Source organism: Cotesia glomerata, linkage group LG6 (assembly GCF_020080835.1).
Source record: "Cotesia glomerata isolate CgM1 linkage group LG6, MPM_Cglom_v2.3, whole genome shotgun sequence".
Lineage (NCBI taxonomy): Eukaryota > Metazoa > Arthropoda > Insecta > Hymenoptera > Braconidae > Cotesia > Cotesia glomerata.
Genome location: NC_058163.1, coordinates 3,118,497 through 3,262,675, shown reverse-complemented (window position 1 = coordinate 3,262,675; position 144,179 = coordinate 3,118,497). Strand labels below are relative to the sequence as shown.

General features: G+C 26.5%; 6 protein-coding genes and 2 long non-coding RNA genes across 26 annotated transcripts in view; 4 read left to right on the top strand and 4 right to left on the bottom strand.

The window, feature by feature from the left end:
- LOC123268184 (phospholipid-transporting ATPase ID) overlaps positions 1-32,359 on the top strand; it is a 60,329-nt gene extending 27,970 nt beyond the window's left edge. For 2 of the 7 annotated variants that reach the window (XM_044733098.1, XM_044733097.1), the window contains exons 3-15: positions 8,764-8,822; positions 14,253-14,465; positions 14,551-14,756; positions 14,898-15,053; positions 16,544-17,186; positions 17,334-17,519; positions 19,293-20,034; positions 22,338-22,530; positions 25,748-25,890; positions 28,589-28,941; positions 29,579-29,804; positions 30,060-30,295; positions 31,819-32,357. In XM_044733098.1, coding sequence (XP_044589033.1) covers positions 8,764-8,822; positions 14,253-14,465; positions 14,551-14,756; positions 14,898-15,053; positions 16,544-17,186; positions 17,334-17,519; positions 19,293-20,034; positions 22,338-22,530; positions 25,748-25,890; positions 28,589-28,941; positions 29,579-29,804; positions 30,060-30,295; positions 31,819-32,268 — 3,806 coding nt within the window. In that variant the 3' untranslated portion in view covers positions 32,269-32,357. Of the gene's footprint in view, positions 57-4,155; positions 4,666-8,022; positions 8,549-8,763; positions 8,823-14,252; positions 14,466-14,550; positions 14,757-14,897; positions 15,054-16,543; positions 17,187-17,333; positions 17,520-19,292; positions 20,035-22,337; positions 22,531-25,747; positions 25,891-28,588; positions 28,942-29,578; positions 29,805-30,059; positions 30,296-31,818 lie in introns of all 7 variants that reach the window. The other 5 variants (XM_044733094.1, XM_044733092.1, XM_044733095.1 and 2 more) reach the window with 5 other exon arrangements.
- On the bottom strand, positions 4,625-8,106 carry LOC123268188. Of its 3 annotated transcripts, XR_006510190.1 has the most exons (4): positions 8,017-8,106; positions 5,471-5,558; positions 5,160-5,249; positions 4,625-4,709 (listed from the first exon to the last, which is right to left on the bottom strand). It is a non-coding gene; the product is annotated as an uncharacterized LOC123268188 (long non-coding RNA). The 3 variants fall into 3 exon arrangements; XR_006510189.1 differs by lacking the exon at positions 4,625-4,709 and having other exon boundaries at positions 5,159-5,249; XR_006510191.1 differs by lacking the exons at positions 4,625-4,709; positions 8,017-8,106 and adding an exon at positions 5,693-5,811 and having other exon boundaries at positions 5,159-5,249.
- A 6,853-nt stretch (positions 32,360-39,212) lies between the features above and the next one.
- Positions 39,213-47,123, bottom strand: LOC123267098 (cysteine-rich protein 2-binding protein). The gene is made up of 3 exons (XM_044731604.1): positions 46,678-47,123; positions 41,407-43,326; positions 39,213-39,608 (listed from the first exon to the last, which is right to left on the bottom strand). Exons 1-3 carry the CDS (start codon positions 46,982-46,984, stop codon positions 39,253-39,255), a joined length of 2,583 nt encoding a protein of 860 aa, XP_044587539.1. The 5' UTR covers positions 46,985-47,123; the 3' UTR covers positions 39,213-39,252.
- A 3,670-nt stretch (positions 47,124-50,793) lies between these two features.
- On the bottom strand, positions 50,794-57,954 carry LOC123268143 (delta(14)-sterol reductase TM7SF2). Its single transcript, XM_044733013.1, has 7 exons — positions 57,649-57,954; positions 57,261-57,425; positions 56,928-57,141; positions 55,800-56,062; positions 53,743-54,722; positions 52,932-53,059; positions 50,794-51,321 (listed from the first exon to the last, which is right to left on the bottom strand). The coding sequence occupies exons 2-7, from the start codon at positions 57,408-57,410 to the stop codon at positions 51,038-51,040; spliced, it is 2,019 nt and encodes a 672-aa protein (XP_044588948.1). The 5' UTR covers positions 57,411-57,425; positions 57,649-57,954; the 3' UTR covers positions 50,794-51,037.
- A 250-nt stretch (positions 57,955-58,204) lies between these two features.
- LOC123268141 (heat shock factor 2-binding protein-like) lies at positions 58,205-68,878 on the top strand. Its single transcript, XM_044733012.1, has 6 exons — positions 58,205-58,290; positions 58,359-58,539; positions 63,899-64,122; positions 65,171-65,433; positions 65,489-65,818; positions 68,575-68,878. The coding sequence occupies exons 1-6, from the start codon at positions 58,255-58,257 to the stop codon at positions 68,690-68,692; spliced, it is 1,152 nt and encodes a 383-aa protein (XP_044588947.1). The 5' UTR covers positions 58,205-58,254; the 3' UTR covers positions 68,693-68,878.
- Positions 64,043-84,161, bottom strand: LOC123268142. Of its 2 annotated transcripts, none has more exons than XR_006510168.1 (5): positions 84,006-84,161; positions 81,442-81,796; positions 81,286-81,341; positions 75,434-76,023; positions 64,043-64,152 (listed from the first exon to the last, which is right to left on the bottom strand). It is a non-coding gene; the product is annotated as an uncharacterized LOC123268142 (long non-coding RNA). The 2 variants fall into 2 exon arrangements; XR_006510169.1 differs by lacking the exon at positions 64,043-64,152 and adding an exon at positions 65,625-65,739.
- On the top strand, positions 75,905-119,717 carry LOC123268140 (monocarboxylate transporter 12). 4 transcript variants are annotated; one of them, XM_044733007.1, is made up of 11 exons: positions 75,905-76,030; positions 77,835-78,348; positions 100,254-100,551; positions 101,884-102,027; positions 102,126-102,560; positions 110,190-110,689; positions 112,379-112,616; positions 112,716-112,891; positions 113,635-113,857; positions 113,963-114,210; positions 119,328-119,717. In XM_044733007.1, exons 2-11 carry the CDS (start codon positions 78,256-78,258, stop codon positions 119,475-119,477), a joined length of 2,505 nt encoding a protein of 834 aa, XP_044588942.1. In that variant the 5' UTR covers positions 75,905-76,030; positions 77,835-78,255; the 3' UTR covers positions 119,478-119,717. The 4 variants fall into 4 exon arrangements, with proteins under 4 accessions (XP_044588942.1, XP_044588945.1, XP_044588943.1 ...); XM_044733010.1 differs by lacking the exons at positions 75,905-76,030; positions 77,835-78,348 and adding an exon at positions 81,670-81,807; XM_044733008.1 differs by lacking the exons at positions 75,905-76,030; positions 77,835-78,348 and adding an exon at positions 88,085-88,485.
- Positions 119,718-124,479: 4,762 nt separating this feature from the next.
- LOC123267795 (monocarboxylate transporter 12) overlaps positions 124,480-144,179 on the top strand; it is a 23,102-nt gene continuing 3,402 nt past the window's right edge. The window contains exons 1-8 of one of the 7 annotated variants that reach the window (XM_044732647.1): positions 124,480-124,621; positions 137,283-137,458; positions 137,599-137,800; positions 139,262-139,402; positions 139,689-139,877; positions 139,951-140,206; positions 141,571-141,757; positions 142,065-142,241. In XM_044732647.1, coding sequence (XP_044588582.1) covers positions 137,318-137,458; positions 137,599-137,800; positions 139,262-139,402; positions 139,689-139,877; positions 139,951-140,206; positions 141,571-141,757; positions 142,065-142,241 — 1,293 coding nt within the window. In that variant the 5' untranslated portion in view covers positions 124,480-124,621; positions 137,283-137,317. Of the gene's footprint in view, positions 124,723-124,809; positions 124,985-130,385; positions 130,507-130,586; positions 130,743-137,282; positions 137,459-137,598; positions 137,801-139,261; positions 139,403-139,688; positions 139,878-139,950; positions 140,207-141,570; positions 141,758-142,064; positions 142,242-144,179 lie in introns of those variants that run through there. The other 6 variants (XM_044732650.1, XM_044732649.1, XM_044732648.1 and 3 more) reach the window with 6 other exon arrangements.

Genomic DNA, 144,179 nt, shown 5'->3' with positions numbered 1-144,179 from the left:
TTTAACGTCCTTGATTGGAATTATCCAACGATCTGCCGATAAGATTAGATAATAAGGTAATTCAAGTCTCATTGTGCTAATATATCATTTTGTTGTTCCACAATGTGTTTTGTTTAATATTTAAATTGCTTTCTTTTAAGTTGGAGCGCTGCCCAGTAGAAAATTTTTATTTTGGATCTGTGACAATTTATTTTTGGGGTCGTCATCTTGTAAAAGTTTTTATTTTAGTTTATTACTCTTACTGGGTTTATAAACAATTTATTTTTGTGGATATTATTTCTATACGGCAGATATAAACACTGAATTTTATTAATTGGTTAGATTGTTGTTCTTCAAAATAAGCAAGCTTTGCAAAGTTACTTTTGTATTATTTTTTTTAAGAAAATCCCATTTTTCTTCTTTCAGAACATTTAAAGATTCTTTAGTATTTTTTCAAACAGCGCTAGATAAATTATTATTTAAGAAAAGTAAAAATAGGATTTAATAACTAAAATTACAAAATTAAATAAGTTTGTATGAGTTAAAAATAAGGGAGTGATTGAGAAAATTTCTTTTATTGTAAAAAAAAGCGTGTTTGATTAGATTTATGTAATTATTTAATTAGTAGAAATTTTTAAAAGTAGTTATTAAAAAAATTTCTTAAAAAGCACCCACGATTTTTTATAATAAAATTAATTTTTTGTTAATCACTCTGTTTTAATTTAAAACTTATTCAAAATTATTTTCTACTTTTTAGTTTGGTTTGCTATTAAACCGTATTTTTAACTTTTTTAAACTGTAATTTATTTCCAAGTTTTTTTAGTATAATTAAAAACCAAAAGCGTTAGATTGTAATATTTAACTTAATTAAAAGAAGATAAATATTTACTGTAATTTTATGAAAGGTGTATGTTTAACCTGTTAAATTAGTCACTTTTTTATTCTGATGATCCTGGTGAGGACTCTAGAATAAAGTTATCAAAGAATTGTATTGCAATCGGTCCTTGATGCGTTTGCAAATTTAAAAATTAATTAGACGTCTTAAAGTCGGTAAAAATAACGTCGAAAGATTTAATTAAATAGACACATAGTTAGACTGATTAAAAAATAAAGTTGATTAAAGAGAAAAAATGTTGAACCAAGAAAACTAATTTTTAAGAGTTTGATCATCTTGAATAAAAAATAAAAATTCCTTAATCAAGTAAAATTAACTCAACTATTTTTTGTTAAAGAATTTTTCTGGTTGATTCAAGTAATTTATTAAATACAATTTATTAACTGTTAATAAATATTTATTAATGGTTAATAAATATTTGTTAACTGTTAACAAATATTTATTAAAAATAAAAAGCAAAAATAGCAATTTTCTTTTAAGACTTTTTATAACCCTATAGCTGGAATACATGATAATAATTCAATTCTCTAAATAAATTAACCTTTTTAATATTTAATTTGTAAATTATTAATATTTAATAAATCCTTCTATCAATGTATTATGTATTCCAGCTATAGGGTCATAAAAAATATCAAAAGAAAATTGCTATTTTTTTATCAATTAAATTTTCCCCCAATTTTGATAAAAAAAATTACCATTAATTTAAGAAATAACTCTTATCAAAACACTAGATAGCTTTTTCAAGTGTTGATTCACGTCACCGTGAAATTTGATTAAAACCGTGTACGCATACTTGACCCGGTTATCGATCTTGAATGAATTCCACGGGAGCGTCGCGTCCGTGCCATACTTATATTCTTAAATAATAACGACAAGTGCTGATGGTACCGTATTAATGGTGACAATGTGATGATAACAAACTAAATAAAAAATTTCCTCATGCATGTGTGCGTCAATCTAAATAACAAAAAAAAAATTACAAGTATATAAATACAAACAAAAATTAATTAAACGGAGAATTTAAAAAGAGAAAGTGTTTACTCACGCAATCTTACAGCCGTTCTTCAATTAAACAAAGATATAAATAGTGAATACGGGTGCATTGACACGAGAAAAATTATGCTGATTCAAATCATAAACTTTCGCGTGTTCCCGTCACCACGTGCTCCTTATTTAACTTTTATTTCTTCTCAAGTTTTTAAGGTCAATTTGTCTAGGTCTCCTTCTGATTTTAAAATCTCTTTTCGATTTCGATGGAACGATTCTTACTATTGTTGAAGGTTTTATTGTTATTTTTGCTGTCTTGCTTAATCTTTTGTGGACATCATACACGTTGGGCGCCACTGGGTTTACGTAATTCTGTTTTAGTATCGGAATTTATCCAGCTTATAAGATTATTTTGTTTGTAAATTATAATTATTATTATCATTATTTTTTTTTTTTTTATATTAATTTGGTAATTTTTTTTGTTCAAGGTCTATATTTGAATTTATAAAAATATTTTGAATTTTTTTTCTTAGTAATAATAATCAATTTTATTATCAAAACTTGAAAAATAATTATTGATAAATTAAAAATTAGTTTATTTAAGTTACAATTCAAAATTGTGGGTCAAATATTGAAAATATAAATAAATCATATCAAATCTTTTTTTATAGAAAATTTTATTCACTACAAAAAAGGTTTTTTTTTATAAATTTTGCCCTATCTCTCTTCCTTTCATGAAAATTTTGGATTTAAAGTCAGTAAATGAAATTATAGAATTTTTTCCGTAGTTTTCAAAAATTTTAAATGCAAGCTGTGGCTTAAATATTGAAGATACAAAAAAATTATAAGAGCCCTTATTTATAGAGGGTTTCAATTCTCTACAAAAAAAGTCTTTATCAATTTTAGTGTGTCTTTAATCCTTAAGTGGGAATTTTGAAATTAAAGTCAAATTTTTAATTAATTATTATTATTTTTGTTATAATCCCAGAATTCAATAATAATAATAATAATAATAATAATAATAATAATAATAATAAAATAATTATAATAAATTTTTTTAATTTTTGTTATTATAATTATAATTATAAGTTGAAAAATAATTATTAATAAAAGAATCTTTCACTTTTGAGCAAGAATTTTGAAATTTAAGACTGAAATTTTCACCGTCTTATTCAACTATCAATATTAAGTTGTTTATTCTTATTATTATTATTCATTATCATGAAATTTAATAATATTAATAATAATAATAATAATTATTATTATTATTATTATTATTATTATTATTAATGACTAGCAATCATGCAGTCACTATGTGACTGCCGTAACTTGTGAACTAAAAAAAATAAAATTTTGCTTTATTAAATAATGACTTATTAAATTGCACTGTACTTTCTTAAATATTGACGTTTTTGAAGATATAAGATCATCTCGATGTTACACTCATCAAGAGCTTTCATTTGAGTACCCACATGCATTTTTATATATTTTTCCTATATATACATATATATATTATATATTTTAAATATATAAGCTTATTCTGATGTTACACTCATCAAGAGCTTTCATTTGAGTACCCATATGCATTTTTGATATATTTTTCATATATACATTTATATAATATGTACAAATATATCAAATATATGAAAAATTTATGTGGGTACTCAAATGAAAGGTCTCGATGAGTGTAACATCAAGATGAGCTTATATCTTTAAAAATATTAATAGTTGACAAGATACAAGGTCATTTCTTAACTATGGATATTTTTAAAGATGTAAGCTCATTCTGATGTTGCACTCATCAAGAGCTTTCATTTGAGTACCCACATGTAATTTTGATATATTTTTCATATATACACATATATAATATATATAAATATATAAAATATATGAAAAATTGATGTGGGTACTCAAATGAAAGGTCTCGATGAGTGTAACATTAGGATGAGCTTATATTTTTAAAAAAAAATATCAATAGTTCACAAGATACAAGGTAATTTCCTAATTATGTATCTAGAGATAGAGCATTTTCGAATGCAGCCTAAGTACTTCTAATAAATTGACTATTGGTGCGAATGATATGAAACCTTGAAAAAGCACAAATTCAAGTTAAGACCTTTGCAACGATACCACATTTTACTATAAAAACCCATTTTATCATATAAATACACTGGTCACAAAATTTTGCTTATTTCTTTGATATAAATTAATTTTCTAAAGAAAAATTGAAAAAACATTTTTTTAATTTAAAAAAAAAAACATTAAAAATTGAAAAACAAATTTTTTTCTTTTAGCTATATAATTACACCAACTTGCAAATAAATGAACAATAAAGAAACAAAAGAATTAGGACAATGAGACTTGAATTAATGTTAGGAATTGATTTAAACAAGATCAATTGCCGGGTGATTAAAATGTGTATCACTAAAGAAGAACAAGAACATTAACATCAACGAGTGGCAATAAAATAAATTGAAGATTGGATGTGACAGCTATACTCTGAAGAAGATGTCACCGCGAACTGGCAGAAAATCTCATTTTGAGGATTGGAACAATAGCGAAGTCGTTGAAGCACTCGCTGATGAGAAGAAACGGCGAACAGCAGCCTGATGTCACCATGTCAAAGTCATGTCACGTGACAGAGGACTTGGTGCTGGTGAATATGTAACGGATGAGTACCAAGATGCTGTCTCGTTGGCACGGGAACGGTGCCACGGGCTAGAGCTTCGATTGGAACGAAGTGAGACTGTTGTAGCATAGCGATGAGCGTCGAAACTGATACACTTGAACTCGAGGTCTTCGAGGTGAGTTTAAAACTTCAGATGGACACCCAATTAGTTTTTCTTTCCTGCAATATAAAAAATCAAATCAAAATCATATTTAACAAATAGAGAAAATAATAACAATGTTGGATAAATTAATTTATTAAATGTTGATAAGTTATGTTGACTCAACTATGACCTTTGATGAAATTTTTATTCCCTAAAATAAATTTTTATCTTCTAGTCATTATTATTTTACTAATTTACAATTAAAAGAATCAAACTTTTAGATAAAACAATAATAAGTTTGAGTTTAATATAAATAATCCGCAAACAAATAATTTACAAATCATGTGAAGAAATATACAAAGAACATATAAGTACTCCTCGAGAACGAGTCGCTAAAATTAAATAGACTTTTTTGTAAATACAATTGACAACCAACATTATTATTCGACTTACAAACTAATTACCGCTAATATCTTAATTATCAATCGATAAAATTATAAAAATATATCGGTGTGTAATATATTTACCTACTTTAACCTTTTAGCGTCGAGAATCCACTTTGTAACATCGTAACTTTGTAACTTTATAACTCCGTTAAATTTTTAGTCGACGTGTATCTGAAAAAATGATATTGTTAATGAATAAATACTACCAAAAAATTTCATTTAAATAAAGAAGAATTATAAATTTGACAGATAAGTTTAACCTCTATGGATTGAGGTTAGGAATTTCTTCCCAATTCCCGGCAAATTTTCTTATACTTTTTTATATTCTACCGCTCAGTAACTTTGTTTATTACATTCATTCTCAAATATGAACATTAAAATATAAACCATACCTTATTATTAAATTGGATTCTGTCAACAATGTCAGCTTCAATAAACATGTCTGATGCTTACCGGCGGTACCGCTGGTGGCGCATCGTTCTGTCAAATGAAAATAATTTTCAAAAATTCCAATAACAATAAAAAAAACTTCCAATTTAATATTTAAACAAAATGTCAAAAATATTGTCTATTAAAAACAAGTAAAATAATTATAAAGAAGAAATATTACTTACAACTGACTAATTGAATTAACAATGAAGAAATATATTTTTTATAATTGATAAGCAAGTGCAGTTACCGCATGACAGATAAAAACATTGGTTTGTTAATTCTCTCATTTTTTTTATTTCTTCATTAAGTAAAAGCCCCAATTATTGATACTATTAGAGACGAAGCTATGATTTCATTTTCTTTAAGCAATCAAATATCAATATCGTTGAATTTTGTTTGTGGTAATGTCTCAAGTAATGTTTTTACTAATCAATTTCTTTTTTTAAAATGACAATCAGTGATAATTACTAATTAATTTTAAATAATTAAATAGAGTATCCGGATACACTAATTATTGACAGGTTAAAAAACTGATTGATCTAATTATTGACATGCCTTAGCTCCAATTATTGACACCTATACTGCGCATGCGTCGAATCATCTGCTTATTCTTATTTATCGAAACTTATTATTAAGTAATCAATATTATTAAAGTTTATTAATAATAATTTCCATAAATGATTTACTTTTAAAAATATAAAAATAATTTATTGAATCAGAAGAGTTCAAACTCTTACAGTAAATTTTTTAGGTTGAAGTAAAAAAAAGGCGTCATAACGCTGTCGACTGGCTGTCAATATGAGATTCAACTTAAAAATTATCAACTAGTTATTGACACCCATTATTTAAATATTATAAAGGAAACAAAAAGGTTGGCAATGGCCTAATCGGCTCGGTACCTGCATTGCAAAAGAGTGGGACCAGGGTTCGATTCCGGCGCGCACCAATATTTTTCAATGATTATAAACTAAGAATATGTGCGTTTCATTGCCAGCCTCTGTACCGGTCGGGTTTTCTGTGGTTTTCCCATATAGTTATTGAGGTAAAATGTCATTATAGAAGTACCTCCATACTATTTAAGACCGTAATGCAAATGCAGGTACTGATTATAACGCGTAAGTCGGCCACAGTCGCAGCACATGTGTGTCGGGCATGAAAGAAAAAATCCCGACATGCAAGGGGGTGGGGACGAAAAAGTAGTTGAGAGTTATAATGACGGGGTTGAGAGATTATATTGCGGAGAAAAAAGTGGAGAGACAATAATTCCCCACCCTCCCTTGTAAAACACTCTACAGTGATACAAGTAAAACCATCCTCAATTATAACCTCAATTATAAAGGAAACAATTAATTTCGATTATTCAATTTTATAAATTTTTTATACATTGTTAATTAAAAAATAAAAAGATCATATAATTAGATGAAGAAATTAATTTAAACTCGGCATTTAAAAAAAATGCTTTTCTAATCAAAGTTGTTAAGAAAATAAACGCTCGTAAGCTGGTTTGATGAGCTGGTGCTCTTTTTTTTTTTTTTTAATAATTGATATTTAATATTTTGAATAGTAATGTTTTTCAATTTTTTAATTAGAATTTAATAAAAATTTATGATAGTTATTCTTATTACAGATAATTAAATATATTTAAAAATAATTTAGGGTGTCAATATTTGGACCACTGTCAATAATTGGGGCTTTTACTTTAGTAAAATAAATTTCTTGACTGGAGAACATTATTTTTGACTCAAGAAAATTTGTCGGGTGCCTGAAGGAAGACCAAAGTTGTGTTGGCCGAAGTAAAAATTTTTCTTGAAATTCTATTCTTGGTGGAAGTAATTTTTCTTAATTCAAATTATCATAAATACTTGAGACAATAAATTTTTATATTTGATCAAGATTTTTAGATTCTTTAGGGAAGCAGGGCCACCTACTTCAGCTGAGAAAAAAATTATCTCACCTTGAGAAAATTTTTCTCTTGAATATTTGATGCTCATTTTATATTATTTTAGCGTGCAATTATATATATTGAATGAAAAAAAATGATGAAATATTATTTGATCTTCTCATTTGATATGTTAATCAATAAAAATATTAATGAAAATTAACTTCTATCTTTATATTTAATTTTTTGGAGCAAGAGAGAAATTTTCTCAAGACAAGAAAATTAACTTCTATCAAGAACTAAATTTTTTGGAGCAAGAGGCTGAATTTTCTCAAAACAAAATTTTCTGAACTTAAATAAATTTTCTTGGATCAAGATACGTATTTCTTAATGCAAGAGAATTAATTTTTGGAATAAGTGAAATTTCTTGTCAAAAAAAAAATTTTTTTTCGCTCAAGAAAATAATTAGGAAGAGAAATATTTTCTTGCCTCAAGTGAACCTTTTTTTCTGTGTGGGTGTCCATCTGTCGGTCAGTTTCTAAACTCACTGGAATAAATAGAACAAGCATTAATAAAAATATAAGCTAAATAAATAATTAATTTTAAATTTCTTGTAAATTTTCTCACCTGAAGGTACGAGACAACGATTGTACCGGCGAAACCTCCGGCAAGCGAGGAGCATCACTGTCATCATCAAAACTCGGAAGATCATCAAAACCCAGAGACATTGAACCTATAGTGCTGGCGAACCCCACGACCAGCAGCAGTAGCACCTGGCGCAAGAAGCGGAAGCGTCGGAAATCAAAAAACAAGCAGCAACTGCAGCTGCAGTTGCCGAGTAGCCAGCGCCCAAGCTTGGGGCTGGCTCACCAGACAGTCGTAAATTTTCCGTCGTCCTCCAAGGACTTAGAACAGACTGAAGGCGAGTGCTCGAAGCGCGACTCCTCGAGCAGCCTCGGGGGGCCCAGTGCTCGCCACACCACCTTAAGGGAATCTCTGCTAACCGTGCTTGGCAAGCTAGTTGTCTGGAAAGGCACCAGGTACCGACCCACTCCCACGAACCCGGCCACTGGAACGTCCACTAATTCCTCTTCAGTGCCACCGAACTCTCCTCCAGCTACTGAGTGCATTGGAAGAGGAACTGTTTTCTTCTCCAGTGGTGAGCTTGATTCTTCCTGAATGTTTTCAGGTTTCAGGTTATGAGTTATTGTCTTTTTTTGAGAGGCGCTTAAGTTTGTTTTTTCTTCTTCTGATAAAATTGTTTTATTATTTATTTAATTTTTATTGATCCTTGAAAAATTATCTAATTTATTAGATTATTAGATTGTTTTTTTAGTAATTGTTGGGATATTAATTAAATTTTTCTTATTTCAGAAACGGAAAGGCGAATTCGAGCGAACAATCGCGAGTACAATTCACAATTTAAATATGCGGTAAGTTTTAGTTTTATGGAATTAAAAAACATTAATTATTGAAGATTTTAATTTTTTGACATATTTAGAATTGTTTTTGAAGTTATACTTCTTTTGGCGCGTTAGGCAAAAATGATGAGGGTAAATTTTTACGATGCGCGCGCACACCATCACGAAAAACCGACACCCTGAAGTTAGCTACTCAACATTTTAGTTTTTTAAAAAAAGTTACCAACAAAATAAAAATAAGTACATCTACGTATGTTTGCGTGAGAACTGGCTACTGTATTCACGATATTTCATATAAATATATATTTTCAACTTCCCGCTAAGAAAATTGAAAATTTTTATTAATAGGAAGTTATTGATTTCGGTCCAATTTTTAAAAGTCGAGGTTTCATCGGATGTCCACGTTTTAAGGTCCCAGAAAGCCATTCTGATTATTCCCACCGAGGTGTCCGGCCGTGTGTGTGTGTCAATCAATTTTTATCGTACGGTTTCTAAAAAACGAATCAACCGATTGAGTTCTACGACACGTCATTCGAAAGGTTCTATCAAAACGTAGATCTGATTAGATTTAAGAGTTAATTCATCAAGCCATTCCGAAGAAATTAAAAAAAAAATTTGAATTTTTATGTTTTTTAAAAATAACTTTAAAGCGTACGAAAAAATCATAATGAAACCATGTATACATTTTTTTGCTTGAAAACTGCGTCCAATGCTTTTTTTAAAATGAAAATCGAACCACGCATTTAAAAATTATAGTTGTTTAGAAATTCACAAAATTTTTTTTTTTGATATTTTTTTAAGATATTTTCCAGTTTCTTCAACCGATCAATTTAAAACTTGTACATTTTCTTTTTGTGCTTTAAAAACTGCACCGAATGCTTTTTCAAAAAACAAAATCGAACGACGCATTCAAAAATTACAGTTGTTTAATAAATACATTTGGAGCTCGAGGAGCTCAAAATGTGAAAAACTGCGCTTTGAGCTTAAAAAGCTCAAATATTAATCAAAAAACACATTTTAAGGTGCTTGAAATGCAAACTTAGCAGGAAGTTCTAGGGTTGGCCTGCACGGTCAACCGATTTCCAGATTTTTTTGATTATATAGAAATAATTTTTTTATGATATTTAAATAAACTTTATTTAACTAGACAATGCGTTATAATAAAACTTTCAATGTATTAAATACCTTTTTTTCTATTATTAGTGTCGTTTTTTCTACAAACGTAGGATAACGCGATAGATAAAATATTTAGAAAGATTTTTATCTTGTTACGTCAAAGAAGTATAACTTCTAACGTGCGTACATAAGTACACACACACACACACTTTTTTTTTTTTTAATATTGTATGAATACGCGGAAAAAAGAAAAATTATATCATATAATGTAACGTGGCTTTCCGTGATGAAAACTGGAAAAATTACAGTTTTAGATTGTAATTATTACAGATTCTATAAGGTGATTCTCTGTAAGGATGTCTTAAATCTGTACAAAATTGTCCGACCAAATTATTTTTGATTTTATTAGAAAAATAATTAACAAGGGCTACAAAACTATCAGCTTAATAATAATAAATAAACAGCCAATTTAATTTTTGTTTTTTCGATATTTGTGTATCTTTTGCCATATAACATGACAGGGGACTGTTTTTTTTATCAAATTGAGAAAAATCAAGCAAACTAGTTCAATGCATTCAACTTTTCAAGTTATCAATGAATATTTACATTAATTAGAATAATATTAAGATTTATGGATCCAATTTTATAAATAAATTATAATTAAAAATAGTTGCCGGGTGAGTGAGTTTTGAAGTGGCCCAGACACATATTTCCAGCACAAACGGTGTTTTGACACTAAATAAAATGGTGATAAATTTCTAACAGCCTTATGGTTATTAACTCAAGGCTAGTTAGATCCTTATAAACCTTACAAAAGGTAAAATAACACGCTGGATTTTTTTTTTTTTGGCTTTGAACTTCTGGCAGGGAACTGTTCTTAAAACGCCTGGGACAAACTTTGGTTTAATGAATTTAATGAAACAAATTAATTTTCGGTACTTTTTATTGAAGATGATTGTTAGTTAACTAATTAAGTTTATAAACATTATGGACAAAATTATATATTATGGACGAATAACTTAAAATTTAATCTTAAAGTTTCAATTTTGGGAAAGGGACAGCCCAGGGGACTGTTATATCGGTGGTTTACAAATTTATAGCAAAAAAACCAAAATTTATTTCATTTTAGTTTTCAATGCTCCAAATAGAAATGTTTTTTTACTTTCGTAATAAATTTTTTTTAGTAACAAAATAACAATTTTTCTAATAAAAAAATGCCCGGGACAGCAAAAATCATCCTTACAGAGAATCATCCATAAGAATTACATTGTAGAACGTAATATTTATATTGAAAACTCTGAAAGTTAACATTCGAAGTTTGAATTTAGAAAAATGTTATTTCAAACTGTAATTTTTTTAGTTTTTAATACGACGGGACACTTATTACTATTTATAATGTAATTTTTCGATTTTTCTTTTTTCCGTGTACATGAATACATTATTTGTAAATTTATTGGAATTTATCAGCTGAAACGAGTGTTTTCTTCTTTTATAGTTTTAATTTACAAACTATAATACTTTTGTTTATAAAATACATAATAATAAACATTTAATTGTAATAATTAACGTTACAGCCGATTGCTTCGAATATTGAACATTACTTACTAAATATTGACCGTTTATGTTCCAAATACTGACCAGTAGTATTTTTTATAAAAAATTTAATTGAATTTTTTATTGATATCTTGAAAAAAATATTTTACATATTTAATTTATAGATTTAAATATAATTATTAATTAAATCCAGTTTTATAGAAAATTTTACTAAAAAATTCAATTTTAAATAAATTCTTCAAATTTATTTTTAAAAAATTTTTCACTGATTTAAAAGGATTATAAATTTTTTGCTAATATTCAAAATTATAATTATAAGGTAAAGGCTCTAAATATTGAACAGTTTAGATAAAATGAACATAAATAAATTATTTGTAAATTTATTGGAAGAGTTTATCAGCTGTAACGAGCGTTTTCCTTTTTTTATAGTTTTAACTTACAAACTATAATACTTTTGTTTATAAAATACATAATATTAAACATTTAATTGTAATAATTAACGTTACAGCCGATTGCTTCGAATATTGAACATTACTTACTAAATATTGACCGTCTATGTTCCAAATACTGACCAGTAGTATTTTTTATAAAAAATTTAATTGAATTTTTTATTGATATCTTGAAAAAAATATTTTACATATTTAATTTATAGATTTAAATATAATTATTAATTAAATCCAGTTTTATAGAAAATTTTATTAAAAAATTCAATTTTAAATAAATTCTTCAAATTTATTTTTAAAAAATTTTTCACTGATTTAAAAAGATTATAAATTTTTTGCTAATATTCAAAATTATAATTATAAGGTAAAGGCTCTAAATATTGAACAGTTTAGATAAAATGAACATAAATAAATTATTTGTAAATTTATTGGAAGAGTTTATCAGCTGTAACGAGCGTTTTCCTTTTTTTATAGTTTTAACTTACAAACTATAATACTTTTGTTTATAAAATACATAATATTAAACATTTAATTGTAATAATTAACGTTACAGCCGATTGCTTCGAATATTGAACATTACTTACTAAATATTGGCCGTCTATGTTCCAAATACTGACCAGTAGTATTTTTTATAAAAAATTTAATTGAATTTTTTATTGATATCTTGAAAAAAATATTTTACATATTTAATTTATAGATTTAAATATAATTATTAATTAAATCCAGTTTTATAGAAAATTTTATTAAAAAATTCAATTTTAAATAAATTCTTCAAATTTATTTTTAAAAAATTTTTCACTGATTTAAAAGGATTATAAATTTTTTGCTAATATTCAAAATTATAATTATAAGGTAAAGGCTCTAAATATTGAACAGTTTAGATAAAATGAACATAAATAAATTATTTGTAAATTTATTGAAAGAGTTTATCAGCTGTAACGAGCGTTTTCCTTTTTTTATAGTTTTAACTTACAAACTATAATACTTTTGTTTATAAAATACATAATATTAAACATTTAATTGTAATAATTAACGTTACAGCCGATTGCTTCGAATATTGAACATTACTTACTAAATATTGACCGTCTATGTTCCAAATACTGACCAGTAGTATTATGCTTACTAGACTTGTAAATAATTTTTATTTAAAATCTATAATAGTTTGGACATTAGCTAATCTATTCACTGACATGTTAATAATTGAAGTATTGTTGCTAGTTGTTCTGTATTCCGATACAATATTATCTTTAGTACGCATATTTAAATCAATCGCCGGAGCTATACTAATATTAGGTACATTGGATAATTTACAACACCAATTGTTGACCAGAGTACTATTTAAATTATTAACATGCTTTTTCTAACAAAAATAATTGATAACTAATCTTGGATATTAAATTGTTTTGAAAAATACTTATTTATTGATTATGAAGTATTTAATTTTATACAGAGTGTCCCAGAAGTAACGGACGCCATTGTAGCATCTGATAAACAAAATAATTCTGAGACGAAAAGTCCTTAGCCATTTTTTAATCAGACGCATAGATAATTAATTATTAATTAAAATAACGTCCTTTTATGCGTTAGAGAGAGAGCACTAGTGTCAAGTCAAGTGCGTTCTAACGAAGACGCTTGCACGTGTGAATGTGTAAGTAAATATGTGTGACTACGTAGCTATAGAAACTAGTTAGTCATACAGTTAGTTGTGTCTTTGTTTGGCACATACTTTACTGGACACTGGCGCTCTCTCTCTAACAAATAAAGAGACGTTATTTTTTATTAATAATTAATTATTTATGCGGTTAATTGAAAAATGGCTAAGGACTTTTCGTCTCAGAATTATTTTTTTCATCAGATGCTACAATGGCGACCGTGACTTTTTGGACACCCTGTATAAATTGATTATAAATGTAGCAAACACGGCGAGGATTTTAATGACTTATTTTCCCAAATTTCTGACATTTGTACTCAAACTTATTTTTTTTTTAACTGGATATATTTATGTAGATGCTTAAATTTTTATTTAAATTATAATTTGAAAATTGCCTACTGAATATAAAACTAAATTACTAAATTTTTTAAAATTAAATTGTTAAGCTAGGTCAATATTTAGTTTTTACCCTAATTTATTTTTAATAAAAAAATTCATCTTTAAATAATAAATTAATTAAATTCTTTTAATCTAAAAAATTGCATAATATATATTCCAAAAGTATAAATAATTTTTTTTTGTTAATTAGCGTTTCTACCATATTAAAAAAATAACTCAATTCAATAAAAAAATTTTTTTTAACAATGTAACTTATTAAAACATATTTCATTGTTACAGAACAATTATATAAAAACGTCCAAGTACTCAGTATTGACGTTTCTGCCATTGAATTTGTTTGAACAATTTCAACGATTGGCTAATTTTTACTTCCTATGTCTGCTGGTGCTTCAAATGATTCCTGCAATATCATCTCTAACCCCAATTACTACAGCAATACCTCTTATTGGGGTACTTACACTCACTGCCGTCAAAGATGCCTACGACGACTTTGTAAGCATTAAAAACTTTTTACCTGTTTTTTTTAATCTTTCTTCTTAATAAATAAATAATTATAATAACTATTAACTATTTTCAGCAACGACATAGCAGCGATTCTCAAGTTAATAATAGAAAGTCGCAGACATTACGAGGTACCCAGCTCAAAGTTGAAAAATGGTCGCAAGTGCAAGTCGGCGACGTTATTAGGATGGAAAACGATCAATTTGTCGCCGCCGATGTCCTTTTATTATCGACGAGCGAACCTAATGGCCTCTGCTACATCGAGACTGCTGAATTAGACGGGTAATTATAATTATTAATTATAATTATAATCATGATTATATGATATATGATATTATATGATATCTGAGGTTCCTTTATGACCTAACTTTCCTTATTTCATATCAAGGACAATGATTTTTTTTAACCTGAAATTTTTTTCAGCGAAACAAATTTAAAATGCCGTCAATGTTTAACTGAAACTGCTGAGATGATGGATAACAACGAACTAATTGGTGAATTTGACGGTGAAATTGTTTGTGAAACGCCCAATAATTTATTGAATAAGTTCGATGGTATATTAACGTGGAAAGGCAACAGGTAAATTTGATTTGTTTGTTTAAAAGTTAAGTAAAGTCAGAATTTTTTTTTAAATTTATTGAAAATTTTAAATCAATCTAAATGATATTTTCCAATCGTTTGAAAAAATTTATTAAAAAAAATTTTTTTAAGATTAATTAAATTTTTCTTGATTTAGATTTTAAATTAAAAAAATTTTTTTAATTAAAATTTTGTTCAAATTAATTAAAACAAGACGTCCAATTTTTTTTGCAATAGATATATTTTTTTTGTAAATATTTACAAGTGCGGTCAACTATTTTAATTTTCATTTTTTTGGACGAAATTTCTATTTGATTTTATTGATATATTTTTTTTTTAAATACATCAAAAAAATAAACAATTGAAAAAAAAAGTGAATTATCACAATTTTAACAAATTTGAAAAAAAAAATTATAAATTTTTTAGAAAATTGTGGTATTCAATTTTCTTTTTTAATTGTTCGTTTTTTTTTGTTTTATTTACTTTTAAAAAAAAAAAAGATAAAATATAAATTTTATCCAAAAACATGAAAGCCAAAATTTTTTCCAATTTTTGAAGGCAAAAAAGCTATCGATATTTTTATTTTATTTCTTTCACGACATTTTTTATCATAAATCCGCCGTAAAAATTTGCAGAATAAAAAAAAAATTTTTAAATGATAATTTTTTACCTAGTTATGGCCCAAAATGGGTTTTAACCACTTGTAAATAATAAAATTACCAAAAAAAATTTTTTTAAGATAAATTAAATTTTTCTTAATTTCGGTTTTTAATTAAAAAATTTTTTTTTATTATAATTTTGTCTAGAACAAAACGTCCAATTTTTTTGCAATAAATATTTTTTTTTTTAATTGAATTAATAGGGTAAAGGAACAGCATATAAATTTAATTTAAAAAATCTAGTAATTTAATTTTATATTTAGCAGATAATTATCAATCTTTAATTATACTTTAAAAGAAAATTTTTATTAAACTGGTCAATATTTCGAGCCTATAAAAAAAAATTTTTTTAAATTTGCATTTAATTTTTTATAATTTCTAGATTAATTTTTTTGTTAAAATTTTTATGACACTCACTTAGTAGTCACTTGACTATTTTTAAATTTTATTTAACAAATAAATTTGTTCAAAAAAAATTGATACTAAAGTTAACTAGCATTAGAAATTTTTTGTAATTTTATAGCAATTAAATTATTATAAAAAAAATTCCACATGTGAAAATCAAATTTTTTTTTTGTTGTAATGAATTTGTTATAAAAATAAAAATAAAATAACAATTATCAGTTCACTTCAATATCATTAAAAAAAATTTTTATTTTTTTAAATTTTTACTCGTCAATTCATTTATGTTTATTTTATCCAAACTAGTCAATATTTAGAACATTTACCCTATTATAAATTTTACAATTGAATCTGACTAAACCTAACTGCTTAACAATAATAAAAATGAATATAAGAAACTGTATAATTAACAAAAAAAAATTTTTTCAGGTACGCCCTGGACAACGATAAAATAATATTACGTGGTTGTGTGCTACGGAACACACAATGGTGCTACGGAGTGGTAATCTTTGCAGGCAAAGATACCAAATTGATGCAAAACTCAGGAAAAACAAAATTCAAGCGAACCTCCATAGATAGACTATTAAATCTTCTAATTATCGGAATTGTATTTTTTCTGCTATCACTTTGTTTATTTTGTATGATCGGCTGCGGCATATGGGAGAGCCTGGTAGGCCGGTACTTTCAAGCATACTTACCCTGGGACTCGTTAGTGCCTACAGACCCTCTGGGGGGTGCGACAGTAACTGCCCTGCTAGTATTTTTTTCATACTCGATTGTTCTAAACACTGTTGTGCCAATAAGTCTGTACGTTAGTGTCGAAGTCATCCGATTCGTCCAGTCCTTTTTGATAAACTGGGACGAGGAGATGTACTACGCCCCGACGAACACCCACGCCAGGGCAAGGACCACCACCCTTAATGAGGAGCTGGGCCAGATTGAGTACATTTTCTCCGACAAAACCGGAACGCTTACGCAGAACATAATGACCTTCAACAAATGTTCCGTCGCTGGAAGGAGCTACGGCGACCTTATAGACGACGTCACCGGTGACATTATTGATCTCAGTGAGGTAATGTTAAAATTAATTGTTTAACCGCTTTACTACTTTACATTACCAGTACAAATTTGCTAGAATTATTACATTAAATGTTAATGGAGTCGCTATTGCACTCCCGTGTATTGTACGCATTATTCAGCATGTGTATGCTGCATGTAGACAGACAGATCCATCCACAAGTCCAAAAAGTTTACCGACATAAAGATGCACTGGAAAAACGGCCAGGAGTTTGTCCAGCAGCACCCGGTCAGCGCGAACGTCCGCTTGCTCGAACAGGCTGACCAGATATCGAGTACTACGCCGGAACCTGCCATCAGCGCCCTCAGTGAGACGCTCGACACTTCAGTACGCATGCTTTGTTTTTTGTTTCCTTTCTTCGAGCGGCTTTTTATGCTTCGCTTTATCTTCTTTTTGGTGTTTTTTATAACCTAGGATAACAAGCTAACCAATGACGCTGGAATTTCTGCTAATTATTCACTAATAAGTAGGAAAAATAACCTTTGTATTGACTTAACCTCTAAAAAAAGTTATCTTTGTTTGCTCCAGAGATTTCAAATAATTAATAGAAAACTTGCATTCATTTTATATCGCTAAAAATTTATGTTTAAATAGAAAAATTTATTCGGAGTAACTTAAAATTTTTTTTCTGATAAGAAATTGGATTTTTTTATAAATTTATGATAAAAACTCAATAATTTTTCCGTGTAAAAAAAACGATTTATGATTGGCTGTGACGGCATTATAACTTTTGGGGCTGAGAGCCAATGAAAATCACGTTATACACTTGTAATTTCTGTACACACAACGCCACCTTAAATAACAACTCAGTGAACACCTAACCTAAAAAATAACCATTATCTAGATCATAAAAGTAATTATTATTTATTATATAATTATTTTGAAATTAATAGACATTACAATTAAAATATGTGTGGTGAAGGATTAATTATAACCTATATTTGGTAAAACAACTGTATATTTTTTTTTAAACTGACAACGCCATCACAAATATTTTTAAATTTCGCCGAGTGGTGGCGTTACTCAACTGATCTAATGACGTCACTTTGAATTTAGACTCTAAGGAAGAAATTTTTAATTTTAAAATTACCCGAAAAATCAATTGTTAAAAAACATTTTCCATTTAATTTTCTCAGTAACTTTCATTAAACTTTAAAAAAGAACATGCAAGTTCTTTATTTTGTTGAAGTTTAAGTTGGAATTATTGTTTCAATTGAGGTTATGTTACTGAATAGCTCGGTTAACTTCGGAACCTCTCGTTCACCATCGGCTGTTGTGAGCTAGCATTGTTTAAAAACAAAACTTGTAACCTAAAAATGTTATTTCGAAAAAGATTATCGATTGTTTTGACTAAAATAAAAAGAAGAAACCATAAAAACCTTCATAATTAAAATTAATAATAATAGTAGATAAATTGTATCGCGAATGTTTGCCTTGGACTGATTTATTAAATATTACCACTAAAATATTTAATATCGAAACATTAACAGAACTAAAAAGTAAAGTAGTGAACAATGAAAATAAAAATGAACAAAACTAAAACAATGTATTTCTACTTTTTAATATTACGACGAAAGCTTGAGGAGAGATAGTCTGCATTGGGAAAGTGTTCCACAATCAAATTATCATTTAATAAATAAAATAAAATAAACTAATTAATTAATCAATCAACTAATTAAATAACTAAACAATATATATTAAATAAATTATAATTAAATTTATTTTTTCAAATGTGCCTGACGTTAATATTCAACGCTGTTGGATTAATTAACTATTTTTATTTAATTAATATATGTTTTTGATTATAGTTAATTTAGTTATTAAATAAATTTTATACTGCGTGAGTTATTCTGTCATTAAAGTTTGATATTTTTATTTAAAAAGAGACTGCACCCTTTTGATTTCATTAAATTTGTGCAAAAAATCTCGCTTCTTATATTTTTATTATTAATATTTATTTAGTGGATTTATTATAAGTATATTAATTACATTTTTAATATTACGACGGAACATGCAAGTTCTCTATTAATTTGTAGCTCTGATAATAACATAACCTATAAAAGAACAAAGTGTTAGTATTAATACTTAAAACTATTTCAGACTGTTCCCCCGTTGGATTTTTCCTTTAACGAGTACTACGAGCCAGATTTCAAATTCTACGACCCAACACTCTTGGAAGCAGTGAGAAAAGAGGATGAAAATGTCCACTTATTTTTTCGTTTGTTGGCATTGTGTCACACAGTGATGCCAGACGAGAGAAACGGCCGGATAGAATACCAAGCGCAGTCTCCAGATGAAGCGGCGCTGGTGTCTGCGGCTCGGAACTTTGGGTTCGTGTTCCGCGAACGTTCGCCGAACAGTATAACTATTGAGGTTATGGGCAAGCGGGAGATATATGAGCTTCTTTGTATTTTGGATTTTAACAATGTAAGAAAACGGATGTCTGTTATTCTCCGACGGAACGGACATCTTAGATTGTATTGCAAGGGCGCAGACAATGTCATTTACGAGCGATTAAAAGAGGGAAGCGAGGAGATTATGATGAAGACTCAGGAACACTTGAATAAGTTCGCCGGTGAAGGGCTCAGGACTCTTTGTTTGAGTGTCAAGGACCTTGAGGAGAGCTTTTTCAATGACTGGAAGCAGAGACACATGGAAGCGGTGCTCAGTGGCGAGGACAAAGATGATAAATTAGACGCCATCTATGAGGAAATTGAGAAAGATATGACCCTGTTGGGCGCCACTGCCATTGAAGATAAATTACAAGATGGCGTTCCGCAAACTATCGCTAATTTAAGTCTCGCTGGTATCAAATTGTGGGTTTTGACTGGCGATAAACAAGGTATTGTTGAGGTTAATGGGTTTATAAGGGATCATTCTGGTTCCGCGCTAAAAAAAAAAAAAAAAAAAAAACAATATTTATTATCAGGGTGGCGATTGACCTGGAAAACCTGGAAATGTCAGGGAATTTGAAATTTCTGGAATAATCAGTGAAAAGTCAGGGAGTTTTGACTTGGGTCAGGGAAATTTCTAGTTTATTTCAAAAAATAAACTAGAATGCTGTAGAAATAATAAATTATTTCTGTAGCATTCTAAAAATCGTATTGTAAATAATATTTAATATTAATTTATGTTATTTAACTTCTTAATTTATATTTCTTTTTTTTTTTGTGATCAATAATATTAAAAAAACTAAATGTATGGATAATTAATAATATAAAAGAAGTATAACTTCTCAATGACTAATGATAATAATAACATCAATTATTGTATTTTCAAAAGTTATAAACATTTAATCGAAAGAAACTGATCTTCTTTGAATAGTTGAAAATCTGCAAAAAAGTATAACATGATTTATAGTTCCAAATTTTTACTTAATTCTGGATATTAGATATGAATTCTAGCATACAAAAATTGTTCATGAATGCTAATTATTATACAATTGTGAAATTATAAAACAAAAAGAGTGGAAGTTTTATTTTCATATGTTTTTTCCGCTCCAGGAGAAAATACGGGTTTTTATTGGCAGATAAAGAATGTAGTTGGGAAATTTTAGGGTAGATGGCGCTGAGTTCTGGGATTCCCCGGATAAATGAGGAATTTTTTTGGTTAGAGTTGAGTTTTGCTTAGGAAGAGGTATTTTGATAAAAATTAGAGGAATTTTTAGTAAAATATTAATAAACTTATAAATATTAAAGATAAAATTGTAATGAAATAAATTTTTAGATTAAAAAAAAGCAAATTTTGAGAAGAAAAGGAATAATTCTGGTTCCATAGCTTGAAAAAAAGGAAATATTCATTATTTTTTTTACACAGCAATTATTATAGATATTGATATAAAATTTATTCAGCGCAACACACAATCTTGAATAACACTAAAAATATCTAACTTTATTTTTTAAAATATTAATAATTAATTCATGAATGCTAATTATTATATAATTGTGAAATTATAAAAAAAAAGAGAGTAGAAGTTTTATTTTCATATGTTTTTTCCGCTTCAGAGGTAAATACGGGTTTTTATTGGCAGATATATGATGTAGTTGGGAAAGTTGAAGGTAGATGGCGCTAAGTTCTGGGATTCACCGGAAAAATGGGAAATTTTTTTTGGTTAGGGTTGTGTTTTGGTTAGGAAGAGTTATTTTGATGAAATTTAGAGGAATTTTGAGAAGAAAAGGAATAATTCTGGTTCCATAGCTTGAAAAAAAGGAAATATTCATGATTCTTTTACACAGAAACTATTATAGATATTGATATAAAATTTATTCAGCTCAACACGCACTCTTGAATAACACTAAAAATATCTAACTTTATTTTTTTAGATATTTTTTATATGAATAAACAACGGGTGAACGGAGCTCGGACAAAACGTTGGTATAAAGCTCACGTACGTGATTTTTAAAAAAAATGAAAATTAAGGCTTTTTTTCACAGTTTTGTAGTCTTAAAAAAATAGAAAAATGAAAATTTTAATTTTGGTTGGAGCTGATGCTATAGCTACTGCTATGTAGAATATGTGGTTTAAATTTCATTAAGATCAGGTCAGTGGTTCCGGAGATATCATATACGTAAACTAGAAAAACATAGTTCTGAGATAAACGCGTTTAAAGTTTTTTTAATTAAAAAAAAATCTTACCTAAAGTCAGCCAGAGACACCGGTACCTTACAAATTTCCTCCAGCCTTTTCAAAAATTTTATTTTCTTTCACTCGAACATCCACATAAACCTCGTAAAATAATATAGTTACATTGTTCCGATTACTTAAAAATTTAAACACAATACTTTTAGATATACTTTCGAAAAATATAAAAAAAAAAATTGTTTTTCAAAAGTTACAAACCAGAATAATCCTTTAATAATTTTGATGATCTACTTGCGTAAATTTTATTCAAAAAATAATACTAGCAAGAGACTTGAAAAGACCAATAATTTAAAGCAAATTATACAAGACGTAGAGAACTTTAAAATTTAATTATCGTAAAATTTTCCTCACAGTAATTTTCTTCTTGAAAAAAATTTTTCTAGATTTAGGAAAAAAAAATTTTGGATGAAAATTTTGAAAATTTTTAAAAAGTTACAAACTAGAATGATCCTTTTAATAGAAGAATTAAAATAATTGTTGTATTAATAACTAAAATTTTCACAGAAACGGCAATTAATATCGGATACTCCTGCCAGCTGCTAACAGACGACCTAACAGATGTGTTTATCGTCGACGCAACGACTTACGATGCCGTTGAGACTCAACTTAATCGGTATCTGGAGACTATTAGAACGGCCTCGAGCCAGCACCGAAAGCCGGCTCTCTCCATCGTCACATTCAGGTGGGACAAAGAAAGGTCAGGCTAACGAAAGAGACGGAGTACAGTCTAGTACATTTTTTTCTCTGCATTTTTCCCATTCTCAATTACAATTATTACTTATTATTATTGTTATTGTTATTATTCTTATTAATATTATTATTATTACATATCATATTTATTACTATCGTTATGGACGACACTAAATGTGGCACCGTGTCCCCTTCTGATTATGCTTTAATCCTTTTCATGCCCGAGAAACGCCATTTTGTCGCTGGAACCCCCCATCACTCCTCTGTCGTCAGTTGTGCGCCTGCGTTATAATTAAAGTTCCTTTTTAATATTCTTCAAGCATTAAGGAGATCCACGCGAAGTAGTCAAATTTTTAAAACTTTAAGCATGAAAATTTGGAAATTCAATCTACTTAGCCTAATAATTAATAAAAAAATAAAAAACAGTAAGTTTCCGGGATATTTAATCAAATAATTAGGTTTGAAAATTTTAATTTTGACATGTAGGTAAACAGAGATTCCACCAGCCGTGTATTAGGTTAAGAATTTAATGCAATTAACGATTTAAAAAAAATTTTATTTTCATTGAATTTGATTGAAAAAATAATTAGCTTTCGATTAAAACAATAAAAAAGTAGCTTTCCGAACGTATTACGGAGATATTTTATATTTTTTATGAAAAATCACTCGGAACTTCCGTTCTTTAAAGTCTTGTATTTGGCTTGGCAACACCGCTTGCGCAGTTACCCTAAGCATAAGTAACTGCGGTTTTTTAAATGCTAGAAGATCTTAGTAATTTTAGTTAGACAGTAAACATAAATAAATTTGAAGGTTAGGGAACTCTTGCGGTGTTGTCTTACGTGAATGTGGTGAACGCTTCACGTAATAATTACCGTAACTCCTATTCTTTCCCGCTTCACAGCATTATTTATATTTGTAAAAATGCTTGCCGTAAGATGGACGGTGCGGCTTAATGTATATAGAATAAGCGAAAGGAAATTTAGTATAGACCGGATAGCTCAAATGGTAGAGTAGCCGACATGTCTTCGGAAGGTTCTGGGTTCGAATCCCAGTCCGAGCTATCTAATAATTTTTTCTCGCATATTCTATAAACTCACATTAAGATGATCCTCTCCACATTCATTTCTCAATCCTTTTCTACCAATATCCTGTTACGTGAATGTGGAACGCTTCAAGTAATAATTAACGTAACTCCTACTCTTTCCCGCTTCTCAGCATTATTTATATTTGTATCAAGTATATACCAGTAATTCAGAGTGCTATATTTTTTATTAGTCAAATGTTAATAATTATTTAATGAGTAAATTTTTCGGAAATTTCCTCAAAAATGTTATTAATTAATTTGAAAATTCATTTTAAGATGCATAACAAAAGTATTTCTACGTATTGTTTTTTTAGACATTCTTTACACTAGGAGGGTACTTGGATCTCCTTAAGGAGATCCACGAGAAGTAGTCAAATTTTTATAACTTCCTGAAAATTTGTAAATTCAATCTACTTAGTCTAATAATTAATAAAAGAATTAAAAACATTAGGTTTCCGGGATATTTAATGAAATAATTAGGTTTGAAAATTGTAATAATTAAGGTAAAAGTCCCAATTATTGACAGGGGTCTAAATATTGACACCCTAAATTATTTTTAAATATATTTAATCATCTGTAATAAGAATAACTATCATAAATTTTTATTCTATTCTAATTAATTAAAAAATTGAAAAAAATTTCTATTCAAAATATTAAATATTAATTATTAAAAAAAAAATAAAGAGCACCAGTTCATCAAACCAGCTTACGAGCGTTTATTTTCTTAATAACTTTGATTAGAAAAGCATTTTTTTTAAATGCCGAGTTTAAATTAATTTCTTCATCTAATTATATGATCTTTTTTTTTTTTTTAATTAACAATATATGAAAAATTTATAAAATTGAATAATCGAAATTAATTGTTTCCTTTATAATATTTAAATAATGGGTGTCAATAACTAGTTGATAATTTTTAAGTTGAATCTCATATTGACAGCCAGTCGACAGCGCTATCACGCCTTTTTTTTACTTTAACCTAAAAAATTTACTGTAAAAGTTTGAACTCTTCTGATTCAATAAATTATTCTTAAATTAATTTTTATATTTTTAAAAGTAATTAATCATTTATGGAAATTATTATTAATAAACTTTAATAATATTGATTACTTAATAATAAGTTTCGATAAATAAGAATAAGTAGATGATTCGACGCATGCGCAGTACAGGTGTCAATAATTGGAGCTAAGGCATGTTAATAATTAGATCAATCAGTTTTTTAACCTGTCAATAATTGGTGTATCCGGATAATCTATTTAATTATTTAAAATGAATTAGTAAATATCAGTGATTATCATTTTAAAAAAAGAAATTGATTATTAAAAACATTACTTGAGACATTACCACAAACAAAATTCAACGATATTGATATTTGATTGCTTAAAAAAAATAAAATTATAACTTTGCCTCTAATAGTCTCAATAATTGGGGCTTTTACCTTAGTCAATTAATTGTTAATAATTATTTGATAAGTAAATTTTTCGGAAATTTCCTCAAAAATGTTATTAATTAATTTAAAAATTAATTTTAAGATGCATAAAAAAAGTATTTCTACGTATTATTTTTTTATAGACATATTTTACACTAGTAAGGTACTTGGATCTCCTTAAATGGCGTTTTTTGTTTTTTATAACATAAATTATTAATATTTAGTAATGTTTTTTTTTATTCAATTAAAAAATTCTTGGGGATTCTTCTCTATTTTTCACAAATATATCAATTAGTGCAACAGTGCATGTAGTTAATTAAAAGAATAATTTTTTTTTTTTTTAATTATTAGAGCTTGGGAACCCTGTTGACTAGAAAAAAATAAAATAGAAGCTTACGTGTGCTACATAATAACAAGTCACAGAAATAAATAAAATTGTTTGTTAGTTAGAAATGAAAAGTATAATTATATAAATTGGTGCTTGATTACTCACTCCTTCTCTTTCTGACTGCTTTATAATCTAGAAACATTATTAATATAGTAAATACATTTATTAATTACTTGAATTTAAATATCGGCTTGTTTGTAATTAATAGAACAACTATTTAAGTCATTTAATTTAATAAATAAGATATCATTGCACCTGACGCTGGCCGTGGGTTTATGTATAATTAAATAAACTGTGATTACTTATTTGTTTTGTCAATTATGCAGTGATACAGAGTACAACCGCGACGAACCAGAGGATCATGAAACAGAGTCGTCGTCTGAGTTCGCCTTGGTCATTAATGGACACTCGTTAGTTCATGCGCTTCATCCTCAGATGGAAAAATTGTTCCTAGATGTCTCTAGCCAATGTAAGTTCTTTTTTTCTTACTCTGATAAAAGGATTTGTTTATATTTAGTAAACTTTATGAACTGTTAATAAATGATTTTTTAACATAATAGAATTTAATAAATATTTATTAACAGTTAATAAATTATTTATTAAATACGATTTATTAAGTGTTAATAAATATTTATTAATAGTTAATAAGTAATTTATCAAGTACAATTTATTAACTGTTAATAAATATTTATTAATGGTTAATGAATATTTGTTAACTGTTAACAAATATTTATTTAAAATAAAAAGCAAAAATAGCAATTTTTTTTGACACTTTTTACAAGCCTATCGCTGGAATACATGATAATAATTCAATTCACTAAATAAATTAATCTTTTTAATATTTAAAAATATAAAAGATAATTATGAGCTGTGATAGAATTTGGTATTTAACAATAAACGTTATTATAATGTATTATAATTAATGAAAATAATTTATAAAGATGATTTTTGTTTATAAGCAATCTTCATATCATATGAGACATTGCAAGCGAAATAAATTCACTCAACAAAATATTTATTAACTGTTAATAAATATTTGTTAACTATTAATAAATACTTATTAACTATTAATAAATGTACTTTTCTCCCAAATAAATATTTATTGAATGTCAAAAAATATTTACTAAAATTTAATGAATTAAATAACTGTCTTCAAATAAATTAATTTATTAATAGTTAATGAATCCTTTTATCAGTGATATTTAAGACTTTTATGAGTGAATTTTTTACACTTTTTTATGTTAATTTTTTAAAATCAATATAAGGTAAAGTATCCAGTACTTGAACACATAAAAATGGGACCAGTACTTGAACAGACTTTACGAATTGTTGTAGTACAAAATCCGTATATTTATTATGAGTAATATTTTTATTTTTTATTTTATTTTATTTCAATAAACAAACCCAACAGCCTAGGCCATTAACAGGGTTAATAATACAATCGTTAGTACATAAGAAAAATAAATTTTTGATGTATAACAAGATGACTTATAGCTAGCATAGTGATTTCATTCATTTATACTCATAAAAATTGCTGAGTAATTATTGCTTATTACTTATTAATTATTACCTATTAAAATATGCGCATGTTATAATTATTCAATAATACAGTAATTGATTTCTGTAAGTTTTTTCAATTATAAATCAAAACAATTATATTTTTGCTAACTTAAGGGGCCTTGAAAGAAGATTTGATAACATTTTTATGAGATGATTTTTGGTGCATTGTTTTGAGCTAAATTTTGGACAGTTTTTAATCAAATTTAAACCACATAAAAATATAATAATAAAAGCAGGGAACTAATTTATATATGAAATTTTTACAAAAAAAAAAATTAATTCATAAGAATAATATCCACTTGTTTATTGATAATTACATTCGGTGCATTATTATTAATAATTGTGATTATAAATAATCGGGTTTATAAATTTTTTATAACTTAGTAGTGACAAAGAATGCAGGGAACTCTTTTTTATAATCATTGTTTCCATAAAATAAACAAAAATTCATTATTTTGACGTAGATTTCTGTAGGCTGTATAAAGTTGCGATTTTTCTTATGAATTAATTTTTTTTTTTGTAAAAATTTCATATATAAATTAGTTCCCTACTTTTATTATTATATTTTTTATATGTGGTTTAAATTTGATTAAAAACTGTCCAAAATTTAACTCAAAACAATGCACCAAAAATCATCTCATTAAAATGTTATCAAATCTTCTTTCATGGCCCCTTATTAAAAGTTTACATAAAGAGAATAGCCGATAGATGCTATTTTTTCATGAAAAAGGTACTAAACCGTAAAACGAACAATCAGTAAAAAAAACGGTACATCATCATTTTAAGTAAAAAAAATTGTACCACCCAATGAAATAGTTTTTTCTAAATAATAGATATTTTTTGCAAAGACATAAACTATATTTTTTATATTAAATTTTAGCGTCTGACTATACCTCCAAATTTTCAAAGCGGTACCCAAAACCTGAACAAGCTGGGGCCGTATAATTTTAACAGCACTCTAATCTCTAATAGGTTTATAGACTAGTAATCAGCATTGTGATTTGTATTAATTACTGCAAATTAAATAAGTTTTATAGCTAAAAACTAGTGCAGTTAAAAATTATTGAACGTTTTGAATTGAGTTTTTTTGATTAATAATTGAAAATTTGCTTTGTCATTCATAAAAAATGTAATTAAAAAATTAAATACAAATATTTCTCATTTTTAAATGAACATATTAAATATTCATAGTATTATTTTTAATATTAATCAATAACATGTAATAATTCTTTAGATATTTCAATAAAACGTTGAAAATTTTTGGTGTGCCTATTGCCATATATTTTATTAGTTCAACTACTGCTCCCGGAGTGTTCAACTACTGCGGCTTGACAGAATTGATTGTTCAACTACTACTCCTTTGATAATCTATCTTAAAAACGTCGTCAAAATATAAATATTAAATTATCTTTGTTATTTTGTGCTTCAATCAATTCAAAATTGTTTATATTTTCATGAAAATCATTAATTTGAACTAATAACTGCATCTTTATATATTAAAAGTAGGGTCAAACACGTTTTACTTTGAAACTTGTTCAACTACTGGGTATTTTACCTTACAAAAGTGTTAAAAATTTAATAAAAAATTTTTATAAATTTTTTTTCAGGTAAATCGGTAATTTGCTGCCGTGTAACGCCGCTGCAAAAAGCCATGGTGGTCGAGTTGATAAAGAAAAACAAGTCCGCAGTAACTCTCGCGATTGGAGATGGAGCTAATGACGTTTCGATGATTAAAACCGCTCACATTGGTGTGGGTATAAGCGGCCAGGAAGGCTTGCAGGCTGTCTTAGCGTCCGATTACTCGATCGGGCAGTTCAGGTTCCTGGAACGGCTGTTGTTTGTCCACGGGAGATGGTCTTACTACAGAATGTCAAAGTTTTTACGTTATTTTTTTTATAAGAATTTTGCATTCACCTTATGCCACATATGGTTTGCCTTCTTTTGTGGATTCAGCGCACAGGTAGATTATTTTTAAATACTCAAAAAAATTTATCTTACATTATAGATTAATTACGACACTAAAATTAACTAACGTTCAACAATTTTTATTTTTTTCAAAAATTAAATTACAGGTTAAAAAATAATTTTAAAAAATTTTACTTATAATTTTTCAAATTTTCTACATATGAAATTTTCTCTTTTAATTTTTTTGTAATTATTTTTTTAATAAAAAATATTAAAAAAATTTTCAGATGGCTAATTTAATTTTCATTAAAATCAGCTGAGAACTGTCAATTTTTTTTACTTTTTATTTCAAATTAATTATAATAAAAAAAATTCTTTTAAAAATTTTCATTACTAATTTTTTTATTAAATTTTTTTTTATGATAATTTTATAAAATTTTCTAATGTCTGTCAACTTAAGTGTCATGAGTCATGATTAATTTAAAAAATTAAAAATAAATGATGATAATAAGGCGAATACGAACAATTATAGCTCCTTTGTTGAGAATACTCCGAGGTTGAGATTTAATTTTAATGAGTGCATTTTATTCTGATATTTTATTTTAATAAATTAAAATGTAAAATTACTAAAAAAATTGATAGTGTTAATTGTTGACTAATTAATTTTAATTTTAATTTTAATTTTTTTACAGACTGTATTTGACCCGATGTATATATCAGTGTACAATTTATTTTATACTTCGTTACCGGTACTGGCTGTGGGTGTATTTGACCAGGATGTTAACGACAAAAACAGTCTTATGTATCCGAAATTATATACACCGGGAATGCAAAATTTGTTGTTTAATAAAAAAGAATTTTGTTGGAGCGCTTTGCATGGTTTCTGGGCCAGCTGTATACTTTTCTTGGTACCTTATGGTAAGTTTTTTTTTTTTTTTTTTTTTTTTGGTAAATTTTAATTGAATTATAAACAAATAATTTATCTTCAATTTAAAATTAGAAAAATTAATTATATATTATTTTTTAATTTTATTTTGGAACATTAAAAATTATTTTGTTTTTGTAAAAATAAATCCTGATGTAAGAAGTAAAAAAAAATTAAATTATGAATCAATTAATAAATGAATTCTAAGTATATATGAATAATTTTTTTTTCTTTTTTTTTTAAAACAGGAACATATAAAGACGGTGTATCACCAAAAGGCTACGTACTTTCTGATCACATGCTGCTGGGCAGCGTCGTAGCAACCATATTAGTTATTGTTGTAACTGTACAAATAGCCTTGGACACATCATATTGGACAATAGTGAATCACTTTATGGTTTGGGGTTCTGTTATTTGGTATTTTATACTCGATTATTTTTATAATTTCATCATTGGCGGTAGTTACGTCGGTAGTTTAACTATGGTAATTATTTAACTGATAAATGATTATAATTATTAAATTATTGACAATAATAATAATAATAATAACTAGCAATCTTGCAGTCACGATGTGACTGCCGTGACTTGTGAACTATAGAAAATTATAATTTTGCTTTATTAAATAATGACTTTTGTTAAATTGCACTGTACTTTCTTAAATATTGACATTTTTAAAGATATAAGCTCATTCTGATGTTACACTCATCAAGAGCGTTCATTTGAGTACCCACATGCATTTTGATATATTTTTCATATATACATATATATAAATATATAAAAAATTGATGTGGGTACTCAAATGAAAGGTCTCGATAAGTGTAACATCGGAATGAGCTTATATTTTAAAAAATGTCAATATTTCACGAGATACAAAGTCATTTCTTAATTATTGACATTTTTAAAGATATAAACTCATTCTGATGTTATACTCATCGAGACCTTTCATTTAAGTACCCACAAGGCAATTTTTATATATTTTTCATATATTTTATATATTTATATATATAAATATATAAAATATATGAAAAATTCATGTGGGTACTCAAATGAAAGGTTTCAATGAGTGTAATGTCAAGATGAACTTATGTCTTTAAAAATGTCAATATTTCGCGAGATACAAGGTCATTTCTTAATTATTGACGTTTTTAAAGATATAAGCTCATTCCGATGTTATTCTCATCGAGACCTTTCATTTGAGTACCCACATGGCAATTTTTATATATTTTATATGTATGATATTTGTGAAATATATAAATATATAAAATATATGAAAAATTGATGTGGGTACTCAAATGAAAGGTCTCGATGAATGTAGTGTCAGGGTGAGCTTATATCTTTGAAAATGTCAATATTTCACAAGATACAAGGTAATTTCTTAATTATTGACGTTTTTAAAGATATAAGCTCATTCCGATGTTATTCTCATCGAGACCTTTCATTTAAGTACCCACATGGCAATTTTTATATATTTTATATATATTGTATTTATGAAATATATAAATAGATATGATATATGAAAAATTGATGTGGGTACTCAAATGAAAGGTCTTGATGAGTGTAACATCAGGATGAGCTTATATCTTCAAAAATGTCAATAGATAACAAGATAAATTGTCATTTTTTAATTATTGACATTTTTAAAGGTATAAACTCATTCTGATGTTATACTCATCCAGACCTTTCATTTAAGTACCCACATACATTTTTGATATATTTTTCATATATACATATATATAATATACATAAATATATGAAATATATAAAAAATTGATGTGGGTATTCAAATAAAAGGTATTGATGAGTGTAACACAGGGATGAGCTTATTTCTTCAAAAATGTCAATACTTGACAAGATACAGGGTAATTTCTTAATTATGTATCTAGAGAAAGAGTAAATTTTTCTTTTTCTCTTAATAATACAGATAATAAAAACTAATTATTATTATTATTATTATTTTGAATAATATAATAACATAATTAATTAAACTATATTTTATTAAAAATTCAGGCAATGTCAGAAGCAACGTTCTGGTTCACAACAGTGATTTCCTGCATAATGTTGGTAATCCCAGTTCTGTCCTGGCGGTTCTTCTTTATAGATGTCCGACCAACTCTATCGGAACGCGTCAGACTGAAGCAGCGATTGGCGCAGATGCGCTCCCGTCAGTCCCAAGATATCCTGCGAACGCCATCTACAAGGAGAACAAGACGTTCTCTCAGATCTGGATACGCGTTCGCTCATCAAGAAGGTTTCGGGCGTCTCATAACCTCTGGTAAAATAATGCGAAAATTACCGAACGGTTCGGACTTTAAGTTCGCCATTCCGTTCTCAAATAACGTATCCAAACAAGTAAGTGCCGCTACGACATCTCCACCTCCACCATTTACACCTAATGACGTTAGTACGTCAGCACGTAATAATTCGCACACGCATAATCTTGATACTATCAATCTGTGAGGTTATTTCAAGTCTAAATACTTTTTTTATAAATATTTTTATTTAAGAATCAGAAGTTTAGTGTTATTATATTTATAAATTATTATTTAACATTTTTGTAAGATAAAGTACCCAGTAATTGAACAGGTTTCAAAGTAAAACGTATTTGACCCTACTTTTAATATATAAAGATGTAATTATTAGTTCAAATTAGTGATTTTCATTAAAATATAAACAATTTTGAATTGATTGAAGTGCAAAATAACAAAGATAATTTAATATTTATATTTTGTAAACATTTTTAAGATAGACTATCAAAGGAGTAGTAGTTGAACAATCAATTCTGACAAGCCGCAGTAATTGAACACTCTGAAAGCAGTAGTTGAACTAATAAAATATATGCCAATAGGCACATCAAAAATTTTCAACGTTTCATTGAAATATCTAAAGAATTATAACATATTATTGATTAATATTAAAAATAATAATATAAATATTTGATATGTTTATTTAAAAATGAGAAATATTTGTATTTAATTTTTTAATTACATTTCTCATGAATGACAAAGCAAATTTTCAATTATTAATCAAAAAAACTCAATTCAAAACGTTCAATAATTTTTTACACTAATTTTTAGCTATAAAACTTATTTAATTTGCAGCAATTAATACAAATGACAATGCTGATCACTAGTCTATAAACCTATTAGAGATTAGAGTGCTGTTAAAATTATACGGCCCCAGCTTGTTCAGGTTTTGGGTACCGCTTTGAAAATTTCGAGGTATAGTCAGACGCTAAAATTTAATAAAAAAATTATAGTTTATGTCTTTGCAAAAAATATGAATTATTCAGAAAAAACTATTTCATTGGGTGGTACAATTTTTTTTACTTCAAATGATGATATACTGTTTTTTTTACTGATTGTTCGGTTTACGGTTTAGTACCTTTTTCATGAAAAAATAGCATCTATCGGCTATTCTCTTTATGTAAACTTTTAAGTTAACAAAAATATAATTGTTTTGATTTATAATTGAAAAAACTTACAGAAATCAATTACTGTATCATTGAATAATTATAACATGCGCATATTACTCATAATAAATATACGGATTTTGTTTTACAACAATTCAAAAAGTCTGTTCAAGTATTGGTCGCATTTTTATAAGTGTTCAAGTACTGGGTACTTTACCTTAGTTTACAATTTTACAATTGTATATTATGACCCAAGGCCAGAAAGTTGGATTTCCTGGCGTATGGGATATGATGGCCGAGGCTATCATATCACATACGTCAGGGCATCCAACATTCTGGTCGTGTATACTATTTTTCTTGCTCTCCAGCCGAAAGTACGCAACCCCGTGGAAGGGGTTTGGCAAAACCGAGGCGAAGCCGAGGTTTTGCCGAGGGTGAGGGGAGCGCCCCCCGACTTTTGCAAAGCCAAGGTTTTACTGGTCGGGGCGGGCATAATAAAAAAGTAAAAATTAATGAATAAAAAAAAAACTAAGTTATTTTAAAGTTTACTAACAAGCGCTCTGATTAAGAGAGATAACATGCACAGAACTTGTCACAAATATTTAAACTCAATTTAATAACAGAATTAATTTTTTTAAGTTGATTAAAAATTAGTTTTTAATTAGACGGCTAAGAAAGATTGAAATTAAATTATTAGAAGCTTGTAGAGTACATGGATTGTTTTATAAACATCGCTTTACTAGCTGTCAAAATATAAAAGAAAGCAAATAAAATCTACAAAACTTTTATATATTATTTTCTAAAATTTTTATATAAATTATTTGTGCAGTATTATTATTAAATAGTTCATTAACAATAATCTAGTTAGAAATTATTTTTATATATTTGACATTTTTCGGTTAGTTTATGCGCTGACATTATTACATACAGACGATGTTGTGACTGTTATATACAGTTGAAACTCGCTGTATAGGCCGGTCGCACCACGAAAGTACGAAAGAAAGCGAGGTTCTGTGCTGCCGGCCAGAAAATATGAGTAGCGCGCATACGTAGAGAGCAGGCCATAAAAGTTGCTCTTCCTGGTGTACAGTGCGTCCCGGAAGAGCGTACTTTCGGCCAGGAGAGCAAGAAATAGTATATTACATACCTAGGCCAGTAAAATAAGAAAAGTCTCAGATCACATGTAATTGTTGGCCGAGGCGAAGCCGAGGTTGACAAACATGTGATCTGAGGCTTTCTTATTTACTGGCCAAGGTGTGTATACTATTTTTCTGCTCGACGTAGCCGGAATGTGGCAACTTTGTTTAGCGCAGCGGCCAGAAAGTTGCCACTTTCCGGCCGGAGGGCAGAAAAATTATTTTATTATTTTTGTAATTTTGTAAATTTAAAAAAAAAAATTTTTTTTTCAGTAAATATTATACGTAATATTTGATTTTTATTATCTTAGTAATTTTGTGTAAAAATTATAAATAAATTATATCAAATTTATAAACTTAATCTTTTTACATTATATTTTTACTGTGATATCAGTACTAACCTAAAATAAAATAATTGCCGCGTTAAATAAAAATAAAAAAATTCTTTAAAGCCAAAAAGAATTTTTTTGTTAGTCAATAATGTATTTAGAAGATAAAATTCCATTATTGTTTAGCATTTTAAAAAAATAATCGCGTAATTACAGTAATTAATGTAAAAAATTCCTAACCTAAGAACAAAGAAATAATTTCTTCTTCTCTTCATCTAAAAAATAAATATAAAATAAACTCACAGATTGAAAAGAAATAGAACTTGGCATTTTTTTACGCATTAAAAAATTTTTAATTAATCACTATTAAAAATTTATTAATTAATAAAATAATTAGATCAATAAAACAAATGAAGTATATAGATAAATAAGTGCAAGTACGGTGATTATTACGCTGTATTTGTCTTGAAAAAAAAAAGAAAAAAAAAAATGTCTTTGTATAATACGTCACTAAAAAATGAACTGTAATTATATTTATTAAAAAAATATAATTAACTGTAAAATATAATGAATATTGTTTACGATTAACGGTAATAGATACATTGATAATTGCCTTTATAAATAAAATATATATTAATAATAAATTATAATATTAATTATAATAATAATAAATGTAACATAGTATTGACTGTAAATATTTAAAAGAGATAAATATATATATGAGGATAAATATATATTAAATAATTTTCTTTGAGGTTATTATTTAGTGAATTTAATTATTTAATATATATTTATGTAATTATACTATTATATTATGATAAATATATGAATATATTAAATGTTAAGTATACATTTTTTAAAGAAAGTAATTTATAGGTAGAAACAAAAACAAACTAAAATAAATAAAATTTATATTAATTATGGAGGTTTTTTTTAGTTTTGGAAGAATAAAGAACTTACATTAATTTTATATCATTAAAAATTTATGTTGAGAAAATTTGTAAGCTGCTCGACACTTCAGTACGCATGCTTTGTTTTTTGTTTCTTTTCTTCGAGCGGCTTTTTATGTTTCTTTTTATCTTCTTTTTGGTGTTTTTAATAACCTAAGGTAGCAAGCTAACCAATGCCGTTGGAATTTCTGCTAATTATTCACTAATAAGTAGGAAAAATAACCTTTGTATTGACTTAACCTCTAAAAAAAGTTATCTTTGTTTGCTCCAGAGATTTCAAATAATTAATAGAAAACTTGCATTCATTTTATATCGCTATAAATTTATGTTTAAATAGAAAAATTTATTCGGAGTTACCTAAAATGTTTTTTTCGATAAAAAATTGGATTTTTTTATAAATTTATTATAAAAACTCGATAATTTTTCCGTGTAAAAAAACGATTTATGATTGGCTGTGACGGCATTATATCTTTTGGGGCTGAGAGCCAATGAAAATCATGTTATACACTTGTAATTTCTGTACACACAACGCCACCTTAAATATCAACTCAGTGAACACCTAACCTAAAAAATAACCATTTTCTAGGTCATAAAAGTAATTATTATTTATTATATAATTATTTTGATATTAATAGACATTAAAATTTAAATATGTGTGGTGAAGGATTAATTATAACCTATATTTGGTAAAACAACTGTATATTTTTTTTTAAACTGACAACGCCATCACAAATATTTTTAAATTTCGCCGAGCGGTGGCGTTACTCAACTGATCTAATGACGTCACTTTGAATTTAGACTCTAAGGAAGAAATTTTTAATTTTAAAATTACCCGAAAAATCAATTGTTAAAAAACATTTTCCATTTAATTTTCTCAGTAACTTTCATTAAACTTTAAAAAAGAACATGCAAGTTCTTTATTTTGTTGAAGTTTAAGTTGGAATTATTGTTTCAATTGAGGTTATGTTACTGAATAGCTCGGTTAACTTCGGAACCTCTCGTTCACCATCGGCTGTTGTGAGCTAGCATTGTTTAAAAACAAGACTTGTAACCTAAAAATGTTATTTCGAAAAAGATTATCGATTGTTTTGACTAAAATAAAAAGAAGAAACCATAAAAACCTTCATAATTAAAATTAATAATAATAGTAGATAACTTGTATCGCGAATGTTTGCCTTGGACTGATTTATTAAATATTACCACTAAAATATTTAATATCGAAACATTAACAGAACTAAAAAGTAAAGTAGTGAACAATGAAAATAAAAATGAACAAAACTAAAACAATGTATTTCTACTTTTTAATATTACGACGAAAGCTTGAGGAGAGATAGTCTGCATTGGGAAAGTGTTCCACAATCAAATTATCATTTAATAAATAAAATAAAATAAACTAATTAATTAATCAATTAACTAATTAAATAACTAAACAATATATATTAAATAAATTATAATTAAATTTATTTTTTCAAATGTGCCTGACGTTAATATTCAACGCTGTTGGATTAATTAACTATTTTTATTTAATTGATATATGTTTTTGATTATAGTTAATTTAGTTATTAAATAAATTTTCTACTGCGTGAGTTATTCTGTCATTAAAGTTTAATATTTTTATTTAAAAAGAGACTGCACCCTTTTGATTTTATTAAATTTGTGCAAAAAATCTCGCTTCTTTTATTTTTATTATTAATATTTATTTAGTGGATTTATTATAAGTATATTAATTACATTTTTAAGTAAAATAGTATTTCAAATGTGATTTATTTAAATATTTTCATGTTAAATAATTATTATGGTCTCAATTAATGATTATATATTTAAATGGTTATTATTTTGTATAAATTTTTAAAATTATTCCGTTATATTATTAATATTAATAAAAATTCGATTATCAAATCATTTAAAATTGTCTTATTTGTTATTTTTTTTTTCATTTATCATTTCTTCACTTAATAAATGTATACTATTTTTTAGTGTTATTAATATCACAAATTTTGCATTAATTAGGAAATGTAACCTAATTTTTAGGTTATGATTTATGAAGGTATTAATATCACACATTTTGCATTAATTAAGAAGAAATATTATTCATTTTTAGATTATGATTTGTGGTGTTATTAATATCACAAATTTTACACTAATAAAGAAGAAATATAACATATTTTAAAGTTTATGATTTACGAGGTTATTAATATAACAAAATTTGCGTTAATTAAGAAGAAATGTCCTATTTTTTAGATTATGATTTATGTTGTTATTAATATCACAAATTTTGCATCAATTGAGAAGAAATATAACAAATTTTTTAGATTCTGATCTATGATGTTATTAATATAACAAAATGTGCGTTAATTAAAAAGAAATATAACATATTTTTAGGTTACGATTTTCATTGTTATTAATATCACAAATTCTGCATTAATTAAGAAGAAATAAAGACTAAATTTTATTTCTTCTTTTAAAATATTTTTAAATTTAAATAAAAGAAATTAATTGATAAAAAAAAGAACCTCTAATTCTTAGTGCAGTTAATATAGCAAAAAATTAAAAATTAATGAAGAAATAAATGATTTTTTTTTTATAAAAGTCTTCCATTAGCTAAATTATATCTTTTAAAATGATTTTATTTATTTATTTATTTATTTATTCATTTTACGCCAAGCGGCAATATACATTAAAGATATAAAAGATATAATATTAAATTTATAAGATATATTGACTCAAATAATATTAATTACATGATGGTGAGGGGGACAGATAAAATAACATTTGAAAATCAAAATTTTAATGATTTAATTATTAGTTTGAGACCGTAATATTTATTAATGCATTTAAAAAATGTAAATTATTTATTTATATAAGAAGAAGTAATTTCGGCGAAGATAACCTAAAAAACGACGTCAGGTCTGAAAAATTGAAGATATTTTTGTTTAACGCACTTTACTGCATATCGAATAATTACCAGCACAATAAAATTGTACTTTAAAATGTAAACTTTAAACACTCACGCAAGTTTAATTACTATTACTATTATTTATTAATTGTTGTATAATGAAGAAGTTTATTTATAATTCACTTGTTAATTTAGTTAATATTAATTATTAATAATTACTATCATTAACTAATGTTGTTTTCAATTAATATATTTAATATTTTTTTTTAAGAATAATCTGTCCAAAAAAACAGTAATCAGTATTGATTTTAAATGTAATTTATAAACATAATAAAAAAGGCAGCGATGCAAAAAATTATTATTTTCTTTTATTTATACCTTTAATTATATTAAATTTTTTTTTAATGGATTCTTCGTACAACAAATTATTTAAAAAAAATAAAAAAATTATTAACATAACAATTGGAAAAAAAAAAAACAGTTCTAACTAATCATGAGAAATAATTAAAAAAAACTTACTTTACTGATGAAAAATCACTAATGTATAATATAAACATTTCTTCCCTTAAGGGAGATATAATTTAACAGATAAATATATTAAAAAAAAATTTTGTTGACAATATTAAGCAATATTAATATTAAAAAATATATTTATAAAATTTCAATTTTAAAATTTAAATAAACAAGTCTTTCTTAAAAAAGTTAGTAACTTTATTAAAAATTAACGGCTGAGTCTTAGAAATAAAGCATGTCTAGATTCCTTAGCACCGGTGGTCATGTACTTATCGTAGAAATCCTGGACGAATTGTTCGATCTTAAATCCGAATTTTTGATACAAGATTAGCGCAGGATTCGTCGCTGATACGTGGAGAGTAACGTCCTTGCCCATGGAGGTCTGTATCAGGTGATAGAGCATAAAAGTCCCGATTCCTGCGTTTCTCCACTCGGGTCGAATCAGAAAGAAAGAGATGTAAGACTCCTCGAAGCCGATGTCTGGGACCAGGATTCCGAAGCCTATTATTAGCTTCTTGTAGAGGACTACACAGGTGAAATCTGGATACTGTAGACACTCGGTCACTAAAATAATAATAATTTTTATTAATAGTATACTTAATTAAAAAAAAATATATAAATAAATATATAAATAAAATTATTTTAATGAAAAATCAAACTAAAAGTAAAAAATAATTTTCTATCAATAATTAAAAGAAAAGTAGAGTGATTAATAAAAAAATTTATTTTATTGCAAAAAAGCGTGAGTGCTTTTTAACATATTTTGAAAATGACTCTACATTAACCAATATTTATCAATAAAATATTTACAATAATTGACATCAAGCAACCCCCGCTTTTTTACTTTAAAATTCATTTTTTCTTAATTACTCTATTCTTATTTAAAATTCATTGATAATTATTTTCTATTTTTTAGTTTGCTTTTTTAAAACCGTGTTTTTAACTTTTTTAAATTATTATTTATTTTTTACTTTTTAGTTTGATTGATCGTCAAAGCGTGTATTTTACTTTTTCAAACGCTAATTTTTTAAAATTATAAAACGTAGGACTTAATAATATAGACTAGCAATCTTGGAGTCAATATGTGACTGCCGCGACTTGTGAACTATAAATAAATAAAATTTTGCTTTATTAAATGATGACTTTTGTGAAATTGCGATGTACTTTCTTAAAATTGACTTTTTTAAAGATATAAGCTCATCCCGATGTTACACTTATCAAGAGCTTTCATTTGAGTAGCTACATGCATTTTTGATATATTTTTCATATATATATATATAATATATGTAAATATATGAAAAATTGATGTGGGTACTCAAATGAAAGGCCTCGATGAGTGTAACATCGGGATGAGCTTATATCTTTGAAAATGTCAATAGTTCACAAGATACAAGCTCATTTCTTAATTATATTAAATTGCACTGTACTTTCTTAAATATTGATGTTTTTAAAGATATAAGCTCATCCCGATGTTACACTTATCAAGAGCTTTTATTTGAGTACCCACATGCATTTTTGATATATTTTTCATATATACATATATATAATATATGTAAATATATGAAAAATTGATGTGGGTACTCAAATGAAAGATCTCGATGAGTGTAATGTCGGGATGAGCTTATATCTTTAAAAATGTAAATATTTCTCAAGTTACAAGGTCATTTCATAATTATTGACATTTTTAAAGATATAAGCTCATCCCGATGTTACACTCATCGAGACCTTTCATTTAAGTACCCACATGGCAATTTTTATATATTTTATATATAGGGTATTTGTGAAATATATAAATATATAAAATATATGAAAAATTGATGTGGGTACTCAAATGAAAGGTCTTGATGAGTGTAATGTCAGAATGAGCTTATATCTTTAAAAATGTCAATAGTTCACAAAATACAAGGTCATTTCTTACTTATTGACATTTTTAAATATATAAGTATATATTGATGTTAGACTCATCAAGAGCTTTCATTTAAGTACCCACATGACATTTTTTATATTTTTTATATAAATAGTATTTGTGAAATATATAAATATATGAAAAATTGATGTGGGTACTCAAATGAAAGGTCTTGATGAGTGTAACATCGGGATGAGCTTATATCTTAAAAAATGTCAATATTTCTCAAGTTACAAGGTCATTTCATAATTATGTATCTAGAGATATTTTTGTATGCAGCCTAAATACTTATCATAATAACTTGACTATCGGTCAAAATGATATAAAATCTTGAAAAGGCACAAATTCCTTTGCAATGACACTAAATTTCACTAAAAAAAACCGATCTTATTATACGACTATCTTATAAACAAAATTTTTCTCATTCTCTTAATAATATAGATTAAAAAATCTTACAATCAATCCCCGGCCAGAAGAACTGACACGCCAAGCTATTGATCCCCGGAATATGCTGAGGCCTGACATAAGAAAAGTCAACCGTGCTTCTTGCCCTAGGTTTCCAGTTATCTTTCTTCCCATTAACCTTAGCATCCATCTCGGCCATAACCTTGAGCCACAATGGCTGACAATTTTCATCCCTTCTAATAAACGGCTTCAACTTCCTCTGAGTATAAGGACTGCAAATCTCCCCATGTTCACAAAAGCCTATCAACCTTTGCTCACTCCTCGCAGTAAGGAAGTCCGTTCTAAACCTATCGATAACCCTGCCCTCTTTCTTATCGACCTTTTCTTCCCTATCATTATCCCAATCAATAAGTCTCATATTCCCCAAGCGCTTTATCCTCCTCACCGCCATCTTGCGGTACAATCTTCTTATTCTCGGCGACATTTTGTCCAGCCAAGATTTATTCACAGTCGACAATAAATATTCTTCTTCATTCTTGCTCATCTTAATCTTAATCTTAGTTTCTATATTCAGATTTGTTATCTTCCAAGGAAATTCTCGCTTTACCGAGCTTGTAAACAAAGATTGCGCTGGTTCTTGCTCGTAATTACTATCACTATTACTATTACTATCATCTTCACAATCATCATCATTATTATCATCTTCATGCTCATTATCATCATCTTCTTCCATCAACATATCATGCATCCAATTAGGATTAAACGTATTCACAAATTTAATTAAATCATCTTCTCCAAAAGATTTTAAGTCGATATTAATATCATCTTCATTTTCCATATCTAAATCTTGTTCCATATTAATATCAAAATTTTCTTCATCATCAATAATTAATTCTGGTTCATTTTTTATAATTATATCTTCACTTTCAATTTTTAATCTACTCAGATCTTGTTTTTTAGCAATCAAATTTAAATCTGAATCTTGACCAATTAATTTATAATCTTGTTTTTTAATCAATCGATTATAATCTTGTTTTTTATTAACGAAATTTAAATCTAAATCTTGTCCAATTAATTTATAATCTTGTTTTTCATTAACCAAATTTAAATCCGAATGTTGTCCAATTAATTTATAATCTTGTTTTTTAAACAATCGATTATAATCTTGTAAATCTTGATCCGGAACAATGAATTCAGGTTTCAAATCTTGATTTTTGAAAACCAACAGATTAAAATCTTGATTCTTTTTAATCAACTGATTAAAATCTTGTTTATTTTTAATTCCAAATTGATCAGAATCATCTTGATCATTCAAATCTTGATCTGGAACTATAAATTGATCAGAAAAATCTTGATCATCAGGAAGCAGATGATCCAAATCTTGATTTTTACCAATAAGCATGTGATTTAAATCTTGTTCGCTTTTTACAACAAATTTATTTTTAAAATCTGATTCCTGAGTTCCAGTTCCAGATGATGAAGTTCCTGGAACAGGAACTTCATCATCAGCGAAGAGGAAATCAGACAAGATTTCGGAGGGCTGGACGTACTCACGCGAGAACATTGAAGGCGTGACAGTCCTAGAAGAGTCTCCGTAGCTATCTGAGCTAGATTCTTCAACAGGTGATGAGTTGATGCTGCTTTGGTCCAGCTGGTTGTGCTGATGGGATGACTGGACCTGGTGAGACTTGGCCAAGCGCTTTCGCTCGTTTATCGCCTGCTCATTCCTGGCAATCAGCACCTCTGGAGGATCGTGGCTGGTGAGCTTCCAGAACCCGGGCTCTCCAAGCTCATCAGTCCCGGACAGGAAGAATTTCTGGCCCTTTTTGGAGGAATGCGACAGCGCGCCGGAGATAGTGCCTTTCCAGTTCTTCTTCTGCTTGACATTCCTGGGGAAGAGGATGTCCCAGTTCCTCTCGATGAAGGCGTTCACGTGAAAGTTCCAGTGAAAGTATCCCCGGTTGCTGATACCTGGTGGCATTTAATTTGTTAGAACCAAGTAACTAGTTCTTAGCTTTTGTAAAAATAATGATACTTAAAATAGAAGACATCTGACAATGTTTATTTTTATTTAAAATAAATTAAAGGAACTAAATATTGATCAGGCAGCATGATAATTTTATTTAAAATAATCTAGTAATTTAATTTTATATTTAGAACGTATTTATCAATTTTTAATTATACTTTGTATAAAAATTTAAGCATCCACATAATTATATGCAGTTGGGGAATTCCATAGTGACTGGTGAGACATTTGACTCTGGAATTCCATCAATTATATATAATTATGTGACTGAAACTTATGCTATAGTAAAATTTATCTTATAATATAGAATAATAACTAATTAACGACATCCTTTTCTTAAAAAACCTCGACTACTTTTTAAGTTTCTCGTAATTATCATTTGACTGAGTGTGACTGGTGGGACTAAGAAAAATCCTTCTCTCTTATCAAAGGTATACTTAAAGTCTAATTTCAGTTCGACCACTAAACTTTAAAAAAATACTTCCCTCGAAAATACAAAATTTATCCTACAAACATTCAATATTATGAAGAATTAGACTGATTACCTACGTAGAAACAATTAAAAAAATTTTTTTTATTGTGACTGGTGGGACAGGCATTTGTGACTGGTGGGACAAGTACAAAATGTCTACATCAAGATGTTTATTAAAAAGACTTTGATATTATTTCAACCTTAGAAACATTATTGTTTATATATTTAACTATAAATTATTTAGGATAATTAAAAAAAACTAATTAAAAAACACAAATAAAGGATTTAGCATGCTGACAACACGATCTTGATAAACTTAGGTGTTAATTAATAACGAACATAAAAAAATTTGTTCTTAAAACTATAATAATAAATATGTTAGTTAATAACAAACATTAAATGAATTTGTTGTTAAATCTATTAAAACAACATTTGATCCGAATACAAGTTAATACAGCTGAAAAGTTACTAAAAGAGAAAAATCAATTTTCTTATTGATTAAAAAAAATTTTCTTTACAAATTAGTAAAATATAAACTTTTAATAATAAATTCGGATTAAATTAGAATGAATCAGAGAAATTTTTAAATTTCAGTCATTTTCCTATTTCCCATGGAATGCCCCAGTTGTTATAATTATTTTTAAAAAATTGCATTTATATTAATTTTATGATTTTTACATCCCTTGTTAAGAATTGGTTTAAATTTTTTTTTTGTTTTTCAATAAGGGATGTGGAATTTTATTGAAAAAAATTTCAAAAATAATCAAATTTATTTCCTATAATTTTAATAAAAATTTATGATAGTGAAATTGAGAGATTCCTGATAATTTTTAGAATTTTTTAAACAAATTATAGCAAGAAAAATTTATAAAAAGAATTTCATCTATAAAAGCTCTGAAATTGTACATGTAGGGTAAAGAAAGTAAAAAATGACCAGGCAGTATAACAATTTGATTTTTAAAAATCTAGTAATTTAATTTTATATTCAGTAGATAATTATTAATTTTTGATTATACTTTAAATAAAAATTTAAGCATCCACATAAATATATCCAGTTAAAAAAAATAAGTTTGGGTACAAATGTCAGAAATTTGGGAAAATTAGTCAAAAAACCTCGCCGTGTTTGCTACATTTATGATCAATTTATATAAAATTAAATACTTCATAATCAATAAATAAGTATTTGTCAAAACAATTTAATATCCAAGATTAATTATTAATTATTTTTGTTAGAAAAAGCATGTTAATAATTTAAATAATACTCTAGTCAACAATTGGTGTTGTAAATTATCCAATGTACCTAATATTAGTATAGCTTCAAAGATTGATTTAAATATGATTACTGAAGATAATATTGTATCAGAATACAGAACAACTAACAACAATACTTTAATTATTAACATGTCAGTGAATAGATTAGCTGATTTCTAAACTATTATAGATTTTAAATAAAAATTATTTACAAGTCTAGTAAGCATAATACTACTGGTCAGTATTTGGAACATAGGCGGTCAATATTTAGTAAGTAATGTTCAATATTCAGAGCAATCGGCTGTAACGTTAATTATTACAATTAAATGTTTATTATTATGTATTTTATAAACAAAAGTATTATAGTTTTTAAGTTAAAACTATAAAAAAAGGAAAACACTCGTTTCAACTGATAAACTTTTCCAATAAAATTACAAATAATGTATTTATGTTAATTTTATCTAAACTGGTCAATATTTAGAGCTTTTACTCTATTATAATTATAACTTTTAATATTAGCAAAAAATTTATAATCCTTTAAAATCAGTGAAAAATTTTTTAAAAAATAAATTTGAAGAATTTATTTAAAATTTTAATTAAAATTGAATTTTTTAATAAAATTTTCTATAAAACTTTGGATTTAATTAATAATTATATTTAATTCTATAACTTAAATATGTAAAATATTTTTTTCAAGATATCAATAAAAAATTCAATTAAATTTATTATAAAAAATACTACTTGTCAGTATTTGGAACATAGGCGGTCAATATTTAGTAAGTAATGTTCAATATTCGGAGCTATCAGCTGTAACGTTAATTATTACAATTAAATATTTATTATTATGTATTTTATAAACAAAAGTATTATAGTTTTTAAGTTAAAACTATAAAAAAAGGAAAACACTCGTTTCAGCTGATAAACTCGTCCAATAAATATACAAATAATGTATTTATGTTAATTTTATCTAAACTGGTCAATATTTAGAGCCTTTACTCTATGATAATTATAACTTTTAATATTAGCAAAAAATTTATAATCCTTTAAAATCAGTGAAAAATTTTTTAAAAAATAAATTTGAAGAATTTATTTAAAATTGAATTTTTTAATAAAATTTTCTATAAAACTTTGGATTTAATTAATAATTATATTTAATTCTATAACTTAAATATGTAAAATATTATTTTTAAGATATCAATAAAAAATTCAATTAAATTTATTATAAAAAATACTACTGGTCAGTATTTGGAACATAGGCGGTCAATATTTAGTAAGTAATGTTCAATATTCGGAGCTATCAGCTGTAACGTTAATTATTACAATTAAATATTTATTATTATGTATTTTATAAACAAAAGTATTATAGTTTTTAAGTTAAAACTATAAAAAAAGGAAAACACTCATTTCAGCTGATAAACTTTTCCAATAAAATTACAAATAATGTATTTATGTTAATTTTATCTAAACTGGTCAATATTTAGATCCTTTACTCTATTATAATTATAACTTTTAATATTAGCAAAAAATTTATGATCTTTTAGAATCAATGAAAAATTAAATAAAAAATAAATACCTGCAGATGTAGCACGCAAATTGTACAAAGTCAGGATCACGATTCCCAACCAAGACATCTTCTGTCTCACCAGAGTCTCTTCTCCCAGCGGATGACATTCCTGGCAAGTCAAGTCGAAAAACACATCTCCAATTAAACCACCAGGTACTCCACCGCGACGCAAACAGCGGACGTGAATCGACGCCTCGCAGTTTAGACACTTCAAACTGGGATTTTCGCAAGGGTCACATGTTTGGGAACAGTACTTACAGAGAATCAGTTTTGCTTCTTGTAAGTCTGATGATGAATCTTCCGATTCTTCACTCATTTTTATAACTTTTTTTCACTGAGAATATTTTTTTTAGCAGCCACGAGCTAACCGGTTAGAAGTGCACGTGTGCTCACTGTTGTCGTTTTAGAAATAACAAGATGGTATCTTGCTGCGCATGCGGAAGAAAAAATTACTTGTATTTTATGAAAAGAAAAAATTACTCGCCGCTTTCACCGCTTTCTTTGGGAAAAATTTTTTTCTGCGCATGCGCAGAAAATAAATGCGCAAAAATTCTGCGCAGTTGTAGCGGGAAAATTTAAAAACTAAAAAAATTTTTTAGTTTTTAAAAAAAATTTTTATTATATTTTTTTTATTTGTAGAGTAAGTGTGGGTATTACTGCAGTTTTTTTCGTAAGTCTCACTTCGAAAGCATTTTTATAAAATTTTCTCAAGATAATAATAACTTTTTTTTTTTAAACAAAAGTTTGATTTATTATTAACCCAAAATAAAATCAACAATGAGAGAAACAAATATTTTCGTTAAATAATAAGCATTTAAAAAGAAGTCTAAATTTAAATGCATGTATTACTGCAGGTCTTAAAGTAGCTTGCTCCTATTACTGCGTGTCCATTACTGCAACTGATCTAGTTACTGCGTACTTATTACTGCAGAACGGCTATATTTTAGGATTTACTTAAAAATGAACAAAAACTTATCAAAAAGAAAATTTATTAGTTTAATGTAATAACAAAAATTCTTCATAATCTAAATAATAAGTAACACAGCCTTAACGTATTATTAATTGACCAGAATTCGTAAATTTTAATTGATGTAATCTTACAATCTACTGATTATTGCTTTTCTGGACTTGCCTCGACTTCTGATTTTTTTGTTTATTAACTTTTGATTTTTTATTAATTTTATCCATAGTTTATTTTTCACTTCGAGACAACTTGATTCACGCACTTATTTAGAAGTTAGAATAGCCGTGTTTACGTCCGCAGTATATAATAGGTACAGACATATAAAAATAGAGGCGCTTCTATTACTGCAGTCGACTGAGAAAATTGCAGTAATAGACGCACATGCGGTTTTTCGGTACCATAATTACTGCATGCTTAATTAAATAAATTTTACTGATCAAAATGTAATTTTTATTAATTATTTGATTCTAAAAAAGGGTTATCTAACTTCTAAATGTAAAAAATATATTAATTAGGTCATTTATATAAAGAAAAAGACTTTTTACGACCACCTCTTTTTACACTGAAACTCTTAAAAAAGATAAAATTATTCACTTCTGTAACTACTTAATTTTTATTAATTAATAACAAATTGAATAATTGTCATACTTATAAATCAACTAAGCAGTTATTTTCCGAAAGGTTTAAATTAACAGAAATAATTTTTTTTTAATCAAAAAAGTCATAACCCATTTATTGATAATTAAAACAAGAAAATCTGCAGTATTACCCACACTTACCCTACTGAAAATTTTCAAAATTTATGTAAAATTACAAAAAATATTTTTTAAAAATTAATTTTGATATTTTAATTTTTAAATTACAAAATTCGGGGCACTCCATGATGAAAATTAATTTAGCAGACATTTAACAATATTTAGAATTTTTTTTATCAAATTAATTATGAAAAAAAAAAAATTGAAATGTAGAAATTTTAATAAATTAAAATTGCAATTTTATTTTAAATAATTTTAAAACAAATTTGTTTGTTAAATAAAATTAAAAATTCTTAAGACTGCTAACTTTAATATCATATCATTCCATACGAAATGGGAAAATGACTAAAATTATAAAATATCTCTAATTCATTCTAATTTATTCCTAATTTATTATTAAAAGTTTATATTTTACTAATTTGTAAAGAAAATTTTTTTTAATCAATAAGAAAATCGATTTTTCTCTCCTAGTAACTTTTCAGCCGTACTAACTTGTATCCGGGTCAAATGTTGTTTTAATAATTTTAAGAACAAATTCATTTTATGTTTGTTATTAACTAACATATTTATTATTATAGTTTTAAAAACAAATTTTTTTATTTTCGTTATTAATTAACACCTAAGTTTATCAAGATCGTGTTATCAGCATGCTAAATCCTTTATTTGTGTTTTTTAATTAGTTTTTTTTAATTATCCTAAATCATTTATAGTTAAATATATAAACAATAATGTTTCTAAGGTTGAAATAATATAAAAGTCTTTTTAATAAACAACTTGATGTAGACATTTAGTACTTGTCCCACCAGTCACAAATGCCTGTCCCACCAGTCACAATAATAAAAAATTTTTTTAATTGTTTCTACGTAGGTAATCAGTCTAATTCTTCATAATATTGAATGTTTGTAGGATAAATTTTGTATTTTCGAGGGAAGTATTTTTTTAAAGTTTAGTGGTCGAACTGAAATTGGACTTTAAGTATACCTTTGGTAAGAGAGAAGGATTTTTGTTAGTCCCACCAGTCACACTCAGTCAAATGATAATTACGAGAAACTTAAAAAGTAATCGAGGTTTTTGACAAAAGAATGTTGTTAATTAGTTATTCTTCTACATTATAAGATAAATTTTAATATAGTATAAGTTTCAGTCACATTATTATAGATTATAATTGATGGAATTCTAGAATCAAATGTCCCACCAGTCACTATGGAATGCCCCAAATGTCAAATTTTTTTTTATTTAAATAATTTTTTTCAATAAAAAAATTCTAAAAATTTTCAATGGGTAATTTAATTTTCATAAAAAAAATTTTGTAAGCCAAAGGATGTATTTGTATAATTATACGCCCTTTTGGCTTGAGGAACTTCAAAATTTCGTGATCTAAAGCCAAGAAAGCGTAGAAAATTTTTTTTGCCAATCTTTGCAAGCAAATTCTAAGCTTAAAAATGAAAAAAAAAATTTTCAAAAGCCAAAAGGGCGTATTTATAAAAATATTTGCCCTTTTGGCTTTAGAAATTTAAAAATTTAGTGATCTAAAGCCAAAAGAGCGTAGAAATTTTTATTAGGATTTAATTGTCTTATTAATCGATTGGGTACCTTTGTATCTCTAGTTGATCTTCATACCCTGAGTATTATTTTGATCTAGCTTTATTTTTCATGAAAATTAAGTTAGCTGACATCTAATAATTTTTAGAATTTTTTTTATTGAAAAAATTATTACGAAAAAATAAAAAACAATTTTTATTTGAAAAAAACTTTAAAAACTCAAGTACAAGTACAATTTTTTTTTTTATTGTTTCTACATAGGTAATCAGTCTAATTCTTCATAATATTGAATGTTTATAGGATAAATTTTGTATTGAGAGCTTATAATTGATGGAATTCTAGAATCAAATGTCCCACCAGTCACTACGGAATGTCCCTTTAACAAAAAAATTTGTTCCGAAAAATTATTTTTAATTAAAAAAAAATTTTATTATTTTTTCTAAATATTTTTCTGTTATTTGTACTCAAAATTTCTGTAAAATTTTGAAAATAAAAAAAAATATTTTTTTACAATTAATTTTGACATTTTAATTATTAAATTATAAAATTTATAATTTTATAAATTATATAAAAAAAAAAAATAAATGTCACTATTACCAAAAATTATTATTTATTACCACTAATATTTATTACAATACCATTTTTTTACAATTAAAAATGTATAAAATTTATGTATTTATAATTTCTTTTTACTTATTTGTCACTTACGATAATAATCAATTTATAAACTCTTACAATTTAATGAGATGTTTATTATTTTATTTAAATAAAAAAATTCATTTACGTTAATAATAATATTAATATTAATAATAATAATAATTAAATATAATTACTTACTAATAAAGTAATATCAATAAATTTGTTAAGTAAATTTGTTCATAATTGAGTTAAATAAAAAATTTTTTTTAAAATCGACGCTACTTAATCAAGTGTCATAAAATCGCTGACACAAAATGGTCCAAAAATTCACCGTAATTTTGTAAAAAATAAATTTATAGATATTAATATAATTACAATTTTAATTAATTAATTATTTGATTTAAATAATCAGAGATTCAATTTAATTTGATTAATTAAGAAGGCCGTGGGTGATAAATACTTGGGGTATTTAAAAAATACGCTTAAATATAAGTGATCTAACACGTAGACAGTAATTTTCCCAGGCCGCGCCGTACCGCTTATGACAGCGCGAGTTGTCGCGAAGCGCGCGGTGGGCGAGGACCAGGGTGCAGCATAGTGCCGACCAGTAGAGTACGAGGTCATTGTTCAGGGTCACCAGGACCATGGCCCAGTTCATAAGAATGTCTCCCAGGTAATTTGGATGTCTGATAAGTCCCCAGAAGCCAGAGATAATTATTTTCTTTCCTTTGTTGGTTGATAGTGTTTCTAGTCCTAAAACATATTTAATGATAAATTATTATTAAGAGAATAAGAAAAATTTTGTTTCCAGGAGAGACATATGATAAAATCGGTTTTTTTAGTGAGATTTAGTGTCATTGCAAAGGAATTTGTGGCTTTTCAAGATTTTATATCATTCTCACCGATAGTCAATTTATTATGATAAGTATTTAGGCTATATTAGAAAATGCTCTATTTCTAGATACATAATTAGGAAATTACATGAATCTTGTGAAATATTGACATTTTTAAAAATATAAGCTTATCCCGATGTTACACTCATCGAGACCTTTCATTTGAGTAGCCACATCAATTTTTCATATATTTGATATATTTATATATATTATAAATATGTATAGATGATAAATATATAAAAATGCATGTGGGTACTTAAATGAAAGCTCTTGATGAGTGTAACATCAATATAAGCTTATATCTTTAAAAATGTCAATAATTAAGAAATGACCTTGTATTTTGTGAACTATTGACATTTTTAAAGATATAAGCTCATCCCGATGTTACACTCATGGAGACCTTTCATTTGAGTACCCACATCAATTTTTCATATATTTTATATATTTATATATTTCACAAATACTATTTATATAAAAAATATAAAAAATGTCATGTGGGTACTTGAATGAAAGCTCGTGATGAGTCTAACATCAAAATAAGTTTATATCTTTAAAAATATCAATAATTAAGAAATGACCTTTTATCTTGTGAACTATTGAAATTTTTAAAGATATAAGCTCATCCCGATGTTACACTCATCGAGACCTTTCATTTGAGTACCCACATCAATTTTTCATATATTTATATATATATATATTATATATATATATATATATATATATATATATATATATATATATATATATATATATGTATTTATGAAAAATATATATAAATGTATGTGGGTACTCAAATGAAAGCTTTTGATGAGTGTAACGTCGGGATGAGCTTATATCTTTAAAAACGTCAATAGTTAAGAAAGTACAGCGCAATTTAACAAAAGTCATTATTTAGTAATGACTTTGTATCTTGTAAACTATTGACATTTTTTAAAATATAAGCTCATTCCGATGTTGCACTCATTGAGATCTTTCATTTGAGTACCCACATCAATTTTTCATATATTTATATAATATAAAATAATATAGTATAAACGATCTATGCTAATATATTCATATATTTATATATATGTATATATGAAAAATATATCAAAATGCATGTGGGTACTCAAATGAAAGCTCTTGATTAGCATATTATTTTTAAATCGTTAAAAAAATATCAAACTCAATTTATGATAAAGATATGCCCATTAAAAATTTTTTCTTTATCTCTTAATTACATAAATTATTTTTTTGCCCTCTGGGCGGAAAGTGGCAACTTTGGTCTCACTGCGCTAAACAAAGTTGCCGCTTTCCTCCTTCCTCGGACAAAAAAATATTATACAGCCCTTGGGAAGTAAAAAAGAAAACCTCAGATCACATGTTTGTTGACCTCGGCTTCGCCTCGGCCAACAATTACATGTGATCTGAGGCTTTTCTTATTTTCCTTCCCAAGGGGTGTAATATACTATTTTGTTTTGATATACTTACGTAATGATTCTTGGGAAAAAGGATTTCTACGGAAATTGTCTTTTTGTAAATTACTGAAGCGGTAGATAAAGTACCCGACGAAAAATACAAATATCAAAAATCCCAGCATCCAAGGAGAGGTGTTGTTTCTAAAATAAAAAAAACAATAAAATTATTCTAGTATATTTAAAGCAATAATTAGAACTTAATTTTTTTAATATTTTTAATTTATAAATTAAGGATCCTAAACTCCTAAGAAGTTTTTTTAAAATAAGATATTTGGTGATTAATCCAAGAAATTATTAAAATATTAAATTCTCTGTGTTCATATTTAGATATATGAAAATTCCAAAAATAAAATTGAAAAAAAAAAAAATTTTTGTTATCAATATTTTTTAGAATCGGATAGATCACAATATGTATTCATTGTTATAGTATTTGGTGATGATTGAGTGTTTAACACACTACTTTATACATTATGTATTATATCGATGTTCTAATTAGCAAATTGTCTAACTCCATTTTAAAAAATCGTCCATTTGTTTGAAAAAACAATTAGTTAAAAATTTATCATCACTTTAAAAAACAATTTGATATCTAATAGGAGTGTAATATTTTTGTTTGGATCATCCAAATAATTTATAATTGGACTATTTCTACATCAAAATGTTAAAAAATCACCTTCTACAAAATAAGGAGTTAGACCAATTGCTAATTAGACCGTCGATATTAAGATTTTTTGTATCAATTTTGGATGGCCGCAAGAAATTTGGACTTGATGGCCAATTAAATAAATAAATAAATAAATAATAATAATAATAAAAATACTCACATTTCCTGCGATAATAAATATCTTGGTCCCAGAGTAATCAAAAACGGATACATCAATCCAGCAACACAGGTCATATAACCAGTCCCTTCATAAAGAACTCTGAAGCTGGTGAAAGTGGCGTCTTCAAAGTACAAATAATCAAGACAGTAAAAAACCTGCATCAAGCCAACAGTCATGATCGTCGGGTTTAAGTCCAAGAAAGCTTTCAAAGCCGCGAGATCTGTGAAACTGCTAAGCCCACCAAAGTCAACATCTTCGGAGCTCTTCATCATCACCGCAATGATGATCACCAAGGTCCCAATGACACTGACGCGACTCAGAATCATTTTGATGTCCAGTTTAAGCACCCGAGGGTTGATCTCACGGCCTTGCCAGAAATCGTAGATTAAATTATTAGTGGACCCATAGATGTTAGCAGTGGACACAGGAATCCTTCCACCCTTGATGAAGAGGGCTGTTGATAAAATCGTACCCGTGATCCAGGACAGGACTGAGAACCGGAGCAGATTGTCTATAATGAAGTTCGTAACGTCAATCCCGAAGATCTCCGCGGTCTTATAAGACACCAGGACCAGCAACAGCGTGTAAGCTCCGTTCAATCTGTACTGCAGCTTTCCGCTACGCATCTGCATCCCGTCAAACACTCTTCCCAAGGGCAGAAGCGACGTCAAAGCTACGACCAGCAGAAAGCTGATGTAAGCTAGTGCAGAGTATAAGTTGAAGTAACTCTGCAGCTTGGTTGAGAATTTTAAACCCGGGAGCTGGCATTTGTTGTTTAGGCAACTGATCTGGGGGAGGATTATCGCGCAAGGCAGCAAAATTGTCAGGCAGGTTGCTCCAATCCAGCCAAGCCATTCCTGGGGTTTGCTGACAAGCTCGATTTCGAGGGATTTTTCTTGCTCTTTTTCTTTCTTTTTTGTCTTTTCGGTTGTTGATGAGTCGGGGAGAACTTCTTCTTCGTAATATAATTTTTGAATGTCCTGTAATTAACATGTTTTTATTTTTAAACAATTTATTTTTTAATTCAAAAATATACCCTCAAAATTTAATTTTGAATTATTATTTTCATTTTAAATTAATTTTTTATTTTAAAAATTTTTTTTTTTAATTTTTAATTTTAAACTAATTTTTTATACTAATATCTCTGGGTAATGATAACTATCTATAATAATTTTTAATGATTTAAATATGATGCATAACTTAGATTTAATTAATTTAAGAAATTTATTAATGAATTTTGGTTTAAAGGTTTGAACGATAAGGAAAAAATGTTTATAGCTCTGCCAAAATTATTAACTACAGTAGAACCTCGTTAAGTCGAACCTCGATAACTCGAAAACGTCCTAAACTCGAAGAAATGTTTCATCCCCTTCCCTCCAAGCCCCAAAACCTCTGTTGTTCGAAATTTTAACCCTCTACAAGTCGAAATAATTGGTGAGTCTCTACAAGCTATTTCTTATTTGGCATATTTTACCTCCATAACTCGAAAAATTAAATTTTACCTCTGTATCTCGAACAAAGCAATGTTTTATTTTATAACTTTTACAACTCGTAAGTACACCATTGTTTCTTAGGAGTATACAATGAATAGAATTACCACGAATTTATGACTCATGTTAGCTTGGTGTTAATTTTATTATTTTTGATTTCATTTAAACACATCAATTTTACCCCTCTAACTCAAAATTTATAAGAATAAATTTTAAACTCTTTATGTCGAATCAAAATTCGCCTAAGTCGAAATCCTCTATAACTCGAATTTTTTTGCCTCTCCCTTGGAGTTCGAGTTGTGAAGGTTCTACTGTATTTATAAATATCTGTATTAAGAAAATAAAGTAATAAACAAAATCTAATTTTGATATTTAAATTTAAAATTTTAAAAGTATTTTATAAAAATCCAATATGTCTTTTGATTTTTAATTACTTCAAAAATTTTATTTGACTTAAATTCAGGGTATATTTTTTATTTTTGTCGATAAATTTCATAAATTTATTTATTGATTTATGAGCTCTTGAATAATTTTGAAAAATAATAATGTATTAATAAAAATACTTACAGGCTCGCGTTGAACGGAAAATCCACGTTCTTTAGTATCAGCCAGGTAGTCGTACATGATTGTTTTACGTTCAACAGGTAATGACACTGCACGATCGATGCCCCGTAGACTTACCGATGAATCTTTCAACATATTATTGAGGATTCTAACCGATCGTCTTGTTGCTGTTGGAGCTGACTGGTCTTTCAGTCGAGATTGCAGAGGCATCAACTCAGCTACGTCGTCAGATTCGCTCATTGTACTCTGAGAGTCTGTTTTAAAACCTATTTTTTTAAAAATAAAATTAAAAAATTAGAGTATTATTAAAAAAATTAATAATTTAGTTTTTAACAAAAATTCTTTATCAAAAATCCCCAAACTACTTCAAAATCTTTTTAATTTTCTTAATTTATTAAAAATAAATTTTTATAAAAACTTACAATAGAATTTTTATAAAATTTCACTTTTAATAAATTTATTTTAATGAAAATTTATAATTTTTCCATAACTCCAAACTTTTGAATAAAAAAAAACTTAAAAAATTATTTAATTAGATTAAAATTTTGGAGTTATTTAAAAAATTAATAGGTAAATGCACCAGCTATTTAAATTTTTGATAAAAATTTACTTTAAAATTTCTTCAATTTTTTTAATTTATTAAAAATAAATTTTTATAAAAATTGACTATAAAATTTTTATAAAAATTCACTTTTAATAAATTTATTCTAAGAATTTTTAATTTTTTCATAAATGCACAACTAAATTTTTAAATAACTCCAAAATTTTGAATAAAAAAAAAACTTAAAAAACTATTTAATTGAATTTAAATTTTGGAGTTTAAAAAATTAATAATTAATTGAATTTAAATTTTGGAGTTTAAAAAATTAATAATGAAATTTTTGATAAAAATTTACTTTAAAATTTCTTCAATTTTCGTAATTTATAAAAAATATCTATAAAATTTTTATAAAACTTAACTTTTAATAAATTTATTGATAAAAATTTTAAAATCACTCCAAAAAAAAAAAAAAAGTAAAAAAAAAAACTTTTTAAGACAAAGAAAACTAAATCAACATTGCAATATTTACTCAATTGTTAAACCGCTCAACTAAAAATTGCCCAACAAAAAACGCTGAACAAACAACCTACTTTTTTCGTCATCCGACTGCTTGGAAGTAATCTTAATAAGGCGCTTAGGCCTTCCAGGTGATCTTCCAGGTGATCTACCAGGAGACCTGCGACCCGGAGATCTTCTACTGGGAGACCTCCTGCTCGGAGATTTGCGTCCCGGCGATTTTCTCAGCGGGCTCTTGTACAATTTTCCCTTGATAGTTCTCGCCATGCTCCTTGACGCTCTTTCAGGCTAACAACACCAAAATAACAAAATTAAAAAACAAACAAAAAAAAATATTTAAATAATAAAACAATAAAATAACAATAAAAAAAATTCGTAATAAGCAATAAAATATTTAAATAAATTACCTGGATATTATTTTCAAGTACAGTATGCTCTTTACCGCCCTCAAATTGTATAACATACTTATCCCCCCTGGCCATTAAAATTTTTCCCTTTTTAAATTCGTCAATATTTGGTGGCTTTGCCAGCACTTGCTCTCCCGCCATGAACTTCATTTTTGTTTATTTATACTGCAATTACAAAAACAAAAAAAAATATTTTATAAAAATCTCACAATATTTACTAGAAAGAAAAAATAAAAAAAAAAAAATAAATAATTTATAATTGACAATTTTTAACAAAATAAAATTTCTAGCCGCCCGAATTCAAAAACTGTAAACAACAATTACAATTAGCATATTTATATATTTACACTTGTATATATATTAATTTAAAGATTTAATGAGTACTTACATATTGCAATGAGTAAGAAATATTTAATTTGTTTTTTTGGCGTGTAAACGACTCGAGCTTGAGGTTATAATTAAAAGCTGTATTTTTTTTTGCGCTTGCTTGCGCTCTTGCCTTTCGCTACTCTATAGCTTACCACTCACCACTCTTCATAATTCACTGTATCTGCACTTGTATTTATGTGTGAGTTAGTGTCTTATCTACATGTATATATATATATATATATTCATATACTCATATATATGTACAGCGCATAGCACGGACGCTTGTAATTTTATCAAGCAAGTGTTTGTAAAATAAACGCTGCTCCGAAACTACGCGAGTGCGCGTCACTACATTAATGGCGTCTGTCTTCACTTTGTGTACTTAAAATGGCGGCAATTATCTTGATTTTCTCGACCAATCAGAACCGCCCAAAATAAGTAGCTTTAAAGTGAGCCCAGAGGGCGCTTGATTTCCGTTTGATTTGAAATTCCTGAAAGTATTTTAATCGGAGATTTATTTTTTATTTGTTGAAATATAATAAATAATTAATTAGTGTAATTAATTTAAGAAATTTTGAAAAATTGTTATGATTAGTTTAATTAAGTGTTTTTTATTTGTGATATAATGGAAGAAGATTTGAAGAAAATAGGAAAAAATTTTGTGAGTTAGTTTGTGAGGTTAAAATTTTGGATTTAGTGACTTATTGATGGTTATTAATTTAAATTTAGGATGTCATTGAAGATAATATTGAAAAAGCGAAAAATAATATTGAAATTTTTCTTGAAGATCTTCCGAAATTAATTCTCGACCCGGTGTTGAATGAACATATTGACACTTTGAGATTAAGGTTTTATCAGATGGTTCAAACAAACAATTCATTAATTGACACTTTTCTTCAGAGATTAAGAGGTAAGTTAATAAGAAAAAAAAATTAATTTAGCTGATATTTAATAATTTAATGACATTAAAGTTAGCAGTCACTTGATAATTTTTTTTAACAAACAAATTTGTTCCGAAAAATAATTTTTAAAAAATTGCATTTTTTATTTTTTTTAAATTCTACTGACATTAAAGTCAGCTGTCATTTAACAAACTTTTGATTTTATTTAATGAAAAAATTTGTTCTGAAAAATTGTTTTTAAAAAATTGCATTTTTAATTTTTTTAAATTTCTACATGTCAATTTCTTTATCTAACTTTTTTTGCACTAATTTATTTCTTAAAAAAATTCTAAAAATTATTAAATATCTGCTATTGATTATATCTGCTATTATTAATATTTGATTTTCATAAATTCTATGTCAATTTTTTTTCTTAATTTTTTTTGCCATAATTTATTTGTTAAAAAAATTATTCAAATTTAATAAATATCTGTTAAATTAATTTTCATAATAATTTAAGGATTTTTAAAATAAATAAATGATAGTAAAAAAAAATGAGAAAAAAATTGTCAGGTAGAAGTTTTAAATGCAATTTTTTTAAAATAATTAATTTTTTTAACAACTTTGTTTATTAAAAAAATTTTAGTAATTGTCGAGTTACTCCTAGCTTTAATGAAGATAAGAATTAAATTTAATATACCTGACATCTGAAATTTTTTATTAAAAACAAATTAAAATAAAATATTTAACATGTAAAAAATTTGGAAAATTTCAAGTGTAATTAAAAAAAATTTTCTTTTTAACTTATAATTTTTATTGATTCCAAAAATTAAAAATTCTTAAATATCTACTAATTTTAGTATCATGTGATTTTATTAAATTTAGTAATTTATCAAACTCAATGTTGTTTTGAAAATATTTTATCAATCAAAAAGTTGAATTTTATTATAATATTTTATTATATTTATATTTATTTATAATTTTATTATATAAGCTTAACTTATTTAAGCTTAGTAATATTTGTGAGAAGAAAACACAAATAGGATAGAAATAATTCTTTAAAACTTGTAAGTTCATTTTTTTATAACATTATTCCTGAAATAAATAAATTATTTAATTTTTTTATATTTTTTTGTTACGAAATAAATTTTAGAAAAATTGTTGGAAATCTGCTACAATTATACTCAAAAATTTGTTAAAAAAAATTTTTATGAAATTATTTGTTTAATAAACTTTTGTATTTTACAAACTGACAGGAATATTAAATCCACAAACCATGAAAATAATATATCATGGGCTACTCGAAAGCATAATAAATTATGGTATTATTGCCTGGGGAGGTGCATATGATGTCAATTAAAATCATCTCAAATATACAAAATAGATTACTAAGTAAATTGTGCGTAACTAATATCAACAACACTCCCCTTGGGATCAGAAAAACTTTCATTACCACTGCGTTATCTTTCTATTATCAAGATTGCATAAATCTTTATAATGTATGACCCAGATTTTACTTTTTGTATTTGAGTATTTTAGTTTATTTTTATTAATTACTTAAAAATTAATAGAAACAATTATTGTTATTAGTGCGGCGATTATTATTTAATTATTTAGTTAATAATATTATATTATTGTTACTGAAGGTATGATTAAAAAAGAAATTAATTGTAAAAGAAATTAAAAGACTGGGAAAATTATTTTAAGTTCCGAACAAGATTTAGTATGGGAAAGCGATGAATGGATATAAAATGAAAGAAATGACGATTATTATTTTGTAAGAAATAATTTAGGTAAGCGAAGATTTTATAAGTCCCGAGGACAATTTAGTATGGAAAATCAACGAATGGATATATAATGAAGGAAATTGCGATTAAAATAATAAAGAATTGTGAATTTGACGAAACGAATGGATAGAAAATGAAGGAAATTACGATTAAAATAATAAAGAATTGAGTTTCGAAAATAAAAACTTAGAATTTGGCGAGACGAATGGATAGAAAATGAAAGAAATGACGATTATTATTTTAAATAATTATTTTTAAATACTCGTTCGATGACGCCGGACAAATGGCGATAAATTTCCAATTTTGTTCGCTTTAAGTAAAAATTTTAAATATGATAGTCCAAAATTTTGGCACGGAGAAGCAATTCTTTCTCGGGAGAATTACTCGGACGAATACTCTTCACCAAGTGATTCCAGAGGATGATACTCTACCTGGAGTCTGACCAAGGCCCAGGTAAGTATCGTGAACCGACCGGATGAAAGTGCTACTCCCCGTGCCGAAGCCTTCAGCTGAGGTACGGTAGGTGATCATAAGCCGTGTAGGTGGGAGCGAGGAGGATACTCTCCACTTGCTCTCAGGGTAGAGTTTAGGACCCCACAGGGATGACGGCTAGTCGCCCTGAGGGGGGAGGGGGTGTTACTGGGGAAACTAGTTAGTATTTTGTAGACCGCGTTTTTTTTTGAGTTTGAACCGTGAATACCGTCGGGTATGTTTGGATAGAAAGTTTCTATTGTATTAGTGTATATTGCTTATATTGTTTCTTGATTTTGAACCGCATTAAGGTAGTACCCTCGCCAGAGTCGTTTTCTTAGGATTTTTTTTTAACTTCGGCAGATTAATATTCATATAATTCTGCGTCGATTGGCGCAATTTGAAAATTTTTGACCATTTAGTTTCAGAGATATTTAATTTCAAAGTTTGAGTTTTGAACGCTCTTTTACATTGCGGTATACGGGATATCGAAAAGTTTACCTACAAACATTTTTATATCTCAGAAACTTTTCTTAGGATTCTTTTAAAAAACTAGAGTAACGTTAACTAACAACTAAACAATTTTTTAAAAATAATTTCATTGATAATTACCACACAGTTTCAGAGAGATTTATTAATAAGTAATGAAAAATTTACCAGACTTTAGCCGAGGAGGGGATACGTTAATAAAACTGTGGCAACAACGCAAGTTTTGTGAGCCGCGAAAAAAATATGAGACGCGCATGCGCTGAAAAATTTGAAAAGTTTAATTTACTTTAAGTGTAACATTATAGTTATTAATTTTATTTATTTAAAAAAAAAAGTAACAATGATTATTTTATGAAAATAAGTATTTTTATATATTTATAAAAATTCAAAAAGTTAATAAGTTGAATATAATAATATATATTAATCTTTCATAAGTTATAAAAATAATAGTCAGATGAAATAATAAAAAAAATACTAAAATTTAAAATCCGTAAATACATCAACATAAAAAATTCAATTACTGATTTTTCTGAAAAAACAAAACAATATTGTCAATTATTTTTTTTCTATTTGTTATTTGCATATTTGCTAGTGATTTCTGTCGTTTTTCAAGGACTTTTTTTTATGAATCGTCCTTTATAAGTCAATTTTTCAGACATTGTAATTATATTTCCGAATAAATGTATGTAAATAAATAAATAAACGCATGTGTCAAAACAGAGGTTAATCTACAGTTAGTCCAAAACACTACAGTATAACCACTATAAAATATCTTAACGCTCACGCAGTGTTGCCAGACTTTTCAAACGATCAGTTTCTCGTTTGTGATTGGCTAAAATAAGTACATAAACAGCAAAAAGTTTTAGGCTTGTCAATAATGACTCTAAAGTATATGTACCATACACTCTAGCACAAACTTTTGACGACGGAAGTCGCGAGGGTACTACCTTAATGATTTTGAACCGCGAATATGTGTGAAAAGAGTTTCTAATGTATTGTTTATATTGTTTAATTTGCTTATATTGTTTATATCGTTTATTAACATGATCAGGCCAATAAAGAGGTTTCCTTTTTCTTTGATTTATTTAAAATCAAGTGTTTTGTTTATATTTTGTTATTGATAATGTGATCCCCGTTTATGACCCTGGACTCCGGCGAGCAAATTTCGAGCTGGGGACTAATTAGATATTTATATATTTTGAAAACGTGGACGTTACAAATGATAAAATAACTTGTACAAGACATAAACAACTGTCACTACCAAAAATAAGTAAAACAATTTACACACAATGTGCTTATTATGTAGCTTTAAAATATTACAATAAATTACCAATAGAGATGAAAACTTTGAATGATAAGAAGAAACTAATAAACAAACAAAAAAGGCCATTCGGCAGCCGAAATGGAAGTAGATTTTTCAAATAAGAAAAATTGATTTTTAATAAAATAATATAATAACACTGATAATGTATAACTTAATTCATGAATTAAAAACAAAATTCAATAATAAATTTAAAACTATTTACAACAAATTTTGGAAAAAAAATTATCTTGTAAAGAAAAAGTTTCTCAAATATTTACCAAAGAATTGCACAGATTATAAGATTTGAATTATAAAAGTCCAAATTTTAAGTAACAACTTAGAAACAACAGTTTTCAAGTTAATCAGAATTTTGCAACCGGATAAAATTTTAGTTGAAGAAAACAATGGTTAGAACTAATTTGTGACATATTTACTGACAACCTACCCGAAAACATTACACGAAAGACTGATCAATATCGTAATTATTGAATTTACATCATGATTAAGCTATGATGTAGACAATAATTCTAAAACGGCTGCAACAGTAAAACTGTTTCATTAAACGAACTCTAAAAGGAGTAATATCGAGGCTACTACTACTTCTAAGTAGTGAAAATTGAAGCTTATTAAAAGAGCTTTACGATGCATTTTACCGAATTTCAATATCTTGTCTAGTTCAGTAATTATACCAAGTTTAAGTAGTAAAAACATCAATTTTTACGATTTTCAAAATTTCAAAATCCTGTCATTTCCAAATTACTCGCCCGATTAAGCTCATCTTCGAACTTAACCTTGGTCTTGATCGATAGATAAAGCATGCTGAGTTTGAGAAGAATCGGTCATAAATTGAAAACGCTATCGTGCTGACAAGCCGCGTTATATCGTATAAATATATATATATATAAACTTTTGAACTATATATATTTTCTGACTCAGCTCGACAAACTAAGTCAGAAAATGGCTAAATTTTTTAAAAGTTGCGCCATGAGAACGGCTGCAATAGTTAGATTTTTATAAAATCTACTAAAAACTGAGATAATGGATAAAAATAGATAATTATTTAAAAATCGTGATATTAATTTAAGTGTTGCAACAATATTACTTATAAAACTTATATAAATAACTAGCTTGCTAGGTTGATTTTCTTTTAGCTTGCACTGTATTAAGTATTACTATATTACTATCTTATATATTAAGTGATTGTTGATAATAAAATATATTTTTGTTAATATGTACTCGTTCTATGCACAGGTGCTATACGCACCTCTATAGAATTTTTTTGTAACGAGATTAATAAATAAAAAAATAAAATAATTAATGTAATCATTTTTTTAATAGAAACTGAAGATAAACTTGCAAAAATGGAAGCAAGCTACGGAGACCTGTTCTTGAAACATCAAAAAGAGCAGCAGACAATCGCGAATTTTGAAGAAGAAGTAACTCAGCTGGTGGCGCAGACTGACGAGCAGAGTAAATATTGCACTGAGCTCGGAGCTACCGCATTTTCTTTGCTATGGACGACCTCCAAGTATCCGCAGAATCTTAATTGCTGGCTGACTGACGTATGTATACGTGTAATCTGATGTAATTACCTGGAAAAAATCCATAATTTTAATTTACAGTAAAGTCAAGGATAACGAAAAAAAAACTTTAAACTTCTTTAGTACACTGAAAAAAAAATTAACTTGATTTAAGAGAAAAATTATTGAATAAAGGAAAATTTTTTGATGAAAGAATTTTTCTATTTGAATCAAAATAATGAAGCTTTTCAAAATTATTTTCTTGGTTCAAAAATTTTCTCTTAAGGGATCATTTTGGTTCCGGCGCTCGAAAAAAAAGCAATTATTCATTATTTTTTACACAGAAACTATTATAGATATTGATATAAAATTTATCCGGTACCGTACAAAATTCCTCCAGCCTTTTCAAAAATTTTATTTTCTTCCACTCGAACATCCACATAAACCTCGTAAAATAATATAGTTATAGTGGTCCGATCACTTAAAAATTTAAACACAATACTTTTAGATATACTTTCGAAAAATGTAAAAAAAAATTTTTTTTTCAAAAGTTACAAACCAGAATGATCCTTTAACAATTTTTATGATCTACTTGCGTAAATTTTATTCAAAAAATAATACTAGCTAGAGACTTAAAAAGACCAATAATTTAGAGCAAATTATACAAGACGTAGAGAACTTTAAAATTTAATTATCGTAAAATTTGTTACTTCTAAACTGAGAGAAAAAATTTCTTCTGAAGAAAATTACAAGAAATAAATTTGTTGGAAATTTTCCATAATTTTATTTTTTATCTGAAATCAAAATTGTCCTCACAGTATATTTCTTCTTGAAAAAAATTTTTCTAGATTTAGGAAAAAACAATTTTGGATGATAAATCTCAAATTTTTTCAAAAATTAAAAACCAGAATGATCCCTTAATTTATTCTTTAATTAAAATTAAATATCTGCGATATTTCTAAAATTTATTTTTTTCAATTAATTATTAATAAAAAAAAAATTTATTCATTAAAAAACATGACTTAAAATAAATTTAATTTTATTAAAAATTATTATTATTATTATTTTTAATATAAATTACTAATTTCAGAGGCAAGATAAAGTTGCAAAAGCAATATCAATAGCAAACACAACATTCTCATCATACATCGAAACATTTTCTCCGAATTACCCACCATTAAAAAACGACATCACCGAATTCGCAATGTCGGTCCTTGGATTCATCGCTAATTTGACGTCAATTGGAGAAGGTCGGCAATTTCTCTTAAAATTATCTGACGGCAGAGATTTAATTAACCAGCTGATCCAAGCAATTCCTTCATTAGTCGGCGAAATCGGACAATCTGTAGTCCAGTAAGTATCAATCAATCTCCAATAGAGATTATAATAATTAATAATTTAACTTAAGGTTGATTCTGCTGATCCTGTACAACGTGAGTCTAAACAGGGAAGGACTAGCTTATCTGCTAGAGTTGAAGGTCTACGAGAACGTTGTAAAGTTTTTTGATGACTGCTTCCCTCAAGAAGTCAGAGAAAAAGCTCTGAGGATTCTCCAGTCGCTGACTTATGAACTTCTTAATTATCGCGTACTTGAAAGCCTCGTCAAGTCTCTTCCTATGGGTAAATTGTCTGACTTGGCTGCGGGTACTGATAATCTTGCTGTAATTGCACAAAGTATTGTTATTAATATTAATAATAGTCGGGCTGCTGGTGATACTTGTAGTTATGTTTCTTCTTCGTAAGTTTTTTAATTTTTTAATTGATTAAAAATTTTTTAATTGAATCAGAAATTATTATTTTGTAAATTAATAAAAATTAAAAATTAATAAAAATAGTTTAAATTTAAGAGAATGAAAAAATTTAATATCATTTTCATCAATAGTTGATTTATTATGATAAGTATTCAGGTAGCATTAGAAAATGCTCTATCTTTAGATACATAATTGAGAAATGGCCTTGTATCTTAAGAATTATTGACATTTTTAAAGATATAAGCTCATCCCGATGTTACACTCATCAAGACCTTTCATTTGAGTACCCACATCAATTTTTCATATATTTTGTATCTATATATATTTCACAAGTATCATATATATATAAAATATATAAAAATTACCATGTGGGTACTTGAATGAAAGGTTTTGATAAGTGTAATATCAGGATGAGCTTATATCTTTAAAGATGTAAATAATTAAGAAATGACCTTGTATCTCGTGAAATATTGACATTTTTAAAGATTTAAGCTGATTATAATGTTACACTGATCAAGACCTTTTATTTAAGTACCCATATCAATTTTTCATATATTTTATATATTTATAATAATATATTTCACAAATATCATATACATAAAATATATAAAAATTTCCATGTGGGTACTTAAATGAAAGGTCTCGATAAGTGTAACATCGGGTGGAGCTTATATCTTTAAAAATGTCAATAATTAAAAAATGACCTTGTATCTGGTGAAATATTAGCATTTTTAAAAATATAAGCTCATCCCGACATTACACTCATTGAGACCTTTCATTTGAGTACCCACATCAATTTTTCATATATTTTTTATATTTATATATATCATATATATGTACACATGAAAAATATATGAAAAATTGATGTGGGTACTCAAATGAAAGGTCTCGATAAGTGTAACATCATGATCAGCTTATATCTTTAAAAATATGATAAGTTGACAAAATACGATATAATTTCTTAATTATTGACATTAATAAAGATATAAGCTCACATCGACGTTACACTCATCGAAACCTTTCATTTGAGTACCCACATCAATTTTTCATATATTTTATATATTTATATATTTCACAAATACTAAATATATATATATATATATATATATAAAATATATAAAAATTTCCATGTCGGTACTTAAACGAAAGGACTCGATGAGTGTCACATCGGGATGAGTCTATATCTTTAAAAATGTCAATAATTAAGAAATGACCTCGTATCTCGTGAAATATTGATATTTTTAAAAATATAAGCTCATCCCGATGTTACACTCATTAAGATCTTTCATTAGAATACACATTCAATTTTTGATATATTTTATATATTTATATATATCATATATATGTATATATAAAGAATTGATGTGGTTACTCAAATCAAAGGGCTCGATGAGTGTAACATCATCATCAGTTTATATCCTTAAAAATATGATAAGTTGACAAAATACAGTATAACTCCTTAACTATTGACATTTTTAAAGATATAAGCTCATCCCGACATTACACTCATCGAGACCTTTTTTTTGAGTACCTATATCAATTTTTCATATATTTTATATATTTATATATATATATTATAAATATGTATATATGAAAAATATACAAAAATGCATGTGGGTACTCAAATGAAAGCTTTTGATGAGTGTAACACCGGGATGATCTTATATCTTTAAAAACGTCAATAGTTAAAAAAGTAGAGTCCGTTTTAACAAAATTCATTATTTAATAAAGCACAATTTTTATTTTTTATAGTTCACAACTCACTGCAGTCATGCATTGACTGCAAGGTTGCTAGTATTTAGCGTAAAAAAATTGTAATAGAAATGTTAATTAATTGGAATTGTTTGTAAAAAAGGGGTCGTTAGCTTTTACGTAAGCTAAATAGTTGTTCTAGAGCTTAAACTCTATAACAGTAGATATGTAAATTTAATGCACCATTATTCTTCAAGGACTGGCCTAGGTCGAATAAAATCAGGTCATTTTTACGCAGTCGCTAGACTAAGTAATCTAAAATTTATATAATTTTTTCTAAGTCGTAAGTAGAAAAATTTATGTAACATTTTTTAATGAATAAATTATTGTTTTAGAAAAAATTTTATATAGTAAATTAAATTCAAAAAAATAAATTTTATAAATGTCCTTATAAAACCTAGAAAAATTTTTTTCAAGAAGAAAATTACTGTGAGGATAAATTTGATTTCAGATAAAAAATAAAATTATGGAAAATTTCCAACAAATTTATTTCTTGTAATTTTCTTCAGAAGAAATTTTTTCTCTCAGTTTAGAAGTAACAAATTTTTTTCCCCTCCGGGCGTAAAGCGTCAACTTTAGCCTCGCTGTGCGAAACGAAGTTGCCGCTTTCCGCCTTCGTCGGGGAAAAAAATAGTACACACTCCTCGGGAAGTAAATAAGAAAGCCTCAGATCACATGTTTGTTGACCTCGGCTTCGCCTCGGCCTGGCGATTACCTGTGATCTGAGACATTTCTTACTTTACTTCCCTAGGGGTGATAATATACTATCACGATAATTAAATTTTAAAGTTCTCTACGTCTTGTATAATTTGCTCTAAATTATTTGTCTTTTCAAGTCTTTAGCTAGTATTATTTTTTGAATAAAATTTACGCAAGTAGATCATAAAAATTATTAAAGGATCATTCTGGTTTGTAACTTTTGAAAAAAAATTTTTTTTTTACATTTTTCGAAAGTATATCTAAAAGTATTGTGTATGTTTAAATTTTTAAGTGATCGGACCACTGTAACTATATTATATTACGAGGTTTATGTGGATGTTCGAGTGGAAGAAAATAAAATTTTTGAAAAGGCTGGAGGAATTTTGTATGGTACCGGCACCGCTGGCTGACTTTAGGTAAGATTTTTTTTTAATTAAAAAAACTTTAAACGCGTTTATCTCAGAACTATGTTTTTCTGGTTTACGTAGATGATATCTCCGGAATCACTGACCCGATCATAATGGAATTTAAACCACATATTCTACATATTAGTAGCTATTGCATCAGCTCTAACCAAATCAAAATTTTCATTTTTACTATTTTTAACTTCCCGCTAAGAAAATCGAAGATTTTCAAAAATCGAGAAGTTATTGTTTTCATCCCGTTTTGCAAAAATCGAGTTTTCATCAGATTTCGACGTTTGAAGGTCATAGTAAGCTTCCCTGACTACTCCCGCGAGGTTTTCACTGTGTGTGTGTGTGTGTGTGTGTGTGTGTGTGTGTGTGTGTGTGTGTAAAGTATCTGAACCGCTTATTACTTTTGAACGGCTCATCCGATTTTATCGCGGTTGATGCCATTTGAAAGAGCTTGGCCAAACTTAGATTTTGAGTATAATTTGGACCGATTCGGATCAGTAGATTTGGAGAAATCTTAAAAAAACTAAGAAAAAAATTTTTTTCAAATGTGGTTTTTTTTTTATAACTTTTAAACGGCTCCACGGTTCGATTCCAAAAACTAATCAGCTCTAAACAATAAAAAACCACGTCGATCGCCACCAAGCTAGTCGAAATCGGTTAATTCGTTCGAGAGATATCGTGAACGAAAGAAAACCGAAAAAAGTGTTTTTTCGAAATTACTCCGAAATTTTTGGTTCGATCAATTAAAACCTGAAAATTCTTTATGAGGCTGATAAAACTGCGTTGAATGCCGTCAACCGCGTGAAAATCGGTTGATTCATTCAAAAGTTATTGCAGTTTGAAAATTCCAATAGTAGTGTTCTATGAAACTTCTATCAGACTTTTGGGCTCGAAGAGCTCAAATGCATAGAAATACTATCTCTTTGGACTCAGCGAGCTAAAAATATCACATAAATTATATTTTGAGCTCAAAAATTTCAAAAACGTCATAAGTATAATTTAAAGTGCCCAGGTATGGAATTAGCGGGAAGTTGCAGGGATGGCCTTTAGGGTGAACCGTTTTACTAATTTTTTTAGGACTACAAAACTGTGAAAAAAAAGCCTCAATTTTCAGTTTTTTCTTTAATTTCTTATTTACCAATAAATATTAATCTCCGTAGCTGATGCGAGTTACTTATACATTGAAGATAAATAATTTTGGTTTTAGTGTTTTAGATGAGCCGCTATCAAGTTATCACGTACGTGAGCTTCATACCAACGTTTTGTCAGAGCTCCGTTCACCCGTTGTTTATTCATATAAAAAATATCTAAAAAATAAAGTTAGATATTTTTAGTGTTATTCAAGAGTGCGTGTTGAGCTGAATAAATTTTATATCAATATCTATAGGGGCATTCCATGCGAAATGGGAAAATGACTGAAATTTGAAAATTTTTCTAATTCATTTTAATTTAGTCTTAATTAATTATTAAAAGTTTATATTTGACTAATTTGTAAAGAAAATTTTTTTTAATCAATAAGAAAATCAATTTTTCTCTCCTAGTAACTTTTCAGCCGTACTAACTTGTATCCGGGTCAAATGTTGTTTTAATAGTTTTAAGAACAAATTCATTTCATGTTTGTTATTAAATAACATATTTATTATTATAGTTTTAAGAACAAATTTTTTTATTTTCGTTATTAATTAATACCTAAGTTTATCAAGATCGTGTTGTCAGCATGCTAAATCCTTTATTTGTGTTTTTTAATTAGTTTTTTTTAATTATCCTAAATAATTTATTGTTAAACATATAAACAATAATGTTTCTAAGAATGGAATAATATAAAAGTCTTTTTAATAAACAACTTGATGTAGACATTTTGTACTTGTTCCACCAGTCACAAATGCCTGTCCCACCAGTCACAATAAAAAAAATTTTTTTAATTGTTTCTACGTAGGTAATCAGTCTAATTCTTCATAATATTGAATGTTTGTAGGATAAATTTTGTATTTTCGAGGGAAGTATTTTTTAAAAGTTTAGTGGTCGAACTGAAATTAGACTTTAAGTATACCTTTGGAAAGAGAGAAGGATTTTTCTTAGTCCCACCAGTCACACTCAGTCAAATGATAATTACGAGAAACTTAAAAAGTAATCGAGGTTTTTGACAAAGGGATGTTGTTAATTAGTTATTCTTCTATATTATAAGATGAATTTTACTATAGTATAAGTTTCAGTCACATAATTATAGCTTATAATTGAGGGAATTCCAGAGTCAAATGTCCCACCAGTCACTATGGAATGCCCCTATAATAGTTTCTGTGTAAAAAAATAATGAATATTTCCTTTTTTTCAGCACTGGAATCAGAATGATCCCTTAATTATAAAAAATTTTTATAAAGGTCTTTGCCTTTATAATGAAAAAATTATAAAAAAATTTAAGCTAAAAAAAAAACTTGTATACGGAAAAAATTAAACTGTAATATTCACTCGGATTCCGGTTAATTTTTATAGATTCAAACAGTAAAGCGGATATCGGGGTGACAAAAATATAAATATTACAGAACTTAATGTAGAAAGTATAAAAGCCACAATTTATAATTTAATATCCAAAATAAGTGATTAGTAGCTGTCACTATAGTAAATAACGACTCTTTCATCTTAAAAAATTACAGTTTCAAACAGTAAAAATTGCCATTTCAATATATATAGTCGATATTATGAGGAGAAGGGGAACTCAGATGAAAGAGAAGGGGGTCTCACTCTGGGAGAATTTAACATTTGAAACAGTAAAAATTATACTTTTAAAATATACATTTTACCAGTCCAAGCAAGTCAATAATTACAGTTTGATTTTTAGCGTTGCGTTTAAAATTTACCATTTTACTTTGTAAATATTGACGTTGCTTGTATTAGAAATTTACTAACTTTATTTTATACTTTTTACATATCATAAGATCATTTTTTAGGTACGAAATGATAAATATCAAAGTCTGAATTGTTAATTATTATACTTTAACATTTTAGACATTTACATAGCGAATATTAGTGTTTGAAATAGTATTTTCTTCCATGTAAAGAGTAAATTGTAACGTTTAAATGGTAAATATTATATAGTAAATAGTAAAATCACGATTTTACTATTTGAAATGGTAATTTTTAGCAGTTGATCATTAATTATAAATCGACTGTTATTTATTACAGTTTACTTTTTTCCGTGTATAGAGTTACACGGAAAAAAGTAAACTGTAATATTCACTCGGATTCCGGTTAATTTTTATAGTTTCAAACAGTAAAGCGGACATCGGGGTGGCAAAAATATAAATATTACAAAACTTAATGTAGAACGTATAAAAGCTACAATTTATAATTTAATATCCAAAATAAGTGATCAGTAGCTGTCACTATAGTAAATAACGATTCTTTCATCTTAAAAAATTACAGTTTCAAACAGTAAAAATTGCCATTTCAATATATATAGTCGATATTATGAGGAGAAGGGGAACTCAGATGAAAGAGAAGGGGATCTTACTCTGGAAGAATTTAACATTTGAAACAGTAAAAATTATACTTTTAAAATATACATTTTACCAGTCCAAGCAAGTCAATAATTACAGTTTGATTTTTAGCGTTGCGCTTAAAATTTACCATTTTACTTTGTAAATATTGACGTTGCTTGTATTAGAAATTTACTAACTTTATTTTATACTTTTTACATATCATAAGATCATTTTTTAGGTACGAAATGATAAATATCATAGTCTGAATACTTAATTATTATACTTAAACATTTTAGACATTTACATAGCGAATATTACTGTTTGAAATAGTATTTTCTTCCATGTAAAGAGTAAATTGTAACGTTTAAATGGTAAATATTATAAAGTGAATAGTAAAATCACGATTTTACTGTTTGAAATGGTAATTTTTAGCAGTTGATCATTAATTATAAATCGACTGTTATTTATTACAGTTTACTTTTTTCCGTGTATAGAGTTACACGGAAAAAAGTAAACTGTAATATTCACTCGGATTCCGGTTAATTTTTATAGTTTCAAACAGTAAAGCGGACATCGGGGTGGCAAAAATATAAATATTACAAAACTTAATGTAGAACGTATAAAAGCTACAATTTATAATTTAATATCCAAAATAAGTGATCAGTAGCTGTCACTATAGTAAATAACGACTCTTTCATCTTAAAAAATTACAGTTTCAAACAGTAAAAATTGCCATTTCAATATATAGTCCATATTATGAGGAGAAGGGGAACTCAGATGAAAGAGAAGGGGATCTTACTCTGGAAGAATTTAACATTTGAAACATTAAAAATTATACTTTTAAAATATACATTTTACCAGTCCAAGCAAGTCAATAATTACAGTTTGATTTTTAGCGTTGCGCTTAAAATTTACCATTTTACTTTGTAAATATTGACGTTGCTTGTATTAGAAATTTACTAACTTTATTTTATACTTTTTACATATCATAAGATCATTTTTTAGGTACGAAATGATAAATATCAAAGTCTGAATTGTTAATTATTATACTTAAACATTTTAGACATTTACATAGCGAATATTACTGTTTGAAATAGTATTTTCTTCCATGTAAAGAGTAAATTGTAACGTTTAAATGGTAAATATTATATAGTAAATAGTAAAATCACGATTTTACTGTTTGAAATGGTAATTTTTAGCAGTTGATCATTAATTATAAATCGACTGTTATTTATTACAGTTTACTTTTTTCCGTGTATAGAGTTACACGGAAAAAATTAAACTGTAATATTCACTCGGATTCCGGTTAATTTTTATAGATTCAAACAGTAAAGCGGATATCGGGGTGACAAAAATATAAATATTACAGAACTTAATGTAGAAAGTATAAAAGCCACAATTTATAATTTAATATCCAAAATAAGTGATTAGTAGCTGTCACTATAGTAAATAACGACTCTTTCATCTTAAAAAATTACAGTTTCAAACAGTAAAATTGCCATTTCAATATATATAGTCGATATTATGAGGAGAAGGGGAACTCAGATGAAAGAGAAGGGGGTCTCACTCTGGGAGAATTTAACATTTGAAACAGTAAAAATTATACTTTTAAAATATACATTTTACCAGTCCAAGCAAGTCAATAATTACAGTTTGATTTTTAGCGTTGCGTTTAAAATTTACCATTTTACTTTGTAAATATTGACGTTGCTTGTATTAGAAATTTACTAACTTTATTTTATACTTTTTACATATCATAAGATCATTTTTTAGGTACGAAATGATAAATATCAAAGTCTGAATTGTTAATTATTATACTTAAACATTTTAGACATTTACATAGCGAATATTACTGTTTGAAATAGTATTTTCTTCCATGTAAAGAGTAAATTGTAACGTTTAAATGGTAAATATTATATAGTAAATAGTAAAATCACGATTTTACTGTTTGAAATGGTAATTTTTAGCAGTTGATCATTAATTATAAATCGACTGTTATTTATTACAGTTTACTTTTTTCCGTGTATAGAGTTACACGGAAAAAATTAAACTGTAATATTCACTCGGATTCCGGTTAATTTTTATAGATTCAAACAGTAAAGCGGATATCGGGGTGACAAAAATATAAATATTACAGAACTTAATGTAGAAAGTATAAAAGCCACAATTTATAATTTAATATCCAAAATAAGTGATTAGTAGCTGTCACTATAGTAAATAACGACTCTTTCATCTTAAAAAATTACAGTTTCAAACAGTAAAAATTGCCATTTCAATATATATAGTCGATATTATGAGGAGAAGGGGAACTCAGATGAAAGAGAAGGGGGTCTCACTCTGGGAGAATTTAACATTTGAAACAGTAAAAATTATACTTTTAAAATATACATTTTACCAGTCCAAGCAAGTCAATAATTACAGTTTGATTTTTAGCGTTGCGTTTAAAATTTACCATTTTACTTTGTAAATATTGACGTTGCTTGTATTAGAAATTTACTAACTTTATTTTATACTTTTTACATATCATAAGATCATTTTTTAGGTACGAAATGATAAATATCAAAGTCTGAATTGTTAATTATTATACTTAAACATTTTAGACATTTACATAGCGAATATTACTGTTTGAAATAGTATTTTCTTCCGTGTAAAGAGTAAATTGTAACGTTTAAATGGTAAATATTATATAGTAAATAGTAAAATCACGATTTTACTGTTTGAAATGGTAATTTTTAGCAGTTGATCATTAATTATAAATCGACTGTTATTTATTACAGTTAACTTTTTTCCGTGCACTTATAAAGGCCTTTGCCTTTATAATGAACAAATTATAAAAAAATTAAGCTAAAAAAAAACCTTGTAGGTAACTAAGAGATAATTGTGCATTAAAAATGAAACATAATAAAGCAAAGTCTAGACTTGATAGCAGACTGCAGACAAGCATATGATGAGCATTTATTGGACAAGAATAACAACAATCTGGGGTATCGCACATATAAAACCAGGTATCGATCTGGTGTTCGTGTGGACTGGCAACCAGCAACCAGGGTTGAGCTGACACGACGGGCGTGTGCTCACCAGGCGCCAGTTCACCAATCAATGAAACACAAAAGCTCGATCGCGATCCAAGAATCTACTCACCTAAACCTTAAATTTTTTTCCAGTCTTTTTTCATCAAATTAAAATAAGTTCTCGCTTAATTTATTTTTTTAATATTGTAAATTTGCTTTAAAGATTATAAATAATTTTTTTTTCTTACCAGATCAGCTTGCATTACATGGTACATAATAATTGCGTGGATCTAAAGCAGATGAGATAAAAAGCTGGAAAGATTTTCAGCAGCATCCAAGATTAAAGATAAATTGCGCGTGCTCAGTAGCAGGCGATGGTGAACCGCGCAAATGCTGTTATGTGATCTGTGCTGAATATCCACGATGGTGGAGGTGGAGACTGGGTCGCTGACGATGGCAACTGCTCCGATGGGCTGTAAAGCTCCGTTGGACGCCAGGAAGGAACAGAAGGCGACGGCCGGCGTCGGTTTATTGATCCCGGGGCGCTGCGGCGCTACCCAACCGCGGGATCAGCTGCCCGATTGTCATTTATAATAACGCATCCATTTAGGACATTATACTTTGTTGTTTATAATTGTTGTAATTTTCAGTTTCATTCTGATTAGTATTGTTCATGTTATTAATTGTCGAGGTATTGCTAGGAGCCGAGGCTAAGTGAGTGGTGATTGTTCGCGGGTGCTTTTCTGACAGACGCGAGTTGACAGTGGTCAGTTATTGTTCAGTTTTTTTTTAAAAACGCCTCTACTTTTTGCTGGTAATTTTTTTTCCTGCCCAAAATCTGAAAAGTAGGTTTAATTTTTTTTAATTAGTTTATTTTTTGGAAAATTATTTTTTGTGGTAGTTTTTTTTATTGTAATTATAATTAGTGGAAATTTTGTGATACTTAAATTGAAATTTGATAAATTTTTAGAATTTTTTTAATACATAAATTTTTACTTGAAAAATTATGATACTGAAATTAACAGACATCTGACAATTTTTAGAATTTTTATAAGCAATCAATTATTTTATGAAAAATATATTTTTAAAAATTGACACTTGTAATTTTTTTTAATTTCTACATATCCAATTTTTTTTTTTAATTTTTTTTCGTTGTAAGTTTATTGTTGTAAAAATTTAAAGAGTTTTTAGATATCTGTTAAATTAAGTATCATGAAAAATTTCATCTTTTTAAGCTTTAAGAAATTTTTTAAAACCAATTTTATGGAATTAGTTTATTTTTCAAGAAAAATAAAATTTTCTGTTAATTTCAGTGTCAGAACATTTTTTTCTTACATCTAATTTTCTATCATTTTTTTTTATAAGATTTTTAGAATGAAATTTGGGTAATTTTTGAGAGTTAAAATTTGAAAATTTAATTTATTTTTTTTTTTGTAAACATAATTTCGAAAATTATTCAATATAAATTGTTTTTTTTACTAAAAAAAAATGTATACTTGTCTTGTTTTTTATTGAACATTTTTTTTTTAAATAACCAAAAATCAAAAAAAAATTTTTAAGTGTGATGATGAAATTAAAAAAATTTTTGAAAATTTTTTATTGATTTAAAAATAATAAAAAAATTTGTTAATTTTTTTTGGTAATTATTTACAAGTTGGGTCAAGCCCATTTTGGGCCACAACTAGATGAAAAATTAACATTTTCAAATTTTTTTTTTAATTCTGCTTGTTTTTACGGCGCATTTATGATAAAAAAATGTCCTAAAAGAAAAAAATACAGATTTCGATAGCTTTTTTGCCTTCGAAAATTGGAAAAAATTTTAGCTCCCATGTTTTCGAATAAAATTTCTATTTGATCTTTTTTTGATATTTTTGATCTATTTTTTTTTAAGTAAATAAAAAACAAACAATTTAAAAAAAAAAAAAAAAGTTGAATATCACAATTTATAAATTTATAAATTTTTTTTTTAATTTTCTAAAATTTGTTAAAATTGTAATAATCAACTTTTTTTTTTTAATTGTTCGTTTTTTTATGTATTTTTCAAAAAAAATTTATCAATAAAATCAAATTGAAATTTCGTTAAAAGAAATGATAATTAAAATGATTGGCCATACTTTTAAAAATTTACTAAATTTGTTAAAATTAGTTTATTTTTCAAGAAAAATAAAATTGTCTGATAATTTCAGTGTCAAAATTTTTTTCTGTTACTTTTTTTTTTTTTTATAAATTAAGATTTTTAGGATGAAATTTGGGTAATTTTTTAGGTTTAAAATTTCAAAATTTAATTTAAAAAAATTTTCTTCTTTAATTATGCAATTAAAATTTTTTTTTTTATTAAATTTGTTCACTTTTAAAATCTGAAAGTGTATTATTATCATAATTTTTTTATTTTTTAATAACTAATAATAAAAAAAAAATAATTTTTTAAGTGTCATGATAAAATTTAAATAATTTTTGAAATTTTTTTACAATGATTTTAAATTAATAAGAACATTTTTTGATTTTTTGTATTAAAAATAAAAAAATTTTGAAAATTTTAAAAATTACCTTGTAATTTTATAAATTTTTTTTTATCTAAAATGAAAAATATTTCTTCATTTTTTAAATTTAATTGAGAAAAAAAAAATAAATTTATTTTTTAAATTTCAGATCCTGGCTCGAAAAAAAAAAACCAAGGCTGTCCTAGTTAGAAAAAGACTACGTACACTAAAAAGTTCGATATTTAGATCAACTTGAAGTAGCACGCGATTAAGGATCAATTGTTACAAGTGAATCGCCCTAGTTTAGCAGCTTGTTATTATTAAATAAATAAATAATAAAGTAGTAATAGTAAATTTGACTAATGAGAGTCGATTGCACAAAAAAAGAGACCAGACGGGTCTTGGGAATTTCGAAGCGACGAGGGTCCACTGATGTAACTGTTAAATGTCCTCGAGTTTATTCCGGGCGTGACATTGTTAATAAACAACTAAACTTTAACAAAAGTAAAAAAACTCGAGGAAGAATAATTATTTTTATCGAGAGAGAAGTTTATTGAATTTTTTGGTAACTGCGCCTGGAGGCGCCTAAAATGGGCCCCACCAGCAGCAGAGAGGACCAGTATGAGGAGCCAGTTGGAGATGACGAAGGCCTACAGATCAATCCCCGCCCTATATCTACCGCTGTAAGTTATTTTTATTGTTGCTTTGTATAATTGACAAGTCGACTGGGATAACGATGATATCTAATAATTGACCAGGCAATTTGTTTAGAGCATTTTTTATAAGCGTTGATAATATGAGTAATTATGTGTCTGGTTGAGTCATCGTTTATTTTTATTTACTTGCGATTGATGCATTGTTGGTATTTTTTTTATTTATAGTCATTATTATTATTATTATTATTATTATTATTATTATTAGTATTATAAATTTAAGTTGATAGTTAAATGAGGCTGTGATAATTTTACTTTTTATTTTAAAAATTCTTGCTAATGGTTGGAGATAAAATAAAATTGATAAGAATTTTTTTTTGTAGAGAATTTCATCCTTTATAAAAAAGGATTCTTATTATTTTTTTTTATCTTCAATATTTTAGCCAAAAACAGCATTGTTAACTTTTGGAAACTGGGGATAAGTTCTGAAATTTAATTTTTGAAATTTAAATTAAAATTTTGGAAAAAAAATGAGAGATAGGGCAAAATTGATAAAAAATTTTTTTTTGGAAAAGAATTTTAGTTTCTATAAATAGTTTCAATATATTAGCCAAAAACAACAATCTGAACTTTTGAAAACTGTGGATAAATTTTGTAACTTTATTTTTCTAACTTTAAAGTCAAAATTTGGATTTTTTTTCCAAAATTTAAATTAAAATAGGAGTTAGGGTAAAATTAATAAGTATCTTTTTTGTAAAAAATTTTATTTTCTATAAAAAAGGATTCTTATAATTTTTTTTATTTTCAATATTTTAGCCAAACACAGGATTTTGAACTTTTGAAAACTATGGATAAGTTTTAAAATTTAATTTTTGAACTTTAAATTAAAATTTTGGAAAAAAATAAGAGATAGGGTAAAATTGATGAAGACTTTTTTTTGTAAAGAATTTTATCCTTTATAAATAAGGATTCTTATCATCTTTTTTAATTTTAAATATTTTAACAAAAAAACAGCACTTTTTACTTTTGGAAACTATGGATAAGTTTTAAAATTTAATTTTTGAACTTTAATTTCAAATTTTGGAAAAAATAAGAGATAGGGTAAAATTGATGAAGACTTTTTTTTGTAAAGAATTTTATCCTTTATAAATAAGGATTCTTATCATCTTTTTTAATTTTAAATATTTTAACAAAAAAACAGCACTTTTTACTTTTGGAAACTATGGATAAGTTTTAAAATTTAATTTTTGAACTTTAATTTCAAATTTTGAGTTAACTTTACGTTAAATTCAAAATTATGAGAAAAGAAGAAAGATAAGGATAAATTGATATGGACCTTTTTTGTAGAAAATAAAATTCTCTATATAAAAGATCTGATATGATTTTTTCATATTTTCAGTACTCCACTCAGAATGATTTTAATTAATTTAACAGAAAAAATATTAAAGAAGAAATGTAAATTTACTGAAATAAGAATTATAATAAAAAGTTTAAATAATTTTTATTCATAAACTAAAATTTTGTCTAAGATTATAGTAATAAACTTAATAGTTTTTTATCAGCATTATAATTATTAATAAGTAAATTACTTTTTCTTTAGATTAATTTTGTAAAGTGCTCTGGGGAGCGAGTTACGGAAGTTTCTAGGAGAAAGGAATATTATATTATAAATAGTTTAGTAATGATTATGCATATAATATAATGGCTTATGCATATATAACATTTGTTTTTTGTTATGTAAGCTGATTTTACGGTTTGTTTAATTTAAGTACATGATTACGACAAAAGGAAAAAAAAAGAGGAAGTTTATTTAGAGAATAGAGCAACCCCTATTTGAGTTGAAATTTTTAGGGGAAATATTGAAAGAGTTTATCAAAAAATTAAAGCTATAACAAATATGGAAAAACAATCATTATAATAATAATAAATTTTTATAAAATTTGTTGTTACATTTTTAAAAATTATTATTAATAAATAAAACTAGTTTATTTATTAAAATTTTGTCCGTTCAAGTTTCAATTCAAAATTATGGGTCAAAAATTGAAAATACGCAAAATTTATCCAAAATTTTGAATTTAAATTCCAAAAATAAAGTTTTCGAATTTATTCATAGTTATTAAAAATTTTAAGTACTGTTTTTGGCTAAAATATTGAAAGTAAAAAAAATAATAAGAAACTTTTTTTATTAAAAATTCAATTGTCTCCAAAAAAAGTCCTTATCAATTTTACTGTATCTTTAAGCTTTAGCAAGAATTAAAAAAAAAAAGTTTCAAATTTTTCACTGCCTCATTTAACTAAAAATTTTTAATATATTATTTTAATATTTTATATTTATTATTATTATTGTCATCCTTAAATTTAATAATAAATAATATTTTTGCTAAAAAAAATTTTGTTACGAAAGACTAATACCTAGTATTTGTATTATAAAAATAAAGAGAATTGTAATTGTAGTGTGTAAGGAAAAAAAAAGTGTATAATGACTATGTTTATTTAAAAACAATTATTTAATATTTAATATTTAATATTTAATATTTAAAATTTTAAAGATATTCTGAATATCAAAGCTTTGTAAAACACATGTATGTGATACAAATAAAACTCATATCTATCTAATATTTTTGCTTTAAAATTCTATAATAATTATTTTTAAAGAAGACAATAATTAATTCTCCAAAAAAAAAATTTTTTTAAAGTTTAAAAAAATCAATAAAATAATTTTTTTTTATCAAAAACTTTCTTTAAAAAAAAATAGGACTAAAATAATAATAATAATAAATAATAAATGAAGGTCATTAGACTGATATTAAGAACTTTGTACTCTTTGTCTGACAATAATGAAATGAGTAATGAAAAGCATGTGGGTGGGTGGCATTTGACTTGACTGATGCGTCCAAACAAACATAAACAAGTAAACAAATAAATAAAAAAAAATGAGCGAATAAAAATTTAAATGACACTCATTACCCGATGATGCTGGTTAATTAAATTCAATGGTGTTCTGTTTGAGCAATGGAGTGAGCCTGGAAGCATAAATAAAAATAAATAAAAATATATAAATATAAATAGTTGGTGTAATGTCATGTGTAATGCAACATAGCGATCTAACGTAATGTAATGTACTTGTTTAATATGATAGAGGGGGATAATTGGTAGAAATAGGGGCCGGGGGGAGGTATCTGGTTCAGTAGTGTGCTGTAGCTGCGGGATGGGACGTCCGTTTGGTGATAACTCTATACCAGAAACGTTTTAATAACTCTGGCTCTACTCGAGCTCTACTCGAGAATAATTCACGTATTATATGTTACGAGACCCGAGACGAGTAGAGGATAATTTAATACAATTCGTTTATTAGTGTGTGCATGTCGTTTTCTTCTTTGGTTTATTGAGAGTAATTGATATTGCTATTGCTCTTCCCGGTCTTACAAGCCGGCCTATTTGTATAAAGATTAATTACTTGGATATTTCAGGATGTCTCCTAAAAATAAGGTATTGGTTAGAAAAAATTTATTTGATATTAAATTTTAGAAAATTTTTTTATAATTTAATGAAATTATTTTTATAACAATTTTTATATTAAAAACTAGTAATCTTGCAGTCACTACGTGACTGCCGTGACAAGTGAATTTTGCTTTATTAAATAATGAATTTTGTTAAATTGCACTGTACTTTCTTAAATATTGACGTTTTTAAAGATATAATCTCACCCTGATGTTACACTCATCAAGACCTTTCATTTGAGTACCCACATCAATTTTTCATATATTTTATATACTTATGTATTTTACAAATACCATATATATAAAATATATAAAAATTGCCATGTGGGTACTTTAATGAAAGGTCTCGATGAGTGTAACATCGGGATGAACTTATATCTTTAAAAATCTCAATAGTTCACAAGATACAAGGTCTTTACTAAATAATGTATTTTGTTAAATTTTTTGTCTCTAGATACATAATTAAGAAATGACATTGTGTCTTGTTAACAATTGACATTTTTGAAAATATAAGCTCATCTCTATGTCACACTTATCAAGACCTTTCATTTGAGTACCTACATCGATTTTTCATATTTATATAAATATAGAAATTATATTGTATTTTGTCAACTTATGATATTTTTAAATATATAAACTCATCACGATGTTACACTCATCAAGAGCTTTCATTTGAGTACCCACATGTATTTTTGATATATTTTTCATATATTCATATATATAATATATATAAATATATGAAAAATTGATGTGGGTACTTAAATGAGAGGTCTCGATAAGTGTAACATCATGATCAGCTTATATCTTTAAAAATGTCAATAGTTCACAAGATACAAGGTCTTTACTAAATAATGACTTTTGTTAAATTGCACTATACTTTCTTAACTATTGACGTTTTTAAAGATATAAGCTCATCCTGATGTTACACTCATCAAGAGCTTTCATTTGAGTACTCACATGCATTTTTGATATTTTTTTTGTATTTACATATATATATATATATATGAAAAATTGATGTGGGTACTCAAATGATAGTTCTCGATGAGTGTAATGTCGGGGTGAGCTTATATCTTTAAAAATGTCAATAGTTCTCAAGATACAAGGTCATTTCTTAATTATGTATCTAGAGACAAGGAATTTTCGAATGCAGCCTAAATACTTATCATAATAAATTAACTATCGGTGAGAATGATATGAAATCTTGAAAAGACACAAATTCAAATCACGACCTTTGCAATGACACTAAATTTCACTAAAAAACCGATTTTATCTTAGGACTATCCTGGAAACAAAATTTTTCTTGTTTTTTCTTAATAATATAAATTTTATTTATTAATTTTTATGACAATTTTTTTATTAAAATTTGTTTTTATTAATTTTCATGACAATTTTTTTATTAAAATTTGTTTTTATTAATTTTTATGACAATTTTTTTATTAAAATTTTTTTTTTATTAATTTTCATCAAATTTTCTTAATTAACTTTTTATAAAAAATTTTTTTATCCTTTCATTTTAATTGTAAAGAATTTATTAAATTTTATTTTTGTTAATTTTCGTGGAATTTTTCACTAAAAATATAATTTTAAAAAATTAATTTTTAATTTTTTTTTTATATTTAATTATAAAAAATTAATTTCTTTATTTTACCAAAATTGATACTTTATAAATTTTTTTAAAATAAATTTTATAAGTGAATATAATTTTAATAAAATTTTAGACTTAAGAAAAAATTTGTAAAGAAAGTAATTTTCAATAAATTGAATTCAATACAATTAAAAATATCATCTCACCGGTGAAAAATTATATTACAAGTAATTAAAAGACTATCAGTGAGATAACATTTAACTTAAAGTTTTAATCAAAAACCACTATCAGATTATTATCACCTATAATTTAAGTTAAATTGAATTTTTTTTTATTCTAATTAAATGATTAATTCAGATAAAATAAAAAATTGAAGAATAAAATGAAAGAAATTTGACTCTTTCAGCATAAAAAATTATCTTCAATAAATAAATCACTAAAATTATTATTTAATCAAGTAATAAAATAGAATTTATATTTTTACAATCCGAGATAAAAGTATAATCTAAAAAGATTTGAGCCTTTATATACTTTATATACCACTTAAAAATTTTTTTACACCTAGAAATTAACGTTAAGTAACTAGTACAGAGAGTACTCACCCATTTTATCGCGTAATTTTTGTTATCCTGGTCTAATCACGATAATCACTCGGTTATCAAAATATGTGATCATACAATATTTGTTGGTCATGCTATCGCAACTAGATCATCTTCAAAAGTTATTATCCGTTTTTATATTACATAAAATACTGTTCCCAAAAAAAAAAATTAATTAGTTTTTTATTAAAAGAGTTTTTTAATATTTACTAATTATTATTATTATTATTATTATTATTATTATTATTATTATTATTATTATTATTATTATTATTATTATTATTATTATTATTATTATTATTATTATTATTAATATTATAATAAAGATACGTAAAGAGTTTTGTTTCTGTAGAATAAAATTACCATATTGACCTGCAATTATAAAAGCTATTAATTTAAACAAATAAGAGTTCAATTACTTGCATAAATTTAGGAGATCCAATTACCCTCCTAGTGTAAAGAATGTCTATAAAAAAATAATCCGTAGAAATACTTTTGTTATGCATCGTAAAATTAATTTTTAAATTAATTAATAACATTTTTGAGAAAATTTTCGATAAATTTACTCATTAAATAATTATTAACATTTAATTGACTAATAAAAAATATAGCAATCTGAATAACCGGTATACACTTGACAATACCGCAAGAGTTCCCTTACCTTCAAATTTATTTGTTTACTGTCTAACTAAAATTACTAAGATTACTAAAATTACTAAGATCTTCTAGAATTTGAAAAACCGCAGTTACTTATGCTTAGGGTAACTGCGCAAGCGGTGTTGCCAAGTCAAATACAAGACTTTAAAGGACGGAAGTTCCGAGTGATTTTTCATAAAAAATATAAAATATCTCCGTAATACGTTCGGAAACTTACTTTTTTTATTGTTTTTATCGAAAGCTTATTATTTTTTCAATCAAATTCAATGAAAATAAAATTTTTTTTAAATCGTTAATTGCATTAAATTCTTAACCAAATACACGGCTGGTAGAATCTCTATTTACGTACATGTAAAAATTACAATTTTCAAACCTTATTATTTCATTAAATATCCCGGAAACTTGTTTTTTAATTTTTTATTAATTATTAAGACTACGTAGATTGAATTTACAAATTTTCAGGAAGTTTTAAAATACTTCACGTAGATCTCCTCAAAAAATTCTTCAAAATAGCGGCCATTTTAATTTTCTACAACAATCTGCCATTTTGTTGAATTCTTGTCTGTAAACAATTAAAAAACAATTTTCTTCAATTTTTTTAACAATATCATCTCAAAATTATTTAAAAATTAAATTTGTATGAAAATTAAGTTAGCTGACATCTAAAAATGTTTAGAATTTTTTTTTATGGAAAAAATCATTACAAGAAAAATTAATAAAAATTTTCATTTGTAAAAAATTTGAAAGACTGTAAGTGCAACTTAAATAAATATTTTTTTGTTCTAATTTAATTGAAGAAAAAATCAAAAAATTAAAAACGTCGGCTAACTTTAGTGTTATAAATTTGTTTCATCAAAAAATAGATTTTTCTTATTTTCACCAAAAAACCAAATTAAATATTTGCAATTATAATAATTTTGCAAATATAAAAGTACTTAAAAAATGAAAATTAAGTTAGCCGACATCTAAAATTGTTTAGAATTTTTTTTATTAACAAAATTATTACAAAAAGAAATTCAATTTTAAAAAACTTTAAAAACTATAAGTGCAATTTTTAAAAAATAATATTTAATTCTAATTTAATAATTAAAAAATAACTCCAAAAATTAACAATGTCGGCCAACCTTTACTATTATACTTAAAAAATTAAACTAAAATTAGCCGACGTTAAATAATTTAAAAATTTTTTTCATTTATTAAATTAGAGCTAAAAAATATTTTTTAAAAATTGCACATAGTTTTTCAAGTTTTTCACAAGTGAAAATTTTTTTTTTTATTTTGTAATTTTTTCAATAAAAAGGTCTAAATTTAGACCTTTTTTATTGAAAAAATTTTTAATATTTTAGATGTCGACTAACTTAAGGTAGTACCCTCGCGACTTCCGTCGTCAAAAGTTTGTGCTAGAGTGTATGGTACATATATTTTAGAGTCATTATTGACGAGCCTAAAACTTTTTGCTGTTTATGTACTTATTTTAGCCAATCACAAACGAGAAACTGATCGTTTGAAAAGTCTGGCAACACTGCGTGAGCGTTAAGATATTTTATAGTGGTTATACTGTAGTGTTTTGGACTAACTGTAGATTAACCTCTGTTTTGACACATGCGTTTATTTATTTATTTACATACATTTATTCGGAAATATAATTACAATGTCTGAAAAATTGACTTATAAAGGACGATTCATAAAAAGTCCTTGAAAAACGACAGAAATCACTAGCAAATATGCAAATAACAAATAGAAAAAATAATTGACAATATTGTTTTGTTTTCAGAAAAATCAGTAATTGAATTTTATATGTTGATGTATTTACGGATTTTAAATTTTAGTATTTTTTTTATTATTTCATCTGACTATTATTTTTATAACTTATGAAAGATTAATATATATTATTATATTCAACTTATTAACTTTTTGAATTTTTATAAATATAGAAAAATACTTATTTTCATAAAATAATCATTGTTACTTTTTTTTAAATAAATAAAATTAATAACTATAATGTTACACTTAAAGTAAATTAAACTTTTCAAATTTTTCAGCGCATGCGCGTCTCATATTTTTTTCGCGGCTCACAAAACTTGCGTTGTTGCCACAGTTTTATTAACGTATCCCCTCCTCGGCTAAAGTCTGGTAAATTTTTCATTACTTATTAATAAATCTCTCTGAAACTGTGTGGTAATTATCAATGAAATTATTTTTAAAAAATTGTTTAGTTGTTAGTTGATGTTACTCTAGTTTTTTAAAAGAATCCTAAGAAAAGTTTCTGAGATATAAAAATGTTTGTAGGTAAACTTTTCGATATCCCGTATACCGCAATGTAAAAGAGCGTTCCAAACTCAAACTTTGAAATTAAATATCTCTGAAACTAAATGGTCAAAAATTTTCAAATTGCGCCAGTCGACGCAGAATTATATGAATATTAATCTGCCGAAGTTAAAAAAAAATCCTAAGAAAACGACTCTGGCGAGGGTACTACCTTAAATTAGAGCTAAAAAATATTTTTAAAAAGTTGCACTTATAGTTTTTCAAGTTTTTCACAAGTGAAAATTTTTAATTTTATTTTGTAATAATTTTTTCAATAAAAAAAAAGGTCTAAATTTAGAGCTTTTTTTTTATTGAAAAAATTTTAATATTTTTAGATGTCGGCTAACTTAATTTTCATCTTAAAAAGCAGAAAACTGCACTCAGCAGTCGATAATTCCAAGAGGTCGCTCCAGAGCTAAAAATAAATAAAATAAATGAAATAAACTCGAACCAGCATCTAAACAATATTATAACGGTATAATTTGTGATAATCGTAAAGAGTACTCACCAGAAGCACGCTTAAAACAACAATGACAACAAATAAAAAAATACTAGCTGATGAACAATAGAGCAAGCCAATCCACTCGACTGAATACAGTGAATTAAATGAATAATTATAACAATGAACAATGAAAAATGAGTAATGAGTATCTGCAGTACCAACACAACACTTGCCAGTCATCAGAATATTATATTAGCGGTCATAGCTTTAGCGTTTGTGTCCAGTCTTCTAGTTTATCTTTATTTTTACTCCAGTATCAGCATCAGTATAAGTACAGTAGCAGTATCCAGTGGAAGTGCAAGTGCACAGTTATAATTCCTTAGTGCGTGTCTCTGTTCTTGGTGCTTGGCTTAGCTCTATGTATGTTAATTAGCATCACTAGCACCTAAAAAAATTATAATAACATTATTGCACATTTTAATGCACTTGCTCAGTTAACACATCATTAATTAGAAAAAAAAATTTATTATTTTATTCACTTTAATTTTTTAAATAATTTTTCAATTAAAAATTTATTTATAAAATTTTCTGAATTAAAAATATAAAAAATGAAAAATAAAAAAAATAATTTATAAATAATAAAAATAATTTAAGGTTAGTCAGTGCGTGTGCGTAATTTTTCAAGGATTTTGTTTTGAGTTTAAAGACCTGACTTTTGTTATTGTATTACTTGCAGAAATATATTTTTGGATTTAGTTTGTTGACTTGAGCAACTTGAGCACTGAGTCGTGTCCAGGAGCTCGAGCGCATTGCATCTAATCAAGAGAGTGAAAAAAATATTTATATATTATTTTTAAATAGTTAAAGATGGCAGCTGACTATGACGAGACACATTTTTTTTTAAAATGATTGTTCTTGAAGCTGAGGCCTGAATTTTAGTTTCAGTGTTGTATTTATTTAATTTTTTAGAATTTTTTTGTGTGTGTTTGTTGGATTTTGGTTATAATGTCGCGGGTGTCGCTCAACAAATCTCAATACAGCCAGTACGGCTCCAGGCGAGTTAGAAAAATTAGTACGGTGGGTTTATTTGTTTTTGTTTTGTTTTATCTAATGGCTTTTTTTTTAGGACATTTTTAGTGCTTTGAGCAGACCTTGTATGTTGTATGGGTTAATCCGAGTGATAAGTCAAATTAGATCGAAGCGTTAGACAGAGTATGTGTGAGACACTGATAAGAAGTTTTGTCATTGTTGACAGTTTTTATTATTTGTTTTTAACAAAGAATTTTTTTTTATTTTGATTTTGATAATTTTTAGGAATTTTTTTAAGCTCAGGAAAAATTTATTTATCATTTTTACAAGTCACTTTTTTATCATTAAGTTAGCTGTCATTTTACAATGTTGTAATTTTTTTTAACGAACAAATTTGTTACAAAAAATTGTATTTAAAATTTTTTTTTAATTTATAAATGTCAATTTTTTTACTCATTTTTTTTTTTACGTAATTTATCTATTGAAAAAATTCTTAAAATTATCAAATATCAACTAAATTAATTTTAATCAATTTTTATTACATTAAAATTAGTACTTGGTCATTTAAAAAAATTTTTTTAACTAACAAATTTGTTCTGAAAAATTATTTAAAAAATTGCATTTTTTATTTATTAAAAATTCTAAATGTCAATTTTTTTACTCATTTTTTTTTAAGTAACTTATTTATTAAAAAGTTCTTGAAATTCACAACTATCAGCTAAATTATTTTGTTCTTTATGACATTAAAATTAGCAGTCACTTAATCATTGAAAAAAATTATTTTTAACAACCAAATTTGTTCCAAGAAATTATTTAAAAAAAATTGAATTTTTAATTTATAAATGTCAATTTTTTTACTAATTTTTTTTTGGCGTAATTTATTTATTAAAAAAATTCTTAAAATTATCAAATATCAGCTAAATTAATTTTTATAATGTAAATTTTTATTTTATAATTCTAATATTTTTTTTTATACATATAAATTATGATAAAAAATTGAAAAACAAATTTAACATGTAAAAATTATAAAGAATTTTCTAAAATTTATTTATTTTTCAAAAAAAAATTAAAAAATGATCAAATGTTTGCTAATATTATTATATATTTTATAAATATTCAATTATGAGACATTTGATTATCTTTAGTAATTTTTTTTAATAAATAAATTATGACAAAAAATTTTTCAAAAAGAAATTCTAGATATAAATTGTAAAAATCTATTAATTGATTTATTCCTTAATTTTTAATAATTATTTATTTATTACAAGGCAATTGTAGTCATACATTGTTGCGTGCTATATAAACAACAAGATACATTAGATAAACTTAATTTCTTTATAACTTATAACTTTGTCGATGTATTGCAATCTTTACAATGTCTAATCACAATTTATATAATTAGAAAAAAATTTCAAAGATTAACTATCTACAAAGTATTTATTATCAAAGAAAATTCGACTTAAAATGAAAACTATCAAAGTTATTTTTTGAAATTAAATTGAACCATTTAATCCATTGAAATCTCGGCAGATAAAATAAAAATACATTCGATTATTTAAAAGTAAAATCAATAAATTTTCAATGCCAAGAATAAATATTTATAGAGTAATATCTGTTTAAACTTTTAAAAAAAATTAATCATGTTGATCTTAATCATTAATAAAAATGGCAAAATATTTATAAATTTTTAAGGAGATCCACACAAAGTAGTCAAATTTTTTAACTTTCCTAAAAATTTGTAAATTCAATCTACGTAGTCTAATAATTAATAAAAAATTAAAAAACAAGTTTCCGGGATATTTAATGAAATAATAAGGTTTGAAAATTGTAATTTTTACATATACGTAAATAGAGATTCTACCAGCCGTGTATTTGGTTAAGAATTTAATGCAATTAACGATTTAAAAAAAATTTTATTTTCATTGAATTTGATTGAAAAAATAATAATAAGCTTTCGATAAAAACAATAAAAAAAATAAGTTTCCGAACGTATTACGGAGATATTTTATATTTTTTATGAAAAATCGCAAGGAACTTGCGTTCTTTAAAGTCTTGTATTTGACTTGGCAACACCGCTTGCGCAGTTACTCTGAGCATAAGTAACTGCGGTTTTTCAAATTCTAGAAGATCTTAGTAATAATAATAATAAGTTTTATTTGTATCACAAGTTTTGTGTTTTACAAAGATTACAGTCGTTTTCTCTTTTTATTTTTTTATACTCTTTATATACTAATACTTAGTTCTCTATTCACATTAATTTTTCTTATCCTAATATCACTTTCTTATTTTTGGTTTGCACTATTTCTACTTTACAATGTAGTTTTGCTATAATTGCTTAAATTATATTGTGACTGTGCTACCATTTCTCACTTCACTTTCGGTTACTTTATCCTACACTACTTTTATTTGATTATTTTCTCATCATTTTCCATGCACTTACAGTCGCATGCGTGCTATTTTACCTCATCTACCTACACAGCCTCTGTATTATCACTACTTTTTTTACATTCATCCTTTTCACACTCTCTTTGTATTGCCCTAGAAGATCTTAGTAATTTTAGTTAGACAGTAAACAAATAAATTTGAAGGTAAGGGGGGAACTCTTGCGGTGTTGTCAAGTGTATACCGGTAATTCAGATTGCTATATTTTTTATTAGTCAATTAAATGTTAATAATTATTTAATGAGTAAATTTATCGAAAATTTTCTCAAAAATGTTATTAATTAATTTAAAAATAATTTTAAGATGCACAAGGGGCATTCCTTAGTGACTGGTGAAACATTTGACTCTGGAATTCCATCAATTATATATAATTATGTCACTGAAACTTATACTATAGTAAAATTTATCTTATAATGTAGAAAAATAATTAATTAACAACATCCCTTTGTCAAAAACCTCGATTACTTTTTAAGTTTCTCGTAATTATCATTTGACTGAGTGTGACTGGTGGGACTAAGAAAAATCCTTCTCTCTTACCAAAGGTATACTTAAAGTCTAATTTCAGTTCGACCACTAAACTTTTAAAAAATACTTCCCTCAAAAATACAAAATTTATCCTACAAAAATTCAATATTATGAAGAATTAGACTGATTACCTACGTAGAAACAATTAAAAAAATTTTTTTTATTGTGACTGGTGGGACAGGCATTTGTGATTGGTGGGACAAGTACAAAATGTCTACATCAAGTTGTTTATTAAAAAGACTTTTATATTATTTCAACCTTAGAAACATTATTGTTTATATATTTAACTATAAATTATTTAGGATAATTAAAAAAAACTAATTAAAAAACACAAATAAAGGATTTAGCATGCTGACAACACGATCTTGATAAACTTAGGTGTTAATTAGTAACGAAAATAAAAAAATTTGTTTTTAAAACTATAATAATAAATATGTTAGTTAATAACAAACATAAAATGAATTTGTTCTTAAAACTATCAAAACAACATTTGAGCCGGATACAAGTTAATACGGCTGAAAGTTACTAGGAGAAAAAAATCGATTTTCTTATTGATTAAAAAAAATTTTCTTTACAAATTAGTAAAATATAACTTTTAATAATATATTAGGACTAAATTAGAATGAATTAGAAAAATTTCCAAATTTTAGTCATTTTCCCATTTCGCATAAAATGCCCCATAACAAAAGTATTTCTATACGTATTATTTTTTTATAGACATTCTTTACACTGAGGGTACTTGGATCTCCTTAGAAAATAAAAAAATATTTTTATCAGTAAAAAATATTTCTACCACTATTATAAATTAATCACCGTCTATTTATAAATTTATAATTTTAAAAATGGTTTACCCATTGTCAGTGAAACTAAATAATTTAGCTCTGACTATAACGTTTCACAAACACACGCACACAATAATAGTATTGAGTAATTTAAATTTATCATATCGTTAATAGATTTGATTAGGATAGATAAAGCGGATAGTTATTCACAGTATTATTTTGAACGGTAAGTGTGTAGTACTACTACTATACATGAAAAACGAGTTTTTATTTTCCATTTCGATGGACGACGAGGTTCGTTTAATTTTTTTTTTTTTTTTTTTTTTTTTTTTTTTTTTTTTTAAATAGATCACGGTTTCAATTATTAGCAATTTGAGTTCAAGTGTATGCTTACATATATGTCTTCAATTAAGAAGAAATAAATTTTTCTGTGATTCAAATTGCAGAATTTATGGCGCTAAACAACAACAACAACAATAATAAATAATAATAAATAAAATGATGTGTAAATAGTCCTAGATAAATATAAAAGTATGTCAGGGTTTTCCTTTCTCTTTTCATTGATAATTTTTCACCATAAATTATTGCAATTATTTTTTCTTTATTTCTTCTAAGAGGGTAAAGGCTCCAAATATTGACCAGTTTATATAAAATATCCATAAATATATTATGTGCACTAATAGAAGGATTTGTTTATACTTAAAAAGCTTTATTAACTAATAAATGTTTTTTTAACATGGGATTTAATAAATATTTCGCGTGCCTAATGCCAAAAGAGCGTATTACAGCAGTTAGATAGCGTTAGGGTTCCATGCCAAAAGGGCGTATTAGATAGCGATAGGGTTCCATGCCAAAAGGGCGTATAAAAAAATTTTATTTTGCTATTCTCTTTAGAATCGCTCGAAACGTAAAGATCTGCAGAAAAAAAATTTTTGACGTACTAACGCTAAAAGGGCGTATCTTAAGATAAACGATATATATATATATATATATATATATATATATATATATATATATATATATATATATATATATATATATATATACTAGCTGATACCCGCTCGCTTCGCTGGGCATACAATAAAATTTTATGTTGTAACCTAGATGAAAAATATAAACAAAATGATTAATTTCAAAAGATAATTAATATAAATTTTGAATTAGAGAAAAGTGATTGTTTATGATAACCGGTGTTAGCGAGTATTAAATATATGAGAAAAGTATTTTATTATTAATAATCAATCAATCAATGGGTCAGTTAGTCAGTAAATCTGTCATTAGACAGATTTCCGCATCACCCATGACGTACTGTGTAGTGAGATGCGTTCCCATTATAATAATGTTATCCTAAACATTTAGTCTAGACCGGATAGGTCAAATGGTAGAGTAGCCGACATGTCACCGGAAGGTTCTGGGTTCGAATCCCCGTCCGAGCTATCTGAAGTTTTTCTCGCATATTCTGTAAACTCTTATTAAGAAGGTCCTTCCTATTTCTTTCTCAATCTCTTCCTCTTCCAATTATTCTGTTACGTGAATGTTGGAACGCTTCACGTAATAATTATCCGTAACTCCTATTCTTTTCCGCTTCATAGTATTATTTAATTTTAAAAATGTCAATAATTTTTTAATTTTAAAAAATGTCAATAATAAAATACTTTTCTAATATATTTAATACTCGCTAACACCGGTCATCACAAACAATCACTTTTCTCTAATTCAAAATTTATATTCATTATCTTTTTGAAATTAACCATTTTGTTTATATTTTTCATCTAGGTTACACCATAAAAATTTATTGTATTCCTATCGAAGCGGGCGGGTATCAGCTAGTTATTAATAAATTCATAACAAATTAAGTGGTATTAAAAAATATATTTATTATTACTCATTTTATTAGAAATTATCTTAAATCGACCGTTTTTTATAATAATTTAACGATATCGTTGTGAAATTTTCGAGAAGACGCATCAGACACAATTTACCATTTTAATTTTAATCATTAAAATCAGTATAATCATTTAACAATATCAACTTGATAATATTTATGTTTAATTTATCTGTGTTATGATATAATCGAGTTCATCCTTGATGATTATTCCAATACATATAAGTTATTTTAGTTATTAATGATTTAGCTATTCTTTCTTAAAAAACGTATGATTATGAATTCCTACTGTCCCAACAGTCAATCGATAAAATTTAAAATCAATCATTTTGACAGTTATTATAGCAACGGTAACCATGATAACGGTAACCATGGCAACGGTAACCACGGCAACGGTAACCATAGCAACGGTAACCATGGCAACGGTAACCATGACAATGGTAACCATGGCAACGGTAACCCTGTCAACGGTAACCATAGCAACGGTTGATTAGCGTGGGTGGTTGTAGGGGGGTTGAGTTCGATAATTTACGGGTGCCACTGATGGTTTTTTAGATTAGAGGGTCAAAATGATATTTCGCTCCCAAAAAAAGAGAGAGATATAGGGAAGGGGAAAGATTATAGGGCACGGGAGGGGAGGAGAAGAATGAGAGGGAGGGGAGGGGAGGGCATATGTGATGGTAGACGAAAAATTCATTTTGGCTAGGAATTGCGTAAAATCCGTTCTTATTGAGCGTCTACATCACGAATGGAGTAACTATGCTAAATTTCAAGTCAATCGGGCGAATAGTTTCGGAGATCTCGTGATGAGTGAGTGAGTGGTATTTCGCTTATATATATATAGATAATAATAGGAAATTATCGGTCTAAAGCCAAAAGGGCGTATAAAAAAAAATCAGGATTTTTCATAATTTCGAACAACAATCTTCAAAATTATCCGGAGAAAGTTTGTGAAAAATAAAATTTTGAAACAGTCAACATTTTCGATAGTACACAGAAAAAAAAGTCATCTTGACTCAAAAAAATCATTTTCTTCAAAATTTACTTCTTGTTTCAAGTTATTCTGTTATCTTAGTTGAAAAAATGTATTCTTGAACTAATAATGTCATATACTTATCCCAAGTAAATCTTCCTCTTGGTTTGAGAAAGTAGCGCCAACGTTGGTGACGTGATTTTTTGGAACTAAACCGAAATTTTTTTAATAAAGAATTAAATTTTAAAAAATAACCTTATGCATGATTTTTATTTTTTGTGTTCATTTAATTAGTCATTTTTGATTAATTTTTAACGTGCTGATTTCCCATTATATTACTGCTTTACAGTTAAGTGTGTAGTGACAAAAATATATGTATATATATAAGTATTTGCTCGACTTATACAAAGTACACAGTTAGAAATTTGTTGCGTTAATAACTCAATAGCTATAAGTGATATCGACAATCAGAAAAAAGATCCTTAAAGAGGAGGAAATTTATGAAAAAAATTCTCGACTCCCGGAACTCTAGCTCCATAAACAATAATTTTTATTTAATGTTGAAAATGAGTTTCCGCGTGACTGCTGTCCTACTCGGGCCTCGATGCGCCCGTGTGTACATCAAGTAAGTTCAAAAACCAAGAGAATGATTTACTTGGATTAAGAGGTTTTTTTTCTTCACTTAAGTTGGTAAGCCTGTTGGAACTAGGGAATATTTGCTTAAACCAAGACTGACCAATACAAGAAAAAAATTTACTTAACTCAAGAATATATTTTATTTTCAGTTGAATATACTTGGATCAAGTAAATATTACTTGACTCAAGATGACTTTTTTTTCTGTGTAGTAAATTTAAATTTTCATCATTTTGGACAGTCCAATGATTAAAAAAGCATATGAATTAAAAATTTTTCTCGTATTAAAATTTTATAATTGAGGTTATAATTGAGGATGGTTTTACTTGTATCACTGTAGAGTGTTTTACAAGGGAGGGTGGGGAATTATTGTCTCTCCACTTTTTTTCTCCGCAATATAATCTCTCAACCCCGTCATTATAACTCTCAACCACTTTTTCGTCCCCACCCCCCTGCATGTCGGGGTTTTTTCTTTCATGCCCGACACACATGTGCTAAGACTGTGGCCGACTTACGCGTTATAATCAGTACCTGCATTTGCATTACGGTCTTAAATAGTATGGAGGTACTTCTATAATGACATTTTACCTCCATAACTATACGGGAAAACCACAGAAAACCCGACCGGTACAGAGGCTGACAATGAAACGCACATATTCTTAGTTTATAATCATTGAAAAATATTGGTGCGCGCCGGAATCGAACCCTGGTCCCACTCTTTCGAAATGCAGGTACCGAGCCGATTTGGCTATTGCCAACCTGTATTAAAATTTTATATTTTTTATAAATTTCATTCTTATTCGTTGTATAAAATTGTAGTTAAAATCCATAATATGTTTATATAGAATGAAAAACATCTTATTATAAGTAAGAAATTATTAACTAATCGTTTATAATCATTTTTTGAGCTGAGTATAGCTGAATATAGATCTGATGAAAACTCTATTTTCAAAAAACGGGGTGAAACCAATAACTTCCCGCTTTTAGAAAATTTTTAATTTTCTTAACTGGAAGTTATAAATTATACGCCCTTTTGGCTTTAGATCACTAAATTTTCAGTGTTTTAAAGCCAAAAAGGCGTATAACTTGAGACATACGCCCTTTTGGCTTTAGAATTTTTTTTTTCATTTTTAAGCTTAGAACATGTTTATTAAGGTAAAAGCCCCAATAGATGACATGTACCAGGCAGATCACTCATGGCTATTTGTATACCTATATTTATGAATATAGATATACAAATACATGGAGTGATCATATACTGGTACGTGATCATCTATCGGGGCTTTTACCTTATACGCCCTTTTGGTTTTGTAAAGCCAAAAGGGAGTATAACTTTTGTCCACCATTTTGGCACTAGGCACGCGATTTATCAACAGTTAATAAATTGCTTTTTATGATAAGTCATTTATAGTATCAGCAATACGCGTTTGGAACACATTACCAGCAAATCTTACAAATCTTGATACTTTTAATGAATTTCGTAGCGCTGCATTCAACTATTTTCATAGTCTAGAATCGATTAATTAAGATACTATGTAGTTGTTTCTGATCTGAACGGATTAAAATTAATTTAATTTAATGTAACTTATTAATTAATTTATATTCTATATTTGTACTAAAATTAATAGTATGTATTAAACCAATGTAAAAAATGTAATTTTCTCTTATGTATGGCCACAAGGGATTACGATCTCATGGTCAAATAAATAATATATCTATCTATCTATCTATTTATTTATTAAATACGATTTATTAAATGTTAATAAATATTTGTTAACAGTTAACAAATATTTATTAAGAATTAATAAGTAATTTATTAAGTACAATTTATTAACTGTTAATAAATATTTATTAATGGTTAATGAATATTTGTTAACTGTTAACAAATATTTTTTTAAAATAAAAAGCAAAAATAGCAATTTTCTTTTGACGCTTTTTACAAGCCTATCGCTGGAATACATGATAATAATTTAATTCACTAAATAAATTAACGTTTTTAATATTTAAAAATATAAAATATAATTATGAGCTGTGATAGAATTTGGTATTTTACAATGAACGTTATTATAATGTAATATAATTAATGCAAATAATTTATAAAGATGATTTTTGTTTATAAGCAATTTTCATGTCATATGACATTGCAAGCGAAACAAATTCACTCACCAAAATATTTATTACCTGTTAATAAATATTTGTTAACTATTAATAAATACTTAATAATTATTAATAAATGTACTTTCCTCCCAAATAAATATTTATTGAATGTTAAAAAATATTTATTAAAATTTAATAAATTAAATAATTGTCTTCAAATAAATTGAATTATTTAATAGTTAATAAATCCTTCCATCAGTTTGTAAATTTATTAGAAGAGTTTGTCAGCTGAAACGAGTTTTTTGTTTTTTTTTTTTTTTATATTTCTAACTTACAAATTTAATTTTTTATAAAAAATTTAATTGAATTTTTTATTATCTTGAAAAAAAATATTTTGCATATTTAATTTATAGAATTAAATATAATTATTGATTAAATCCAAAGTTTTAAAAAAAATTTTATTAAAAAATTCAATTTGAATGAAAACTTTAAATAAATTCTTCAAATTTATTTTTTTAAAAATGATTCTAAAGGATTATAAATTTTTTGCTTATATTAAAAGTTAATATTATAATAGAGTAAAGGCTCTAAATATTGACCAGTTTAGATAAAATTAACATAAATACATTATTTGTATATTTATTGGACGAGTTTATCAGCTGAAACGAGTGTTTTCCTTTTTTTATAGTTTTAACTTATAAACTATAATACTTTTGTTTATAAAATACATAATATTAAACATTTAATTGTAATAATTAACGTTACAGCCGATTGCTCCGAATATTGAACATTACTTACTAAATATTGACCGCCTATGTTCCAAATACTGACCAGTAGTATTTTTTATAAAAAATTTAATTGAATTTTTTATTGATATCTTGAAAAAAATATTTTACATATTTAATTTATAGATTTAAATATAATTATTAATTAAATCCAGTTTGATAGAAAATTTTATTAAAAAATTCAATTTTAATTAAAATTTTAAATAAATTCTTCAAATTTATTTTTTAAAAAATTTTTTCACTGATTTTAAAGGATTATAAATTTTTTGCTAATATTAAAAGTTATAATTATCATAGAGTAAAGGCTCTAAATATTGAACAGTTTAGATAAAATTAACATAAATACATTATTTGTATATTTATTGGACGAGTTTATCAGCTGAAACGAGTGTTTTCCTTTTTTTATAGTTTTAACTTACAAACTGTAATACTTTTGTTTATAAAATACATAATAATAAACATTTAATTGTAATAATTAACGTTACAGCCGATTGCTCCGAATATTGAACATTACTTACTAAATATTGACCGCCTATGTTCCAAATACTGACCAGTAGTATTTTTTATAAAAAATTTAATTGAATTTTTTATTGATATCTTGAAAAAAATATTTAATTTATAGATTTAAATATAATTATTAATTAAATCCAGTTTTATAGAAAATTTTATTAAAAAATTCAATTTTAATTAAAATTTTAAATAAATTCTTCAAATTTATTTTTTAAAAAATTTTTTCACTGATTTTAAAGGATTATAAATTTTTTGCTAATATTAAAAGTTATAATTATCATAGAGTAAAGGCTCTAAATATTAAACAGTTTAGATAAAATTAACATAAATACATTATTTGTATATTTATTGGACGAGTTTATCAGCTGAACGAGCGTTTTCCTTTTTTTATAGTTTTAACTTACAAACTATAATACTTTTGTTTATAAAATACATAATATTAAACATTTAATTGTAATAATTAACGTTACAGCCGTTTGCTCCGAATATTGAACATTACTTACTAAATATTGACTTTGTATGTTCCAAATACTGACCAGTAGTATTATGCTTACTAGACTGGTAAATAATTTTTATTTAAAATCTATAATAGTTTGGACATTAGCTAATCTATTCACTGACATGTTAATAATTGAAGTATTGTTGTTAGTTGTTCTGTATTCTGATACAATATTATCTTCAGTACTCATATTTAAATCAATCTTTGAAGCTATACTAATATTAGGTACATTAGATAATTTACAACAGCAATTGTTGACCAGAGTATTATTTCAATTATTAACATGCTTCTTCTAACAAAAATAATTGATAATTAATCTTGGATATTAAATTGTTTTGACAAATACTTATTTATTGATTATGAAGTATTTAATTTCATATAAATTGATCATAAATGTAGCAAACACGGCGAGGTTTTTTGACTAATTTTCCCAAATTTCTGACATTTGTACCCAAACTTATTTTTTTTTCTGGATATATTTATGTGGATGCTTAAATTTTTATTTAGAGTATAATTAAAAATTGATAATTACCTAATGAATATAAAATTAAATTACTAGATTTTTTAAAATCAAATTTTTATGCTGCTTGGTCAATATTCGGTTCTTTTTTCAGCCTCTGAAATTTTTTCACATTTTATATTAATTATTAATAAATAAATTAATTTAGATATTTATTATTTCAGACTGAGAGTGAATACTCAGTGGAGGAGCAAACGAGACTGACGGGAGTGGATACCGGTGGAGATGAAGCTTCGCCAGATGATGATGCCTCTCTGTGCGAATACCATGACATTCCGCCTCCTCCTGACGGGGGCTATGGCTGGGTGGTGGTTTTCGCTTCTTTCATGTGTAACATGATAGTTGATGGCATCGCGTATACGTTTGGAATATTTTTTGAACAATTTGTGATCCATTTTGGAGAGAGCAAAGGAAAGACTGCGTGGGTCGGCTCTTTGTTGTCTGGGATGTACCTCAGTGCTGGTAATTATTTTTTTTTTGTTCAAAAATGTTTGGTAATATAATTAATAATTACTCTGAATATTATTAATAATTACTCTGAATATTATTAATAATTACTCTGAAAAAAAGAGATATTGTTATTAACATAAAATTTTTTACATAACCTCTTTTCGAACAAACATAAAATTTTATATATAACCTCTTTTAGAACAAACTAAAAATTAATCAAATTGAATTTAGCAGACATCTAACAATTCTTAAGAATTTTTTCTTTACAAATAAATAATTATTATAAAAATTTTTTATAAAATTTCACCTTTAAAATTAAAAAAAAATAACCACAATTTTTTAAAAATATTTCCTTGATACTAATTTTCAAAACAAAACCAAAAAATAATCTTATGTCTACTAATTTTTTTAAATTAATTAAAAATAATTGAAAAACAAAATTTCATACATAACCTCTTTTCAAACAAACTTTGAATTATTTAAATCAAATGTTATACATAACCTCTTTTGGAACAAACTAAAAATTAATGATAATTAATTTAGAAGACACCTGACAATTTTTAAGAATTTTTTCTTACAATTAAACAATTATAAAAATTTTTAAGAAAATTTCATCCTTAGAATGAAAAAAGAAATTTTTTAAAAATATTTCTTTTGTACTAATTAACAAAAAAAAAAAAAACCAAAAAATGATCAAATATCTACTAATTTCAAATTCATTAAAAATAATTGGAAAACTTCATAATTGAAAAATTTCATACATAACCTCTTTTCGAACAAACTTTAAATAATTTAAATCAAATTTTATTCATAACCTCTTTTGGAACAAACTAAAAACTTGACGATGTTGCATTTAGCAGACATCTTACAATTAAAAAAAATTGTTTTTGATAATTAAATAATTATAATAAAAATTTTTTAGAAAATTTCACTCTTAGAATTAAAAAAGAACTCCAATTTTTTTTTAATAATTTCTTAGTACTTATTTTCAAAATAAATTTACGATCTTGAATCTAATTGTCAATTTTTTTTTTTTTAATTTTATAACAAATCAATTGAAATTAAAATGTTTCTGAAAATTTGCACTAATAATTTTTTTTTTAATTTTTACAAGTAAAAATTTTTCAATTTGTCATCAAATTTTTTTCATAATAATTTTAATGCCATAAAATTCTAAAAAAATTTCTAATGTCTGTAAACTCGATTTTTATATCAATTTGAATACAATTTCATACATAACCTCATTTAGAACAAACTAAAACTTATAAAAATAAAATTTCACACACAACCTTTCATCATAAAATAAATAATTAGCTAACAAATAATTAATTAAATAAATTTCAGGTCCAGTTGTTAGTGCATTGACAAATAGATATGGATGCAGAGCAGTGTGTATGGCAGGAAGTTTTATCGCTGCAACCGCATTTGTATTATCCACATTTGTTTCTTCTGTAAATATGCTTATGTTAGTTTACGGCGTTATGGGAGGTAAGTACTAAAATCAATCATCAAAATAAATCCAAAAATACTTATTAAGACAACCTGAAAAAATATTTACAATTTTATTAATAATATTTCTTCTTCAGGGATAGGTTTCGGACTGATCTATTTACCAGCAGTGGTCTGCGTGGGTTACTACTTTGAAACCAAAAGATCATTAGCGACAGGCATAGCAGTCTGCGGTTCCGGTTTCGGGACATTTGCTTTTGCGCCTCTGGCTAATTTTCTAATTGACTCGTACAGCTGGAAGGGTGCTCACTTAATTTTAGCCGGGCTGATCCTCAACTGCGCGGTGTTCGGCGCTCTTATGCGCCCTCTGGAGTACCAGAAGCCTCCGTCGGTGAAGCCACTGCTCCAGCGAATGGCAGAAGAGAAGCGGTTCCAAATGGAACGCGGTTCCATAGGCGGTTCCTACTTCATGGTTCAGCTGCCAGACGGTTCCATGGAAAAGCGGATGAAAATGCCGATTAATATCGACCCTGGTGTACATTCAAGCTTCAATCTCGACCAGCTCGTACCTGGTAAGTTTAAAAATTTTTAGGTTATTAATTAATTTATTTATTTTATTTATTTATTTACTTCCCAAAAAGATAGATATACAAAAATCGTACATATAAATCCTAGAGAGGAAACACAATGTTCCCTGTGCATAGGTTCGGGAAGAGTTAATAGGCATATATGGTTAATTTATCATATGTGCCTATTTAACAAAATATACTTAGTATTGAAAAATTCGTACATTATTTATAATAGAAAAATATAAAGCGAAAACATAGAATAGCACCAGAAACGTGCAAGTTTTGTAAAAGTTATAATTATTATTCTTCATACGATTAAGGTAGTACCCTCGCCAGAGTCGTTTTCTTAGGATTTTTTTTTAACTTCGGCAGATTAATATTCATATAATTCTGCGTCGATTGGCGCAATTTGAAAATTTTTGACCATTTAGTTTCAGAGATATTTAATTTCAAAGTTTGAGTTTTGAACGCTCTTTTACATTGCGGTATACGGGATATCGAAAAGTTTACCTACAAACATTTTTATATCTCAGAAACTTTTCTTAGGATTCTTTTAAAAAACTAGAGTAACATTAACTAACAACTAAACAATTTTTTAAAAATAATTTCATTGATAATTACCACACAGTTTCAGAGAGATTTATTAATAAGTAATGAAAAATTTACCAGACTTTAGCCGAGGAGGGGATACGTTAATAAAACTGTGGCAACAACGCAAGTTTTGTGAGCCGCGAAAAAAATATGAGACGCGCATGCGCTGAAAAATTTGAAAAGTTTAATTTACTTTAAGTGTAACATTATAGTTATTAATTTTATTTATTTAAAAAAAAAAGTAACAATGATTATTTTATGAAAATAAGTATTTTTCTATATTTATAAAAATTCAAAAAGTTAATAAGTTGAATATAATAATATATATTAATCTTTCATAAGTTATAAAAATAATAGTCAGATGAAATAATAAAAAAAATACTAAAATTTAAAATCCGTAAATACATCAACATAAAAATTCAATTACTGGTTTTTCTGAAAAAACAAAACAATATTGTCAATTATTTTTTTTCTATTTGTTATTTGCATATTTGCTAGTGATTTCTGTCGTTTTTCAAGGACTTTTTTTTATGAATCGTCCTTTATAAGTCAATTTTTCAGACATTGTAATTATATTTCCGAATAAATGTATGTAAATAAATAAATAAACGCATGTGTCAAAACAGAGGTTAATCTACAGTTAGTCCAAAACACTACAGTATAACCACTATAAAATATCTTCCCTCGCGGTTTTTGAAATACCGTAAATTTTCGGTATTAATGCGTTTACTGTAAATTTACCGTTATAATTCTGAAATAATACGATATTTCTGTGGTCATTTTGGCCAGTTTTTTTACTATAGTTATGCAGCATTTCTACCGTACTTTTGCTGCAAAGTTCAGAAATAATACTATAAAATTACTGTAAAACTCTAGAACTTTTACCGTAAAAAATCTATGTATTAACTATAATATAACTATAATTTTAAAATAATAAAATCGTATTTCTACGGTAAAAATACCAAAGATATACTATAATTTTGCCGCGTTTATACTGATATAATTAAAGATATAATGCTTTCTACCGTAAGATGGACGGCTGTGTTTATTACTCGGTGAGTCTTATTAGGTGACTGAGTAATTAAGTATGGATAGTGTCTCTGATAGCTCAACTGGTAGAGCCTTCGGCGCGTAACTAAATGATCTGAGTTCGAATCCCGGTCTAGACTAAAAAAAATTATTAATAATAATAACAATCGAGAAATTAGTTTATCAACCTCTTGAAAATAATTCACGATAATTTATAATATTATAAAAAAATTTCAAGCTATTGAATGATAGTAGTAAAGCAGCATATTTTTGGTATTTTGCCGGTAATAGAAAGTAGGGATCTTCTTTTTCCGGTTTTTTGCTGCAATAATGCGACAGATATACAGTAAATATGCGGTATATTTACGGTTTAAATGCTGTAAATATACCGTAACTTTTCTATTGTATTGCCATAAATATTCTGAATTTATTTCGTAATTTTTTCATAATAATTCGACAAAAAAACTGGCTAAAATAACTGAAGTATTACGGTAAAAATACAGCATTTATATCGTATAAATACCGAATCTTTACGGCATTTCCAAAACTGTGAGGGTTAACGCTCACGCAGTGTTGCCAGACTTTTCAAACGATCAGTTTCTCGTTTGTGATTGGCTAAAATAAGTACATAAACAGCAAAAAGTTTTAGGCTTGTCAATAATGACTCTAAAGTATATGTACCATACACTCTAGCACAAACTTTTGACGACGGAAGTCGCGAGGGTACTACCTTAAATACTATTATTACGACTAGCGCAAGTGACATTTCTTTTATTCGGTTGCTAGTTGTTTCTGACTGGACGTCAACCATATTTTAATATTATTTTTAGTTTTTTTAGTAAATGTATGTGTATTCTTTATTTCATTCGGTAGCTTATTAAAATATTCAATTGCAGTATACAATAGACTGCTTTGAAATTTAGTCTTCGTTATTTTAGGTCCTTGGATTATTTTGTACCTAGATCTACCTTCATAATTATTATATTTATATAAGCACGTACTAAAGAATTTAGTCAAACTACAAAGTACATATTGCTGTTTAATATTTAATATATATTTGTACTCTACTCTAATTTTTTTTAGAATTCGTTCTTGTACAGTAAAAAGTGGTTTGATAGAGTTTTTATACGCTATTATAATCTATATTTATTTATTTTTTGCCCTCCGGGCGGAAAGTGACAACTTTCGTCCCGCTGCGCTAAACTAAGTTGCCGCTTTCCGCCTTCGTCGGACAAAAAAATAGTATACACTCCACGGGAAGTAAATAAGAAAGCCTCAGATCACATGTTTGTTGACCTCGGCTTCGCCTCGGCCAACAATTACATGTGATCTGAGACATTTCTTACTTTACTTCCCTAGGTGTGTAATATACTATTTTTTATTTCTCAGTCATGGAGCTTAGCTCCCTGTGACCATATTTTTTATACAAATTACAAAGGTAGTTATAGTTACAAAGATAGATATAATGAAACGCACTGACAACAGTATTTAATATAGTAAACTAATAATAATAATAACAAATTAAAAGAATAATAGCTAATGAAAATAATAATAGCAGCAATAATAATAATAACTATAGGGCATTTCCAACTTCCATCATCAAACCGCATATTTCAAAATTCACTCTTAATCATGCTCATTGGATTGCTCTAAGTGCTGCAAGAACCGAAAACAAACATTGCGAAATTCCTCTAATGTGGCAGCTGATGTGACCTTGATCGGAAGCGAGTTCCAAAAATTACAACCAGTTACAATAAACGAACGCTAATACGCCGTTGTTCTCGCAAAAGGCACTTTTAGCGTATCAGTCTTGCTTAAATCTCGCCGCATAGCAATCTTTGTTCTCAGCTCCAACTTATCTCCAAACAGACCATGCCGCATAAGACACAGAGCCTTATAGAACTCGCATGAAATTAACAGTAATCGACGATCACGATTTAATTAATAAAATAAGGAAAATTTTGTCTCCGGCGTATTTATATGATAAAATAAATTTTTTTAATTAAATTTAGTATCATTGGAAAGGTCAAGACCTAAAATTGTGTTTTTTCAATATTTCATATGCTTTTCAGCATTAGTTAATTTATTATGATAAATTTTCGGAGTAATTTTAAATAGATTAGAATTTCGCGTTAAACAAAATTTGTTTATTTATTTATTTATTAGTAGATTTCATAGAAATCTAATTATTGCATAGGTCCTCATGACGGAACTTTTAAAAAATTTTGCTATATTTCGACTATACTCGTCGAGCTGAGTCGGAAAATGTATATGGTTCAAAAGTTTATGTGTATATATACATCGGATATAACGCGGCTTGTCACGACGATAGCGTCGTCAATTTACAACAGATCTCTACCAAACTCAAGATACTTATTCTACAGATAAATACTAAAGTCAAGTTCAAAGATGATTTTAATCCGAACAAAAACAGTTTCACTGTAAAAATCGCGCCAAGTCCACGTTCATAAAACTATTAAAAAAAAAAAAATTTTTATTTCTTTACAAAAGATATAAAATAAAAATTAAAAATCAAGTAACCGATATGATTGTATATGATTTTCGGAAATTAAAGAAAATTTTGTTGTAAATTTAAAAATTAAGAAAAAAATTTTGGAACGTATTTAGTGTGCGTGGTTGCAAAATATTTTACTTTTAATGAAATTCGTAAAATCTATTTACTAGGACTTTAAAAAATTGAAATACACAATGACGCACACCAAGTACGTTCCAAAATTTTTTCTTAATTTTTAAATTTACAACAAAATTTTTTAATTTCCGAAAATCATATACAATCATATCGGTTACTTGGATTTTTAGTTTTTATATTTTATATCTTTTTGTATATAATAAAATCAATTTTTTTTTATTAATAGTCTTCTGAACGTGGACTTGGCGCAATTTTTACAGTGAAACTGTTTTTGTTCGGATTTCAGTATTTTTGTAATTATAATAAAAATTTGCAATTGGTACTAACTTAAATCTCAAGTTGGCTGCATTTTTTATAGCAAACTATCCCCTTGAAGCTACAGTTTATGTAAAAATAATTGCAGCGCACCCTGGCGGGTGTAGATGCAAGCTGTGAAATTTATTTTTTTAACTGTAGTTTCCCATCTATTGGACTATTACCATGCATTCTCGAATTACTTAGTCTGTGGCATGTCACTTTTTACATCGAAAAAAAGTCAGGATCGAAATTTTTGAGCTTGCTATAGTTTGTGCTGATAAAATTTAATAATTTCAAGTAGATTAATTGTTATAATTGAATATAATTAATTGATATCAGTAAAATAAATTATGAATTACTGTTATAATATGAAATTTAGGAACAAGAAGTACCGTAGAATTAAATAAAATTTTGCAACCTCGAAATACCGTTCTGCTTACAGTAAACACACTCGGTAGTCTGGTGCTCCGTTTACAACAGATTTGAACGGAACTTGGCGCCAGATTCTACCGAATCTGTGGATCGGTCAAGTAATTTAGAAATACCAGGATTTCAAAATTTTGAAAATCATAAAAATTCATATTTCTTCACTTTCTTACTCGAATAACTTTTAAATGGGATAACTTATTGAAATTCTATAAAATGCATCTGAAAGCTCTTTAAATAAGCTTCAATTTGAGTACTATATCATATGTGTAGTCGTAAAATTTTTTAGAAATGCCAGGATTTTAAAATTTTCAAAATTATAAAAATTCATATTTTTTCACTTTTTAACCCGAATAACTTTGGAATGGGATAACTTATTGAATTTCTGTAAATTGCATCTCAAAGCTCTTTAAATAAGCTTCAATTTGAGTACCACATCATATGTCTAGTCTTAAAATTATATCCTATTCCGCTATGCCAATTATGAAATTTGCTATTGCACTGGTTTTAAAATTTTTCCGTTGATATATACTTTTGTCGATTGCATAGAAGTTAAAAACCCTAGTTTTGTATACAATCCTCGTTATATTTTTTTTTCTATTCATGATGAAATCTACTTCCATTTCGGTTGCCGAATGGCCTTTTTTTGTTTTGTAAATGTCAATGTGGTTCAATGTCAAAAATTAATTTATATAGTTAGGAGACTAAGAAAAAATTTTCAATGGGTATAAAGTTAAGTATCCAGTACTTGAACACTTATAAAAATGGGACCAGTACTTGAACAGACTTTTCGAATTGTTGTAATACGAAATCCGTATATTTATTATTAGTAATATGCGCATGTTATAATTATTCGATGATACAGTAATTGATTTCTGTAAGTTTTTTTAATTATAAATCAAAATAATTATATTTTTGCTAACTTAAAAGTTGACATGTCGACAATAGCCGATAGGTGCTATTTTTTTTATGAAAAAGGTACTAAACCGTAAACCGAACAATCAGTACAAAAAACGGTATATCATCATTGTTAGTAAAAAAAATTGTACCACCGTATAATTTTAACAGCACTCTAATCTCTAATAGGTTTATAGACTAGTGATCAGCATTGTGATTTATATTAATTACCCGAGTAAAAACAGAATTCCGCCGCACCACCACCGCAACACCGCTGCACGGCTTTTTAAGCGCCGCACCACCGCTGCACTACAGCCGTGAAAATTTTGGTTATTTTACAAGTGCCGTATCACCGCCGCACCACCGCCGTGACAAGTAAAGAATTTATCTATTCGCCGCACTACCGCCGCACCAGCGCCGTGACAAGTAAATAAATTTCTATTCGCCGCACCACCGCTGCACCACCGCCGCACTACAGCTGTGACGCGCCCGGATAAAAATAAAATTATTAATTTTTACGAAAAAATAATAAATTTCGTTCGACCGCCGCACCACCGCTGCACCACCGCCGCACCATACCACTGTTTGATGGTATATATATTGAAATAATATATTCGTTGATCATTCAAATAGCTTAACTAAATTTTTTAAGTTAAGTATGGCTTGCAGTGCAGTTGGCAATGTTCGAGACTTCCATGCAGACGATCCAGGTTCGAATCCCATCACAGTTCAATTTTTAAAATTCTTTCAGAGTATTTCAATAGGCGTACCGCTTCTGTGCAACCCGAGGACGAAATTAAAAATCTACATCAACAATACGACTAAAAAAATCAATAATTTCGCGGTGCTTTGGCCTGATTTAAAAAAAAATTTTTTTTTTAATATTAGGCATTCGATTAAAAGGAGGTTGATCAATAGGTCTTACATAAAGATTTCTAGTCGCATTATTTATTAATTAATTATTGCGTGATAAATCAATTATGATACCATTTTTTGTGAAATTGTAGGTATGATTTAGCATTGGTGCGGCGGTGGTGCAGCGGTAGTGCGGCGATGCTAGGGGGAGTAAATTTTTAGCGTGCGGCGTAATAGTCCACCAAACGGCGGTCGTGCAGCGGTGGTGCGGCGGTCGAACGAAATTTATTATTTTTCCGTAAAAAATAATAATTTCATTTTTACTCGGGTACTGCAAATTAAATAAGTTTTATAGCTAAAAATTAGTGTAGTTAAAAATTATTGAACGTTTTGAATTGAGTTTTTTTTATTTATAATTGAAAATTTGCTTTATCATTCATAAAAAATGTAATTAAAAAATCAAATAAAAATATTTCTCATTTTTAAATGAACATATTAAATATTCATACTATTATTTTAAATATTAATCAACAATATGTTATGAATCTTTGGATATTTCAATAAAACGTGGAATATTTTTGGTGTGCCTATTGCCATATATTTTAATAGTTCAACTACTGCTCCCGAAGTATTCAACTACTGCGGCTTGTCAGAATTGATTGTTCAACTACTACTCTTTTGATAGTGTATCTTAAAAACCCCAAAATATAAATATTCATTTATCTTTGTTATTTTGCGCTTCAATCTAAAATTGTTTATATTTTCATGAAAATCACTAATTTGAACTAATAATTACATCTTTATATATTAAAAGTGGAGTCAAGTACTTTTTACTTTGAACCTGATCAACTACTGGATACTTTACAATTAATTATTAATATTTTTAGGTTACTACAATTCAGGAACACCGTTAACACCAGTACCGACTGTTCCAACCTTACCGACAATTTCCGAGGTTAAGGTCCAGGAACACTCCAGTGGCGCCACTAGCAAGAGTGGCAGCCTAGATCTCAAAAACCCAATAATTAAGTCCAAGAGTAAAAAGTCTATAGATGAAACAGCTAATACCAAAGATTCTGTAATATCGGTGGACAAAACAGACAAAACAGACAAGCCAGAGACGGAATTCAACAAACCGATCATACCGCGGAACGCTTCCCAGCCGGCGTTTACTACTCACGTTCAGGGACTTCCCAAAAACGGCTCGGTGCCATTTTTCGATCGGATCCGTAAGACTAGCACTGGGGAACGCTACAAGCCCAGTTTGAGTGCCATTAAGAACTCCAGGAATACTTTGAATAGTAATGGAGATATCAGGAAAAGCTTGCATTTAAGATTGTCTGCTAGCAGCATGTTGGGATCCAGGAACAACAATATGGAGGCTGATGTGAGTAATATTTAGTACTGATATTAATTTAACGGATCATTCTGGTTCCAGTGCTCGAAAAAAAGCAATATTCATTATTATTTTACACAGAAACGAGTATAGATATTAATATAAAATTTATTCAACTCAATAACACTCTTGAATAACAGTAAAAATATTTAACTTTATTTTTTAGAATATTAATAATTAATAATTGATTTATAAATGCTAATTATTATACAATCGTGGAATTAAAAAAAAAAAAGATAGTGGAAGTTTTATTTTCAGTTTTTTCCGCTTGGAGGGTAAATACGGGTTATTATTGGGAGATTGAGGTAGTTGGAAAAGTTTCGGGGAGATGGCGCTCGGCTCTGGGATTCCCCGGGGAAATGGGAAATTTTTTTGGTTAGGATTGAGTTTTAGGTAGAAAGAGGTATTTTGAAGGAAATTAGAGCAATTTTTGGTAGAATATTAATAGAATTTTAAATATTGAAGATAAAATTGGAAAGATATAAATTTTTAGATCAATACAGAGCGAATTTTTAGAAAAAAAGGAATAATTCTGGTTCCAGCGCTCGAAAAAAAAGCAATATTCATTAATTTTTTACACAGAAATTATTATAGATATTGATATAAAATTTATTCAGCTCAACACGTACTCTTGAATAACACTAAAAATATCTAACTTTATTTTTTAGATATTTTTTATATGAATAAACAACGGGTGAACGGAGCTCTGACAAAACGTTGGTATAAAGCTCACGTACGTGATAACTTGATAGCGGCTCATCTAAAATACTAAAACCAAAATTATTTACCTTCAATATATAGGTAGCTCGCATCAGCTACGGAGATTAGTATTTATTGATAAATAATAAAGAGATTTTTAAAAAAACTGAAAATTGAGGCTTTTTTTCACAGTTTTGTAGTCCTAAAAAAATAGAAAAATGAAAATTTTGATTTGGTTAGAGCTGATGCAATAGCTACTGCTATGTAGAATATGTGGTTTGAATCTCATTAAGATCGGGTCAGTGGTTCCGGAGATATCATCTACGTAAACCAGATAAACATAGTTCTGAGATAAACGCGTTTAAAGTTTTTTTAATTAAAAAAAAATCTTACCTAAAGTCAGCCAGCGATGCCGGTACCATACAAAATTCCTCCAGCCTTTTTAAAAATTTTATTTTCTTCCACTCGAACATCCACATAAACCTCGCAAAATAATGTAGTTACAGTGGTCCGATCACTTAAAAATTTAAACACAATACTTTTAGATATACTTTCGAAAAATGTAAAAAAAAAATTTTTTTTCAAAAGTTACAAACCAGAATGATCCTTTAATAATTTTTATGATCTACTTGCGTAAATTTTATTCAAAAAATAATACTAGCTAGAGACTTAAAGAGACCAATATTTTAAAGCAAATTATACAAGACGTAGAGAACTTTAAAATTTAATTATCGTAAAATTTGTTACTTCTAAACTGAGGGAAAAAATTTCTTCCGAAGAAAATTACAAGAAATTAAATTGTTGGGAATTTTCAATAAGTTTTTTTTTTATTTGAAATCAAAATTTTCCTCTTAACTTTTCTTCTTGAAAAAAATTTTTCTAGATTTAAAACAATTTTGGATGAAAATTCTCAAATTTTTTCAAAAGTTACAAACCAGAATTATCCCTTTATTTAATTATTATTTATCAATTTTTTTTCAGGATGGCGAGAGTATAACCTTCACAACCAGTAAATCTAGTATCAATAAATCTAGTAAGCCAAAACCCGCAATAATTCGTCCTCTATCACGTAAGGATATTTTCTACAGCGGTAGTATAGTCAATTTACCCGAGTACCAGAGTCAAAAATCAATAGCTAATTACCGTCAGTCCGTTATTTCACTTCCCAAATCCGTCCGCGGTGACGCGCGTGACGGCGACATGGAAAAAGGTCCCGAACGTGAGTATTTAACCTACCGTAACTAATTACCTTAATAAGTACACTAATCACTTATGCCACGAATAATGGATGTTTAACGCTTAATAATTACTGTTGCAGAGTCACTATGCCCGTGTCTTGAATTACCAGAATCATTTAAAGAGGCCTTAGGAACAATGTTAGATATGTCACTGTTAAGAAATCCTGTATTTTTATTAATCGGAATAAGTAATGTGTTCGGTATGGCTGGTTTATATGTACCATTTTTTTATTTGGTTGATTCAGCGATTAAAGATGTAAGTAAATTAATTTTTTGTTGATCTACACGGAAAGAAAAAGATGACACTGAATATCATCCCAGATTATACTCAGTGATATCTGTGGTGAAAAAAATTTTCAGATAGCAGCTAAAAAAATCAAGATTATACTGTGTGATATCTGGATTATACTTATTGTAATTTGGATTATACTCATTGTTATCTGGATTACACAAGCTACTATCTGAATTTTTTTCACTCAATATAATCTGAGATGATATTCAGTATCATCTTGTTCATTCCGTGTGCACTGAGAAAAAAAATTATTTAAATTTATTTAACAGATATTTAATAATTTAAAAAAATAAATTATGGCACAAATTTATTTGGTAAAAAAAAATTGAATTAAAAATTAAAAGAAGAAAAATGAATTTTTCTTTTAATAACTTTCTTGTTAAAAAAAAAATTTTCTTTAAATGTAAAAAAAAATTTTAAATAGACTGCTTGCAAATTTTTTTTTCTTTAAATTTGGAAAATATTTTTATCAACAAAAAAGTTAATGAAAGAAAATTTTTTTATTTCTTCAAGTAAAAAATAAAATTGTTTAAGAATTTTCAATATATTAATTTCTTATAAAATTTCTCATTTTTTTTAAAATAAATTTTTTCTCAGTGTATACATAAAAAAAATTTTTTTTGAATCAAGAAAATAATTTTTTTTCACTGTATAAAAGTAATGTTAGAAGTAAATAATTAGTTTAATGATTTTTTTTATTATAACAGGGAGTCGATCACCAACAAGCGCCATTTTTATTATCGATTATCGGTATTACAAATACCGTGGGACGTGTAATTTGTGGGTTTGTTGCCGATTTTCCACAAGTTAATTCGTTATTGTTGAACAATATTTGCCTGTTAGTGTCAACATTGTCAGTAGCAATGACGCCATTTTGTGAATCTTATACTTCGTATATAATAATGGCGACATTTTTTGGTACTGCTATATGTAAGTATATAAATTAATTTTGTATTAATTAATTAAATTAACTATCTTAATCTTACTAATGAATTAATTCAATAAAAAATTAATTCACATATTTTTATTCTTCAGCTGGTTACATTTCGCTGACGTCAATTATCCTGGTGGACTTACTAGGGTTAGATAAATTAACCAATGCATTTGGGTTATTAATATTGTTCCGTGGCGCTGCGGCGATTATGGGTGCTCCAATAGCTGGAAGCGTTTATGACGCCACTGGAAGTTATAGTATTCCATTTTTCATGGCAGCTTTCTTCTTTCTTATTAGTACTGTCACTAGTTTTATGGCGCCAGCTCTTAAGCGTTGCACTACGCCACAGGTAATTTTCTAACTTTAATTAGTTTTTATTAACCTTCCGTCGCACAAAAATTTTTAGTATTAAATTTAATTACTTAATTATAACTCAAGCTTCGTTCTCAGGATCACTCTGTAATACCGTTCATGTACGCTATTCACACCACATATTTTAGCATAAACAAAAGCAAAGCGTCATCTTAGCAACTGCCTTGTTTATTAGTCACTAGCCGTTACCCGCCCGCTTTGCGTGGCGTACAATATACGCCAGGCGCGAAAAATATTAATTTTGTATTATTCAAAATACCGGTCTTCAAAAGACCAGTCAAAATATTAATTTTGAGCAAAAAACAAAGAATATTGGGATCTGTATTTTTAGGTAGATTTCTATAGAAATATAACTATTGTAGCCGGTCTCATGTTGTAATTTTAGGAAAATTTTATCATAATATGTTTTATTTTATCGAGTAATATCGAAAAATGGCATTGGCTCAAAAGTTTATATATGTATTTATGTATGTATATATATATATATATATATATATATATATATATATATATATATATATGTATATATATATATATATATATATGTGATATAACGCGCCATGTCAGCAGGATTGCGCCCACAGTTCTCAACCGATCTTTATGAAATTTTGTGGGCTTATTCTGTGGATCAATACCAAGATCAAGTTCAAAGATGAGCAAAATCGGCCGGTTAGTTTACGAGTTGTGGGTGTTTGAAAATTTTTTTCATTTTCAAAAAATTTTGAATTTTGTATTTTTTATGAAAATAATCTTCCAGATGTAAAAAATAGATAAAATCTATCAAATTTATCTTAAATTTCATTTAATAACCTTCAATTTAAACTATTATTTGTCTAGTTTTGATGATTTTTTTAATTAATTCCGTGAATTTGAAAATTTTCAAAAATTTTTCAATGAACGTATTTCAGCCCTTTTTCTTTAAATAATTTTTAAGCCATAAAAGATAGCTTGAATTTATCAACTTTATGTCAAAATTCACATAATTATCTTCGATTTGAGCTATTATTCGTTACCTTTTGATACTTTTTTCAATTTATTTCGGAGTTTGGAAAATTAAAAAAAAATCAAAAATAAATTAATTTTTAGCTATTATCATCAAATGACTTTCGTCTGTTACAAATCCTATTTTTTAGGAAGATGTCTTTGAATATCTATTGGTTGTAGTCGGTCTCATATCATTATTTGCAAAAATATAATAAAAAATAAATTTTAGGACATTTTTGCCTTTTAATAACGTGTTTTTTTTTCAATATTCAAACAAGAAATCTACCTATCCATGTCGGGTATGGCCGAATGGCGTTTTTTATAAATGTAACAACAAAATATGTTCTAAGCTATTAAGGTAAAAGCTCCGATAGATGATCACGTACCAGTATATGATCACTCCGTGTATTTGTATATCTATATTCACAAATATAGGTATACAAATACATAGAGTGATCATATAATGGTACATGATCATCTATTAGGGCTTTTACCTTATATAAAAATTTTTAATTTTTTTTATATTTAATGCCTTCTTATTATCCTTTAGGAATTGAATTTTATAATTTTTTAATTGACGCCCACGCAAGGATTTGTGAGGGTGGCATTTCATAAAATTCATTCTTTACAACTCAAAAACTCAAAAAAAATAAATCTGGCCAAGTTTCAATCCTTTAGCTGCTATAGATTAAAAGGTACAATTTCTTTTAATTTTACGCCCACGCACGGACATGTGGGGGTAAAATTTAATGAAATTTATTCTTAACAGCTCAAAAACGCCAAAAAAGCATTCTGGCCATGCTTCAAAGTATTAATAGCTATAGATTGAAATTTACGAATTTTTTCTTAATTTGACGCCCACGCACGGGCATGCCAGGGGGGTGGAATGTCACAGAATTCGTTTTTAAAAAATTTCTAAATGTAATTTGAAACATTCTGACCAAGTTTTGAACTATTAAAAGCCATAATTGAAAAATATGAATTTTTTTTCGTAAACACCCCCGCAACCCCCCTTGTGGGTGGAATTTCGTGAAATCCGTTCTTAGCTGACCTCTACTTGGCAAAAGGAATATTCCTGCCAAATTTCAAGTCTCTAGGTCTTATAGTTCCAGAGATATCGTGATGAGTGACTATCTATATCTATAGAAAGTCTCCTATATATATATAGATTACGTTTTTTGTGCGCTTTAAGTAAACAACTGAATTTATTAATCCTGATTATTTTTTCATTTTAAAATGAATAATAAACGTAAAATCGAAAGCTGTCTTTCTCTTGACGAACTTGAGAAGAAGCTAAAGAAATATCAAGAATTAATTGATATCGAAAAAGCATCAAAGAAGTCAAATGACTTTTCTGGCAATGACTCTTTTTCTAAGAGTAATTATTCAAGCTTTTAACATATTTTTGGGCAACAAATCTTCATTGATTTTGTTGTACCTTTCTTGACTGGGTTAAGAATTAAAATTTAAGTGATGTTCAATTTCGTAATCCTTTCTTTCACTTTTGCATCAGGAAATTTATTATTTTAATTATTAATTCGATTTCAAGTTCTACTCTACGACAATATTCTAAACCAATCAAGGATTGGGCTTCTTATTGTTGCTTGAAAGCTATTAATGTTTTTCATCCTCAAAAAAATGATATTATTTGTTTTTAACACATAAATTTAATTATTATTAATTCATTAAAATTTACGTGCGTTTTTAGGAGTTTCTCCTTGATACACGGTACAAATAGATCCGGTTAAAAAAAAAATTAGGAAAACGGTTGACCCTACCGGCCATCCCTGCAACTTCCCGCTACCTCCATACCTAAGTGCTCAACAATTCACTTATTTTTTAAGCTCTTCGAGCTCAAAAATAGAATTTTTGTGTAATTTTGAGCTCTCCGAGCTCAAATAAATCGCTGTTCTGTGCTTTTGAGCTCTTCGAGCTCAAAAGGCTAATAGCAGTTTTATAGAACACTATTTTTTGAATTTTCAAACCGCAATAACTTTTGAATGAATTAACCGATTTTCTTGCGGCTTACGGCATTCAACGCAGTTTATTGAGTTCTTTGCAAAATCTTTGAGCGTAAACTGGCCAGACTAAAAATTTCATAGAAATTCTGAAAAAAACATTTTTTTCAATTTTTTTCGACAACGATATCTCACGCACAAATCAAACGATTTTGACCGGGTTGGTGGAAATCGACGTAGTTTTTTGAGGTTAAGAGCTGATTAGTTTTTGGAATTAATCGGTTTAGCCGTTTAAAAGATATTTCAAAAAAACGAATTTTTGGAAATTTTATTTTTGAGATTTCTCAAAATTGATCGACTCAAATTCTGTAAATTAGTATTAAAATTCTAAGAGCAAAAGAACTCTTCAGAACGCCGCTTATTCCGATCGAATCGGATGATCCATTCAAAAGTTATGAGAGATTTACACACACACACACACACACACACACACACACACACACACACACACACACACACACACACACACACACACACACACACACGGTGACATCACCGCGGAAATAGTCAGAAAAGCTTCCTAGGACCTCAAAATGTCGAGATCTGATGAAAACTCGATTTTCAAAAAACGGGGTGAAAATAACTTCCCGATTTTTGAAAATTTTCAATTTTCTTAGCGGGAAGTTAAAAAAGAAAATAAAAATAAAAATAAAGTAATTAGAATTGTTATCACAGTTATGTATAAAACGACACATCAGAACATAACAAAGCAAAAATAAAACAAGAGCTGAGTTTGTCTTCAGGCAAAAGTATTAAATATTTAACATAGAGACATTATTTTTTCTAAAAATTATAACTTCACTCATGAAATTAAAAAGTGCCTTTGCACATAAATTTAATGAGGGTGTTAACTACAGTACTTTTAACACTGTTTGTTCTGCCCTGTCACTTATCTGCGTTATTAATACACTGATAGAAGGATTTATTTGTATTAAAAAAATATTTGTTAATAGTTAACAAATCATTTATTAGAGACCATTTTTTAGTATCAAACAAATATTTCTTAGTATTTAAAACGATTTGTTTGTATTTAATAAATCTGATATTCATTTATTAAATATTAATAAATCTTTTTAAATACTAAGAAATATTTGTTAAGGACTAAAAAGTGTTCTCTAATAAATGATTTGTTAAATATTAACAAATATTTTTAACTATAAACAAATCCTTTTATCAGTGTATAGGGAAAAATCCTTTAGTTTTCCGTATTTTGAAAGGTGCATATAATATTAAGCCTGCTTAACTTCGTTATGACCGAATCTGTAGTTTAGATCCAATATTAAAAAAATTGGAAGCTTTAATTGAACTTGATCTTCCTCAACTTACAACTAAATTATCTGTTTTACTAGCTTTAGTCACTGCACACCGAGTACAAACAATTGCTTCTATCAAAAGATCTAATATTAATAAAAATAATGATAATTATGAAATTGAAATCCTGGATAAAATTAAAACTTCTAAGCAAGGTGCTTTACAACCTTTAATATTATTACCTAAATATCATAATAATTTTAATTTATGTGTTGTATCAACTTTAGAGTATTACTTGAAAAAAACTTCTTTACTGGTTAAAAATCCAGTTAATTATTTTTTAAAAAATGTTAAGCCTCACAAGATTGCTTCAAAAGACACTGTGAGTAGATGGATTCGAGTTTTCTTACAAGGTTGTATTGGTAATAATTTTTCTTCACATAGTTTAAGACATGCGTCTACTTCTTCTGCCCTGAAAAAAAGTAGATTTAAAAATTATTAAAAATTTAGCTGGTAGGTCAAAAAAATTCAAAGACTTGAAAAATTTTATAATCGACCAATCATCTCTGATAAAAATGTATTTGCAAATTCAATTTTGACTTGATAATTAAATATTAATATTAATATTTATAATGATGAAGCTTAATGCCAATAAATGTTAATTATAATAAAGTAAAGGGTCTAAATATTAAACAGTTTAGATAAAATTAACATAAATACAAATTTCAATGTTGTAATATAACCAAATTTCCGTAATTAAATTTCTTTATGCGACGGTAGGTTAATTTTAACTAAAAAAATAAAAGGATAAATTATTAAAATTTGTAAAAAAAAATTACAGGCCCCGCCAGTGGTAATGGACGCCCTAACTCCAATAGATGAAGACATAGAAGAAGAAAATGAAGACGACATACCAGAAATAATAGAAACAGCGCCTTCCCCATCGGACCCGCCTGAAAAAGAAATAAAGCAAATAGAGTCAGTTTTATAAACAATTTATTTATCAAAAGCCCTTATAATAATATTTTCTAAATACTTAATTAACTAATCAAAAATAGCACAATATTATTTCTTTGCTCATTACTTAATTAGCGAGTTAAAATTATAATTGTAAAACAATCAGTATCAATCAGCAGTATATTTAAAATTGAAAAATTAACATGATGCGCTTATGCAATTGCATATCGTTGATTTAATTGTACTTAGAGTAATGAAAAAAAAAAAAAAAAAAAAAATAATAATTAACAATCACGAGAAGAATTTTTTTAAAAATATATAAATATATATTTTTCCTCTAAGCTTTCTTATCAATAGTGATTAATCATTTTATTTCAATTATTGTGTGTACATATTAGTACATTATTAATTAACTGTTGCGGAATATTTGTAAATAATAAATTAATTAAAATAGTATAGTTCATTAGCAATAGACGCATCTTTCTTATATATATTTTATTATGTGACTTAATATTAATATTAATTAATTAAATAAACATTAATTAATATAAAAAATAATGGATTAATAAAAAAAATAATTTTATTAATCCGCATCAGTTAATTTGTACTTATTTATATCTACTTTAATATTTATTAAGCTTTATAATAATAAATTGATTAATTAATTAATTAATTAATTAATTAATTAATTAATTAATTAATTAATGAAAAAAGGTGCCATAGGCATTTACGTTAAATTAATTTTAAAAATCAATCGCTCTTTTATTTGTTTTAATTGTGTGCGCACATGTGTGTATTTTTTGTATAAAATATAAGCTTGTATGTGTGCGTGTGTCTTTAAATAATTATTATGATTTATTAATAATTAATAATTGATAATAATAATAAAAGTATTTCTGTGCATTGCACTTAGCGCGAAGGATTAATTGATCTAGATAAATATATATGAATATATGAATAATAATAATAAATAATAATAATAATGAGTAATTTTAATGAATAATATAATAATAAAGAAGAAATCTATTGCCTACGCGCATCGCACGCTGTTTTGTGCATATGTTAATTATGATATATATGATATGGTACAAAAAAGATTAATTAATTAAAGAGATGACGGTGATCAAGAAAATATACTACTATGTTTATCGAAATTGATATATATATATATATAAAAATGAATTATGAATTTTTATTGAGGTGTAATTTTTTTTAACCTTATTCTTTTTTTTTATATTAATTTTATTAGATGTAAATTATTATAATTAAGATTTAATTGAGGATTTTATTGAAGGATCCTGGTTTGTAACCTTTGAAAAAATTTGAGAATCATCCAAAATTGTTTTTTCCTAAATCTAGAAAAATTTTTTTCAAGAAGAAAATTACTGTGAGGACAATTTTGATTTCAGATAAAAAATGAAATTATTTAAAATTTCCAACAAATTTATTTCTTGTAATTTTCTTCAGAAGAAATTTTTTCTCTCAGTTTAGAAGTAACAAATTTTACGATAATTAAATTTTAAAGTTCTCTACGTCTTGTATAATTTGCTCTAAATTATTGGTCTTTTTAAGTCTCTTGCTAGTATTATTTTTTGAATAAAATTTACGCAAGTAGATCATAAAAATTATTGAAGGATCATTCTGGTTTGTAACTTTTGAAAAAAAATTTTTTTTTTACAGTTTTCGAGAGTATATCTAAAAGAATTGTGTTTAAATTTTTAAGTGATCGGACCACTGTAACTACATTATTTTGCGAGGCTTATGTGGATGTTCAAGTGGAAGAAAATAAAATTTTTGAAAAGGCTGGAGGAATTTTGTATAGTACCGGCGTCGCTGGCTAACTTTAGGTAAGATTATTTTTTAATTAAAAAAACTTTAAACGCGTTTATCTTAGAACTATGTTTTTCTGGTTTACGTAGATGATATCTCCGGAACCACTGACCGGATCTTAATGAAATTTAAACCACATATTCTACATAGTAGTAGCTAATGCATCAGCTCCAACTAAATCAAAATTTTCATTTTTCTATTTTTTTTAGGACTACAAAACTGTGAAAAAAAGCCTCATTTTTCAGTTTTTTTAAAAATCTCTTTGTTATTTATCAATAAATATTAATCTCCATAGCTGATGCGACGACTTATATATTGAAGGTAAATAATTTTGGTTTTAGTGTTTTAGATGAGCCGCTATCAAGTTATCACGCATGTGAGCTTTATATCCCTGAATAAAAAAAAGGATTGAGACAAAAGAAAAAGTATTGAAAAGTACTGGATTGGCGAGAAAACGAATACTTTTCAATATTTTTTCCTTTGTCTCAATACTTTTTTTTAATCAGGGATCAACCTTTTGTCAGAGATCCGTTCACCCGTTGTTTATTCATATAAAAAATATCTAAAAAAATAAGTTAGATATTTTTAGTGTTATTCAAGAGTGTGTGTTGAGCTGGATTAATTTTATATCAATATCTATAATAGTTTCTGTGTAAAAAAAAAATTAGGAAAACGGTTGACCCTGAAGGCCATCCCTGCAACTTCCCGCTAATTCCATACCTGGATGCTTAAAATTGCACTTATGCCGTTTTTGAGCGCTCTTCGAGCTCAAAAATACAGCTTCCGTGTTGTTTTGAGCTCTCCGAGCTCAAACAGATAACATTTCTCTGCTTTTGAGCTCTTCGAGCTTAGAAGTCTAATAAAAGTTTGATAAAACACTATTTTTTGAGTTTTCAAACCGCAATAACTTTTGAATGAATGAACCGATTTTTACGCGGTTGGCGGCATTCGACGCAGTTTTTTAAATCTTTTAAAAAATCTTTAAGTTTAAATTGATCAAACTAGAAGTTTCGGAGAAATTCCAAAAAAACACTTTTTTGGGTTTTCTTTCGTCAACGATAACTCACGAACGAATCAACCGATTTTGACCAGACTGGCAGTGATGGACGTGGTTTTTTTATGTTAAGAGCTGATTAGTTTTTGGAGTTGATCGATAAAGCCGTTCGAAAGTTATTCCAAAAAAACCACTTTTAAAAAATTTTTTTTTTACAGTTTTTTTTAGATTTCTCGAAATCTATTGGTCCGAATCAGTTCAAATAATATCCAAAATCTAAGTTTGGACAAGCCATTTCGAATCGTGCCAACCGCGATCAAATCGGTCAAGCCATTCAAAAGTTATGAGAGGTTTACATTTTTACATACACACACACACACACACACACACACACACACACACACACACATAGTGACACCCTCGCGGGGATAGTCAGGGAAGCTTCCTGTGACCTTCAAACGTCGAGATCTGATGAAAACTCGATTTTTGTAAAACGGGGGAAAACCAATAACTTCCCGATTTTTGAAAATCTGAGATTTTCTTTGCGGGAAGTTAATAATGAATCCTTTTTTTCAACCTCTGGAACCAGAATTATTTCTTTTCTCCTCAAAATTTGCTCTATTTTAATCTAAAAATCTATTTCTTTCTAATTTTATCTTTAATATTTAAAATTCTATTAATATTTTCCCAAAAATCCCTCCAAATTCCTTCAAAATACCTCTTTCTACCCAAAATTCAACCCTAACCCTAAAAATTTCCCATTTCCCCGGGGAATCCCCGACCCCAGTGCCATCTCCCCGAAACTTTCCCAACTACCTCAATCTCCCAATAAAAACCCGTATTTACCCTTCGAGCGGAAAAAACCTGAACATAAAACTTCCACTCTCTTTTTTTTTAATTCCACGATTGTATAATAATTAGCCTTTATAAATCAATTATCATTTATTAATATTCTAAAAAAATAAAGTTCAATATTTTTAGTATTATTCAAGAGTGTTATTGAGCTGAATTAATTTTATATCAATATTTATAATAATTTCTGTGTAAAAAAATAATGAATGATTATTTTCAAGCTCTGGGACCAGAAATATTCATTTTTTTCTCAAAATTCTCTCTATTTCAAGCTAAAAATTAATTTCTTCCCAATTTTATCTTTAATATTTAAAATTTCGTTAATATTTTACCAAGAATTCCTCTAATTTTCATCGAAGTACCTCTTCGAGCGGAAAAAACCTGAAAATGAAACTTCCACTCTTTTTTCATTTAATTCTACAATTGTATAATAATTAATATTCATAAATTAATTATTAAATATTAAGAAAATAATACATCCTTTTTTTCAAGCTTTGGAACCAGAATTATTCCTTTTCTTCTAAAAATTAGTTATATTTTAATCTAAAAATTTTTTTTCTCTTCAATATTTAAAATTTCATTAATATTTTACCACAAATCCCTCTAATTTCCTTGAAAATACCTCTTTTTACCCAAAACTCAGCCCTAACCCCAAGAATTTCCCATTTCCCCGGGGAATCCCATACCCTAGCGCCATCTCCCGTCAACTTTCCCAACTATCTAAATCTCCCAATAAAAAAAACCCGTATTTACCCTTCGAGCGGAAAAAACCTGAAAATAAAACATTCCACTCTCTTTTTTTTAAATTCCACAATTGTATAATAATTACCATTCATGAATTAATTATTAATCGTACAATCTAAGAGTGAAAGGAATCCGTCTATAAAAATCCCGAATAAAAATACCTCCTCAGCTTTTACAAATAAATAAATAAATAAATAAATAAACATATACATCCCACTAACAAAATAACACACGAATGCCCCCATTACCGCCACACATTATCTCAGAAGCCGACCCACTAAATTGTATCCGTCTGATCGCGTTTGGTAGCCAGCCAAAATTTTTTCTACCTCTTCCAGCCACGTCCACTTCTCTCCTCTCTCTCTGTCTTTCTTCTTGATACCATAGCACGCCATACGATATAATACACACACATTATCTCACACACTTAACACACCGGTTAACTCATTTCTTCCATTATATATTCTTATAAACTAAATTTCTTATTATTCAGTCTTCTTAGCTCTCAAGCTCAATGCTCATCTTCACGTGTGTTTTCTTCTCAATTTTTTTAATAACTATTACCAAAAATTATAAAAAATAAGTGAAGGAATTATTAATTAAAATGGGTTAATTTAATTAATTTAATTATTTCTTCTTTGGTGATTAACTAATTTATTTATTTCTTCTTTAGTGTTTTTTTTAAAGTTATTTTATTAAAATTCGATGTGTTAAATTGCGTTTAAGTAACCGGTATTCGATACGATACCAATACAGAGGTTTGTTAATTTTATATATACATATATATATATATGTATATGAGATATATAAGAGATATATAATTCCCGTTGGCCTCCAGTCGATCTCGTGTGTGCGTAAGGTATAATTCGTATGAATATTTATTTTTTAATAGATAATTTATTTATTTCTTCCCAGCTAAGAAGAAATATCAAAAGAAGAAATATAATTTTTTTTTTAAAGAAGAATATAGTTTGTGTTTATATTTAAATAGTGAGTTTTAATTAGAAGAGAATTTTAGTTGGCGCGGGACCAAATTCCCAGCCACGTGTCTATTAAAAATTTATATCCGATAACACGTAATATTGTTGTTATCGGGCGAGATTCGCCGGACGGAGAGAGAGGTAATTTTTTGGCGGGGGAGTGGAAAATTTTTTAAGAGGATTTAAATCTAAAGTATTTATAAATTTTATTAAAATGTTGTATTGAGGTTCCACGACCTCGTGGATATGTGTGCCTTTTTATTTTTTTTATGAGCTGCACTCTCCCGCCGAGGGTGCGCGCAACTCTCTTGCGCATGTGACGCACGTGGTTGCCACTGTGTCAACACACGTGCGGATGGTTTTTTTTATTTATTTTAGGTAGTCGGGGGTTTATTGTTATGATAATTTGTTGAGGAAAAATTTCCGATGGAAATTTTTTAATTAATTTTTTTTATAAGAAAAAAATTAATGTGAAACTCAAGAAATTTTAAATTTTGAGGAAAATATAAAAAATGTTGAAGAAAAATATGGAAGAAAATTTTTTAAATTTTTATTTTGAAAAAGAGCTATTCATTTTTTGGATAAGAAAATTTTTTGGAGTATTTAGGCTATTTGAAAAAGCTCTATCTCTACGTAATTAAGAAATGACCTTGTATCTTGGGAGCTATTGACATTTTTAAAGATATAAGCTCATCCCGATGTTACACTTATCGAGACCTTTCATTTGAGTACCCACATCAATTTTTCATATATTTTATATATTTATATATGTATATATGAAAAATATATCAAAAATGCATGTGGGTATTCAAATGAAAGCTTTTGATGAGTGTAACATCAGGATGAGCTTATATCTTTATAAATGTCAATATCTAAGAAAGTACAGTGTAATTTAACAAATTATTTAATGAAGCAAAATTGCTAGTAGCCTTTAATGTTACAAGCAGTAAATCAGGGTTTTAGTCACAGTACATAAGACGACATGATACTTGAAGTTTACGTAAATATAAATTAGATTCGAAAAAATTTATTTAGGCTGCATTCGAAAATGCTCTATCTCTAGATACATTAATTAAGAAATGACCTTGTATCTTGTGAACTATTGACATTTTTTAAAATATGAGCTCATTTCGATGTTACACTCATCGAGACCTTTCATTTGAGTACCCACATCAATTTTTGATATATTTTATATATTTATATATATTATATCTATAAATATATGAAAAATATATCAAAAATGCATGTGGGTACTCAAATGAAAGCTCTTGACGAGTGTAACGTCAGGATGAGCATATATTTTTAAAAATGTCAATATTTAAGAATGTACAGTGTAATTTAACAAAAGTCATTATTTAGTAAAGACCTTGTATCTTGTGAATTATTGACATTTTTAAAGATATAAATAAGCTCATTCCGATGTTACATTTATCGAGACCTTTTATTTGAGTACCCACATCAATTTTTCATATATTTTATATATTTATATATATTACATATATAAATATATGAAAAATATATCAAAAATGCATGTGGGTACTCAAATGAAAGCTCTCGACGAGTGTAATACCAGAATGAGCTTATATCTTTAAAAATTTCAATATTTACGAAAATACAGTGCAATTTAACAAAGGTCATTATTTAATAAAACAAAATTTTATTTTCTTATAGTTCGCAAGTCACGGCAGTCACGTAGTGACTGCAAAGTTGCTAGTTTATTTTTAAGAAGAAATATTAAAGAAAAAAAATTTATTACTAAAAACTGAAAAATTCTTAATTAATTAAAAAAAATTAAAAAAATTAAAAAAAATTAAAAGTAACAAAACCCCAAAAAATCCGGAACAAACTGCGCATGCGCAGAATAAAAATTGATAGTTAAGAACCGCGCGTAAATATTTTCCCGTTTATCACTCAGTTTAAAGATTCAATTGAGAGAATAATTAAAAAATACAAACAATATTTTTCACAGCTTTTAACAATTAATTATCTTATATACGTAATATTTATTCCAAGCTTTGGAATTTTACTCAGCACTTAACATAAAAGAGGCATAAATTATTTTAAAATTCCTAATAATTTATCGCCTTTAGAAAACTTGTTAAATTTATGACACAGTATATTTCTATAAATGTATCTTCTCTTTCTTCGAACAAAGCATATTTTCTTGGTAATTATAGATTATTAATCACCTGTATTTATAAATTTTTCTAAAATAATTTTATTATTTCAACAAATATTATTCCGAAAAAATAAAAACCGTCCGGTATCGCTAAAAAATAGATTAAATAACCTCATTGATATAAATATATCAAGTAAGTCATTTTGATTTATTTATATTCCATATATCTTATTTTAATATAATATTATCATTATTTCAACTCGTTTGATAGAAGAGAGATGTTAGTAAATAAATAACTAAAATAATATAAAACAATTGTAAATACTAAAACGAAACTTTTTTTTTTTTTGACGATAAGGCCCGAGAGCTTAAGTGAACTTTGTACGCTCTCATTTAATTACATATATTTTTCTCAATGAATTTTTAAAGTATATTTCAGTTCACAGAAACATCACGAGTGAGATGTTATGCTGACGGATATTTATGCCCCTTTATTTTCATTTTTCACGTTATTTTATAATTTTATAATGTAGGACTATCAAAGATCTTTGTTCGTAAGTTCGTATCCGCTTATATTTTTGTGTTAGTCATTTTCTTTGTGGTCTTTATTAATCATAGAGGTTAATAATCTCTGAAACACTGTTGTTGCCAGTATTTTTTTATAAAAAAAAAAAAAAAAAAAAAAAAAAAAATAAATTGCACACAATTGGATTCGAACCCTAGAAAGTTATTTTGAGTATAGGAAACGTCATTTTTTAAAAATAACATTAAATTTTGGCTAAATTATCATAAATACAACAAAAATATTTCACTAAAATTTAAAAAAAAAATTAATTTAGCATGTATTTAATAAATTTAAGAATTTTATAACAAATAAATTATGGCAAAAAAAATTGGCATGTAGAAATTTTAAAAAATAAAAAATGCAATTTTTTAAAAATAATTTTTTTGAACAAATTTTTTTGTTAAATAAAATTAAAAAATTGTCAAGTGATTGCTAACTTTAATTTCATGGTAAAAAAATATTTTTTAAAAATTGCACTTAAAATTTTTTAAATTTTCTAAATGTCATTTTTTTCAATAAAAAAATTCTAAAAATTTTCAATGGATAATTTAATTTTCATAAAAAAATTTTTGTAAACTAAAGGATTTATGTTTATAATTATACGGCCATTTGGCTAGAGGAACTTCAAAATTTAGTGATCTAAAGCCAAGAAGGCGTAGAAAATTATTTTGCCAATCTTTGCAAGCAAATTCTAAGCTTAAAAATGAAAAAGAAAATTTCCAAAGTCAAAAGGGCGTATTTATAAAAATATTTGCCTTTTTAGCTTTAGAAATTTAAAAATTTAGTGATCTAAAGCCAAAAGGGCGTAGAAATTTTTATTGGGATTTAATTGTCTTATTAATCGATTGGGTACCTTTGTATCTCTAGTTGAACTTCATACCCTGAGTATTATTTTGATCTAGCTTTATTTTTCATGATAATTAAGTTAGCCGACATCTAATAATTTTTAGAATTTTTTTTATTGAAAAAATTATTATAAAAAAATAAAAAAAAATTTTCATTTGTAAAAAACTTTAAAAACTCCAAGTGCAATTTTTAAAAAATATTTTTTAGTTCTAATTTAATGATAAAAAAAATGAAAAAATTAAAAACGTCGGCTAACCTTGGTATTATTTATTTTTCGAGCTTTTTGCCAATCTTTTGTATTAAAACATCTATTTTTTTTCTTCGCTCTTTTGGCTTTAAGAAAATTTATCTTAAAGCCAAAAGGGCGTATAGAGATCTGTCTTTGACTTTAGTAATTCTAAAATTTTGTTTTATATTGATCTTGACGTTTTGAATAATTTTGAGGAATGACAATAAAATTTTTTCATACGCCCTTTTATATAAATTAAAAGCCCCAATTATTGACAGGGGTCTAAATATTAATACTCTAAATTGTTTTTAAATATATTTAATTATCTTTAATAAGAATAACTATCACATAAATTTTTATTAAATTCTAATTAATTAAAAAATTGAAAAAACTTACTATTCAAAATATTAAATATTAATTATTAAAAAAAAATAAAGAGCACCAGTTCATCAAACCAGCTTACGAGCGTCTATTTTCTTAACAACTTTGGTTAGAAAAGCATTTTTTTTAAAGGCCGAGTTCAAATTAATTTCTTAAATTGATTAGTAAAAACATTACTTGAAACATTACCACATACAAAATTCAACGATATTGATATTTGATTGTTTAAAAAAAATCAAATCATAACTTTGTCTATTATAGTGTCAATAATTCGGGCTTTTACTGTAGATCTCATTAAAAAAAATTTTTTTTTAAATAAATGTTATTTATTTTTGTTAAAAAAATTTATTAAAAAAAAATTACTATACTCGGGACTCGAACCCGCTACCTTTAAATTGCAACAATTTTAAAGAATCTCACAATAATTTCTCAATAAAAGATAAAAATATCAGATACGAAAAAAATTTTCTTTATCATTGAATTATATTTTTTTTTTAAACATTATTTTTTAATAAATCATATTTATAAAAAAAATCGTTCAAATTTAGAAGAAAAAAAAAATGACTCGACCTAAAATTCGAACCCGCGCTCTCTAAAATACACTTCAACTAAAATTTCCAAAAAGCTTACTATAATTTTTCAGTAAAAACTCAAAATTTTCGCTAAAATATCTCTAAAATTCTCTAAAAATTCCAGTCTTTACCCTTTAAATTTAAACTAGGCCAATTTCTAATTTTTTGACTTCCAAAATCTCCCTTAAAGATTCTTCATTTAATTTCCAAATTGTCTTAAAAAAATACGAAAAAAATTTTCTTTGTAATTGATTTATATTATTTTTTTTAATAAATTATTTTTATTAAAAATTCTTTTAAATTTAGAAGAAAAAAATTACTCGACCTAAAATTCGAACCCGTGACCTCTAAAATACACTCTAACTAAAATTTCTAAAAGCTCACTATAATTTCTCACTAAAAACTCAAAATTTCCGCTAAAATATCTCTAAAAATTCCAGTTTTCACCCTTTAAATTTAAACTAGGCCAATTTAAAATTTTCGACTTCCAAAATCCGTCTAAAAATTTCTTCAGTTAATTGCCAAATTGCCTTAATAAAGAAATAAAAAACTAACAATAAACTTATCAATTTACAAACTCGTCTGGTAGATTTATATAGTTACAATACAGTAATAAAAATTTCGGAAATTCTCCGATGTCTCCCACTTGACAACAATAAATAAAAAGCGGGTCTAATTACTGTTGCTTAATGTCTTTATTGTATCAAATAAAAAATATTTTTTTCTTCGACAGTATCTAAAAAATGATTCTCACTGAGTTCTCGTATCAAAGTCAAATACATCCAGTGTTTACTTTTCGAGAGTATAATTTGAAATAATCATTTTTATAATAAATAATAATCGTTGTATAAATCAGTAAGCAAACAGAGATTAAAAAATAGGCTCGTTAAACTTTAATTATATTAATTTTTGTTATCGGCAGTGTCCTACGTCTACTCCATTAAATTATAGGTACACTTTATACTTTATACTTTACTTATTACTTATTATTATATTGTACTAATACTGTAACCAAACATACGGACAATCTTTTCATGAGTGTATTTGTGTGATCTGATGAAACAGTACGTCCCGAGACACGATTCAAGACGCACCGATTTTGAATAGGTCTCGTGTACCGGCACCGGTCTTTCTTTTTATTGGTTACTAATTATTACCGTCAATAAAAATATATATTTTTTGTTTATGTAAGTCGTTTACTTTTTTTAATTAATTTTACTTGATTTTAACAGCCGATTCTCAAGTCGCTCATCGGATATTTATTATTATTCATTTGGACAAGTGTGTCTTTATTTGATCTTTTTTTTTTCTTTTTTGTGTAACAATTAATTCTTTTTTAATTATTAATTACAATAATATTGTTTTTATCTTTTAATAATTTATTTTAAATATTTGGAATCTTTTTTTTTAAGCAAAAAGTTTATTTCTTCTTTTAAATAATTGATTATTATTTTTTTAATCATTTCTTCTTTTAAAACACTTATTTCGATTTTTTTTAATTTTTATTTTTATAACAATTCATTGAAAAAAATTCTATTTCTTTTTTTAAAAAATTAATTATTTTTTAATTCATTTCTTCTTTTAAAATGTTTACTTTTCTGTTTTCATTTATTTCTTCTTTTTTAAAATTTTATTACTTCTTTCGCAAAAATTAATTTCTTCTTCATAACAATTTATTAAAAAAAATGTATTTCTTCTTTCAAGACAATTATAATTTTTTATTCTTTTCTAAGATTCTATTTCTTCTTTTAAAACATTTATTTTTTTGGGTTTAATTTTTTTATGACAATTCATGATTAAAATTCTATTTTAAAAACTGTTAGTATTTTAAATTCGTTTCTTCTTTACAAATGTGTATTTTTCTTTTTTTATTTATTTCTTCTTTTTTAAAATTTTATGACTTCTTTCGGAACAATTAATTTCTTCCTTGTAACAATTGATTAAAAAAAAAATTTATTTTTTCTTTTAAAAAATTTGTTAGTATTTTTTAGATTCATTTCTTCTTTTAAAAAATTTGTTAGTATTTTTTAGATTCATTTCTTCTTTTAAAATGTTTATTTTTCTTTTTTCATTTATTTCTTCTTTTTTAAAATTTTATTACTTCTTTCAGAAAAATTTATTTCTTCTTTATAACAATTGATTAAAAAAAAAGGTATTTCTTCTTTTCAAAAAAATTTTTTAAAAAATTTATTTCATCTTTTTTTAAGGTTTTGTTTATTCTTTTATAAAATTCATCAGTATTTGTGAAATTCATTTATTCTTTTAGAAAATTTTATTTATTTCTACTTTCTAATAATTATTTTTTTTTAATTTATTTCTTCTTTTTTAAAATTTTATTACTTCTTTTGGAAAAATTCATTTCTTCTTTATAACAATCAATCAAAAAAAATTATTATTTCTTCTTTTAAAAAATGTATTATTTTTTTTATTCATTTTTTTTTCTAAGATTTTATTTCTTCTTCTAAAATATTTTTTTATTTTTTAAAAATTTTATTTCTTTTTTTAAAACATTTTTTTCTTTTTTTTAAATTTTATTTATTCTTTTAAGAAATTTGTTATTTTTTTCTCTTCTTTTCTAAGATATTTTTTCTCTTTCAAAACATTTGTTTCTTTTTTTAAATTTTTTTTCTTCTTTTAAAAAATTAATTTCTTTTTTAATAAAAATTCATTAAAACAAAAATTTTATTTCTTCTTTTAAAAAAAATTTACTAATTCTTTTTTGTTTAATAAAATTCTATATATTAAAAAAAAATTGATTTCTTCTTTGTATAACAATTAATGTTTTTATTCATTTCTCCTTTATAATAATTAATTCTTAAAAAAAAAATTTTTTCTTAATTTAAAATTTTACCTAAAAATAATTTTAAATATTTTTAAAACTTAATTATATAACTTTAAAAAACACTAATTAAAATTTAAAAAAAGAAGAAAAGTGATGAAATAAATTTAATTGATAAAAATTTTTCCAGTGTGTTAAAAAAAGAAGAAATGGAAGGAAAAAAACCGAACAGAAAATTGATAAAATAAAAAATTAAAATACCGGATTCTTATTTGAATGAATCAGAACTTAATTAATTATACAAAGAATAAATTTTAATATAAATATAAAAATAAAAAAGTAAATGAAAAGTAAATAAATAATGATATACACGGCACACGTTGCACGGGGTGATTTAAATTGAAGGCCGTTTAAAGAGTTCGCGACACCAAGTCAAGGTCTTACGAAAAATTTAACGTTAATTCATGGAGCAAGAGAGCGAGAGAGAGGAAGGGCTCCAATAAATAAAAATTAACTAGTAAAAGTGACCAGAGAATAATAGAATAATTCGGAAGTCAATCCCTTCGACTATAATAGTTTTTGTCGGCATTTTTTATTATTATTATTAATATTAGTTTTATTATTATTGAAGTTGAGTAGTAACTTGATTAAACTTGATCTTTAATACGTTGAAGTTCATGATTTATTCCTCAGAGATTTAAATACTTCTCGAGAATCATTCATATCTTCACCGACCTTAATTTGAATTTAAATTCTTTTATAACATAATTTTTCTGCTTCTTCGGTTGATATTTCCCTTGGGATCTTTAGATAGTTTAACTTGATAATCATCCTTTACTTCCAAGAAGTTAGGTTGAGAAAATTCTTCTTCTCAGAATATCTTCTTTAATTCATAAAAAAGATATTTGTAATTTTTTATTAATTTATTTTTTTTTTAAGTTTAAAAAATAGAATTAAGAAAATAAAAAATTTCAATTTTTAAGTTTTTTATGCAAAAAAGCTAGATAGTAAAACGAAATAATTACCAAGCTTGGAAGCAATTGATTGAAAAAATTACACCTGTTTTTTTTTTTTTTCTTAACAAAGTATTGATAAGTTTTAAATCAATGAGTAATTATAATATCTAATAAATAGAGAAAATAATAACAATGTTGGATAAATCGATTTATTAAATGTTGATAAGTTATGTTGACTCAACTATGATGTTTGATGAAATTTTTATTCCCTAAAATAGATTGTTATCTTCTAGTAATTATTATTTTACTAATTTACAATTAAAAGAATCAAACTTTTAGATTAAACAATGATGCACGGAAAAAAGTAAACTGTAATAAATAACAGTCGATTTATAATAAGTAATGATCAACTGCTAAAAATTACCATTTCAAACAGTAAAATCATGATTTTACTATTCACTTTATAATATTTACCATTTGAACGTTACAATTTACTCTTTACATGGAAGAAAATACTATTTCAAACAGTAATATTTGCTATGTAAATGTCTAAAATGTTAAAGTATAATAATTAAGAATTCAGACTTTGATGTTTATCATTTCGTAACTAAAAAATGATCTTATGATATGTAAAAAGTATAAAATAAAGTTAGTAAGTTTCTAATACAAGCAACGTCAATATTTACAAAGTAAAATGGTAAATTTTAAACGCAACGCTAAAAATCAAACTGTAATTATTGACTTGCTTGGACTGGTAAAATGTATATTTTAAAAGTATAATTTTTACTGTTTCAAATGTTAAATTCTCCCAGAGTGAAACCCCCTTCTCTTTCATCTGAGTTCCCCTTCTCATAATATGGACTATATATTGAAATGGCAATTTTTACTGTTTGAAACTGTAATTTTTTAAGATGAAAGAGTCGTTATTTACTATAGTGACAGCTACTAATCACTTATTTTGGATATTAAATTATAAATTGTGGCTTTTATACTTTCTACATTAAGTTCTGTAATATTTATATTTTTGCCACCCCGATGTCCGCCTTACTGTTTGGAACTATAAAAATTAACCGGAATCCGAGTGAATATTACAGTTTACTTTTTTCCGTGTGCTAATAGATGCTATTTTTTTCATGAAAAAGATACTGAACCGTAAACCGAACAATCAGTAAAAAAAAAACGGTATATCATTATTTTAAGTAAAAAAAAATTGTACCACCCAATGAAATAGTCTTTTCTAAATAATACATATTTAGCGTCTAACTATACCTCCAAATTTTAAAAGCCGTATCCAGAACTTGAAAAAGCAGGGGCCGTATAATTTTAACAGCACTCTAATTTCTAATAGGTTTATAGACTAGTGATCAGCATTGTCATTTGTATTAGTTACTGCAAATTAAATAAGTGTTATAGCTAAAAATTAGTGTAGTTAAAAATTATTGAACGTTTTGAATTGAGTTTTTAGTAGATTTTATAAAAATCTAACTATTGCAGCCGTCCTCGTGGCGCAACTTTTAAAAAATTTAGCCATTTTCTGACTTAGTTTGTCGAGCTGAGTCAGAAAATATATATAGTTCAAAAGTTTATATATATATATATTTATACGATATAACGCGGCTTGTCAGCATGATAGCGTTTTCAATTTTTGACCGATTCTTCTCAAACTTAGCATGCTTCCTACTTTATCTATCGATCAAGACCAAGGTTAAGTTAGAAGATGAGCTTAATCAGGCGAGTAATTTGGAAATGACAGGATTTTGAAATTTTGAAAATCGTAAAAATTGATGTTTTTACTACTTAAACTTGGTATAATTACTGAACTAGACAAGATATTGAAATTCGGTAAAATGCATTGTAAAGCTCTTTTAATAAGCTTCAATTTTCACTACTTAGAAGTGGTAGTAACCTCAATATTACTCCTTTTAGAGTTCGTTTAATGAAACAGTTTTACTGTTGCAGCCGTTTTAGAATTATTGTCTACATCATAGCTTAATCATGATGTAAATTCAATAATTACGATATTGATCAGTCTTTCGTGTAATGTTTTCGGGTAGGTTGTCAGTAAATATGTCACAAATTAGTTCTAACCATTGTTTTCTTCAACTAAAATTTTATCCGGTTGCAACATTCTGATGAACTTGAAAACTGTTGTTTCTAAGCAGTTTCTTAAAATTTGGACATTTATAATTCAAATCTTATAATCTGTGCAATTCTTTGGTAAATATTTGAGAAACTTTTTCTTCACAAGATAATTTTTTTTCCAAAATTTGTTGTAAATAGTTTTAAATTTATTATTGAATTTTGTTTTTAATTCACGAATTAAGTTATACATTATCAGTGTTATTATATTATTTTATTAAAAATCAATTTTTTTTATTTGAAAAATCTACTTCCATTTCGGCTGCCGAATGGCCTTTTTTTAATATATAATTGAAAATTTGCTTTGTCATTCATAAAAAATGTAATTAAAAAATTAAATACAAATATTTATCATTTTTAAATGAACATATTAAATATTCATAGTATTATTTTAAATATCAATCAACAATATGTTATAATTCTTTAGATATTTTAATAAAACGTTGAAAATTTTTGGTGTGCCTATTGCCATATATTTTATTAGTTAAACTACTGCTTCTGGATTGTTCAACCACGGCTTGTCAGAATTGATCGTTCAACTACTACTCCTTTGATAGTCTATCTTAAAACCGTTGTCAAAATATAAATATTCAATTATCTTTGTTATTTTGCGCTTCAATCTAAAATTGTTTATATTTTCATGAAAATCTCTAAGTTAACTAATAATTACATCTTTATATATTAAAAGTAGGGTCAAATACGTTTTACTTTGAAACCTGTTCAACTACTGGGTACTTTACCTTAAATCGATTTATTAAATGTTGATAAGATGTTAACCCAATTATGACGTTTGATGAAATTTTTGATCCCTAAAATAAATTGTTATCTTCTAATCATTATTATTTTACTAATTTACAATTAAAAGAATCAAACTTTTAGATTAAACAATAATAAGTTTGAGTTTAATATAAATAATTAGCAAACGAATAATTTACAAATCATGTGAAGAAATATACAAAGTACATATGAGTACTCCTCGAGAACAAGTCGCTAAAATTAAATAGACTTTTTTGTGAATACAATTGACAACCAACATTATTATTCGACTTACAAACTAATTACCGCTAATATTTTAATTATCAATCAATAAAATTATTAAAATAAATCGGTGTGTAATATATTTACCTACTTTAACCTTTTAACGACGAGAATTCACTTTGTAACATCGTAACTTTGTAGCTTTATAACTCCGTTAAATTTTTAGTCGGCGTGTATTTGAAAAAATGATATTGTTAATAAATAAATACTACCAAAAAATTTCATTTAAATAAAGAAGAATTATAAATTTGCCAGATAAATTTAACCTCTATGGATCGAGGTTAGGAATTTCTTCCCAATTCCCGGCAAATTTTCTTATACTTTTTTATATTCTATTGCTCAGTAACTTTGTTTGTTACATTAATTCTCAAATATAAACATTAAAATATAAACCATACCTTATTATTTAATTGGATTCTGTCAACAATGTCAGCTTCAATAAACATGTCTGATGCTTACCGGCGGTACCGCTGGTGACGCAGCGTTCTGTCAAGTGAAAATAATTTTCAAAAATTCCAATAACAATAAAAAAAACTTACAATTTAATATTTAAACAAAATGTCTAAAATTTTGTCTATTAAAAACAAGTAAAATAGTGATAAAGAAGAAATATTACTTACAACTGACAAATTGAATTAACAATGACGAAATATATTTTTATAATTGATAAGCAAGTGCAGTTACCGCGTGACAGATAAAAATATTAACTTGTTAATTCTCTCATTTTTTTTATTTCTTCATTAATAATTATCAATGTGGATTTAATATGAATTATAAGTATAAATATAAATGAAATGTGTGTGATGTAATTACAGTTTGATGCCCTTGTCGTGGCAGTGATCGTACGACTATGGCCCCGTCATCAACAACAGAAAGCAAAAGTGACTGTTGTGAATCAACGAAACACCCACCGGAAAACAATCTTAAGAATGGAAACGGAAAGGTTAATGAAGAAATACAACTGGATGACTGCAATGATAATGACAGTGAGGTAAGTTATTATTATTATTATTATTATTTCTATAGTAATAATAATTATAATACTCCCGGTAAAGTTTCCGCGCCGGTAATTTAACCGAAGATATGTTTCCGTAAAGTGCAATTGCACCGTATTAATTTTTTTTTTTTTAGGTTGAAGTGGATATGGTGGTGCCACCTGATGGTGGATGGGGTTGGGTAATTGTTGCTGCATCATTCATGTGCAATGTCATTGTTGACGGAATAATATTTAGTTTTGGTACATTTTTAGACCCGATTGCTCAAGAATTTAAGGTTAATAAGTCGAGGGTCGCTTTTGCTAGTTCTTTACAAACTGGATTTTATTTAATGGCTGGTAAGTTTTTTTTTATTAACGAAAATTAATTTAATAATTATAAAGTTAGCCGATATTTTTAATTTTTTGATTTTTCTTCAATTATTAAATTAGAACTAAAAAATATTTTTTTTTAAATTGCACTTACAGTTTTTCAAATTTTCTACATGTCAACTTTTTTTTTTAATAGTTTGTAATCATTTTTTTCAACAAAAAAAATTATAAAAATTTTTAAATGTCAGCTAACAACTTTCATATTAATTTAGCAGATATTTTATAATTTTAATAATTTTTATAACAAATAAAATATGGCGAAAAATTTTCTTTTTTAAAATTGACTTGTAGGAATTAAAAAAAATTAAAAATGTAATTTTTTGAATAAAAACTAAATTAGTCGGGATCTCAAAAATTTTTATAATTTGTTTTATTGAAAAATTATTTGAGAAAAAATTAAAAGAAAAAATTTCACATACAGAAAGTTTGAAAAATTTAGCAGATTATTAATAATTTAAAAAAATTTTTTTAACAAATAAATTATGGCAAAAAAGAATATAAAAAAATTGGCATGTAGAGATTTTAAAAAATAAAAAATGCAATTTTTTAAAAATTATTTTTTGGAGCAAATTTAAAAAAAAATTTTTAAAATTCTCTAGTGACTGCTAACTTTAATGTCATTGAAAAATTACACGTGCAATTTTTGAAAATAGTGTTTTAGTCTTAATTTAATTAATAAAAAAAAAATAAAAATTGTTGAATGTCGTCTAACTTTAATATCATACTTTTTTAAAATAATTTTTTGGAAGAAATCTGTTTGTTGAAGAAAATTAAAAAATTGTGAAGTGACCGCTAAATTTAATATCATTTTTAATTTCATAAAAATGAAATTAGCAGACATTTAAAAATTATTAGGATTTTTTAAGATGAAAATTAAATTATTTTACTGAAAATTTTAATAATTTTTAACTTCCCGCTAAAAAAATCGAAGATTTTTTTTTTTTTATTGAAAAAATTAAAAATAAATTGGAAAAATCATACATGCAATTTTATTAAATTTTTTTTTTTTCTTGTAATTTAATTTTCTTATGATACTAAAGTCAGCTAATGGCTGTCAATTTTTTAAATTCTTATAAAATAATAAAAATTTCCATTAATTATTTTTTTTTTAATTTTTACATTTAATAATTTTTTTTTTAAATAATTTTATTGCTAAAAAAATTTCTAATGTTAATTTCAGTGTCATAATTTCTCTTATTAAAAAAATTAATAAAAAAAATTTTTTTAGTTATAATTAAATTAATAAAAAAAATTTTGAAGGTCTGCCGATTTCATTGTCATTTTTTATTCCTCATAATAAATAATAATTAATAAATTTAAAAAGACTTGTGAAGGTGTCATTAATTATTCAATGTGTAAATAAATTATTCATTAGAATTAGAATAAAAGAAAAAAAATAAAATAATAAAATAAGAATAAATGTTTCAGGACCATTCGTATCAGCTTTAGCAAACAGATATGGATTTAGACTGGTAGCAATTAGTGGGAGTGTCATCAGTTGCCTGGCATTCGTATTATCTTACTTCAGCACATCCATCGAATTTCTTTACTTCTCCTACGGCCTTATCGGTAAATCTCATTATATTCTATTTCATCATATTTAATCTACTTAAATCTATTTATATGTTATTTTACATTAGATATTACATTACTCATAAGTGTATAGATAATACCAGGGACAATGCACTTGATTATTGATCTAATAAACCCCTTATCTTATTTTTTTGACTCTTGAAATTCCGATCTTGTGAATAGATTAAAATAAAAAAATTAAAATTATTAAAAAAAAATATTAACACTAAATTTGTTCCTTTAATTAACAAAAATTAACCTATTTTAATTTCTATTATAAAAGGTGGAATTGGTGCTGGGTTAATTTACGTTCCTGCAGTAATAACAGCGGGATTTTACTTCGAAAGATGGCGAGCCTTAGCAACGGGTATCGCGGTCTGCGGATCTGGAATTGGAGCTTTCGTCCTGGCTCCAGTGTCTCAACTGCTAGTCAAACACTTCAACTGGAGACAAGCGCTGCTGATCCAATCCGGTGAGTCCCAAAAAACATGTATAATTTTAGATAGCATCAATTTTAATCAAAATTAATGTTCATTTAATATCAGGGATGTTGCTAACCTGCACAATCTGCGGGGCGATGTTCCGTCCCCTAAAGCCCACAAGAATAAAGGTCAAGAAGTCCGAGGTGGCCCAAGAAGCAATAGAAGAGGTTAAAAGCCCGTTGGTCAATGGGAAGAGTGCTTCCACTCATTCTCTACGAGGCAGCCAACATTTGTCTGTAGGATGGATTTTTGGAACTAATAATAACGCGGAGTATCCGACTGCTGCTCAGGTTATCGCCAGTAATCCAAATATAGTCAAGTAAGTTCTTTTTTTCTTCAAAAACAAGCTTATATTAGAATTTTTTAAAATAAACCCCGCCCATTCTTCCCCTTCTACTAATCGTTGGCTAGCAACTGAGCTTAGCTCCGCCCCTTCGCAGCAACCCGGCCTTAGCCACGCCCCTTCCATAGCAACCCGGACTAAATCACACCTACTTAACCCCTTTCGTAGTTTTGAACACGGAAAAAATTATTTTTATAGTGTTTAAAGCTGTAATTAAGGTAAAAGCATTAATTATTGACACTATTAGATACAAAGTTATGATTTAATTTTTTTTAAGCAATTAAATATCAATATCGTTGAATTTTGTTTGTGGTAATGTCTCAAGTAATGTTTTTACTAATTAATTTCTTTTTTTAAAATGATAATCACTGATATTTACTAATTAATTTTAAATAATTAAATAGAGTATCCGGATACACTGATTGACAGGTTAAAAAACTGATTGATCTAATTATTGACATACCTTAGCCCCAATTATTGACACCTATACTGCGCATGCGTCGAATCATCTGCTTATTCTTATTTATCGAAACTTATTATTAAGTAATCAATATTATTGAAGTTTATTAATAATAATTTCCATAAATGATTAATTATTTTTAAAAATATAAAAATTAATTTAAAAATAATTTATTGAATCAGAAGAGTTCAAACTCTTACAGTAAATTTTTTAGGTTAAAGTAAAAAAAGGCGTAATAGCGCTGTCTACTGGCTGTCAATATGAGATTCAACTTAAAAATTATCAACTAGTTATTGACACGAATTATTCAAATATTATAAAGGAAACAATTAATTTCGATTATTCAATTTTATAAATTTTTCATATATTGTTAATAAAAAAAAAAAAAAAGATCATATTATTAGACGAAGAAATTAATTCAAACAGCATTTAAAAAAAATGCTTTTCTAATCATAGTTGTTAAGAAAATAGACAATCGTAAGCTGGTTTGATGAACTGGTGCTCTTTATTTTTTTTTAATTATTAATATTTAATATTTCGAATAGTAATTTTTTTCAATTTTTTAATTGATTAAAATTTAATAAAAATTTATATGATAGTTATTCTTATTACAGATAATTAAATATAATCAAAAATAATTTATTCGATTTTTTTTAATAAACCCCGCCTATTTTCCCCCTTCTACCAATAGTTGCCTAGCAACTGGACTAAGATCCGCCTCTTCTTAGCAACTCTGTATTAGCCACGCCCCTCTATAGCAACGCAACATAAGTCACGCCCATTTTGTTTTCTTTTTTATTTTAAACGCGGAAAAAATTATTTTTAAAGTGTTTAAAGCTGTAGTGTGTTGCTAATGATGATTTTTATTAATAATTTACAGATCAATTCACTCAGCGCACAATATATTAGGTCTGAATGGAGATTTACAGCTGAGTTCCTCGGAAAAACGACTGTCAGTTCCGCTTTACTCAGATTTAGACGTAAAGAGCAGTGAAGCTAAAGAAGAAGAAAACAATTTACTTGACGGAAGTGACCTAGAAAAACTCAATGGAGGATTATCAACAACGGTACGGAATATGACATACACCTAATGATAATGATAATGATAATAATTGATAATTTATTGGTATCTAGGTACATGTGTGTTTAACTTGATGAAGAAATATGTTATCATTTGTTATTAATCTTAATATTGACAACAGATAATTGATATATATCAAATCAATTATCTATCCAGCAGTTGCTGTCGAATTGAATTACTACGATAAAGTAATGACCTAGATAATGATAATTTTTTAAATATTTATGTATGGCTTGAGGTGTTACTATTATTGTAGTTATCTATTTATTGTTATGAAATTTTTAATGTTTCAGTTGCAAGTTCGTCGACACACAATAAGCGGTCGTCGTGATCATGGAAGTCAGTTATCATTAAAGAAAGCCGGAAGCAAACGTCATCAGCCAACGTCTAAAGATCCTCAACGACCGTTTTATCGCGATGATATTTTTTATGGCGGCTCGCTCGCAAGATTGCCGCATTATAAATCACAAGTAAATTTTATTTTTATTTAAATTACCGAAATTTTTTTTGATCAAAAGGAGAAGGGGTAAATTGAACCAATGAACTTAAAAAAATTAATTATAAAAAAAAATCTTTGCTAAATTACATTTTTCAATAAGTAATACCCTGATTCGCTAAAAATTTGGAATCATTTATTTTTTTTTAATTTTAATTTTCACAATAACCATAGAACCTTTTTTTAGCTCTAAAAAATTTGAGTACTTTTATAATTTTTAATTGTGAATATGAATTTTCAATTGTAGTCGCTCTAGATTGATGGATTTAATAATCCATATGATGACTTATAGCGAAAAAACTTGTTAACAGTTTTAAAAGCAAAATTATTTTTAATTTAAGGATAAAAGTTTACAAAAATAGTTCATCTATAGTATTATTAGGAGATTAAGAAGAATTTTGTGTCCAGGATAATGATATGATAAAATAAATTTTTTTCGTGAAATTTAGTATCATTGCAAAGGTCTTGACTTGAATTTGTGCCTTTTCAAGGTTTCATATTTTCACTGATAGTCAATTTATTGTGATAAGTATTTAGGCTAATACATTCAAAAATTCTCTATCTAAATGCATAATTAAAAAATGACCTTGTATCTTGTGAAATATTGACATTTTTAAAGATATAAGCTCATCCCGATGTTACACTCATCGAAACCTTTGATTTGAGTACCCACATCAATTTTTCCTATATTTTATATATTTATATATTTTACAAATATGTATATCTGAAAAATATATCAAGTAAGCATGTGGATACTCAAATGAAAGCTCTTGATGAGTGTAAAATCGGGATGAGCTTATGTCTCTAGAAATATCAAAAATTAAGAAATGACCTTGTATCTTGTAAAATATTGACATTTTTAAAGCTATAAGCTCATCCCGATGTTACACTCATAGATAATTTTCATTTGAGTACCCACAACAATTTTTCATATATTTTTAATATATACATATTTATAATATATATAAATATATGAAAAATTGATGTAGGTACTCAAATGAAAGGTCTCGATGAGTGTAACATCATGATTAGCTTATATCTTCAAAAATATGATAAATTGAGAAAATACAACATAATTTTTTAATTATTGACATTTTTAAAGATATAAGCTCACCCTAACATTACACTCATCGAGACTTTTCATTTGAGTACCCACATCAAATTTTCATATATTTTTTATATTTATAAATATATATATGTATATATCAAAAATATATGAAAAATTCATGTTGGTACTCAAATGAAAGCTCTTGATGAGTGTAACATCGGGATGAGCTTATATCTCTAAAAATATCAATAATTAAGAAATGACCGTGTATCTCGAGAACTAATGACATTTTTAAAGATATAAGCTCACCCCAACATTACACTCATCGAGACTTTTCATTTGAGTACCCACAACAATTTTTCATATATTTTCGATATATATATATATTTATAAATAAAAAAATATATGAAAATTTGATGTGGGTACTCAAATGAAAAGTCTCGATGAGTGTATCATCATAATCAGCTTATATCCTCAAAAATATGATAGATTGACAAAATACAACATAATTTCTCAATTTATCATATTTTTGAAGATATAAGCTGATCATGATGTTACACTCATCGAGACCTTTCATTTGAGTACCTACATCAATTTTTCGTATATTTTTTATATTTATATAAATATATATCATATATATGTATATATGAAAAATATATCCAAAATGGATGTGGGTACTCAAATGAAAGCTCTTGATGATTGTAACATGATGATCAGCTTATATCTTTAAAAATATGATAAATTGACAAAATATAACATAATTTTTTAGTTATTGACATTTGTAAAGATATAAGCTAACCCCGACATTTCATTCATCAAGACCTTTTATTTGAGTACTTACATCAATTTTGCATATATTTCATA

Bases quoted from the DNA above. Each gene is read 5' to 3' on its own strand.
- LOC123267098 (XM_044731604.1), bottom strand. From the start codon at position 46,984: ATGAGTGAAGAATCGGAAGATTCATCATCAGACTTACAAGAAGCAAAA. The intron at 43,327-46,677 runs GTATTTATTTTT...AAATGCCACCAG, and splicing joins TTTGCGTGCTACATCTGCAG to GTATCAGCAACCGGGGATAC. The intron at 39,609-41,406 runs GTAAGATTTTTT...TTATTATTTTAG, and splicing joins CTTCTGGCCGGGGATTGATT to TGACCGAGTGTCTACAGTAT.
- LOC123268143 (XM_044733013.1), bottom strand. From the start codon at position 57,410: ATGAAGTTCATGGCGGGAGAGCAAGTGCTGGCAAAGCCACCAAATATT. The intron at 56,063-56,927 runs GTAGGTTGTTTG...TTAAAAAAATAG, and splicing joins GCAGTCGGATGACGAAAAAA to GTTTTAAAACAGACTCTCAG. The intron at 53,060-53,742 runs GTGAGTATTTTT...TTTTTATTTTAG, and splicing joins TATTTATTATCGCAGGAAAT to AAACAACACCTCTCCTTGGA.
- LOC123268141 (XM_044733012.1), top strand. From the start codon at position 58,255: ATGGAAGAAGATTTGAAGAAAATAGGAAAAAATTTT. The intron at 64,123-65,170 runs GTATGTATACGT...TACTAATTTCAG, and splicing joins TTAATTGCTGGCTGACTGAC to AGGCAAGATAAAGTTGCAAA. The intron at 65,819-68,574 runs GTAAGTTTTTTA...TAAATTTTTAAG, and splicing joins TGTAGTTATGTTTCTTCTTC to TGATCGGACCACTGTAACTA.
- LOC123268140 (XM_044733007.1), top strand. From the start codon at position 78,256: ATGGGCCCCACCAGCAGCAGAGAGGACCAGTATGAGGAGCCAGTTGGA. The intron at 78,349-100,253 runs GTAAGTTATTTT...TTATTATTTCAG, and splicing joins CCCGCCCTATATCTACCGCT to ACTGAGAGTGAATACTCAGT. The intron at 112,892-113,634 runs GTAAGTAAATTA...TTATTATAACAG, and splicing joins TTGATTCAGCGATTAAAGAT to GGAGTCGATCACCAACAAGC.